At 47.8% G+C, this 121896-nt stretch overlaps 4 protein-coding genes and 1 pseudogene across 4 annotated transcripts; 3 read left to right on the top strand and 2 right to left on the bottom strand.

The window, feature by feature from the left end:
* Positions 1–216: 216 nt before the first annotated feature.
* On the top strand, positions 217–6414 carry RCVRN (recoverin). The gene is made up of 3 exons (XM_032840045.1): positions 217–629; positions 3480–3591; positions 6250–6414. Exons 1-3 carry the CDS (start codon positions 249–251, stop codon positions 6363–6365), a joined length of 609 nt encoding a protein of 202 aa, XP_032695936.1. The 5' UTR covers positions 217–248; the 3' UTR covers positions 6366–6414.
* Positions 6415–12284: 5870 nt separating this feature from the next.
* On the bottom strand, positions 12285–54656 carry GLP2R (glucagon like peptide 2 receptor). Its single transcript, XM_032839850.1, has 13 exons — positions 54595–54656; positions 46201–46288; positions 44194–44298; positions 40604–40725; positions 36813–36919; positions 34780–34933; positions 32948–33107; positions 31890–31950; positions 31405–31474; positions 26209–26297; positions 19712–19850; positions 13463–13504; positions 12285–12777 (listed from the first exon to the last, which is right to left on the bottom strand). Exons 1-13 carry the CDS (start codon positions 54607–54609, stop codon positions 12439–12441), a joined length of 1491 nt encoding a protein of 496 aa, XP_032695741.1. The 5' UTR covers positions 54610–54656; the 3' UTR covers positions 12285–12438.
* Positions 54657–56254: 1598 nt separating this feature from the next.
* On the top strand, positions 56255–71357 carry GSG1L2 (GSG1 like 2). The gene is made up of 5 exons (XM_032840070.1): positions 56255–56564; positions 65054–65101; positions 66161–66313; positions 68102–68213; positions 71099–71357. Exons 1-5 carry the CDS (start codon positions 56255–56257, stop codon positions 71355–71357), a joined length of 882 nt encoding a protein of 293 aa, XP_032695961.1.
* A 9904-nt stretch (positions 71358–81261) lies between these two features.
* On the top strand, positions 81262–97886 carry DHRS7C (dehydrogenase/reductase 7C). Its single transcript, XM_032839879.1, has 7 exons — positions 81262–81406; positions 81628–81787; positions 90325–90437; positions 91985–92195; positions 93830–93922; positions 96661–96816; positions 97614–97886. The coding sequence occupies exons 2-7, from the start codon at positions 81634–81636 to the stop codon at positions 97820–97822; spliced, it is 936 nt and encodes a 311-aa protein (XP_032695770.1). The 5' UTR covers positions 81262–81406; positions 81628–81633; the 3' UTR covers positions 97823–97886.
* A 21706-nt stretch (positions 97887–119592) lies between these two features.
* Positions 119593–119754, bottom strand: LOC116856618 (annotated as a pseudogene).
* Between the last annotated feature and the right edge of the window lie 2142 nt (positions 119755–121896).

Below are 121896 nucleotides of genomic sequence, written 5' to 3'. Positions count from 1 at the left end.
GGATTGGCCCCCCTGCTGTCAGCACTTTCTTTTAATCTCAGGGTGGGTTCTTGGAGCCGGCCCCCCCACCCGCACCCTGGCCCCTCCTCCCTCCAAGTACTGGGGTGAAGTGGCCACAAATCCTCTAATCCGCCAGCACCTCGGCAACCGTCTCCAGCAGCAGCCGGCCCTCAGCGGCCAGGAGACCACGTCCCTCCCACCCACCGGCCCAGCCACCGCTGCCCGGCCGGGCCCACGCGGCCTAACCCATGGGGAACAGCAAGAGTGGGGCCCTGTCCAAGGAGATCCTGGAGGAGCTGCAGCTGAACACCAAGTTCACAGAGGAGGAGCTGAGCTCCTGGTACCAGTCCTTCCTGAAGGAGTGCCCCAGCGGCCGCATCACGCGGCAGGAGTTCCAGAAGATCTACGCCAAGTTCTTCCCCGAGGCCGACCCCAAGGCCTACGCCCAACATGTGTTCCGGAGCTTCGACGCCAACAGCGACGGCACCCTGGACTTCAAGGAGTACGTCATTGCCCTGCACATGACCTCGGCGGGCAAGACCAACCAGAAGCTGGAGTGGGCCTTCTCCCTCTACGACGTGGACGGCAACGGGGCCATCAGCAAGGGCGAAGTGCTGGAGATTGTCATGGTCAGTCTCCGCCTCTACATGGCGGGCCTGGGCTCCGCTGGGGTCTGGGGTCCTGGACACAGTGGGGGCGGGGCTGGCCAGGCGAGAGCTGCGGGATGCAGGCACTGGGGCTTCCGGGCTCCAGGGGCATGGGGTCTCCAGGAGACTGACTCGAATGGAGGCTGGTCACTTCCCCACAGCTTCGCCTTCCTCCTAAAGAAGAATCTGGGTACTTCCTGTTAATTACATAGTGTTTCCTCCCTTCCTTTCCTTCCTTCCCTCCTTCCCTTCCCTACCTTTTCCTTCTTCCCTTCCTTCTCTCCTTCCCTCCCTCCCTCCTTCCTTCCTTCCTATCTTCATTAAACTGTCCTCCCAAACCTCCAATGGCAAAAATACATATTCTTCCACAATTCGTTTTAAGTACATGTTTCCAATACAGAGTAGAAAGAGGCTAACTTTGGGGGCCATGAAATGTGGGTTCCCAGTCCCCACGGTCTTCACTGGCTGGGGCAGGCAATTTCACTCCCCGGGCTTGGCTTCCTCACCCGCCAGCTCCGCGTTCTGGACTGAGCCACAGGCTCCTTGCTGGCCTGCGCTTCCAACAAACCCTCCTCCTGTCCCGACTGGCCCCGCATCAGATCATTTGTTGTGAAGACTTTAGGGGTCTTAGGAAAAGTTTTATTTAAGAGGTAAGTAATTTGTGAAACGTGGCAGTGTATGAAGCAGACAACTGGCATCGCCCTTAATCCCACCATCTGGAGGGAGATACTGTCAAACCTGTTGCTGTTTATCTTCTAGCCCTTTATCTGTATATGAATTTAAAAATAATTTTGGAACTATGACATATTCTGACCTTTTTTCAGTTGCTGTTTTATGTTTTCGCTATGAAGATATCTTCGTGTTCAAAACCATCTTAAACTGTGGCTTAGCATTCCGTCTCATGGAAGGGCCATAATGTTACTTAACCAGCTCTGTATTTTGGACAATTGGGACATTTCTGGGTTTTTTTTGTTTTTTGTTTTTTTTTGTTGTTGTTGTTGTTGTTGTTGTTGTTGTTTTTCCTGAGGTCATTTGTATTTCCCTTCACTTGGTCTCTTTTCCTGGCATCTCTGAGCACCCCCCACCCACGTCCTTGCCTCATTCCCCTAATTCTCTTCCTGGTAAGAGGGGATAACGTTGTTTATGTTTTATCTCATCTTTTGGTGCTTTTGTATACCTGCTTGCATTTGCATGGTTCTCCCTCTGATGAGGAGAGACCACGGACCAAGAGACCAAGACCAGGCTGCCAAACAGGCAGCCTGTGGGCAACAGACTTGGCTAGGGCCTCCCGTAAAGGGTGGGAACGTCACCTGCATCTGGGCACACCGCACCCCCAGACTGGCAGGTGGCCAGGGACAGAGAACACGACCTCAGAATCCCCTGCAGGATGCTAGATCCAGCAGCGGCCTAGAGCTGGTGCTTCCTGAGGAAAAGGAAGAGGAAGGGGAGGGGCAGAGAGGGGCAGGACCCATAGAACCCAGGGCTGAGGCAGCGCAAGGCGATGCCCAGGCTCTGTAATTCACTAGATCATAGGCTCACGGCCCCGGGAGTCCGATGTTACGGGTTCTAATCCCAGCCCTGCTACCAACTAGCTACCTGGTCTTGGAAAAGTCTCTGGGGCCCGGAGTAGGGACCAACGGCTCCTTCTCCCAGACCCTGACCATCTGTCCTTGGAGTCAGAAGGCAGACGGAGCAGGCAGGCACTCCCAGGGTTTAGCCCTCAGGCCTGCACAAGGTTCCCCTGGCTCAGGACCGAGAGAGGCATTAGGGGAGTCACCCCCCTACACTTTGTTGCTGGGCACGCCCGGGCTCTGAGCGCTGCCAGCCCAGCCTGCCACCCAGAGCTGCTGGCTTTGCTCCTCTTGCTATAGCATGTGGGGGGTCGGGGGCTAGTTTCACAGGCATTCCTACCACTGCCTGAGTATCTGCAAGCTGCCCCCGACTCCCACCCAGCACGCCTGTCTGCACCCCGAGCTTGCCCCCACGCTGAGCGTGCAAGCTGGCACAGGCTCGGGACCACCGTCTGAGTGCCCGCTCCAGCCTGGCCACACCTGGAGTTACTGAGCTGGTGGGATCCTTGTAACCTGGAGTGAGGAGGGCACACGGAGACCCCACCTTGTCCCTCTCCCTTCCCTAGCCCCTAGGATGCCCTCCAACAGTGTAATCTGAGAATGAAGGTTCTAGAACCAACCTGCCTGGGTTAGAATCTCTGCTCCTCTGCTTCTAGCCAGGGAGACGTCTAGCCGGCTGGTGTGCCTCAGTTTCTTCATCTGTAAAACGGGACTGATAATATCCACCTCATAAGGCTGCTGGGGGGGTGACATGTAAAAAGGCTTAGAAGTGTGGTGTGGGTTAGGTGTTCAACGAAGTTTAGCTGTTATTACCGCAGGGGGACCCGGCTGGACAACTGAGGCATAACCCGGACCCCGAAGAAGCCAGCTGATAGTCTAACACTTCCGGGCGGTAGGGTTCAAGATAGCGGTTCCCCAGCTGCCACCGTGGGGGCTGCTGTGGAATCATCGTCATCGTCATCATCTGTTTCTTACTCTCGTTTTTTTAATAAAGGGGAAGTAATGTGTCTATGTGGGCAGGAAATTCAAAAGGTACTGAAAGGGACAAAACACCTGTTAGCAGCCGCCTTCACCCCTCCACCCCATTCCCTGTCCCTTCTGGGGATCTCAAAAAGACAGGTGCCCCGACCCCACTCCCCTCCCCCTAGGGGCAGCCTGGGGTCTGGGCATCTGCATTTTAGCCTCTGCCACTGAGAGAGCAGGTAGGGGGATGCCCGGCCCCTGATGCTCCTTCTGATAATTTCCTCTTTCTTTGGTGCAGGCTATTTTCAAAATGATCAATCCTGAGGACGTGAAGAACCTCCCAGAAGATGAAAACACGCCAGAGAAGCGAGCTGACAAGATCTGGGGGTTCTTCGGAAAGAAAGATGATGGTGAATTCTTTCCCCTTTCACACAACCTTTGGTTTTACAGTCATAGGCTCTTTCCCGGAGACCCCAACGAGACTGGTGCTCCGAGGACCAGTGCCCGGGCAGGACCAGGGACACTTCATCCCAGCGTGCACTGAGGGGCTGCCTGAGGTCCTGGGGTGCCTCGGGTGGTAGGGTGGTAGGGATCAGTAAGCAGACAGGCCAGCTCTGCTGCTCATGGGGACCAATGCCACATCCCCTTTGCTCTTCCAAGTCCATCACCACCTGAGCTCTCCGGGGCAGAGGAAAGGCCCTGAATTCTGGAGCACTGGGGAGGGGAAAGGCAACTTAGAACAGCGTCAGTGTCCAGGGAGTGCACTGGTCAAAAGTCAGGACCGCAGCTCCGTAGGCTTGCGTGCATGTGTGCTGGTGGGGCTGGAGCCACAGCAAACCACTTTCTGTTTAAATGGATTGATCATCTGTCCTAGATGCTGGGGTGTACTTTACTTGGTTTCCAGAGTGCTTTCTGCATAGCTGGGACAAGGCAAACCTCAGCCCGGTCTGCGTCTGGATTAGCATCGAGTACCAAGGAAGTGGGATCTCAGTTTACCTGCTTTCACTCCAGTGAGTTAGTCTGGGTCCCCCTGAGAAGCAGGGAGGTTCATTGAAGAAGGGCCTGGGGGTGGGGGGGAGCGGGGAGGGAGCTGGAAGAGGCTGGGAATACCCAGACTGAAGAGCAGGTGGGACCCTGGGCACAGAGAGAAGCAAGGACAGAAGAAGAGTTGAGGCTCCCACCCTTGTGGGAAAGCTTTGGCAAAGCCCCCGGAGGCATCCTCAAGCCCCCTTCTTCCAGGGGCCAGCCTGTCTCGGTCAGCTGCCTTGGTCCATCTTGGACTGGGAGCAGCCCGTGGGGAGCTGGTCTCTTCCTGAAAGTAGCGATGGATTCCAGAACAAGGCAGCTGGTCTGCTGGGGCATGATGGTCATGGCCAAGGCAGGATACTGAGAGAGGGGTGGGGTTAGGCGGGGTGGTGGGGGGCGCGGCGGTGCTGGAAGCTCACATGGCCATCAGGGCCCCCGGAGGGTGAAGGAAGAGGAGTGGACAGGAGCCCTCTGATGTGGAGGGACTGGCCAGTCATGGACAGTGGACATGTGGTCTGGTGGCTTCCTGCTGGTTGTTGCCACGCAGGGGATATGAAGCCTACTGGGGCTTCATCACCTAGTTCTCTAACAGAGAGGTTGGCGGGAGATTTTGAACATCTGAAGTGTCTCACTCCTGGACCTACGTATTGGCTCCTTTTGTGATCTTGGGGGCTGGCCTGAGCAGGACGTTAGCTAAGGGCAGGTACAGATGGCCTGGGTTCCACTAACCTGCAGTCCAGGAAGAAGGCTGAGAAGCAAGGAGCTCACTGTCACTGGGGCCAAACCTGGGGGAGGCAGGGGAGGTCTGGGCAGAATATTTAAGGAGGCACTCATTCTCAGCTGCTACTCCTGGGCTCGCACCACCCTGAAAGTGAGCACTTCCTTAATTTTCGCTGGGTAGGTGTAGTAGTCCCTGCCCTGATGTTACCCCCCCCAATACCTTGAGGACCTTCCCCTCCTCCTCCCTTGCAAAATGTGGCACCCCTGCCCCCCACACTGGCTCTTTAACCCAGATCTGGCAGGTGTCAGATCCCCTGTTCTACTTGCTAACCTGAAAACTGACCCAGGCAAAAGTCAGAGTCAAGGGAGACCGGGAGACCAGGAGACCGTTGGTGTGTGGTGGCTGCTGTCTTCAGATGTCCCCTCCGGAGACAATGCCTCACTCCCCAACTGGGCTCTGACTGTGGGAGTTTCAAGCTCTGTGTAAGGTTGATAGAGCAGCTGGGACTTTAAAACCCAAATTTCACTGCCCCGACCAGTGCTGGACCCCAGAGGGATTAAGGATATCCAAGTGGAAATCCATCCGGTTGGGTTCAGCTAAGCTTTGTTAAGCTTCTACTATGTGCAGGCACTGTGAGCATGCCGTAAGCAGAAAGGAGCACCTGTCTCTTTCCAGAGTTATTTGGACATGCAGCTGTCTTCCCCATCAGACCAAGAGTTTCCCCAGGGGCGGGGGCTTTATCTCACTCCTTCCTGGGCCACCCCCTGCGGTGGCCTCAGCCCCCAGCACAGTGGCTCTGGCACAGAGAAGCTAAGCTGTCAGCCCTATGCTGGGAAGGGGGTAGAGAGACTGCTCTCCACAAGCCAGGCTCTCCCTGGACCATGCGGGACCCCTCATTTTTCAGTCCCTAGTCCCCGGATGGATGTTGTTTCCCCTCCTCCTTATCCATAGAGATTGTTGGCTCTGCTCCGTCCCCCAGAAGTTCCCCCCACAAATTCCCAAGCTTCAGCACTAGGGTAAGAGTCAAAATATTTAAGAACCTGCGGGGGGGGGGGGGGGGGGGGGGGGCAAAGCCACCGACCAATCAGAAGAGGCCGTCACAGAGGTCATTAACCCTCTCGCTGCTGGTTGGTGGGGAGGTCCAGGCCTCCTGGGGAGGAGCTGGGTGTGCAGGGGGTGGGGGTCTGTAACCCTGGGAGGACACCGAGACTCAGTGTTTTCATAACAGATACCTCTGCACTGGGCACCCTGGCCACTGTCAGCCTCTCCACAGCTTGAAACAGCTGATCCTGACTGCGACTTTTTCCCCCCCAACGCACAGATAAACTTACAGAGGAAGAATTCATCGAGGGGACCATGGCCAATAAGGAAATTCTGCGACTGATCCAATTTGAGCCTCAAAAAGTGAAGGAAAAATTGAAGGAGAAGAAAACCTGATGTCCACTGCTCAGCCCCGCCCCCACCCCTCCCCCGGCACAGAAACCCCTGTGAGCATTCGAGCACGCTCCAGGGGCCAAGGGGGCTTCCTAGGCCTTAGCGTCCCTCCCATTTTATCCCACCACCTCCTCCCCCCTGCCCGCGGCCCAGGCCTCCATGATAATCCCAGGATTAGGTCACAGGAGTCCTCAGTATCACCCCCGTGTAAGCTCCTTTGTGGGTTGCTGGGTAAGCAGTTTCCAATAAATGCGAGAGGAGCTGGGCACCCAGCTGACCGGTCGTTCTTGAACTGGAAAAGGAGATGTTTTCTGATGGCTCAGCCTCAGAGACGAGGATGAATTGCCCCTGCAGTCATAGGCCAGGGTGGTGGGATCGAGGTGGAGACTGGAGGCTGCATGGGGTGGGGGCTGGGGAGACCGTGGACCTAGAAGAAGCCACTCCAGGCGGTGTGGTGACCCTGGAGATGTGCCAAGCGCTGCGGGAGGGGCTGGCTCCTTCAGAGGGAAAGGGAAGGTGTTCCCGGATACACCGAAATTAAGGCCCAGTGGACTGCGCATGGGGGGGGTGGGGGGCGGGGAGTACGGTGACCCAGAGGGCAGCCACACAGAGACCCTGAAGCAGGAACGAGCATGCCCAGTTCTAGGGTAGAAGGCCGGTCAGGCGGGAGAGCGAGGGAGGAGCCTAGGAAGGAGCTGAGGGAGGGGGGAGAGCCAGCTGTGAGCTACTTCTAGAAAGTAAGCAGGGACCAGACCATGCCAGGCTTTTCTGCAGCCCCTGGAAAGATGGGGGTTCCTCGTGGGGATAGTGGATACCATTATAGGGTTTGAAGTAGGAGGGACTTCTGTTCGTGATGGAAATAAGTCAGAGAGGAAAGGCTGGGAGCAGGGAACCTGGGGATTAGCTTTTATAATCACCCCAGGGGTCCTCAGTGGAGGGGGGGGGGCAGACTAGAGAGAGTGGGATGGCTCTGGAGATACTTAGAAAGTAGCATCTTCCTGAAAGGCTGCAGGAGGAGGAGGGAGGAGCGGGATGGCACAGGTGTGTGTGGTCCGGGTGCTGGGTGAGTAGAAATGCCATCTACCAAAATGGGAAGGTCAGGGAGGATCCCTGGTTTCAGGCGGTAATGGCAGGTTCAGGTTTAATATGGTGGGAGAGGTGGGGGTGCTCATTTTAAAGGTGAGGAAAAGGAGACCCAGAGACAGCAAGTAGTTTCCCCAGGGTGAGCCAGATAATAAGCAAAGGTGGGCCAGGGCTGCCCACTGGCCTACATCACCTTGTCAGAGCTCCAGAGCCTGGGACACCTTGGAACGTCCCCAGTGGGCTCTCAATATCCCTGTTCTCATTGTTGTGAAGGCCCACCTACTCTCCAGCCTTAAGTTCCAAAAGGAGGTCAGAAAAATATACGGAGGTCCCAGACACTTCACTGAGCTATATGCAACCGCCCCCCCTCCCCGAGGCAGGGGAGTCTCCACTTGTGAGTGTTGGGGGTGATCCCCCTTCCTCCTCCCCACTGGTTTGAGTTTGAAAGCAGAGACACTGCATAATAACATTGTGGGTCTATGGTTCAACGAGAGACATAAAGGGGCCACTGGATCTTCTAGGTCCAGTGGAGAGCTCAGCAGTGCTAATGCGACTAGCATGTCTTCTGTTAGTTTGGGGTGGCAGGGCCACTCGGGCCTATACAGCTCTAGGGTACTCTGTGGGAAAAAGCTCAGAGAATCCAGAAGCAGTGCAAAGTCCAACTAGACTGAAGAGAGGGACGTGGAGGTGGTGTTGAGCTTTGTCATCAGGACTCTTCCGGATCCAAGGGACAGAAGACCCAACACAAACTGCTATGGCACAGATAGGAATTTATCGACTCATGGAAAAGAAATCCCAGGAGTAGCACTAGCTTTAGGTCTGGCTTAATTGAGGGGCTCCAACAACATCTCAGGGTTCCTCTCCATTTCCTGGTCCTGCTCTCTGCCATGGTGGCTCCATTGTCAGGCAGGCTCTTATGGTTCTGGCAAGATGGCCACCAGCAGATGCAGGCTTACTTCTTCATGGTTCCAGCATCAGCAAAAAAAAAAAAAAGAAAGAAAAGAAAAAAATAAATGGCTTTCTGTTGAGAGTCCCAGCCAGAGTTGGGCTCTCATTGGCTTATTGGCTCTCATTGGCTCTCTCGTTGGTGAGAGACCATCTCTCAGTGGCTCTCATTGGTGATGTGCCCATCCCAATATCTGATGCCAGGCGGAGGTCCTGCTGTCATTGGCTAAGCAGATTTTTGTGGCCAGCCTTGGGGCTGAGGGTGGAGTTGAGACAGCTCAAACATCATGAACTGGGAGTCAGGAGATGTGAGTTTCCCAAGAGGAAAGTTTGGATACTATTAGTATAAAAGGAATAGATTGTAAAAATAGAGGTCCATTCTAGGGACCTTGGGGGAAGACATTTCATGTCTGAACTTCTGCTTCCTCACGCAGGTGTAAGCTCCAGGGTGGAAATGGGTCTGTTCAAGAGCAGTAACCCAAACTGCTCTCCCAGGATCCAGCCTCTTGTGCAGTGACCCCTTGGTATGTCTTAGCAATCCTAGGTGGTGTCCCCAACAGAGTCACCTGTAGGTCCATCAATGCCAGGTGCCATTGTTATACCAGACAACACATTCTCACCACAACTGAGGCTACGGTATTTCTGAAGTGCCTGAGCTATGTGCTGGGCTCCTGGTGAACCTTCTCGGTTATAATTTATGGTTTTGACTACGGGGAGCGCCATGTGTCACAGAAAGAGCTTTTGTCATTGTCTCCCGGCAATGGCTCTTTTAGATGTCATCCGCGGCTTCCCTTTGCTCACGAGGGCTCAGACCCTGTCCATGGAGCCACATGGGGACACAGACACTATACTGCCCACTCCACCTCCATTTCTGTCCCTTGGAGGCCACACAGATTTATCAGATGAGCCCAGGGAAGGCTCAGTTGGGATGCCCACCCTTCAAGAAACAAAACTAAACTAAAAACCTCCGCAAAACTGGACCAAACACACCTATATCGATTATCACTCAGAGTTGTGAGAATCAAGTCTGTTTTTAGGGTAGAATTTCTGAGCTATATATGTCACAGGTGGAAAGACCTGATTATTTGGACTTCAGAGCATTGTGAGTTTTTTTGGCGGGGGGTGAGGGGGGTTTCACCTAGAAATTTTCTCTGATGTCTTCAACCCTGGTCACTTATGAAAACTAGTCAGGTGGCTATGGCCCTGAAACACAGGCAATAGAAAACCAACAGACAAATTGGACCTCGTCATGACCAAAAGCTTTTGTCATCAAGAGAGTGAAGAGACAGCTTATACAATAGAAGGAAATATTTGCAAATTATATATCTGATAAGGAATTAAAATCCAGAATAATCAAAGAAATTCAACAGCTCAACCACAACAAATACTCATAGAACCTGATTTTTAAAAATGGGCAAAGAGCTTGAATAAACAGTTCTCCAGAGAAGACAGGTCAATGGTCAATGATCACATGAAAAGACACTTAATATTTTTAGTACCAAAGAAACTCAAATTAAAACTACCCTAGCTATCACATCATACCCGTTAGAATGGTGATTATCAAAAAAGTAGAAAGTAAGCGTTGGCAAGGAGACACGGATAAATTGGAACCCTTATGCATCCTTGGTGGGAATACAAAATGGCACCGCTGGTGAGGAGAACAGCTTGGTGGTTCCTCACAGTGGTAAACAAAAGGACCGTATGACTCAGCCGTTCTCCTTCTAGACGTCTATTTGCCCTAAGAATTGAAAATAGAGGCTCAAACAGAATCTTTTGCACACTCTTGCTCACAGTGGCATTATTCACAGTAGCTAAAATGGGGGAAGTGACCCAAGTGTCCACCAATTGGTGAATGGATGGAAAATTTTATCCCTACGATGGAATATTACTCTGCCATAGAAAGGAAGTTCTAGTATGTGCTTCAACACAGATGAACCTTGAGAGCACTGCTCTGAGGGAGATAAGCCAGTCACAAAAAGACAAATATTATGTGATTCCACTTATGTAATGCGTCTAGGGTCGTCACACAAGGAGGCAGGAAGTACAATGGCGGTGGCAAGGGGCTGGGGTGGGGACATGGGGTGTTGGTGTTTAATGGGGACAGAGTTTCAGTTTGGGAAGGTGAGAAAGTTCTGGAGATGGTTGGACAACAGTGTGGATGCACTCAATGCCGCTGAACTGTAGACTTAAAAATGGTTAAAATGGAAAATTTTGTGTTACATCTATTTTACCACGGGAAAAAAAAAAAAAAGAACAGAATCACTCAAGAGTTTATAAAAATACCAACACCCAGGCTCCTTCAGACCAATTCCGTTCAGAATCTCTGGCTCAGGCCTAGGTGTCAGTGTTTCTAGAAAGTTCCTCAGGGGATTGTCATGCCAGGATTGAGACCCGCTAGGCCAGATCTTCAAAGCAACAAGCAGAGTGAATGATTGAGACGGTGGTTGAGATGAGGGGAGACATTTACCTCCTGCCCTTTTGACCTCCGACCTCTGTCCCCAAGGAGGCTTAGTGCCACAGCCCTTTCTTCCAGTCCTGTCGGAGTACAGCGCACCAGGTACTCCAGGGCAAAAGAGACCTTTAGCAGCAGTGCAAAACATGTGTCAAAGAATCACCCAATACAAACCAAGTTAAATAAACTTGTTATTTTAATGTTTAGCAAGACAAGAGCAAGCGGTGTGTGTGTGTTTCTATGTGTGTGTGCACGCCACCCCCATTTACCGAGTGATGAGTGGGGAGGATTATATTATATATTTACAGATGCTTTGGGGTTAAAAAAAAAAAAAAGTTCCATCGCCTGAGGCCAGGTAATGGACCCTGGACAGCATCAGATGTTCCTGAAGACATCTCTGTCCTGTGTCACTGACAAGTGTGTGCTGAGCACCGACTCTGGACCCGTTACGCTGGATGCAGTCTAAGAACACAGCAAGACCCTAGATCTCTAGGAGCTAACGGACCTGGCTGGTAAAGGCAGGGACATTGAGAACAAGGAGAAATTAGAAGGACACGTACTTCAATGTTTTAACTAGGGATAACCTGGGCACCGAAATAAAATTTTGCTTGGTCACTTGCCTAATGCTTCTGCTTCGGTTTCTCCTTTGGGAAAACAGAGCTGGGACTTGGGGCGGGGAGAGGGCCAAAACACGCAATCACCAAGAGAAATCATATTTTGGCGCAATCGTCGAAATAATAGAAATTCACGCCCAGAAGTCCATGATGGGTGAGATAACAACATTTTCAATAAAGTCAGGATCAGACTCTGCCTTTGCCTGAGCTCACCTCGCTGGTCTTACCCTCACCCTGGCCTTGTTCTAATAAAAAGTTATCTTTAGAAATGGCCCATCTGCGGTAGCTTGTGGATTTTAGTGTTTAAAATGTCGTGTTAAAAATATTACCTATCTCGACAATGGGTTGTTGTTATTTTTTTTTTTTTCCCGGTGCTGTTTTAAATCTGGTACCCAAACCGAGTTCCTCACTTGCCTCACCCTAGTGCCTGCCCTGGAGTGGCGTGTCCTTGACCATGGAGTTTCCAGGTGAAATTCCCCACATAGGACTTAATTCAAATTACAGATAATGCATACCCCATGGGAAATACTTCTACAATAAGATTATTCTTGTATCGGCAATACCAATGTAATTGAGCATTGTGTATTTTAACTGCTAAACCTGGCAACCAGACTTGTGAGTCCCCTACCTTCCCCTCCCTCTGATTTAAGGCAGGATCTAGTCCCATGGCAACGGACCTGCCCACCTCCACATGCATTTTGCACACTCTAAAAGCGACACTCCCAGGCATTAACGCGTGTTTCCCTGGAATGTTCTTTCTGTGGTTTTCCCTCGCTCCCGGCTGTGCTGTCTCAGTCACTGAACCTGACCCTAATCCCCCAGGCCCTGCTCAGCCTCCATAGCACCGTCCACGCTGGGTCTGAAGCATGAGACACCTGGGCATGACCTTCCTGACAAAATGGGCATGGTGCGTGGGGGAGACTGATGACTGTGCACTGTCCCCTATCACCAGGGAGCAGAGCCAGGGCGGTGGGCCTCCAGCCTAGATCTCACTCTCTTCGAGAATCTCCTCCATGGTGTGGGTCAGGGTGAAGTCCCCCTCGCTGCTCTCGGATACGCTGCTGCCCCTTGGCCAGGCTGGGTGTCCCCTCGGGGCCCGGGCGCCCCGCCCTCCGAGGCCATGCACGGACAGGTGCAGGAGCTGCCCATCACCGCCCGATGAGGTCTGCAGCTTCTGGAGCGTCCCTGTGCCGTCCGCCTGGGACAGCTTCTTGGGACATTTCCCCAGGAATCGGAAGTTCTTCTCCAGGACCCAGGCCCTGCAGCCTGAGTGGCGGGCGAGCAGGAAGCGGACCCAGTGCTTCCGCAGCTCTGCCTTCACCTGCGGAGGGAGAAGAGGGCAGGTTACTGTGCTGCGGGCGGCAAGGGACACCTGCCTAGTGGACAGGTCGCCCCCCCGCCGGAAGACAGGGGTGGCAGCAGTGAGCAGGAGGGAAGAGGGTTTTGCTGTCCAGAAGTTAACATTCTGGTGGGTGAAAGGGGGTTGGAAATATCACCCACTCCTAAAGCCAGGTGGAAGCCACGTGCCTTCTCCCTTTCAAGCCTCTTTCCAGGAGAGCAGAGAACTGGTCATAATAATAATCATAATAACAGAAGTCACCATAGTTAGCAGGTCCTGGGCCCTCACCAGGAGCCCTGCAAGCCCAAGGCCACACTATACGGCAGGGACAGCCATTATTCCCATTTTACAGATAAGGAAACTGAGCCCCAAAGAGCTACAGTGGGTGAGGAACGGCCGGAGTCCAGATTTTTGGACTCCAAAGTTCAAGCAGGTCTGTCTGGGACACTTAATGCTCTCAGGCTGGGTTCTGAGACCCTTTGACGCATCCCGACACCTTCTCTGGGCCATCTGGGCTGCTTCCTGCTCTCCCTACTGGGGGGTCACAGTGCCTATTTGCCCCAGTCACTACACGCCCCCCCCCAATCACATAACCAGAAACCTCCGGGAGCAGCAGGATGCTAGCCCCAGTCTCACCAGGACCTGGAGGGTGGCTCCGGAGACGTACCTCTCCATTGGCAAAGCAATACTGCAAGGCCACGAGTAATCCCTGCAAGGAAAGGAGGAGGTGGTGTGACTCAGGAGGAGACTTGTCTGGGAGTGGCCTGCAAGGTGCAAAGGCCCGCCCCATCCTAGCAGCCCTGGGGAACAGGCAGGCAATGACATTGCTAGCACGAACTAGAGTTGGTCACACTGGTTACGTTAACTTGGACTTCACTGGGATCTCTTCTGACTTTGATCCCCACCAAGCACCAAGCGAGGTGCTTGCTCAGATGTTTATCAGTTAATGATCATTAAATCCCTAAGACCCTATATTCGTCATCCAATTATCCAATACTGTACAAGACACTGTCCCGTTTCTACTGGTCCATCTAGCTGGCTAAATTTTTGCTTGAATTGCATCCTTTCCTTTTGGGAGCTGATCCTGCCCTACTCCCTGGGCTTCTAGCAGGGCTGTCAGTCATGGTCCCCATGTCCTAGGATGGCCATCACCAGCACAATCAGCCCAAATGGGCATGGGACCCAAGCAGGGCCAATTTGAGTTCACATTGCGGACAAAACACTGGCTAGAGCATCCATGTTCTGAAGGCTTGACTTGCCTCCAAGATGGCTCCCATGCCTGCCACCTTGGTGCTGGTTGGTGGTGGGAGGCCTCAGTCTCCCCCACAGGGCTGTATGAGTGTCCGGGGACATGGGAGCTGGCTTCTCCCAGAGCAGGTGATCCAAGGAAGCTAGGTGTAAGCTAGAACCAAAAGCCTCACACCTTCATGTCCACAATACCTCAACAGTCACGCAGGTCAGCCCTAGTCCGTGTCGGCTGGGACTCTACAAGGCCATGAGTACCAGGTGGCGAAGTAGCACAATTCATTGCTTACTGAGGTCCCTTCGTGCTGTCTTCTGGACAATTCTTCCTTTACATCTTTGCCTAACTGATTTCTCAAAATCCAAGTCTTAGCTCAAATATCACCTCAAAGAGAGGTCTTTCCCAACCACTCAATTTTTGGAAGCCCCTCCAGTCACCGTGAGCTGTGAGCTCTCTGATTATATTCTCTGTGGCCCCACAATTATATTGTTATTATTGGTCAACTTGGGTTCTTAGAGGTCCCTCCCCGCCCCCGCCCCACCAAGCCTGGCATCTTTATCCATTTCCATTCTCAAAACACCTGTGTTGGGGAAGGTGAAGTAGGGGGATACTCTTCTTGGTGTGGGAAAGATTTTTCTGGATGCACTGTCAACTGCCAGGAGTCTGGAATCAAAGCTGCTCTAGCCAATGTTTGTCTTCCAGTGTTTCCTGACTCCTCTGCTTCCTGATGTGATACGCAGCTGTGCTAACCCACGTGCCATGACATCCCCCATGACGTGAACAACTGTGGCCCCTGGGCTGTGTGTCTAAGGTACTGGGGCTCCATATGTGTGCAGGACCCAAGCCCTTGAGTGTCTGTGGGAGGAACCTCGTGAAATGCCAGGACTCACAAAGAAAGGACACATTTCCAACTGAAGAGTGAAGGTCACAGGGCAGGCGGACTCCCCCATCTCTCTTGATCACGTTTCTCTCACCCCCTGTGGCCAGTAAGGGAGGTTTGGTACTGGGAAAGGAGCTGAAATTGTAAAGGAGTTCCATGTTGTCCTGGGGGGAAATTCTTATGCTCTAACGGAAGCTTGAGATCTTGCAAGCTGGCTATCCTGGCCTCAGTCCCATGTTTGAATTCTGCCCACCAGCACAGGGTTTTCTTTCTCTTATGCATCCTTTATTCCATGGTGAAAGCTCCTGATCAGGGGCAGGGTGGTGCGGGTTTACCACTGTCACACAGACAGTCTCACTGGAGGTTTCCAGCCTCTATGGACCATCAGAAGTGTGGGTTCTCTTTGCCTCTGGGCAAAGGAGTAGAGAGTGGAAGGAGTAGCTCTCATGTGTCAGGATCCCCACGAATGAGTTGGCTAAAAGAGGATTCCACATCACAAACGTGTTTTTTTTTTACTCCTTTAGGTTCTTGGTTCACTGTTTTAGGAGGCTCCTGGAGTCTGGGTAATGCTGATTCTAGATAAAGGGAGTGTGAAGGGAGTGGTCCCACAGAACAGGTGGCTCTCACTCCCTGTGTCACCACCTCCTTGGCAGTCTTCTCCAAAGATCCCTTGACAGTGAAATTCTCTAAGCACTTGGAAGAGTGAAGGAGCCTCCGAGCAGCAAGGAGAGGCAGCCTGGGGTCCGTGCCAATTCCTGCTGATGCACTGAGATATGACTCACCGGATATGCTCCCACGCTTCTGCCCATGCATGCTTGGCTTGGTGGCATGAAGGGGAGGAGGGCAGGGGTGCTGAGAAGGTAGGAGGCTTCTGTCCATGCATAGGCTCTGTCGGTGTGTTTCCTGGCTCAGTCTGCAGAGCAAACCCTGGGTCCTCACGTTCTTCTGTGGTGCATGGTGGTGGGCGGAGCTCTAGCTGCAGGACTGAAGGATCCAGCATGGCAGGCAGCGGTTGGGGGGGGGGGCAGTCTCCAGAAATAACCCCCGGGATCTCTCCCCTCCCTGTAGGCATATGCTAACCTCACATGAAGCAGTGGACCTTGTTTTCCCTCCCCATGAATCTGGGATGACCTTTTGACTCCTTCTACCAGGACATGGTGGAAGCGACATTCTGGGACTTCCTAGCCTGTGCCATAAGAGGGTTGGAAGCTTCTATCTTTTCCCTCTTAGAACGCTGGTCTGGGGAGGCTCTGAGGTTCTGGCTGCCAGGCTGTGAGATACCCAAGGTAGAAGGAGAGGCCACGTGGAGGAGAACCAAGATTCTGTGATTGAGCACCTCAGCTGAGCGCCAGCCAACAGCTTAGGTCAATGTCCAGCCATGGGAATGAGTCATTTGGGATGTTCCCAAAGATGGGATGTTCCCAAAGATGTTCTCATTTGAGCTTTCAGATGTTTGCAACCCCATTCAAGAATTGCAGGTATCAAAAGTATTGCTCCGCTGAGTCCGGGTGGTCCAGCTTATAGACTCATTAAAGATAACACGGTTCCTGCTTTAAGGCATGATGCTTTGGGATAGTTTGTCACATAGCGATCAGTGGGAGGACGGAAATAAGCTCTCTTGCCAGGGGAGTCTGATAGGCTGATTATTTTTTCTTTTTTTTTTTAAGACTTTATTTATTTGAGAGAGAGAGATTGAGAGAGAGAGAGAGAGAGAGAGAGCATGAGCACAAGCAGGGGGATCAGAAGAGGGAGAGGGAGAAGCAGGCTCCCAGCTGAGCAGGGAGCCAGACACGGGACTTGATCCCAGGACCCCTGGGATCATGACCTGAGCTGAAGGCAGACGCTTCACCGACTGAGCCAGCCAGAGCTTTCATTTCCATTATTGTACTTTGCAACTCCAGAATTTTTCCAGATTGGTTCTTATTTTATAATTTCTCTCTCTGTACTGAGATTTCCTAATCAATGAAACTTTATCATACTTTAATTCCTTAAACATGGTTGCTTTCATCCTTTGAACATATTTTTTTAAGATTTTATTTATTTATTTGACAGACAGAGATCACAAGGAGGCAGAGAGGCAGGCAGAGAAAGAGGGGGAAGCAGGCTCCCTGCTGAGCAGAGAGCCCTATGTGGGGCTCGATCCCAGGACCCTGAGATCATGACCTGAGCTGAAGGCAGAGGCTTAACCCACTGAACCACCCAGGTTTCCCTGAACATATATTTTTTAAGAATTTTATTTTTAAGTAATCTCTACACCCACCAGGGGGCCCGACTTCACAGCCTTGAGATGAGAGTCACACGCTCCACCAGCTGAGCCCGCAGAGCCCTCCTGAACATATTTATAATAGCTTCTTTGAAATTCTTTGTCTGCTAAGAGACCTCTCAGGGATTTTCAATTGACTGCTTTTCTTTTTCCTAATGATAGGTCACACTTTTCTGTTTCCCTGCATATCTCATAAATTTCTCTTTTCTTGTTCAAAACCAGACGTTTTACAATCTGATCTCCTACTCCCCAGTCCCTGGGTGGTTGCTGGTGTTTGTTTAGTAATTTGCCTGGGCCACTAGCTCTGTGAAATTTTTCTCCCCTGTAGTGCACAGTCACTGTTGTCTGTGCTCATTTCAAGAATTTTTGGTTTTGTGTTTAAGTCTGAATTCCCGCCCCTGTTTACAATAGCTTAACGATTAGTCAATGATGGGTCAGAAGTTGTACTCAACCACCTTAAACCAGTAAGGCTTCCAGACTCTTTGACAATGGATCTGTGCATGGTTTCAGGGACCCATTCCAAGTTCAAACAGTTTATAAGTCTTCTGTGGCTTTTACTTTCCACCTCCTGCGTTTCCCGGGTGTGTGTGTGTGCAGGAACTTGTGTTCAGCCAGCGATGCGTGGCTATTCCTCTCGTCCTTCCTGAGTGTGTAAGCAACCTTGCACATATACACAAGCCTCCAGCCCACCAGAGAGGTATGTGAGAGATGATCACGGCCCATGACAGGTGTCTCATTCCTCAAATCCCACTTGTTAAACTTCTGACTAGCTTGCCGGGCTGTATCTCCCCATCCCCCACCCCGCCAGGATCACCATCTCAGGCTGTGACATTTTCATTCCTCGATTCTTTGCCAATGAGATCACTACTGTGTCTGACAATGGCCGGGGTGTGGGCTTTTTCTGCTCTCTGATGGATCTACATCAAGTCAGCCCCTTTCGGCAGTGAAGCTGCTAGTTTTTACTAGAACTTCCTCACTGATGGAGAAGAGGTTGGGACAAGGGCATTCCAGGCTACACCAACAGACCCCACTGTTCTTACTCAGATTTAATCATGTTTCTTGAATAAATAAATAAGTTCTTCACAACCTTTTGTATGCCTTTGTCTGGTTTCCAGGGCCCTCAAGTCATTGCTGTTGACAATTCTGGGCGATTTTATTGCTGCTTTTCGGGGAGGGGATTGGCCAAGTGTCTCTCTCCTCCATTCCATAAGTCCTGCCCTATTCTAGCATTTTAAGATCATTAGCCCCAAAGTTACCACCGTATGGGGCCTCTGTAGCTGACACTGTTTGCAGTGGTCTCTTGCATTCATGGCCTTTGCTACTGAGCCATGTATTTTTTTCCCTTGTGTGTTCTCTCCTTCTGTCCAGGCTGGGTCTGGGATTTCCTTTAATTTGGGGGAGGGGGTGGAAAGAGGGAGAGAGAATCTCAAGCAGGCTCTACACGCAGCATGGGGCCTGATACGGGGCTCGATGTCACAACTCTGAGATCATGACCTGAGCTGAAATCAAGAGTCAGATGCTTAACTGACTGAGCCCGGCAGGCACCCCTGGGATTTGCTTTAAAGTTTTAGAATGCAGCAGAAGTATCACTGTGTGACTTTCAGGCCTAGGCATTTAGAAGGCCTGGAAGCTCCTGCTTTCTTGGGAACTCTGAACTGCCATGTAAGAAGTTGAGCTCCCCTGTAGGACAGAGGAGGACCCTGCAGTGAGGGAGAGGCCCTAAGATAGTATGGAGCTGAAGGATGTAGCTGGCAGTGAGAAATGAAGCCCCAGAAATCTGACCCAAATCATTCCACTCCAGCCAGCCCCAGCCATGTAAGCCTTCTCAGCTCAGGCATCAGACGTAAGAGTAGTGACGCACCTTGGAAATTTTGGCTCCAGCAGGCATCGCGTGGAGCAGAGGTGAGCCATTCTTACTATGCCCACCTGAATTTCTGGTCCCCAGAATAAGGAGGAATAATATAAATTACTGTCATATAAGCTACTAGGTAATGGATAACTATTTAAGGAATGGATAACCAAAACACCCAGGTCCAGGAACCACAGCTGGCCTCCTGGTTCTAGTTTCAGCTCCCTTCCACACATCTTGACACAACTGTCAAGCTTCAAGAGGCTCCTGGTCTCCACGCGCTAGATCCTCCCAAGTTGTATTGTGTTCCAAATATGTCACCTGAAGCATAGACAATGTTCACTGTGCACAAAGCCCTGCAGAGAACCCAGCAAAAATAGGCACAAAATAAAAGGCTTCTTGTTGACATTCACCATTAATATGATTGTGAGTCACACCAACTATTACAGCCCAGGAAACAGACCACTTTTCCCTTCATAGTCACTGAGTCATGCTGGCAGGATCAAGGCAACACTTTCGGTCTACACACCCTTCTCATGCCGAAGACCGTAATGCCATAGAGCCTGCCACCACAACAGCTTTTTTCCCCATCTGTGGGCTTTCTCAATTCTCAGCCTGTTTGGGTCAAGGGCACTTGGGTTTCTCCAAAGCAAAGGGATCCTGGTTCAGATGCCTACTTACATGGAAGGAGCTCAGAGTCAGCTGAATGAAGAGTCGTATAAGTTTTGAAAATCCTTCCACTTGGTCATCAGTGACGAAAGAGAAGAGAATCTCATGAACACCCAGCAGAGGAATGAGGACCAGTGTTGACTTTGCCAATCTGCAAACAACAACCAAAAAATTGTCACCAGGGCCACGTTGGGAATAGGTGATGTTTCCTGCTCTTCTGCGCATGACTTTCTTGTAGCTCTTACCATCCTGATACATGGCTGACCTTCCAGTTTGTCTCCTTGGTGACATAGTGAATGCCTCAATGGCCAGTGTGGTCTTGTTTGCTGACGTACCCTTATACCGGACTCTTGGGAGATGCTCAGAAAACATGAATTGAATGAATGAATGAGTAAATAATGAATGGATGGGTGAATTCTCCTATATAGATTATGAGATGCCTCTAGATCTTAGTGTTTTGACTGATGGATAGATTTCCATGTGCCTGAACGACACCCTAGGACACCACACCCTCCTGGGTTTGACAGATTTTCTATTATCCGGCTGGCAGGTTTTTTCTCTTTTCAGGACTTCCAATATCAGTGCTTTACTGAACCTGGGAAGGGTAAGCAAATGATGTGTCTGGGGTCACATAACCACTAAGGGGCAAATCCACTGGAAGTGAGTCTTGTGACTTCACACTCACACCCTGCACACTCCATGCCGAGCTCGACTGTCAGTCCCCATGCTGCCCCTCAGCCCCAAAATGGCAAGGGCTGCAGGAAATGAGAAACTGATCTTCCTCATAAAGGGTGTTGTGTGGAAGCTTGCTGTTGTATACACTCTACATAAAAAAGACAAACATTCCTTTGTACCACCCACATGCAAAGTGCGCAACTGGAGCACAAACATTCCATATCGCATACCGGTGGTTCCAAACATGGTTTACCATTTGGTTTCCTTAAGGAATTTAAAAAGATGGGTAGATGATAGATAGATGAATAGAGAGATAGAGAGATTGAAAGACGGAGAGATGGATGGATGGATAGATAGATGGAGAGATGGATGGATGGATGGATGGATGGATGGATGGAGAGACAGATGGAGAGATGGATGGATGGATAGATAGATGATAGATGGATAGATGGATGGATGGCTAGATAGACAGATGGAGAGATGGATGGATGGATGGAGAGATAGATGGAGAGATGGATGGATGGATAGATAGATGATAGATGGATATATGGATGGATGGCTAGATAGACAGATGGAAAGATATATGGATGGTTGGATAGATGATAAATGGATGGATAGCTAGATAGATGGAGAGACATGGAGAGATGGATGGATGGATAGATGGAGAGATGGACAGATGGATGGGTGGATGGACGATAGATGATGGATGGATGGATTGATGGATGGTTAGGTAGATGGAGAGACAGTTGGTGAGATGGATGGATGGGTGGATGATAGATAGATAGATAACAGATAATAAAAGATAGTAAATAGATATAGCTAGCTTGCTCCCTTGGCCCCAGTGTCAACCTCCTGAGTCAAAACTTCGGGCTACTGGGTCCTGGGAATGTGAATTTTTAAGGAGTTCCCCATGGGATTCTGATAGGCAGCCACATTTGGGAATGACTGCTGTTTCACTATTGAGCTGCTTCTTAATTTAAAACTACCTGCATTAGCAAAAGTGACTCATACCCAGGGTACAAACAAAGCTACTGTCTTGTATATACGCGCTGGGGGAAAAAAAGTTTAATCCCTAATGACTTTTTAGCTTGAATCACTGTCTTAAAGGGCCAGATTTGGAGAAGTCTTCCCCTGCGCCTACCACCCGCCCTCCCCCCCGCCATCACCACTGAACCCCTGGAATTAAAGAGATAGGAACGTCAGCAGCTCATGGGCACCACCTTCAGGAAGGTTTAACTGTGTGCAAGAGAAAGTGTTTAGTACGGATCCTACATTCGTGAGAGCCATTCAAGTGTAAGGTCCTCAAAGAAACGAAAAACCTCACCTTGTGTTCCTGGCTTGGCCTCTGCAAGTGCCTGAGTTTGCAACCCTTGCTCTGGGTTATCTGGGTTTCAACGACACATCCTTCCATACTTAGATACAGATGCACATCTTACCATCAATTAATTCTTGGGACCATGCTATGACATTATGTGTTTGAATAAGCTCTTTATTTGGGGATAATTTTGGATCTGCAGAAAAGTAGCAAGCAGAGTATGGAGAGTTCCCACATAGGCTTTCCTCTGTTTCCCTAATGTTAAATCTTGCATAACCATGGTACGCTTGTCAAGACAAAGAAGCCAAATTGGCACGTGACGAATAATTATACTCAATTCCACTTGGATTTCACCAATTTTCCCACTTAATGTCCTTTTCATGTGCCAGAATCCCACATTTAGTGTGAGATGATTTTTTTTTAAAGAGTGACCATCTTTTGATGAGGCTTTGGGCCGTTTTCATAACCGCCAGCTCTCCAGATGGATGTGAAGGGATTCCCCATTCCTGATCTCATTCTAACTTCTCCTTAGACATAACACTATGCGTGTCCTTGTTCAGATGGAAAATCCATAAATATCTATGGCGTTTACTCATATGAACTGTATTTATGCTTATTTTTCATCTATAGTCATCTGTTTAAATTGTTTGGTTTATGGCAGTCATTCAGCAATCCAACAAATATTTATGGAGCATGAGACAGTGCAGTGGGAGACAAGGGGCTGCAGTCAAAGGCAGTAGAGCGTAGCGACAATATCCGGGCCTGGGTTCAAATCCTGACATGACCACTTACTTGCCATGGGGCTTTGGGCAAATTATTTAACCTCTCATCTGTAAAAATGAGGATTATACTACTAATGCTATAACATGAAGTGCTGAAACAATTAAAAATTATCAATGATAATACAATGGACAGTGTCATTGGAAAGATTACATCATAGGTGGCAAGTGCTGAGAATAATGGTTTCTGATGCCTGATGAATGATGGATAGTAGTTAGTCATCCCTGTTCTTAAAAAGAAGTCATCTTTGCCTTTAGGTTGCTTACAACCTCAGTGACTTTGATCGATTTTCCTTCCCTTTGTGACCTCTTTCGTTTTTGGTTGCCCACCAGAAAGTCTTTTCAGATGAGATCGGGTGCGTTCAGGGTGGTATGGCCGTAGACCAGAAAGTCTTTTCAGAAAGGGCTCTGGGGTTCAGCGAGCTAAGAAATTATTCTCCTTTATAAATTCATCTAGAGCTCTGTCCAATGCACCGCATGGGATGTTAAGACTGGTTCTGGAGGCGGACAGCCGCCTGGATTCTGGGAGCCCCAAAGAACAGACAACTCTTGCCACACTGAGCATCATTGGTTCCTGCGTGTCCTCGTTCCAGGGGCCTGGCGTGGCTCTCCCACTCTGGGCCAGGCAGGTGGAATGGTGAAAACCCAGAGACAGGCCTAGGACTATAGGAGGTTCTCCAGACCCCTAGAGACTAGATATATTTGGCAAGACCTAGATATATTTAATTTAAACTTTTCTAAAATATACTCGCGGGAGAGGGTGCCAAATCTTGAGAGCTACATTCTTCAAGTCCTCAAAATCAGGGAGAGGGGGAGGCAAGGCCTGTTTCTACCAGAGTTTGGACAAAATGCACCAGCACCCATCACCCCTTCCTCCTCACCCTAGCAGGGGGTGACAAAGGAAAACAGAACTGGAGGGGGACCAGGAGGTAGAAGAGGGCAGTGTGAGCTGGTGGGCTGGTTGGGGGGAGGTGGGCAGGTGACCCACTGGGGTGACGGAATGTAGAAATGTGAGTATTAGCACTGCTTGCAGAGAAAAATAGGCAAATGCACTCATTGATGCTGTAGGATTTGCCAGCCTGGGCAGAAAAATAAGGTGGCCTGGTGTGTCCTTAGAGACAGGGCCCCATTTTTTTCTAATTAATGAGCATAAGCTAATCCATTGTACTATACTCTGGAGAAAGGGTAAGTCAACAGAAAACAGATGCCAACCAAAATCGGGGGGATCACAAAGAAGCAGCCCCGGGGAGACCCTGGGGAATGAACCCTGATTTCACCAGGCAGGTGGCATTATAGATAGGGAAGTGGTGTTTCTCATGGTCAATGATCTTTCATACCAACCTCTCTGCATTGAGGATGTGATCGCCAGCAACATTCTGATGACTGCTTTGAGTTTCTGAATTCTTTGTTGCCAAGTGTGCTAAGAGTGCAGGCACTGGAAGGAAACCTCACCAGACCCCAGACTTTCACAGCCTCGAAGAATGAACAATTGTACAATCTGGTTTATACATCAGTCTCTTGTGAGTTTAGCTGACATTAGTCAGCCCTCCAAAGTCTCAGCCACTTGGGAACACTGATAAGTTTATACATCAGTTTCTTGTGAGTTTAGCTGACATTAGTCAGCCCTCCAAAGTCTCAGCCACTTGGGAACACTGATAAGTCCGCAGGTGATGGCAAACTGGCCAAAATGAGGTGTTTTACCCAGGGAGGCCTCAAGGTGGGCCATGCACCCAGGTTCCTCTTTTCAAGCTTTATCCTTGAACAAGGGTGTAGGAAGGGAAAAAGAACCTTTCCCGATAGGTTTTATATATCAGACAAGTTATTCCTTCTCCCCCCAAAACAGCTGTCCTGAATCATTGCTCAGCCGTGAAAGTCCCCCCCAGTATCTTGATTTAGGCTTCCCTAGATCACAGCCCCCAATGAGGTATGCACACTTTGGGGCTACGCAAAACAATCCATTTGGCATTAGAAGAAAACACAATAAAGAAAGATAATTAAAGTTCCATGTATTGATTTTTTATCTATCCTCTATAATTTTCTATTTTTTATTGTATTTTATAATGTCTATCTCAGTTCAACAGATCATGTATATATACGATGAGGGGCGTGCTCAGAATTTCTTTACTGAGAAAGATGCGTGATCAGGAAAGTTTGGAAACCACCATCTTGGGTAACTCCAAAGGAGATCCTGCAGGAGGGGATACTGGGGCTGCTTAGAAACACAGCTGCCATGGCCCAAGTGGAAAATGCCATTTATTTCACTAGAGCATGTGACTCAGCCAGTGGTCCCGCACTCTGTGTATCAGAATCTCTTGGGGGAAGTCTATAAGAAGTCCATGTGGCAGGCTCCATTCCACACTTACTGAGTCTGAATACCCAGTGGAGGGCCTCGGGAGTCCAAGCTTTCGGCTGACTGTTGGGTGATCCTTACAAGCAGCTGGAATGGAAAGCTACTAGAGGGGTGCTGTGGGTCTGGAGCATGGGGAAAGCCCCAGTGGTACGTGGTGGCCTTGGGGTGGGGGCAGGGCAGAAAATAGCAGGGTGCAGGCTCTCAGTCTGCATGGAAAGTGGTGTCTAAGGATTTGTGGGCTCCCTGTTTGTGTCTCTGGGAGTGCCGCCCTCTGTTTGGTTTCCCAGATGCCCCAGCGTCTCCTGAGTGGACCCACCATGGGAGGACTAGAGCAGTTCTGACCATGGGTTTGGACTCCCACCCTAAGAGAGCAGTTAGAAGTTGAGCCTTGGGAGAAGGGCCAAAGAAGCTTTGAGCCACTTAGAGTCTCCACAAGAGGCGCCAAGAAAGTCGGCGTGGCTCTGTATTGTCCAAGCCAGCCCAAGTGCCTTGGGGACAAGGGTGTTTGTAAAAATATTTGGGCCAATTATAGCATATATTTGCCAGTGCTGGACCATGCGTGTTTATCCTTTGGGACCTCCTGGAAGAAGGGTTTTAGGTAGATAGGATTTGGGGTCTGGATCCACTCACTACATACGATTACACTGAGAACCACATCGATGAACTTCTTTGGTCTTCATAACAAGCATGAGATGGTCTCCTGTGCCATTCCCATTTTACACACCCAGAAATCAGGCCTAGGGAGGTCCAGTGACTTGCCCAAGGTCACTCAGAGGATCTGAGGCCGTGACCAGCATCAGCCCTCTTGACATGCATTCACACCAAAAAAATACTAGTTTGGGGGAGTTGGGATGTGTGCTCCTTACAGACAGAGTCTGCATAATATCTTTCATTCCAAGCATAGTACCAGGCACATGGTAGGTGTTCATTGTAAGTTTGTTAGATAAAGGGAAAAACTACCTTTCCAGCACACCTGGGTCAGGCCCGATTTCAGTGAGAGAGCAACAGAGCGCCACCCATCCTCCCTTACACCTCTGCCTGTGACCTGCCAGGTGGGCTAAAATCCTTATGCTTAGAACCACTCTTTTGGGTCAATTAAGTGGCTCAACCACTCATTCTTAAGGGCATTTTAAGTTTCCTGCTACGGGGAATGTGTGTACTCTTGACCGACCACTCCCTTCACTTCCATGGGGCCAGAAGGTCTGTGCCAGTGGCCAAAGCCCCACACGACCCCAAGACACCTTTTTCAGAGGTTCCCTTCTTGATGCTCTTGTCTTAGGAGACAGACATATGGATGTAGCTCATGCCCTCCTTCCCAGACCATTAACCAGCACAGCTGAAGGGGTCAAAACCATCTTGGACCATCAGATGCTGACCTCAGGGCACTCACCTGTACTTATAATCTCTGAAGCACATTTGATGGGCTTTGAGCTTAGAAATGAGAAGCTTGACGATTTTCAGGAAGATGAAGAAATTGACCTTAGAAAAAAGCAGATATGGGTAAATAAATGATGGGCTCCACTCCATCAACCATAAATGATGGTTATGAATATCAAGGTCACTCTGAGCCTGACCATTGGATCCTTGTCCCTGTAAACCAGGGGAGATGTGGCAGTTGGCCATTCAGGAAGTATGTGCTCATGGTCATCCCTAATCTTCCTAAGGCTAACTCAATACATCCACACTTTATTTTTATTTAATACTCCCCATTAATGCTCTGAAGAAGCCACACTATTTTTATGTCATGATACAATGAGAAAACAGAGACATGGAAGAGACAAGTACAGTTCCCAAGGCTGCACAGCTAGTAGGTGACTGAACTGGTACTAAAAATACAGCTTTACCAGAAAAGAACCTGTTCTTCACTTAAACAGCCTCCCTTCTGTAAATAACTCCAGCCCTATGGGTGTCTAACTTGAGTCCTGTAGCTGCCATGGAATTTATTGGAAAGCACAAGTTCTCTTCTCCCTAGACTACATTCCACAGTCATGGAATGGGCTGTCACGGCCTGGGACAGTTCCATCTTTTGTTGTCGGCCTTGATAGAAATGTTTAAATAGATCTGCAAATTCTTCAACACTATCCCCTTCGAAAGGCAGAGCCTAACTTCCCCCCTTCCCTCTGGGATGTGAGCTAGGCCTAGCTATGCACATCTAATGAAAAGAATATGGTGGAAATGAGGTTATGTGACTTCTGAGGTTAGGGCCTCAAAAGGATGGCATCCACCTGGTTCTCTCTCTCTCTCTCTCTGGGGAAAGCCAGCGGCCATGTTGTGAGGACATTCAAGCAGCTGGAAAGACCTACCAGGGGGACATGAGTTCTCCTGCCAACAACCAGCACCACTTGTCAGCCACGTGTATGGGCCACCTGGGAAGCTGGTTCTCCAGCCCCGGTCAAGCTACTGGATGGCCACAGCCCTGGCCAACACCTTGACAATGACCACAGGAAATATCATGAGGCTCTTCGAGAGGTAGAATGGCAAGTGGTTGAGTGCAGCTAGGGCTTGGAGAATGAGAACAAGATCTGTGAAGAGTGAGACTGGATTGGGGGAGGGGGTGGGGAGAACCAGCTCCTGCAGAGTCTTTCATGATCGCACAGACGAGTTTATGTTTCCTTCTGAAAGCAATGGAGAGCCAGTGATGACTCGCAGGCAGGGCAGTTACCAGATCGGATTTGCATTTCTGCACTTCAGAAAGCTCATTTTAACAGCCATGGGGCGTATGGATTGGATGAAGGCAAAACCAGAGTAGGGGAGACTGGTTTGGGAGCAGTTCATAGTTCCCAGGGAAGAAGGATGGAGAGGTGAGGAGAAGCCACAGCTGTGGGGCATCGGTGATGGGGAGTACAAGATGCACTTGAAACTTACAAGGAGTTTGAGTCAAATGGCCTTTGTTAGTGGTGGGATGTGAGGTCGAAGATGACCCAAAGCTTCTCAGTAGATCTAAAATGTGCAATAGTGTCATTCGCTGGGGGTGGATGGAGGAGGGAGAGCTGTGCAGGGGGAGGAGGGAGAAATCTAGTTATTTTGGACACAAAAGATGTCCCAAGGCAGTGAGATAATTATGTCTGGATCTCAGCAGAGGGATCCCAGATGGAGCACAGAGCCAGCATTGGAGGAGGCGAGGTTGTCCAGAAAGGGTAGGTAGACAGGGAGAAAAGAAAGGTTAGGAACTCACCCTCTAATGAAGGGAAACGTGGTGGAAGTGGAGGCAGTGAAAGAGGTTCAGAAAGAGTAGCCAGGACAACTGGAGCAAACCACAAGGGAGTGGTATCCAGGGAGCTCCCGGCTGTAGGAATTCAAGAAGGTAAATGCTACACGGAATTTAAGCAAACTAAGACTGCATTTAGCAACAAGGAGCTGAGAAAAGGTGCAGTTCGCAGGTGGGAGCACAAGCCAGATTGCAATGCTTTGTTTTGTGAGCCAGACGTGAAGAGGGAGACAGCCAGTGTAGACCACATTGAAGTCTGGCTGTCCCCAGACACTCCCCCCAGGAGATAGAATGGTCAGAGCCTCCTTGTGTCCTTCCCAGATCCCATACAGACTTCTGCTATGGTCCCAGCAATGTTTCATTACACGTATCTGTCCAAGAAGTGGAATGATAAAACAGTAATTGACAAGGGCTACAGAATGGGGATAGTGTCTCCCCTCTTTTATGTGCAGGGGTGGAAGATGTTTGGGGTTACAGTTGTTTTTAAAACAGAAATGACTGGGGTGCCTGGGTGGCTCAGTGGGTTAAGCCTCTGCCTTCAGCTCAGGTCATGATCTCAGGGTCCTGAGATTGAGCCCCGCATCAGGCTCTCTGCTCAATAGGGAGCCTGCTTCTGCCTCTCTCTGCCTGGCTCTCTGCCTACTTGGTGATCTTTCTCTGTCAAATAAATAAATAAATCTAAAAAAAAATTTAAAAAATTAAAAAAGATAAAATGGAAATGACTTAAGAATGTCTTTGTGCAATGAGGAAATAGCCAGTAGAGATGGTGACTGGGTAACAATTCATGGAGTAAAGTCTCTACAAACATTGAGCCAGCACGATACGAATGTCCCCGCCTGGGAAAAAAACCCTTGAACCACAGATTGGAACACAAGCTGCAGAATCCAATGTGGACCTCCTGTGACTTGCCTTATTGGCCCCAGGAGAATCAGGGCTCGAAATTAACCATCTGCACTTTCGGGCAAGAGACCATTTATCCCATCCACCAGCCAACAGGAATGATGGAGCGTCCCAGCCAAAGACTATTTAGTAACAGAACACTTAAATACAAACTAAACGCAACCAAGTAATTTATTTCTTTAATGGGATATCTGCTTTTCATCACAAAGAGAAAACGCTGTGTCCTTGGCTTAGTGATTTGTTGAACTCAGGCATTTTGCTCACAAAATAAGTATAACCGGGGAAAGGAACATATTTCGGCAAATTAATTTCAATCGGGACTGTATCCTAGGAAATGGAGAGCTGTGATGAGGAGCATGTGGTTTTGTTGTTCTTTGGGTCTCCCAGGGACCGGACATGAAAAAATGGTCATCAACCAATGGGCCAATTGGCGGAGGCCCTTCTTCAATGCCATGGAATGAAACACCGGCCTGGGTGAACCGGTGTTCACCTACGCATCTCACAAGACAGGAGTCAGCAGGCATATCTGGCTGGAGCTGTTCTCCATTCGTGCCCAAACAGGAAAAAGGGGCTGAATGAGGAAAATCTTCAAGAACCCAGCCAGCTCCTCTTAGATTCCATTATCAGAATGGGGGGGGGTGCTTAGGACCCCAAATATATAAGCCTCCCTTTCATGTCCTAGGTGTTGCAGAATGCATGATCCTATATAATGTTCTTGGCGACACTTCTGTGGTACCCCAGCTCCCGTGTTTAGATCTGGGTCTACAGGCTGGCAGAGGTGATTGCTAACATGGTAGAGGGCTCAGAAGTTGGCTTCATCTATCTCTAAACTTCACCTACTCCCATCCCCTCCTCATCTGGCCTGCTGTGTGGACTAAAATGCCTACCATTAGAGCTGCTTCTAGAACGCGTCAGGGTGAACACAAGGGTTCCTGCTGCGCCGAGCCTGAACTCCATCCCAGTGAGGGCCTGCTGGTTTCCCTCCTGCCTGATTAGCGGGAACCTTCCAGGGCTGGGAAGTGTGGGTCACAGGTATTCATGCTGAGCTGCCATCTGCTTGGGCATGCTGCCAGGATGAACAGAATCTGGGGCTTACTGTGGCCACAGACAGCTTTTGGACAGATACGTGTAATGAAGCATTGCTGGGACGATAGCAGAAGTCTTTATGGGATCTGGGAAGGACCCAAGGAGGCTGTGACCATTCTACCTCCTGGGGGGAGTGTGTGGGGACAGCAGCCGGGGGAGTAAGACAGCCGAGGGAGGGGGTGCCAATCTCAGCAGTGTCCGAGGAGAGGTACTCATGGGTGACAGGTCTGCATCACGCATGTGGGAAGGAGGCAATAAAGATCGGGGGGTCAGGAGCACTGGGCTGTGGTTACAAGGGCTGGTGCCCCCAATCAGACCCTTTGGGCTGAGATGCAGCACCCCCACTTACTGGGACTTGAGGCTAAGTCTCTTTCCATCTTCTTGGTGTCCTTGTGAGTCAAGGAAACATAATAATGGCACCTACCCACAAATGGGGTAAGACACGTCAGGGACTTAGATGGTGCTGGCATGTAGAAGATGCTCAACACAGGTCACAGGCGGTGGCAGGGGTGCCCGCCAGCGGAGGGTACTGGGATCACAGCAGGCAGAGGACTGGATCATGAAGCAGTGACATGGGGGAGGGGCAGGGCAGAGCTCAGGACTCGGCTCTCCCTTGGGGTGGGTGAGGCCAGACTTCACTGGGTGCGGAGTGATGGCAGGGGACATACCCAGTGACACTCGTGTCACCGCTCAGCCTAGATGTGACACCAGCCTCAGAAACATCAAGGGCACCTTCACACTCGCAGTGTCCCCCTCAATTTCCAAGGATGCTTTTCCCTCTTAGTCCTGAGCCCTTTTGGCACGTTTCATCTCCCAGTATCGTCTAAAAGAGCTTTGTGACTCTCGATCAAGCAGTCCATCCCCAGCTATAAAATTCTGGGGCCACGGGGACCTGGGGCCCAGCTCCATCCCCATCTGGGTCTCGGAAGAGCAGTATCTCTTGACGAACCCCCATCCCAGCTTTGGGTAATATCGACCCTGTTTTTCTAATCTAACGAGGTTCCCTTACTAATGCTACTGGGGTCAACATCCAAGCCAGTAACTTTGCTATCCCTGGGCTTGTGGGTAACCAAAGGCACTCACGTCCCCAGGGCCACCATTAAGGGGCTCTGAGCCGGTCACAGATGTCTATACACAGTCTGAGGACCCGGAGAGAAGGAGGCATGTAGTTGAACCCTGCATTTGAGTCCCAAACCAGAACAAGGAGAAGCCTCTAACTTGTTCCTTCTCATTCAGCACATCCTACTCAGAACCCGGAGACTCCTTTTCAAGGGAACTGGCCCAAAGCTCATTCCGAGCCAGAGAATCTGGGTGGGTGGTAAGGGAAGGGGAGAGGGTCCCCCACAGCTGCCAAGCCCAGCGAGGAAAAGGCAGGAGCGGGATGGTCCTTACCATTACACAAAGCAGCATGGGTCCTCTGATGATCCACCAGATTTTCTTACTCTTGTTGGTTCCCCAGCACCTGCGGCAAAGGGGCAGGAAAAGACTCAAGGCAGAGACAAGGTTGAATGAACAGCCTGGTGCCTTCTGGAAGAAGAAGGCTTCCCGCTTGCCACCCCATTGTGAACAGTGACACAAGAACCAATGTTGTCCCCATATCTTTACAGGCTGAGGGTCACTGCTAACCTCTGCGAGGACCTTTTTGTGTTAATTTGAGCTAATCTGATGCTAATTTGCCGTGTAACTAAAGCTAAAGCTAAAACTCCTGACTACGAAAAAGATCTTTGATTATTTTACCTACATTTCTAAGTATATTCTAGATGGCCAAAACGGGAAGGGAGCAGATATTCTCTTTGGGAAAACGGTATAAATCCTTGTATGGGGCATTTCTGGAAATTACTGGCCCATGGAAGTGTAAGAGCAGGTGAATTTCCTACCCTGTGTTCTCCAGCTGTGCACGGGCCATACTCCAGGGTACCACAAACAGCACTGGGAAGGCTGGGAGAAAAAAAAAAAAAAATGGAAATGTAGTTAGGGGCAGGTTGGCCAAACCTGCCTGCCTCCCACCGCAGCCTGATGGGCCGCAAGCATCTGGTAAAACTTATAAGAGCCCAAATATCATTGAATTGCAGGCTGAGAGCTGGAGAGACCTGGGGGACACAGAGCCCATCTGTTGTTTCACTCTGAGACCAACCAGGAAGCAGAGAGGAGAAAACACTTGCCACATGTTGCAAAGCAGCTCAGAGTAAATCCAAGACATTAAGTCAAATCTCCCCAATTGTAGGTCATCCGTATTTCTTCTGAATCCTGCAGCCTCACATTCTCCAAGAGTCAGTGGCCACAGGGGTTCCAGACCCCGTCTTGAAGGCTCCGCTGGCATTACAGACGGAATGTTGTGTTCCCCCATCCCCCACCCCATGTTGAAGCCCTAACCCCCAATGTGATGATAATTGGGGGTTGGATCTTTGGAGGTAACTAGGTTTGGAGGGGGAGGTAGTGGTCTTCATGATGGGATTAGTGCCCGTAGAGGAACAGACCAGAGAGCCTGCTTCCTCTCTCTCTCTCTCTCTATCTCTCTTCCATATGAGGCTACAGGCAGAAGGCAGCTATCTGCAGCCAGGAAGACCCCTCACCAGAACTCTGATCTCAAACTTTCAAGCCTCCATAACTGCAAGAAGTAAATGTCTGTTGGTTAAGCCATGCGGTCTATGGGATTTTGCTACAGCAACCTAAGCAGACTGCTACAGCTGGGGACAGAGCAGGAGGAAGGGCAATGGAGTCTATCAAAAACCTTGTCGATTTTTTAACGTATGCATTGGGTTCACATTGCTTGTGTGTAACTGCACATGTGCACACACGCCCCTTACTTCAGTATCTTGCCACTGGAGAGTTCTCTGTCCTAGATGCTCCCCTAATTGGGAAACCAAAGGCTCTCTCAGGCTCCTATGTTCCGATGGGCCCCTAGGAGAGGAGGCTGGGGGTTCAGGTCACTCACCCCAACCCACCAGCATGTATCTGGGCCACAGCCGCCTCTCTGAGAGCACTGTGGGCTCCAGCAGTGTGTGGAGGTAAAGGCCTTCGACCAGCAACCATGAGTAATTGGCGCCCACGAAGTAATGCAGCAGGACCTGGGCTGAGCGGCAGGAGGCAGAGATCTGCAGAGGACAGAGCATCCGAGGGTGAGGCCAGGTGTTCTAGTGTGGACCCAAGAGGACGGAGAAGGGCCTCCCCATGCACAGCCGTCCCCCTACCCCGCCTCGGCCCCAGAATCGGCTGAACATCTCAGAGAGGCTGCGGACAATATCAAAATAGGAGGGAGGGCTTTCTGTAGGTTTCCAAGCCCAGCCTCTTCCCTGAAATTTTATACATTTGCAGACAAACAGAAACAGGGAGAACACATCAGCAGCAGTTTCCCTAAAGGAAACACTGAAAGGTACGCTCTTTGATCTTAGTTCAACTCAGCTAGAAACCAACCAAAAAAATCATATGATTGGAAAGGAGGAAATAAATTTCTAAATAACCCATGAATCAAACAAAGAAATAATGATAAAAATTAGAACTTATTTCTGAACCAAATGAAAAGAAAGTATCGCATATCAAAATGTGTGGTGTGTAGCTAATAACACATCCAGAGCAAAACATATAACCCTAAATGACTTAATTAAAAAAGGAAAAAGGCCGATAATCAATTGTCCTATTGTGTCAGAGAAAGAGAGCAAACCTTACCTAAAGAAAGGATATGGCAGGAAAGCATAAAGATAAAAGCAGAAATTAATGAAAGAGATAACATAAAATAAAGAGAATCAAAAATGCCAAAATTTCATTCTAGGGAAAGTCTAGTAAAGCCATAAAACATCTGGCAAGGATGATCAAAAAGGGAGAAAAGAGAGTGAAAGTATAAATAATCAATATCAGGGAAGCAAAAAGCAATACCACCAGAGTTGGAACAGACCCTTAAAAGTTCTTAAGAAACTATGAACAATAGTATGGCAAGAATTTTGAAGAGTTAGTTGAAGCACACAAATTCCTAGAAAAACACAAGCCACTAAAGCTGACATAAGAAGAAATAGAGAATCTGAATATGAGTTGAAACTAGTCCATAACTAAAAGCCTTCCAATAAAGAAAATTCTGAGCCCAAATGACTTCACTGGAGTGATCTGTCAAATGTCTAAGAAAGAAAAATGCCCATCTTAAATTCTTCCAGAGAATAGAGAAAGAGGTAACAAGTCTGATTTGTCTTAAGAGGTCAGCATACACTTTATCTTCTTTATCATAAGAAAAGAAACTTACTCACAGGTGCAGATGAGGGAAAGCTAACCAAAACACAGCATCAGCTAAGGAATCCAGCAATATTGGAAAAAGAGTAATATATCAGAACCTAGTTGGATTTATTCCAGAGGGTTAATGTGACAGGTTACTACAATCATTATTAACAAGATAAAAGAAAAAGCATCCCAACAGAAACATTTCAATGTAGAAAAGGTTTGCTGCTTTAAAAATAGTAATAATAATAATAATAACAATGGCAATAAAGCTGATCTGGTTCAGTTGTTTGGTTCACGGATGAAGAAATTTCCCACGCAAGGACACACAGCACCCTGTGATGGACCCTTCCATGATGATTTCCTTTACTTGCCCCACTCTTGGGAGGTTTGGGGGGTTTTTTGGTTTGGTTTTAGGGGTTTGTGTTTAAGTCAGATGATGTTTCTCCAGAAGTCCTTTGACACCCCTCTATCTTCCTCTTCCTCTTCCAAGCTTCACATTCCCTCCCAACGATTCCCAGGACTGATCTACCAGGTGAGAGCCTATGGTAGGGAGGGGCATACCTCCGACACATAGGACATCCACTCTTTGTCACTGTTGGGCCTCCTGGAGTAAGAGTTGTAGACGATGGCATCCTTCACCAGCACAGCTAGGGCTCTCAGGATGAAAGAAGCAAACAAGTTCATGTGGATGTAGTTGCGTGTGCAGTGGAGTTTTCTGTGCAGGGAGAAAACCAGGTGTCTTCCCTCAGGAAAGAAGGGTTCAGACCAACAGGTGTGTGCCTGAAACACCTGTGCATCTATCACTAGAGGGCAGGTGTTGATAATGTAGACTCCAGAGCGGTACAGCTGGGTTATGTGATTTTCTCTGTGCCTCATTTCCCTCATCTGGAAAATGGCAATAACAGTTACACATTGAGTAAAAATTGAGAAACTGAGGCAGAAGGGTTAAATCAGCTGTCCAAAGTCCTAGAGAAGGAAGTGGTGGAGCTGAAACCCAGAAACTCTGAGACCGAAACAGCACTCTCCAAGGTTCTACTACCTATCAGTACAAGAGCGCTTACCTCAAGGATCACAGGGGTACCAGTCACTTGATTGGTGCAAAGTACTCACACAGTACCTACACATTGTACATATCCAGACAATGTCAGCTTTCATCGCCTCCTCCTTACTTACCCGAAGCCTTCTGTAGGCTCTTCTTTTGTACTGGCTGGTGTAAAACTCTGTGTCCTCTGTCTCTCTAGCCAAAAGGGCTCTTTTCCATCACTGCACTCTCACAGTTCTGCCTGTGCCCCCAGTACAGCACAAATCTGCCTGGTTTTAGAGCTATTGTTACTTTTTAAATTTCTGAACAGTACCCAAGGCAGGTCTTGTGTTTTATTACTTATGCACCTTTCTCCCTAATTGGATTGGGTGCCACTCAAAGGCAAGGATTAGATCTTACTTTCTAGCACATGAGACAAAATGGACATCTGGTCAACCCCTAGGCTTAGCTAAAGTAACTTCTTCTAGTGTTGGACAGCTACACTCTCCGGGCTTGCTCCTGGGACTTTGGGAAGGTGACTGAAGGAGGTCGTGGACAGCAATGGGTACAGGCTGTGGAATTCTCCCACTGCTCAAGAATTGCTCTCCAGGTGGGGTGTATGGTCATGACTTTAATCTAGGAGCTATAGAATATCCTGAGATTGAGGGACCAGGCCTGGGGTTAGAGGAGCCCAGGTGGGAAGCCATTATGGAGCTAGCATCCTGGTCTCCAGGCGCCCATCTAGGTCTCCTGCATCGTTATCCAATGCTCATTCTGCCATGTTATTCTCAGTGATGTTGCTGAAGGAAGGATGAGAGGCAGCCCTTGGAAGGCCCCCTAGAGGGTCCATAAATATCTCACTTGGGTGATTCCTAAAAACACGATTTAGTAAAGTACACTAAGGCTTTAGATTCTGAGAAATAAGGGAATGAAAATGCTCAGTCTCTGAACCGCCTGGTCGTGAACCTGCCCCCATCACTCACCAGCCACGTGACATTGGACAAGGTATTGATCTCTCCATATTTCAGTCAACTCACTTATACAATGGGGCTAATGATAATGCTAATCTCCTAGGATTAGAATTAGCCTCAATTCTGATTAGGAAGACATTTAAATGACTTAATACATGTAATTTGCTCAGAAATGTGCCCAGCACCGAGGAAGGACTCAGATGATTGGTAGCTATTTGGAGTCTGGGGGCCCAGCTCTACCACTCACTAATTTGCTTTGGGAAAGTTTCTTAGTCTCTTCTGTAAAAATCATGCCCCTGGCAGGGTGGGGTAGACAGGAGGTTGTCCAATCCTGAGGAGGCTAAAGCAGAGGTAAGACTCCCCGATTCCAGGTCCAGGTGTACTCTGTGACCACCAGCGACCCAGATCCTCTCCCTGGACCTCTTAGATCCCTTTCCCCTTCACCTGCAAAATGGAGTTGATGGGCCAGAGACTCTCTCCCATCCCTTCTAGCTCTGGTGGGTCATGACATCAGCCAGCCCAGTCTTCTGCACTCTAGAGGGAGCCAACGAACAATTCCCGGGGTGGACACCTGAAGACCTGTAAGCAGAGGTTCCACTCACCGGAGAAACAAGAGGAGGGTGAGTGCCAGGAGGAGGGAGACGATGGACAGAGAGTACCCCACGGTGTACAACAGCTGCAAGGTTGACAGCAAGGCATGGTGTTCCGCCTGAGCACAGACAAAGAGCAGATCTGACCACCAAACCAGGCAGCTATGATCTCCACCCCCCAGCTCCATGCCCAGGAGGACCATGGCTCTAGGCATGCACTGTAGCCTTGTAAACACCCAACTAGGGTAGCTAAGGCTGCTCTCTGGCCCATCTCAGAGGCCAAAGAGCCTTGATGAACTGAAATGCCCACTGGGAGGGTCTCACCTTGATGGCTGGTCCTATAGTCCAGCCTTGATGCACCAGGATAGATACTATCATGGAAGACTTGTGCTCAAAACAAGAAGGTGCCTTGGAAATGAGGACAGGTGGTGTTTTTTTGTTTGTTTGTTTTGTTTTTGTTTTTGTTTTTGTTTTTTTGTCCCTCGGAGTGCTGTCCCTAGGGTGTAGGAATCCTTCTCTCTGGAAGATGGGGCCAGGTTTTCACCTGGATGTTCCCTCCTAAAATAACTTGTCAGGCAAGACCCCTTAGGTGAAGCCTCCATAAAACAGTGCGATATTTTCTCTGAGTCCCAGGGCAGCCTGGTGGTGAACAGAGGATAATTTGCTGGAAACTCTGTGTTGTCGTGATTTTTCCAATGGAATCCCACCTTCTCACTCAATCCATCATGCTGTTTCCCGCTAAATTTTTGTACAAGAACCCACAGCACATAAGTATTATGTGCTAAATCATGGCTTAAACTTCTCTACAGAACACTCTTATCAGCTTTATTAAAGCAGACTGGTGTACCATAAACTGTATGTATTTAAAGAATAAACCTAGATGAATTCAGACATGAATAGATTTGTGATTTCACCACCACTTTCAAGATAATGAACATTCCCATAACCTCCCAAAAGTTTCCCTGTGACCCTTTAAAATACATTTCCTCTCATTCCTTCACACCATCTTATGCCCAAAGTAAACACTGGTCTGCTTTCTGTCATTAGAGATTAATTTTCACTTTCTTAAATTTTATATAGATAGAATCCTATGATAGGTTTCCTTCCTTCCTTCCTTCCTTCCTTCCTTCCTTCCTTCCTTCCTTCCTTCCCTCCCTCCCTTTCCTTCCCTCCCTCCCTTTCCTCTTTCTCTTTTTTTTCTTTCCTCCTTCCTTCCTGCTTGCCTTCCTTCCTTCCAAATATATGTATTTGTTTATTTATTTACCTATTTGTTTATTTATCAGAGAGACAGAGAGAACAGAAGCAGGGGGGAGGCAGGCAGAAGGAGAAGCAGGCCTCCTGCTGAGCAAGGAGCCTGACATGTGACTCAACACCAGGACCCTGGGATCATGGCCTGAGCCGAACGCAGATGCTTAACTGACTGAGTTACCCAGGCATCCTGGGATCTTGGTTTCTAGTAACATTCATCCACTTAAGAGAATCCAGAACTCTTGGAAGAAATTGCTAATTTGGGCCCAGAACAGGAAAATCATCAGATGAGTGCTCCAAGACCAATGAGAGTGTTACAAAAGGACACAGGAGCCAGTCTGGAGGGATTTCATTAGCTAAATTTAGAAAAAGAATGAGCATCAAAATAATAAGTGAATAAAGCAATTTGTAAGTTCATAGTGATACCCAAAACCAGGGGAAAGGGGAAGGAGTCTTCTTTCAGAAGAATGCCAGCTAGTAAATATAGAAGAAATGACAGAGGGGCGCCTGGGTGGCTCAGTCGTTAAGCGACTGCCTTGGGCTCAGGTCATGATCCCGGGGTCCTGGGATCGAGCCCAGCATTGGGCTCTCTGCTCAGCAGGAAGATTGCTTCTCCCTCTCCTACTCCCCCTGCTTGTGTTCCCTCTTTTGCTGTCTCTGTTAGATAAATAAATAAAATCTTAAAAAAAATTTTTTTAAATGGCAGAGCTCAAATTAACTCAAGTCAGCATCATTGATGAAGGCTGTGATACTGACGAAGAGAAGACACACACAGGATTCCAAAGCATCGTCCCACCAGTTACTAGCCAGATAGAAAGGGAGAAAGTAGCTATACCATTGAGAGATCTGGTTGTCACTACCGAGACCAAGTGATCACACAGAACATCATCGTAGTGAGACACCTGACATTTTGGTCTCCTGGCATGAGGCTACACAGTGTACCCAGCACCTATGAGGATGAACTTGGGTCTTACCAAGCCTCCAAACCCAACTTCCAGCTTAAGGACATCAGAAGATGAAGGAACGCATCGAATGACAACAAAGTTTTTTTTTTGGTGGGGGGGGGGGGGGGGGTCTTCACAAAGCCAGTGTCCTGGGCTGTCATGGGCTGGGATGGGGAAGATTCTAAATTAAAAGATGCTAAAGTGATATGAAATGAACCCCAATATATGAACCAGGACTAGACTCTGGTTCAGGGAAGAAAAGTTCTAAAAATGGGAGGGAAAAATTGGGGAAACTTGAAATTAGATAAAACTTAAGCTATTAGGACGTTCATTGGAATCGTGGTGCTGTAGTTACGCAGAATAATGCCTTTGCTTAGGAAGGACCTGACGAATATTTAAGAATGAAATGTCATGATGTCTGCAAATTACAGTCAAATATTTCACAAAGAGGGAGACAAAGCAAGAGCGAATGGGGGAGAGGGGATGTTAATCCTTGTTAATATGTTTATATGATGTTAATCATGTTAACACAATAAAATTTTGAATTTAGATAGTGGGTCTGTGAGTGCTTATTTTATTATTCTGTTAACTTTTCTATGTGTTTGGATATTTCAAAATAAAATGTTAAAAATAACAGATATATATCAATTGATATCTCTTATGTGGTATGGAAAACTAAATTTTATCATTAAAGTATATATATTAAAATTCTATACACACATACAAATTTACATACAAACATGATCTCCCTAAAGAGAATCCTTTATTGTGCATAAGGACCCCCGACTGATGAGAAGGAAGAAATCACGTATTTCGTTTGCCAGCACTCAGAAGAGCAAAGATCTGCTATCACTAGCCTTTTTTTGGGCAAAATATCAACCTGTTATTAGAAACACAGGCAAACAGGGCCAGAAGCTGGTTTTTTATGTTTTGAGGATTTTGAAGTTGGTTTTTCATGTTTCGGGGATTTGTTGTTTTTTGTTTGTTTGTTTTTTTAAGTATTTGAATTCTTGGGGAAATGGCCATTGGCAGAGAGGACGAGGCAATGCCCCAGGCCTCACCTCTCTAAAGAGAGAAATCTTAACTTCCAGTCTTGGAGAGAGCAGTTTCCAATTCTGGTTTTGCTGTCCCCGTGTGCTACCTCGGGCGCCTGTGGGGCTGAGCCCAGAGGAGGCCGTAGGCATCCCACACCTGCTGGTGGGTCCCTCATGATCCCCCGAGTCCCAGCCTCAGCTGCACGCTGGCATTACCCGGGGACCTAGGTACTGGTCTGAGGCCCAGGCCCCACACAGACTCAATGTTCGGAATCTGCAAAACTGTTCCCTGAGTATTTATTAAGTGTCTATGGTGTGCACACACTTTTATGAACCCAGTACTAGGCCAGGGATGAGAAACCGGGTGGCCTGAAGCGTCCCCATGTCACCCTTGTTGCAGAAGAAATCCAGTGGCCAGAAGTTGCTTTCATGTGACTGTGGACCTTCTCCAGGGGAGTCTGGGCTAGACCAGCTGTGGGGAAAGTCTGTGTGGCCCCCAAAGCCAGCTGGGGTGGGGGGCCCTGGTGGAGGGTGGTCGGGGCCCGGGGCCCATCATCACCGGGCCAAGCGCACTCACGTTGCTGTCGGAGCTGTGGTTCTTGGAGCATTCAGAGTCATCCTGCCAAATATCTGTGGAGTTTTCCAGCGTCTGCCAAGTGCCCGGAGCCAAGCAGTATCTGTAGGCCCTTCCTGAGTTTTCTGAAAGTAAACACAGCTCTAGGGGAAAGGTCAGAGCACGCAGCCCACGCCCAAGCACGTGGTGAGGCCCTCGTCTTCACCGCAAAGCTGTGGAAAATCCCAGGGAAAAGGGATTTTCACTTCCCTTTTGGGGGGGTGGAGAGGGGGTACTCATTAGCATCCCTGCTGTTTATTTGGGAAGGAAAGAAAAACATGGAAGCCTCTGAGTTTCATAACAAACCACGGTCCTCTAATGTCTGCTGTGTTTACCCAAAGTCTCTGGAGCTAGAACAGTTCCTGGTGACTCAGAGACGTGGGAGCCCTCAAAGGTGCAGCCCAGCTGGGAGACGCGGACCTGGGGCTTCCTGGCTGTGCGCAATCAGAGAGGGGCGTCCTGTCCTGGTGTTCTAGAGGTGGCGCCACAAAAAAGAGAAAGAGGTGGACAGAGCCTGCGTTTTCACCTACAGGCTTGGTGGCCTTGAGCTTGGGGCCCTCCCACTCCCAAGACTTCCAGTGTCTTCTTGAAGAGCTGAGGACCATCATGGTCACGGTTCCGTCCCTCCCCAACTTGGGGGAGGATTCGATGAGTGTGTGAGTGGGCATTTGCAAGTAACAGGACGCCTCTGTGGCTGGTGAGGAAGGCTGCTGTGACCCAGTCATGTCCATTCCTAGGTCTTACCCCCAAAGGGATTGCCATCCCTCCTCCCCACCGGAAAACCAGGGACCGGATTCGCAAATGAGCAACGGAAATTGTCCTAATGTCCCTCTCCCGACCCTGCACAGTGTGGACCAATGGTGACTATTTGTTGAGTCCGCAGATCAGAGATCTGCTGATCTGCCCAGCTGAAGTCTCCACAAGGGTCTCTAGCTGCCCTCTCTAACACCATTCCCCAAAGCAAGCTCTTTGTCTTCTCCCCCAAACCTGGCTAGTCGCATAATTTCTAGCTCCTGTTGATGGCAAACCCATCGCCCCAGTCCTCAGGCCCCAAACCTTGGAGTCATCCTTGCTTTCTGTCTGTCTCTCCTACCCTTCATCTGGCCCATCAGCCAATCCTGTCACCTGGACATTCCAACGTACCCTAAATCTGAGCCCTGCTTTTTGGCTTTCGTCCCCTGCTCCCTGCTTTCTGGAGCCACCTCTCTCTCTCTCTCACCCGGATTATTGCAAATGCCTCTGACACTCTTGTCACTCGTGGTCTATGGTTCACACGGCAGCCACGCCACACCATGCCTCGCTCCAAATCTTCCAAAGGCTGTCTGAAGACAAGCCAGAGCCCTTCCCGGCCTCCCACAAGGCCCTGTAAGGTCTGGCCCCCAGTACTCTCTGACCTAACCTCTTATTGGCTCTCTTCCCCTTCAGGGCAGGCCTCTCCCTTGCTGTTTGTGGGACATGCCAGACGTGAGCAGTGGGAGCCCTGAGCCAGCACCCAGATGATGGTGAGCATGGGTGGGGCCAGGCGGGGTGTGAGCTCAATTCCTCTCCTCCACTTTCCAGCCCTCTTGTCCGTCACCTCCTGCTTCATCTGACAAGTCTTGATGGTTCCTCTGCTTCTGCCTGCATTCACTCCATCATGGTCCCTTTCTCTGGATCCCTGCAGTCACTTTCAGTGTCAGCTCTCTGCCCCCCAAACCTGTTCTCCCAGCCAGCGAGCCATCAACATCAGATCCCCAAACCACAAATCATATGAAGTCCTTCTCATGCCTCAGCCCCTTCCTGGCTCCATGGGATCTCAGCCTCCAGAGGAGAGTTAAAACCCTTGGTGTCAGACCCAATTTCTATGCAATCAAGCCCCAGCCTTCTGTATAGTCAAGTATCATCCCACCTCCCACTCTCCATTGTGTGTCTTCTTCTGGTCTTATCCCACCAGAACTTTTCTCCTTCTTTCTTCTCTAAACCCTTCCACTGACTCCACATTTTCTTCTCACTGTACAGATCCCTTTGGATTCTAAGATTTAATGCACAGGACGTTGAGTGGAAGAGTAACTTTCCACCTTCTGCAAATCACACTTCCGTTGGGGCACTCTGGAAGCCCAGAACCCATTTTTTGAAAAAAGCCTTTAACTCAACTCTTTGTAAGTTCAGATTTTGGACCACTTTTTCCCTTCAGGTGGAATGGGCCTCCATTTTTGGCTCTTGGGAAGAATGAACAGGTACAGGAGCTGGGCACGGGTGGTCTGCTCCATGTGCCCTTGAGATCCAGGGACATTGGAGTCTTAAAGACCTTCAGCATTCTGAGGGCTGGACTTTGGTCTCCACCTCAGTTCCATCTACAAAGCACCTGCTGTGTGGCTGACTCCAGGCCTGCCTTTCTTATTCATTCAGTGGGTCCCAAGAGTAGTTGTTCACCTGACTTTATAGACAAGAAAACAGTTCAGAGGGCTCTAGACACTTGCCCAAAGTCACAGAGTGTAAAAGAGATGAATGGACTCTGGAATCCAAGTGCAGTGCTCTCCCCACCCCACTGGAGCTGGCTCCCACCTGGCTGCTTCCTTCACTTATCCAGACTCTCCGGTCCAGCAAACTCTGGTATCTTCCCTTAAACATCACATCTTCATGCCTCCTGGGTCACTTCCAACCGGATTTCACCAGAGGACAGTTCCACAGAACATACCACTAGCCGTCCCACCCAGAATGCACCTCTCTTCCTTGGAAACTCTCTCTTTGCTCTAGAGGCCTCAGAAAATCGAAACCAAATTTTAACCAATGATTTACTGAGCTGAAATTAAATACAAAATATCACCATCTCTCCTTCTCTGTAACCCATTCCCACTTGGTTTTGCCTGGAACTTTGTAATTGCTTATGTTTTTTGAGAATAGTTTTTTTTTTTTTTTCTTATTCTTTGATGGCCTACAGTCGAACATAAAGGAGTTCTAACCAGTCATTGTTTCTCTACCCCTTCCAGCATAAACCAACCAAGAGGCTGGGTGGCTGGGCGGCTGGGGCAGGTGGGCATGTGATAACCTCCTGGGGGTCCTACATAATAGCCACTTCTTTCAAGCAAGATGGGGGCAAGCTGAGTGGTTAAAGACTCCATCCAAGTCCTATGGGGCTTAAAAGCACCACCCAGTAGCACCACCTTCCAAAGCTATCACAAAGATAGTTTGGGCACCCTTCTTCTCCATCCAGGAAGCCCAAAGTTGTGGGTGTGAGCTTCCCAATCTCTCCCCCAGCTCCTTCTCCTCTCCATGGCAACCCTCGCTGCAGCAAATTCTGTAGAAGCTGAGCCTGGACTCTCCAGTCTTCAAAGAAAAGAGGACTATTGTATTAATGGAGCACCAGACGCAGAAGAATTTCAGGAAGGCAAGACGAGGTGCCCAGAGAAGAAGGAAGATGTGTTATTGACAGCTTAGGAGACTTGTGGGGAAAGAGGACTTGAGAAAAGCACTCGGTTGCAATGTGCTCTCCCTAATTGCTCCCCAGATGGCCTACCCAGGAGGGACCAGCCTTTAAGAGAACTGCCAGAAAATGGTAAAATAAGACTTACCACCTTCACGCCACCAAGGTAAGTATGAAGGGCAGGGAACGGAGACATTTCCTGGAGAAGAATGAGGCCAGCACACGTATCGATCAAAGGTCCCATTACAAAAGGTTCCTGTGGGGAGAAAAGGTCCTGGATGAGGGCACCAGGGCCACCGATGGAGGCAGAGCCCCTTCCCTGGCACAGGAAGCTGGTGTACCCTATGCAGGAACTAGCACGGGGGAGTCCCATTGTCCAGATACATCAAGGATGAGGAACAGTGTGGGGAGGAAGGAATGCTTAATGCATCCTAAGCTCTGTGGCTTTGTCTACTCAACCTGACCTCTGGCAGCAGTCCTGTCAGTTATGTCCATGTGCACGTCATGCTGATGCTGGTTTATTTTACATAGACTGAACTATCACACAAACTCGGGGTCAGGAGGACACTTGGAGGTTTACCCAGTGCCTTCCATTCCATAACTCACTACAGAATTGTCAAACCTTCATCAGTTAGATGCTGGAACACCCTGACTGTGAAATGCGTGATACGACCCATGGGTACAGGGAGGTCCAAAACTGAGGTTCTTTGTTGCACATATCCAACACAACCCACAACCTCTTTAGGGTCATATTTCTCCATTTGAAGACCAACTCAACAATCATAATGAGGCATTTGCACCACCTCAAATTCAGGGGACGATTTGCACCCTGGCACTTGGCGAAGAGATGCTGAACACACAGGGCACTCCCTTGTGGACCTCCTGGAATTAAAGGAAGGGGTTTCAGGTTGGATCCCAAATTCCCATATTGCAAGTTCCTCACTCTTGGGAACTAAGCATCATTCCTGTCTGCTCCCTATTGGGGCTAGCATGCAGGGGCCACTCAGGTTGAACAACCATGTTACTAGCATCAGGATCCCATAGATGCAGATCTGCCAGCTTATGAGCTGGCTCAGGGCATCTTGTCGACCCGGATGCCAAGTGTTAGCACATGGTCTGTGTGAAACAATGTTCACCTGGCCAAGCTTCTCACAGCAGGACTCCAGAAAAAGAGAACATGCCCCACTTTGATTTCAGAAAACAATATTCCCTAAAGTAAGGGGTGGTTCTCATAACAGATACCAAGCTCTGATTGCCACCAGACTGGGCTGAAGAAATAGTCAGAGGGAGAGGGGTATGGCTTGAAGGTTGGGACTCTTTGAGTCAGGAAAAAGAAGACAGCGTTTATGGTATCCTCTCCTCCACTGAGCCGCTGAATGAAATCATCTGAAGGCAGTCAGGAGGATGAGAGGCCATATTTCATCATTCAAAAAAAAAAAGTGTGTGGGGGGGAATCTGGACATATCTGAAGAGTCAGTATGTGGGCAGGAGAGGCCATGGACTGATCAAACAATGAACATATTTGCTGGAAGGCTCTAACCCTAGTCTGGACCTGGCTAGGAGAAATGTTGGACCTCCTCCCACCCACCTACCCAACAGAGTCCCAGGTTAATCTATGACAGTGGCTCAGGTCATGCGATTTGGTGGTGAGTGTGTGTCACATCTATGTATATACCATCCCATGTGCTCTTTTACGATGAGAGGTGGGGGGCTCTCCTCCCTTCCCTTGAACCTGGGTAGGCTTTGGTAACCACCTGATGCAACTGAATATGGGAGGAATAGCTTCTGAGGTTGGCTCATAAAAGGCAAGACGGCTTCTGGTCATGCTTACCCTGGAAGCCTCACCACCATGCTGGCAGGAGCCTCGTCTGTATGGACAGGCCACTGAAAGTGTTCTGGCCAATGGACTCATGGCTGGGAGCCACAATCAGCCATCTGTTGTCAGTGCAAACAAGCCTTCTGATGATTCCAGCCCCCAAACACTGAGCCTTCCAGCTAAACGCCAGACACTGTAGGGCAAAAACAAGTCATCCCCACTGTGCCTGGTCTGAATTCCTCACCCACAGAAACTGGGATGATGAAGATGATGACTGCTTTAAGCTACTGAGCTTTGGGGCTATTTGTTACACAGCCACAGATAACTCATACACCTGCTTACCAGAAGGTTCCTTGAGCAAGTCTCTCAGACACTTCTCTTTGTATTGAGCCCACTTGCGAGTCGTTTCCTCAAGAAGGGATCCTGTAACCTGGGCAGAAGAAAACCATGGTGACTCCCAGTTCACTACAGAGGTGGCCTTGTAACCGTTCCTCCACAAATTTCAAAACTTTCCGTTGAAGTGGCCATAATGACCTGCACCAAGAAATAAGACTTCTTTGGCATCTTACATTCTATCTTACAGGTGGACACAAATCTTATATTGACTCCATAATCCAATCATATTGGTTTTAGTACAGATATGAAAGACTTTCTTAAAAAGATTTTATTCATTTGACACAGAGAGAGAACAAGTAGGCAGAGCAGCAGAGGCAGAGGGAGAGGGAGAAGCAGATTTCCCATTGAGTAGGGACCCTGATACAGGACTCAATCCCAGAACCCCAGGAACATGACCTGAGCTGAAGGCAGAAGCTGAACTGACTGAGCCACCCAGGCACCCCTGAAAGAATTTTACCCCTCCCCCAAATCTTCAAGTGAGGTCGATATTTTAAGAGGAGGCAATATGGTCTTCCTGGATGTCACACACGATGAGATTAACAGTTGCGTGTTGCTAAGATTATGTGAATCTCAAGAAGAAAAGCTCCAGTGGGAAGAGCTCCATAGTGTGTCAGGGGAAGGCTGGGAGAATTGTGGGGACCTGCACCATCCCACTTGGCTGACTGAGGGTCCACAGTCAAAGACTGGGTAGAGAGATGCTCTGCTACCATACTAAGACCTTGGGTTTTTTCCCCTTTCTATCATTAACTATTCCCTCCCATAGAACCTTAAAAATACAATATGCATGTTTGGGCTTTCCAGATAATTGAGTTGTCCAACAACATCTAATTGTGTTTCTGTACCACTCGTTTTGTTTCATTTTTAACACAACAGGGGGCCAAAAGGGGTTTTCTCTTCTTCAACTGACTCCTCTTTATTGAACACCTGTTACATGCCAGGCTTTGCATTAGGGAGGAACTAAAGGGGATGAGGTGATGGAGAAAACACAGCTTCTGCCCTAAAGGACTTAGAATCTTCTAAAGATAAAATAACTGTATAATTGGCTGACAATCAAAGTCAAGTGATGTTCATACCCTATCGTTCTCTGGTCCTGAAGAGTTTCATCCCCTAGTGGCTTGGTGTTGGCAGAATCAGCCACAAACCAGAATCCGGGAGCTGTCCTTGGTTCCTTCCTCCACATCATCCAACCAGACACCAGATTCTGTTCTACACCTCTCTCCTGTCTAACCCTGCTTCCCATTTCCTCTGCCTCTGGCCTGGTCTACACTGCTCCAGAGAGAGAGGTCCACAGGCTGTCCTGCCTAAAGTCTTCCCCTCATGGCCTGTCGAGTTGAGATGACATCTCAGCCACCCCAGGGCCCAACCTCTTGACCCTAAGTCATGTTCCTCTGTGACTCCATCTTTGCCTTTCCCACTGGCCCTCCCTTCTACCCTCATCTTCATCTGCTCGCCCCCAAAGACTCAACTCAAGCCTAATGACCCCCCAGTCACACTTGACTACCTCTGTCACTGAAGTCTTGAGCCAGGAACCCTTCTTCCCAGTGCCCTGTGACTCCACACATGACTGAGTCCTGTGTCCCATCATGTTGTACTATCATTGGTGGTTCATTCGTCCAACTCCTTCGCTACCCCATACGTTCCTTGAGGGCCAAGACATGACTTTCATCTCTGAATACAAGTCCCTAGCACCAGCCAGGAGTTACTGTCCTCAATTTCCAGCTAAAGAGACAGAGGCACAGGCATGGGGTGGAGCTGAAGGTGGGGAATGAGCATGGGAGGGGCTAGATATGTGATCTGGGATAAGGTCACCCAGTTCAGTTGGCTTTGAGGCTTTGTGTCCTCTCACAAGGGGGTAAAAAACTCAAATACTTTCTTGGGCCAGGAAGACAGCCTAAAAGAATGAGGTAAGACACACGTAGCAACAGGTGTAACAACAGGGAGTGGAGAAGCCCAGTGTAAACTGGGGTGATGATCCATCAAAAAGCACGTGCGCGCACGCACGCGCACGCACACACACACACACCATCTATGAGCCCTGTGGATGTCAAGCTTCCATGTTCTGAGTCACTAGTATAGTCTCTCCTCTCCCTCCTCTGCCCAGCATGGCCTACCTCCCAATACTACAGAAGGCATGATGGCACCTATGAATAATTCCTTTGCATCCTTTCCAGAGAACCACACAGACAACTTTTTGAAGATCTGGTAGAGTCATAGTTAGACCAGAGATTACCAAATGTTCTCAGGTCATGGCGCCCTTAGTGACTCGCCATTTTCCCATAGTCCCCCTAAGCCAAAAGAAAGACCTAAAGTCCGATTTTTTGAGTAGGTAAGGCCAAAGGACGTCAGTATTCACAACCCAACAATGCCTACTGGAGATTGCACAACTTCCCAAACTTGGGGATCCGATAGGACACCACCTTGATCCACATGGATGTTTGCGCAGTACTTGCTTTTCAGTACAGCAATTGCAACAAACAAACAATCAAATGAAAAACCAGCTTTGCAGAGATACAACATCAGCAAAGGGAATGGGGCACGATCTAATGCTCAAACCAGGAACTACCTTGAGCTAGTAATTCCCAGGGTCTGGCGGATGTCATGGGTCGCTTTGCTTCCCTTGAAAAATTAAAATATTGGGGCACCTGCGTGGCTCAGTGGGTTAAGCCTCTGCCTTTGGCTCAGGCCATGATCTCAGGGTCCTGGGATCAAGCCTCACATCAGACTCCTTGCTCGGCGGGGAGCCTGCTTCCCCCTCTCCCTCTGCCTGCCCCTCTGCCTGCTTGTGATCTCTCTGTCAAATAAATTTAAAAAAAAAGAAAAATTAAAATACCTTACAGCACCCCTGTGAGCTCACAGTGGTGCCCTGAGGCACATTAGCACAACCATCTGGAAACCATGGGATTAGCCGATAAGTAATAACAATGATGATAATGATGAGGAAATAATTGGCATTTACCCTTAGGCTTCAGTTTCCAATAAACTTTCAATCTCCCACAATACCTTCTGTCTCTGAGTTACAGCACAAGAGTCACGAAGGGAATTTACTAACACGCTGTTTAGGAAAATCAGTTTCCCGACGGGACTATAACTGGATTCGTATTATTTTTCACACATTCGGCAAAGAAGCTGAGAACCAAATCATCAGCTTCCAGAATCCTCCAAGCCGCCAAAGTTAGACACTTTCTTGGATAAAGAGCTACTTATATTGTCAGGGACGTCACTGGAACTGGCCAAGGAAGAGACAATAAAATCAGTCATGCACGTGAGCTGTGTCCCTGGACTTACTCTGCCCTCTTCCCCTGCCCTTTGCCATGACTGATGGCCATGGTCAGAAGAAGGGGAAGGAGAAGGAACCCTACAAAGCACCAAATTTGTTCAGTTCAGGGGAGCTGGACAAACAGACTGTCTTCCCAGTTACTTGTTCCGAAGACATGAAAAACACAAGATATGATGATCACACCCAGATCCAAACAAGGTAAGGAGCCAAAGAAATAGCACGAACAGATGTTTTCTCTCTTTTTTTTTTTAAGATTTATTTATTTATTTATTTGACAGACAGAGATCACAAGTAGGCAGAGAGGCAGGCAGAGAGAGAGGAAGGGAAGCAGGCTCCCCGCTGAGCAGAGAGCCCAATGGGGGGCTTCATCCCAGGACCCTGGGATCATGACCTGAACCGAAGGCAGAGGCTTAACCCACTGAGCCACCCAGGTACACCCAGATGTTTTCTAACTGGAAAAAAATCAACTTGATCTTGATTCCTCTTTCCCTTGAGTGGGCAGCCAGCATCAATGCCTACCTTGGCTGAGAAGCGATCAAGGGAAAGGGAAAAAAGACCTTCTGAGAATTGCTCTCAATCCATTTTATTGTATTCTTTGTTCAAGAAGGCATACGCCTCTCTGTAATTCAAACAAAAAATTGCAGGAGAGCCCCAAAAGGGGAGAAGGTGGAATCCTGATCTTAGTATCAGAAATGACCGTCTCCTTCTAGCCTCTTCTATCTGGGCACACGCTTCCGTTTATTTATTTTTTTCTTTTTCTTTCCCTTTTTATTTTAACTGAAAAAGGAAATCATCTAGTTTCATGCTTCTACCAGAAGATGCATTGTGAATATACATCCATTTCAAGAGCCGTACTTCTAAAACATCATTTTAACAGCTACATGGTGATGTTCGGTAAGGGAATAGGATATGATTCAGTTTTCAAATTCTCCAGCATCGGACACTTACATGGGCCAAGATGCATGCTAATATAAATTCTGCTGTACTGAAAATATTCACAATTAAACATTCGAGCACATCTTTATTTTCTTAGGAGAAATTCTTTCAACTGGAATTTCTGGGTCATTGAATATACACATTTTTAAAGGGTTTTGATAAGGGACTGACAACCTATCCTCGCCAAGTTTTTTTTTTTTAATTTAAAAATATGCACCTTTTTACGCTCCCCTCGGCAATGTAGGAAAGAGCCACAAATTCATTTCTTAACGAGCCTGAGAGAGAGAGAGAGAGTTTATGTTTTTTGAAGCCAAAACAACTGTTAATTAACTTAAATGAGTCCGGCAGGGGGTGGGGGGGCTGGACTGCTTGAATTTAGAAACTAAACTATCCCTGAGAATTTCTCATTAAGTGAATTTTTAGGAAGACTTCCTGCCAGAAAACACGCCACGGTCATTTATATTCCATGCAGGGAACGCGGCTGTGAGCAAAATCCATCACGAATGTCTAGCAAAGCCTTGAATGTAAACATCTGGGGGAAAACTATGGGATTTAAGACCAAGACCCGAGAAGGGGGGGGGCAGGGGTCATCATGGTTAGGGACGCACCCTGGGGGACTGACAGACCGAAGAGGTTCTGAGGACAGACGGGGTGGCAGGTGGGGGAGGGGGCACTGCTCACAGGGACATTATTGATTAGGAACATGTTAGATGAAAGGAAAAATGTATGGCTTTGTCAGCGTCCTACACCAGCCTGAAGCACTGACGATTTTGCTGGTATAACATACACACAGTCATACGTCTACAGCTGCCATGGCATGCTGGGAAAGAGAGAACCCAGGGCTTGCCTCTGGGCAGAGGAAGTGGCTGAACTCACAAGCCACAGGATGGCAGGTGACAGTCATCTAACAGGGCTTGGCACCCAGTGGGCAATGCATGAGCATCAGTGCACGATCGTGTGCAGAAGGGGAAGGAAACTAGACAGCTAGCTGGCGGGGTGCACTCGGTTGGAATATGAGCTCTCTGGAGAACTAAAGCAAGAATGTGAGTTCTGTATGGACTGTCCCAGGAAGGGTCCTGCCCCTATCGGGCTGGTGGCTCACCCAGAGGCTGCCACCACCGCAGGGATTCCACGAAACCACCCATTGGGCTCACATCCTCGGTCTGTAAGGGCTTGAAGGCAGCCTCTGGAAGAGATCGGACGCAGAGAACTTGGCAGGTGTTGTCTGCCTGTCTGGTTCCAGGTTAGCACCAAAGAAAGCCTGATGAGGTGAATATTTACAGCATCACGGCACCACGGCTCTCCCTAGATGGGGGCAGGAGGGATTTGGAATCCCAATGTCTACACACACACAGACGAACTCCACCCATGGACCAAAGGAGAAAGAGAACCCTTCCTCAAGCCACTTTCATTACCTGCATTTCTCGGGTGAATGGGACTGGGGTTCCTTCATGTTAGGGTCCAGCATGAAAATGGAACCTCCAATGGGAAAGGGGGCCAAAGTCTAGTCTCCCTGGATAAGATTAAAACAAGCTGAAAGTGCCTGGGTGGCTTGGTTGGTGAAGCGTCTGCCTTTGGCTCAGCTGGTGATCTCAGGGTCCTGGTACTGAGTCCTGAGTCGGGATCCCTGCTCAGTGGGGAGTCTGCTCCTCCCTCTGCCTCCCCCTGCTTGAGCTCGCTGTCTCTCAAATAAACAAATAAATAAAAGCTTTAATAAAAAAAAAAAAAGAATAAAACAAGCTGTCAGAATGCCCACCATGTAGGTTGGGTCACACACATTGTAGGACACAAACCTGAAGCCCTCACACATCACACCCTGGGGTTACTGTAGCTAACACAAGAAAGTGTTTTCATCTGTAAGTGGGATTAACAGGAGGGACTCCCTCGAGGGGCACGAAATGATTTAATACAAGGGACGCACCTGACACTTGCCGATAGCACGATACTATTTAAGTCTGATCCTATGTTTGTTAGGGGGGGGAAAAAAAGCATAGGTAAGAAAATAGCAGAAAACGGTCTGGGAGTATAAGCCCCCAAAGGCAAATGAGGGTGATTACTGGGCAGTGGGAATACAGTGATTTGTAGTTGGTATTTACACTTCTTTGAATTTTATACGTTCACTTTTCTAGACCATGATCATTCTATATTTTTATACTAAGAAGAAAGGAAGGAAAGGAAAGGAGAAATGAAAGAAGAGAAAAACCCCTTCACAGTCCATCAACCTTTAAATACTCGGGCCTGAGAAAATTGTAAAAGCAGACAGGAGGCTATCTGGGACCAGTTTAAATGCTATGCACAGAGTTCATGATGACCCTGGAAAATGCTTACAAAATAGTGTAAGGGGGGAAAGCCAGGATACAGAACACTTTCTGCGTCATAATTTCAGCAGCTCAGAAACACGCATAGAAAAAAGGATTTGCAGGAAATATGCCAAAATAGTAACAGCGATGACCTCCGAATATTAGGCTTATGGTTAATCATTGCCGCCTCAATACTGTTTTATATTTCCCAAATTGCCTGCGAGAGCCCGAAACTGCTTCTGGGATCCGAAAGTATGCAGAACTGATCCTACTAGCAGACACCATGACAATTCAAATCATAAACCGCTCTTACTTGCTTGATGGAGACCAGGAGCAGCAGGGCGAGCATGGGCCTTGCAGGGGCCAGGGAAGGGTGCTTCCTGGAGGGAGGGGGAGGCCTGGCCCCCCGGGCAGCAGCAAGGATGTCCATGGGCAGCGCGTGGACTTGGGGCGGGGGTCCCGCTTTCCTTCTCCCGGGCGCTGCCTCGCCCGGCGCCGGCCTCACCTTCCTCCCGCTGCGACTTCACGGGCGCGGGCGCGTTTCTCGAACAGTCCAAGATGGACCACAGGCGGCGGCCTCCTGCATTCCTCCAGGCACCGCGCGAGGAAATGTTTGCACAAACCCTCTCCACGCCGCGCAGAGAGCATCTGGACGGGGCTAGAGCCACCTACCGATGATTCTCCCGGGTTTCCCATCGGCGGTGGCTCATCCCCCGCCCCAGCACCCCCCACCCCCACCCCCACCCCAAAGGCAGGGAGATTTTTCCCAGACCTTGCCCCAAGTCAGCTGCGCTCCAGGGACTTCCTCGGCAGAGGCCCGCCCCAGAGGAAAAGCCAAGGCCTGGGCGTCCGGGGGTTCTGCTCCCAAAACCCAGCTCAGGGCACGAGGCCCGCGGGCCAGAGCCTCGGGTTCCAGCCGCTGAGCTGCCAGCCAGCTGTGCGGTGGGCATCTTGGAGAGGGAGGCTCGTTTCTTACCAGGCCCCCAAGGGCAGGGTCTCCTTCGGGGGGACCCTGACTATGCAAACACTTGGAGGGAGAAAGCGGCTTGGACTCAGGATCGCGTCTACCCAAGAGCCCGGGACATGCGGGAAAGCCAGACAGCCCTCCGGATTACCCCTTGCGCCCCCGGCCCACCTGGCAGAGGCTTTCCCCAAACGCACCCTGCCCCTCTCCCCATGATTTGCGCAGACTCAGCAAGTGCGCATGTGCAGAACCTTTCAGCCCCAGACCACCTGCTTCACGCTTCCTCACAACAAGCAGGTGCGGGGCGTGACGACTGCTCCACCCAACGGCTGGGGAAGTGAGGCACAGAGAGGTTAGGTTGCCGGCCCATGGCCACGAACGGCAAGGCCGGGAGACCCACCTGGTCAGGTGCTGATCTTCCCTTAACTCTCCCGGAACGGTCCTCTTCCCCAGCGAGCTCCTCGCGGGGCCTTGGCTCGGCCCTTCTCGCCCCACCTCTCCCTGAGCAAGTTTACCAGCCTCCAGACCCGGGACCCGGACCCGGGAGGAAGCCATCCTGCCTGGCTGAGATGCAGGTGGGCTAGAGACAAGAAGATCCTGTTTTCATTTAGGCTACTTTTGTTTTTCTCTCCATTCCAGTCGGACGGAGGAGCTCCTCTTGGCTGACTTGTCTGAGTGAATGAATTCCGGACGGTTGGGGAAAAACAAGTAAGGATCATTTCCTAGAAGCCCTTGGCAATCTTAAGATCCTGCCCCGCCAATCTTAAGATCCTGCCCCGCCACGTGGCAAGATTTTAAAACTTAGCGGAAAAATGCTCCTAGTGAACAAAGACCCCCCAAACGGACAGGGACAATAGTACAACCTCTGGAATCAGCATGGTCGTCTCTGGGACAGCAGGACAGAGAGTGCCCGACAATGCTCCGATTCTTTTCCTTTCGGCCGGAAAGCTATTCTGGAGCCCCACGACAATGACTGCATCTTCCACGCTGCACACTGGCAAAGGAAATGCCTGCCCGGTAAGAAAATTCTAGCTAATCTCTTTGAATGTATTCTCAAAAACGTTCTTTTGCTGAAGGGAGAGGGGTTGGGGCTGCCCATGACCTCCCTGCTGTTGGACAGATGCCATCTAGTGATGAGATGTGATAAATCCTCTTCCCCACGAGACAGATGGCCAAGCCCACAAACACAGGGTTCGCAAGACGTTGCCCTCTGCCTGCACCAACAGGAGGTAGAGAGTCAGAGGGACCCACATGGCACCACGCTTCTCTCCTACCTGCCCAGTCCAGTGTCTGCAGGTGTATCTGGGGGGTCCTCAGCTCAGCTGCAATCTAGGACTTGTGTTTCAGACGCTTTTCAGACTGGACTTTTCCGTGACACTCCTGCCCTCGTTCTTGCATCAATGTCCTCTGCCTGAGAAGTGACTGTCCCCCACTTCCAGAGGGGCCCCTTGGTGAGGGCAGGAATGAGAGTGCCACGGGCTATGCTTGCCAGCTTTTGGGCCCCAGGACGGTGCTGAATGCCGAGTCCTGTGGGGTGGGTGCTGCCCGCCCCTGCTCCCCCCAGCATTTCGGCTCTGGAGCGGACTGCCGGCACCTCAAGTCTCTCAGTCCCAGAAACAGGACGTTGTCCTTGGCAGTCCCTGTGTCCGTAGGGCTGGGCAGGGAACGGGCTGTGCGGGCCGTGGGATTCCCCATTTTGGGCACCCGACACTGAGTAAGTACCCTGATGAAAGCGAAAAGTGAGGGTGGGCAGACTCACCCAGACACCTGCCCAGATGCCCTTGGTCTTCCGTCGAGCACCAGCACCCTCCGCAAGAGCCAAAAGGTGGGAGGAACCTGAGTGTCTGTGGACTGGTGAATGCATGCACACAACGTGTCTGTCCACAGCATGAGATGCTACTGAACACTGAAAAGGGAGGGAATTCTGCCACCTGCTACATCACGGGCGAGCCTTGAGGACAATACCCTGAGTGAAATAAGCCAGTCGCGAAGAAACAGTACTGCATGACCCCACTCATGGGAGGGCCCAGGAGCGGCCACCTTCATAGGGACAGGAAGTAGAGAGGCAGGTGCCTGGGCTGGGGTGGGGGGATGGGGAGTAAGCGTTCCCAGGGGCGGAGCTCCAGTGTCACAAGGTGAAGAGGTCTGGAGATGGGATGTGCAATCATGTGAGGGTACACACGGTCACCATGGTCAGTTTCGTCTCCTGCATATTTTACCCCAAGTTGAAAAAGACAAAAACAGAGAGCCAGCCTCCTTCTGCACACCCGCTCCCTGGGAAGGACCAAAGGGCCAGCTCTGTCCGTGGGAACCAGTCCCCCCTCTGAGCTTTCTCCTGCGGCTTCTCCGGCCAGAGGTGCACATGTGGAGGCCACACGCTGGGGGAGCACCCAGGACCCCCTGGCGGATGTGAGAGAAGCCTGTAAGGGTGCCAGATGGCAGGGCTGAGAGGGGCGGGTAGCCTGCGGAGGCAGGAGGGGGCCCACCCGCTGCTCAGCCCGATGCCGCACACCTCCTCCAGCCATGGTCGGGGCCAGACAGCAGCAGGTGCTGACCCTCCTCCCCACCTGCCTCGCCCTGGCCTTCTCCCTCATCGCTGTGGGCAGCAGCTACTGGTGCAAGGGGACCCGGAAGGTGGCAAAGCCTCTGTGCCTGGACCAGCCGGGCGGGCCGCACTGCAGTCACTTCAGCGGGGGCCATGACAGCGATGGCAGGAGGGACACCGGGAGCCAGGTTGTCCAGTACATTTGGGAGACGGGGGACGACAAGTTCATCCAATGCAGGTTCCACGTGGGGCTCTGGCAGTCCTGTGAGGAGAACCTTGGCGGCACAGGTGAGCACGGCTGCGGGGGACGGGGCTGGGGACAGGTGCAGGAGCTCTGGAGCCGGGTGCCTGGCTTTGAGTCCCAGCGTGGCCACTGAGTGCCTCCGGATCCTTGGGCAACCTCTTCACCTCTCTGAGCTTGCTTTCTCAGCTGTCAAATGGGAACGAGAGAGGTACTCGTGACCAAGAGTTATTATAAAGATTGACTGCATTCACTGTCTTGCAGCCGTGCCTGCAACACACCGTGTGTTGGTAAACACTCGCTTTTACCCTTCCCTACTGTCACCCAATCCCTAGAGAACCCCAAATGGCCCTGTCCGTCTCCAAACTGCATCCTTGCACTCCGAAGGAGGGCTTGGAATGGCAGGTTCTCTTAGAAAACTGACTTTTGTCATCATTGGTAGGAAGGGGACCCCCTCTGTGGGGCACCTACCAGAGGTGAGAATCCTTAACAAGTTAGACCTTTGTCTCTGGAAACCCTCTAAATAACCCCGCAGAGTAGATACCATTTCCTCAGCTCACAAATGAGGAAACTGAGGCTTTGAGTTTCAGGTCACATGGCTGGTAAGCCCGACCCCTTTCTCACCCCATGATGCAGCTCTGATCTTTTGAGCTTCTGTGGGTTTGGCAGAGGGGTGGGAGGGAAATGGGGGAGGGGAAGAGACGAGAGAGAAGAGGGAGAGGAAGTTTTGGTGTTTGGAGCTCCTATATATCAGAAATGTCTTTCTTTCTTTTTTTTTTTTTTAAACCTCCCAAGGAACTGAAGAAGGAGGACTTGGACTCCCCAGGGTCAGGCATCCTGCCCATAAACCCAAGCCCATGCTTGGGGCCAGGATTCTCTTCCCTTCCTGCTAGGAAAGCATACCCTTCAAGGTGGAAAGGAGAGGCCCCCCCCTCTCCCCATTTGTCTCTTGATCTTGGGCTTAACGTGTCAAATTTCTTGACCAGCTTTTTACTTTCTCTGGAGTTTCTAATGGCTTTTTCCAACCCTCATAGCATTAGTGGTTTATTCTTGAGGTCCGAGTAAAAGGATCCAAGGAGGAACCCTCTGATATGGTGCTTACTCCTCTCCATCCTGCCTTAGTGGGGGCCGCAGAAGGGCAATGCCAAGTCTTACCCTTCCTCATATCCCAGTCAGTGTGTATGGCCCTTGCTTTAAGTGGGATGCACACCCTGCCACAGTGCCTCGAGCTAAGGCTGCAAGAAGCCCCTCTCTGCCCTGTCCTCTGGGGGATGCAGCTATCTTCCTATAAGTCTGCTCTCTCTACCCCACAAACAGGCACAGAAGGCTTAGGGTCTTGCATTCTGGAGGGCACCAAAGGCAGTCTCAGATTTTTAGTTTGAAAAATATGGTCACCAATCCCATAGACGAGTTGCTTGGAGACTTCCACTCCCCTTCCAAGTCCCCATCTGAGGAATGCCTACTTCAGTCCATAGCTGCGTGTAAACATCACGCCAGTTATCAAATGTTTGCTGTGCAGGACAATCGCCCAGGAAGTTAATACACACCCAGGTGCCCAGCCTCTGGAGATTCTGATTCAGTAGGTCTTAGAGGGGGTCTAGAAATCTACAGTCCTTTAAAAAAATATGTTAACCAAGGTAATATTTACACATAGATAAAAGATAAAATCATTTTGAAATGGTTATAAGAAAAATCAACAGATCCCTGCTGCCTTCTGGCTTTTTGATAACCTAGTCCCGCCCATCAGGGAAACCACTTTCAGCTAAGTTGTTTCTTCTGGGATTTGTTTCCATGTTTCAAAAAACATGTGCTGTCTTCATGTTAAAGCTCCTTTATTGACTTGCTGTCATAATAGATGAGGCTAAATCTCTCGTACCCTCACATCCCACATCTATTCTGCCCTCTTCCTGATATACTATATTGCTGTTTTAGATAAATCAACAAACCAATCATTTATTTGGAGTATATAAATATTGTTCATCATGGAATCAAAGAGGTGCTATCATTACATTAAATTTCTTGTGTAGCTTTTTGTTTTTCCTGGAATTCCCAATTGCCTTTTCTTTTCTCATCCTCATAGCATCGCTTTTTATTCCCCTTGGCTCTCCTTTTCATCTGGTGTTATCTATATTTCTAATAAGCTCCCCTGGTGATTAAGACACACACCAAAGTCAGAGAAACATGACCCAGGGGACAGCAAAGCCCTCCGGAAAAAGGGCACTCGGAGCAGCACGGGAATGAATTTGCTAAAAGCCATTTCCTTATTAAGCACAGGAAGAATGTGCTAGGAGAATGGAGGGAGAGAAAGGCAAGTGAGCCACAGTGGTGAGAACTGAGATGAAACTAAAACAAGGAAAAATAGGACAATAGTTTTCACAAAGACTGACCTATGACATGGGAATAGAAGGGACGAGAAAGTTCCTTACAGCCCTGGGCATGGCGAAGTCTTCATAAAGGAAGTGGCCACCGCACCCAGACCTCCAAGCAGCACTGTGATTTTAATAGATGGAGATTAGGGTTGAGACTATTCCAGGCAGACAGGACAGAGTGAGCAAAGGTCTGAGGCAGGACACTTCTGGTATCTGCATTAGAACACAAAGCAGGGTGGCAGGGGAGGTCTCCTCACGGGAGAATTTAACTCACGTGGCTCTACGGTGTCACCTGAGGCAGCTTCTCCTCCTCTGCAACATAAGGTCACGGTCACTCCAGGACAAGGAACTGAGCAAGACCTATGTTCGCTGGAAAAAAAAAAAAAAAAAAAACCTAACTGGAGAGAATTAGAAGCATCACTAATTGTAATGCTAGGGCAAGTTGGGCCGCAGTAGAACGTGAACCTGAGAGCAGGAATTAGAAGATTAGACATTAGGAGCTGCTTCCCCAGTGACCAGCAAACTGGGAGAAAGGACTCTGCAAGGGCTGGGCTCCAGGGAAGGCTGGGCTTTGCAGGGACTGGAAGCCTCATCTCTTAAATGATGTTGAAGCATTGGGCTTCAGGCAGGAGTAGAAGCAGGTGCAAACCATCTACCGGCATACAGCACATGCCTGACACATCCACACAAACACTATGCAGAGAGATGATATAAATTGTCTCTGAGCTTTCTGCTAAAAAGTTATTACCAGGTTGGGGGAGGGGAGCCTTCTCAACGGAAAACAGGGGCCAACGGCTACGTGAGGGTCTTTTGGTCTTCTTCCTCGAGAGACCAGGAATCTCATTGGCACTTCTGCCCACCCGCTGAGTGTTTACTATGCACACACACACTGCCTTCTCATGGATCACACACCTGAAAGGCTTTTAAATAGTTAAATATATTTAAATTAAATTTAAATTTATACATTTAAATCAACTTAAGTTTTGGATTTATTTAAATAGATTTAAATTAAAATACATTTGAGGTTCTTAGCGATTCATGCACAAAACCAAGTAGAAATAAAGAGTCATTCTTGACCCTTTTCTGGTTTATGCACATCTTATATACTTGATGTCATGCCAGAAAGAGACTTTAACAAGTACCTCGTTGGGTTTTCTCAAAGAGGATGTCCCCCTGCCCCGCCCCGAGATGCCTTTTGAGATGCTTTTTGTGAAATTATATAAAAAGGGTTTTGATAGTCAAAATGAATTGGAAAATGGTGCATATTACACTTTTTTCTTGAAAATTCACAATGCACGTTATCATGTTAAAATTTCTAAGAGGTACCACAATGAAGAAGACTGTTCACTGTTTATTACATATCCCAGGGCTTCCTGAAGGTAGTCGACCACAGGAAAAAGAGACTGTTTGGAGGAACGTTCTTTGTGAAAGGCTTACCTAAAACAACAGATGCCTTTTACAGGTGGGAAAACTGACTTCTCGAGGCAGAAGTGCCCCCCTTTGAAGACTGAGCAGTTAGATACTAGTAAAGCAAGACACAGAGGTCAGACTTCTTAACCCAAACTCCTTACTTCCCCCCTCCCTGACCCAAAGCCCAAAACTTAACCGAAGGACAATTGTCTTATAATTGCAACTGAATGCATGTGTGTCCATCAATCCAAAAAAACCTCTGCTCACATTTTAATATGTTTCCTAATATAATGAAGTTGTAAACTTCATTATATTAGGTAAACCTAATTAGGTAAACCGGGTAAACCACAGTCTCTAAATATGGTCATTACTTTATTAAGAACCAAGAAGAGGACGTCTTCTCCAGAACACCTTTTTTTTTTTCCCTCCCTCAAGAGAAACTTGATCACCTTCACATGTTACAGGATGACCTCAGATCAAAAAGCTTAGAATTAAGTTTTTATTGAATAATAACTAAAGTCCTAGCAAACCTACAAAAGAATGAAACAAAAGATATTCATCCCAGGTCGAAAACCAGTGCCCACAGAAGGTGGTAACAGAAGCAAATGGAGCAAGGGCAGTAAGGAATGGCAATGACCTTGAACCTCACCCCCAGCTAAAGGAGGCAGCCCCTGGCTCTGCTCAGCGTTATGGCCTCGTGGACTTAAGCGCTTGGTTTTGTCAGATCCTTTGATTTTTCACGGGAAGTAAGATATTTGGATTTCCACGTGAAAACTCCCAATTTTAAAATATCTTGAAGGGGCACTTGGGTGGTTCAGTCGGCTAAACCCCGGACTCTTGGTTTCAGCTCAGGTCATGGAGGCCCCCCTGGGGTTCCATGCTCAGCAGGGAGTCTGCTTCAGATCTATCCCTCTGCCCCTTCCCCGCTGCTCAATCTCTCCTCTCTCTCTCAAACAAATAAATTATCTTAAAAAAAAAAAAAAAAAAAAAAAAAACCACCTTATCTTGAAAACATTACATTGGCCCGGGAAAGCACGTCTGCAGCAGAATATGGCCTGGGGCCCCCAGTTAAAGCTCACTTCACACAAACATCTGCTCTTAAGTGTAATTTATCACAAGTGCCTGGGAGATTTGGGGGACGTGAAAGAAAAGGATTATAGCTAAGGTGAATGGGAAGGCACCCAAATGGCTCAGATTGCTCGGGAGATCTGCCAGTAAGCACTCCAGCCTGGAGAGGGTGCCCTTGATCCAAAAAAGCCGAGGAAAGCGGCCTCAGGGCAGCCCAGCCACCCTCAGCGCTGCAGCACCGTGGAGCCTCCTGGATATTTTCCTTCTAAATCAGATTCCTCTCTGTCCCTGCAAAAGCTGACCCTCCAGGGGAGCCCTTGCCTGGAGTGTGATTTGCGGACATCCCTGGCTCAAGCCACCTCTTCCTATTCCCACTCCTGTCGCCCTAGTGCCTTTCAAAGGGGGGGGAGGGGTGTGCCTCTGATTCCGGGGTCTGAAATGAAAACTCGTGGCCGGACGGCACTTACACTGTGCTCTTTACCTTAGGCGAGGCAATGAGTCAACAAAATGTGCTGGGTTCCAGATCTTCACTGTTCTGCTAAACCCCACAAAAGGTCAAGGACGGAGGGGCCCAGGCACCCCGTGGGGGGCGGGAGTGGAGGACAAGCAGACGGGGATGCGAGAACCCAGCGTGGGGACCTGGCCTCTGTGTCCCAAGCTGGCTCGTTGCCCCACTTGGCTGGAGAAGCCCTCGCCGCCCAGCTATGTAACACCAGCCTCTCTGGCTTTTGTGGGATTTATGAAGATTTTTCCTTTTAATCCTGCTGGCCTCATTCAAAAGGAACACCATTTCTGGGGATTCAGATTAATCAAGGGGTCACTGTGGCCTGACTCCTTTCCCTGGCTGACCTCAGCCTTCGGAGCGACGGTGAATTCCCCTAATCTTCTTGGCTGGCCCTCACTTTCTCTTTGCCCCACCCCTGGCTCTGTACCTGGTCCCCTCTTTATTCCTGTGACAAAGGGCAAGCCTATTGGGAAGGCCACATAGATGATTAGTGCTCCGTGCATTATGTAGAAAGACAGCAGGTGGGGAAAAAAAAGAAAAAAAAAAAAAGAAAGACAGTAGGTGGTGATACAGAAAAATACGAGCGTTGGGTGGGAGAACACAGTTCCTGATTTTGACTCTACCAACCTGTCTAAGCCTGGTCTCCAGATCTGTCAAAGACAATGTGTACTCACCCTTACGGATAACAGAACACTCCAAAAAAAGGAGAAGTGTCAGGCACTTCACAGAATCCTTGCACATTTTCATTGGAGCACCCATTTCACAGATGAAGACGTGAGGTTTCTATACAATGTTTCTCTGAAAGCAGCACGTGGAGTAGAGACATCCCCCAGAAGCTGGGGGGGGGGCCTCTTTGGAAGAAGCAGGGGGACGCGGACAAATTTTTGCAGCTCTGACTGAAACATCACAGCCGCTGCCCCCACATCAGAGAATCTGCAAGAAAAACGGACTCCTCGCCTCAGTGCCAAGTTGACTTAATTAAAAACTGGCTGGATTAAAACGGGCTTAATTAAAAAGTGGCTGAAGAGGTCACAGTGGCTTTAGATCGGCCGATGGGTCCCCGAGGCTGTCGTCCTCAGCCCCAGGCTGTGCAAATATCCTCCCCCACCCCCAACCCCAGGCCGCTTGTTGTGAATGGTTCTGTGAGGGGTGAAGTCCTTCTGCATGTCTGTCCATCAGAAAGTATCCCAGCGGGGCAGCTCAACCAAATAAAGTCCTCTAGCATAAACCCAGGCTTCGTTCCTCTTCCTCCGATAGCCCAGTAGAGGAGCCCTGCAGATGTGCAGAGCAATGAGGCCCCAGGGAACTTGGAGTTTCATGAGGATAAGTCTGGCAAATCTTAAGGATTATCGTCTTTTGGACCGGCGCCGTCAAGGGTGCAAACTGCTCCTGCATCCGGTCCTTCCCGAGTGAGCCTGACCCCGTGGAAGGTGTAGCCAAGAGAAGGGCTCTGTGTTGGGAGGATAGGGAGAGGAGGCTAGCCACACAAGAAGAGAGACTTTGACTCAGTGCCGGAGGAATAGGGAGCCGCTGTAGGTTCTTGAATAAGGGAGTTACCAGGCATTTTCTCTCCAACAAAAGAGAAGTAATTTCCACAGTCAAAAGATGCTCCCCTGAGCTTATTTCTGTCCCTGAACCTTTCCGGCAAAGGTAGGTGATGTGACCCTGACCCTCAGAGTACTTAGGGTCTATTATAATTCATCATGATGTGTGCTAGTCACGTGCAAAAGGGCCCAGCAGAACTCATTTTGTTGCAGCGGAATTGCAGTGAGTAGGAACTGAGAGCAACTTTCCCGTCTATGATGTCATTAAATCCTCAAAGCGAGGCTACTGCAGGGACTACCGAACCTGTTTTAGGGATGAGAAAGCCATTCTTTGAAGAGTTAATGATTGGTGCCCCGTGTTGCCCTGTTTTAGTTCCTAATGGCCCAGACGAGGAGCAGCTCTGGGTCTTAGGTCTCTCCACATCTCCCTGCGTGTTCCCTGCTGTGCACGGGAATGCATTAAATCCATGCTGTAGTGGGACAGCCCCGGGCTGGGTCCCTGCAGACTGAGTCCTAATGCTCAGACTGCCTCTGTGTAAGCTGTCCTGTACCTGTCACTTACCCTCTGGGATCCTTGGAGCCACTCCAACTCTGCAAGGAAGAAGCAGGTGATTGTGCAGGCATCTGGACACCTGCCATGGCTGATAATACTCCTAGACAAAGCCCCACCTTCCAGAACATGAAGTAAGCCTGGGGGGGTGGGCGCAGGATTCTCTCTGGTCTCTGGTGCACACACTGTCTTTCCGCACTCCAGAAAGTACAATGGAATGCAAATAGCGAGGTCACTAAGTAACAGATATGAATCTGCTCTAGTTCTTTTCAAGATTTATTTATTTTAGAGAGAGCACAAGCAGGGGGAGGGGCAAAGGGAAAGGAAGGGAGAGAATCCCAAGCAGGCTCGACGCTCAGCCCAGAACCCAACACGGGGCTTGATCTCAAGACCCTGAGATCGTGACCTGTGCTGAAATCAAGAGTGGGACAAATAACTGAACTGAGCCACCCAGGCGCCCTGCTTTGACTCATTTCTAAATATCATTACCAATGTTGTTACCTTCCCTCTAACTGGAAACAAACTATCTGAGACTCATACATAGGGGATGCTGTTGGGGAAGTTGAGAATCCCGGGTCTAAGGCTGGCAGTATCAGTCCAGATGGGCTGGATTGTGCCGCGGTAACGAACAACCCCCAAGTCCCCAGTGGTTTAAGTCAAATTCGCTTGTAGTTCATTCTGTGTGGATTTTTCAGGTGGGCAAGGGGTGAGTCTTCCCCACAACCATTCAGGGACCCAGGCTGATGGAGACTCCATCCGTCAGGGGAATGTGAACCAGTGGGCAGTCCATTGGTTCTTACAGCTTCTAAGCAGAAGTGACCCATCCCAGGGCAGCTGGCAATGCACTGGCCAAAGAAAGTCATATGGCCAAGCCCAGACTCACCGGGATGGGATGGGAGGGGATGGGATCAGATCATGCTCCCATGGGGTGGGTGGGGAGGCAGCACACCAACAATAAAACAATCTGCCATATTCCCCCCAATCCTTGTTCAGAATGACCCGGCATTGACTGAAGGTGCTAGAAACTCAGTCAGTCGCTAATTGTCTTGGCTACTCCTACTTATGACTATATATTCTCTTTGTGTTCTAGGTGAAAAGTGTAGGAGTTTCCAGAGTATAATACCAGCTGAAGAACAAGGTAAATACCTTACTCGTGTCTGTCCACCAGCACGCCCCACAACTGGGATAACTTTTACTGTTTTTGTGGGGACTGGAGAAAAGGTGAGAGAGTGATTTATGATTTTCCCGCGAAGTCAAATCCAACAGCTAGAACGGCAGGCTCTCTCCATGTGCCCTATAGTCAATGGTGCTGGAAAATGTCCAACCTCCAATTTTGCCCGCAGGGAGGGACGGGAAGCCCCAACAGGTAGTGTTTGCTGTTTCCCACAGTATGAACACTCCTACCGTGTTTCACTGCAAATCAACAATGCGTGGTAGACACGGGGCTGGGAAGAGATGAGCTCTGACCACCACTGTCTCGAGCACTTTGTCTCTGTAACACTCATCACATTCACAATGACTTTCTCAGTATCTGTTTCCCCAGCTGGAATAAAGGTTTTGTGAAGGCATGAATCACACCCGTTTCATCCCTTCCTGGGTCCCCAGCACCTAGCGGGCTCTTCTGGGGGACTTCCAGGAACATGAGCTTGCCACCCTGTCCCCTCCCGCGATCCACTGGTCTCCACCTCCAAAACAGTTCCTTGGAGCCGCAGGTGGGGTCCCCTCCAGAGGGCAGACAATTGGCTCACATTGAAACAAATAAGGTTTGGGGATCTCTAACCAGAGCTCTTACTCTCCGATATCTCTACCTTCTTGTTTAAGTGTGTGTATCTTCTTTAAAAAGACAAAGGTAACGTCTTCTGGTGAAATCAAACAACACATTAGCTTTTGAGCTGGGGAATAAAGACCCCAGCATCTCTCGGGTCTTCTCATCAGACCCTTACTCTATTTTTCTTCCCTCTCAGCAGAGGACAATATTTACACAATCCTCCCTCAACCCCAAGGAGTCCTCTATCACTGCCAACTTTCCAGATTCAACAGACATGGCTGTGGGTTTGGGTTTGTTTTTTTTTTTTTAACCCCTTGGTGTCTGTTTTTTATTTTTTATTTCAGAAGTGAACTAAACCAAAGGGCTGCACATGGCAGTACTTCTGAATTTTCAGCACTCAGCATCTCTGTCGTCCTCACCTTTTTGCAGGTGTTCTGTGGTTGTCCATTGGGGCCGAGATCCTGAATATACTTCTGTTGTTCACAAGTGCCATCCTCCTGGGCTCCAGAGTGAGTTATCATAGCTCTGGGTTCCACCAGCTCAAGGTGGATGCATCTGTGGCCATTCTCACGGTGCTGGCAGGTACTTGCCCGCAGCAGTAGTCAGACAGGCTGACTCCCCACAGCCTGCCCCAGTGGGAGGGAGAGAGGGACAGAAGGACAGAGGGAGGGACAGAGCTTTAGCCAAAGTGCAGGGCAGTTTTCTGTTGATGGGCAGTTCAGCAGAACAGCGGGCTGGTCTGCCAGAGAAGTCACTGAGTTAACCCCATTGCGGGGAAAGCAATGATGCTTTGAGTGGCTGATGAAAAGAAAGGGGGTAGGCATAGGGGATAGAGAATAAGATGTCTTAACTGCCACTTTATCACAACTCTGGGAAGAAGATATATTGGCTCTGAGAACAGAAATTGCCTAATTTAGTCAGGTGGTTATGCATGAAATCCTGACTGGGTTCAGATTTCTGAGACCTAGTGGCTGTGTGACCCCAGGCAAGTCACTCAACTTCTCTGAGCAAGCTCTCTCAAAAGACTATGGTGATGACTGGGTAAGAATGCACCTAGTATGTAGTAAGAATGCAAGAAATGGTCACTTGCTAAAAATCATCATCCAAGTTTGGTGTACCTATGAGAATGAAAAACTCCCTTTTTGGGGAGTGGGGGTCCTCTCTGTCCTCCAAGCAACTTTTAGAGCAACTTCATTTGGTCTCCTGAGTTGGCATTTCCATCAAGAAAGAACCCCGAACAAATGATTTCCTTCCCTTCTCTGTCCTGATAAGCTCTGTTAATAGTGTATCAGTCCAGTGGGGAACTCACTTCTGTGTTTGGTAAGCGTCAGGTGTCTTTCCCAAGCCTTATCATCAGTGAATAGGATGATAAAATCCAGTTTCTGGATCTTCATAGCAGAGAGGCAGGCCATGGACTCTTGAAGACTCTTCCCCAGGTCCTGAAATTCCCAAGGGACCCCAACATCATGAGAATAGTCTTCTTTCTGGGTGTCTGTTTCACTTTGACTGTAAGCACAATGTCAGATAGAATGTTTGAGGATTCACATCGCAAGGACTTTAGCCAGCCCTATTAACATAAATAATCACCCCCACCAATTAAATCTATTTCTGTTTGGGCCCCTGAAGATGATCTCTAACTGGCCACCATTTGCCATACATTTATTAAATTGTAACACCGTATGTGGAATTAGAGTCCCCGCAGAAGAAAGACAAAACAACGAAACACTAGGGTTTAAAAGTAAAACTCAAGAAAGCTTTCTTGAACAGAAGACCAGACTCCCAAGTATCTGGAAAAATAGACATGTGCGTTCAGATCGTCAACATATCCTACCAAACCTATGGGGGAATAAAGTCTTCAGGGGGTCTCCAGACAAAAAGGCCAAGACACAAAGGAAAGAAAATCCCATTGGCAGCTGATTTCTGTTCCTCCTGATTACTACCACATGAGTCTAGTGTGGCCAGAACATACTTGGGGTTTTGTTTTTGTTTTTGTTTTTCATAGTATCCCAGTGTTGAAGCATTAGCAAATCATCCACATGGAAGAGAATAACATGACGAAACACTGAATGTGGATTCAGACCCAATGTAGCTCAAGGACCCCTCTTCTGTGCTTGGAAAGAGAGAATGGAACATTGGAGCCTCTGAGCAGAGGGAGACAGGGGCATGATAGACTGGGGAGAGTTGGTCGTGGGAGGAATGACATGGCCACTGTGTGAATTCATGACAATAAGGAATTAGTAGTGTGTACGTGCAACATGAAGGAGGCTTGAAAGGAATCAAGGAGGATGCTACTGGCTTTCTTTCATCCAACTCACATACGGTAGAGAAACTCTGTTCCTAACTCAGGCTCATAGAGCTCTCCTTATGCAGGGCTCCTCAGTATGCTGGCCCACATTATGTACACAACCATTTTTCAAATCACGGTGAACCTCGGACCAGAAGATTGGAAGCCTCAGACGTGGGACTACAGCTGGTCCTACTGGTGAGTTCTGGCCATGGTGCTCAGGTCCTGATGGGCTGGTGGGGATGCACACAGGTAAATTTGTGGGACTACCGACCTTGGCCATCGTTCTGCCATCTCACTTTGGATGACTTTCTTAACCATCCTGTAGCCCTGCTGTCTCCCCTGTGAAGGGATTATACCTGTCTTATGTGTTCATAGGCATTTAAAGAGATTAGGTTTGTGAAATCTTTGACCCAGCGTCAAGGCCTTAAGGCAACAGAGACACTGATGTTATTGCTTTCTTAAACACGGCTTAGGGAGAAAGTCCTGAGTAATAATGCCTAGTAAATACTTTAGTGATGGGAGATCTGGCCCCAGTTTCTAATGGACAGAGAAAGCCAGGACATAAAAGTTCTGTCTCTTAATGGGAAGACTCAGCCATACCATTGAAGATCACAGGGGTCCTTTTTGATATGGGTTGCCAAAGTACAGCTGTGGCTTTATACACACACACACACACACACACACACACACACACACACACGGACATTTTCATACTGTATAACAATCTCTTATGTTACTTTTCTCTTTGTAAAACAAATAACACCACTCTAGGATTTGGTGAACATGCCTGTGACAGTGTTACCTGTATGATGTATTAGATTTTGTATTCATCTTAGTTTGTGTTCCAGCCTGAAGAAGCTATTTTTTTTTTTTTACAAACATTTCTTTGTAGCATCACACCATTCCCTCCACTGTGTGCCACTTCAGTTCCTCCTTCCAAATAGGTGTCAGTGTGTCTGAGGTGACGTCATTGGTGCTGCACACAGTGAGGAACCCCGCTGCACTAGAGCTCAGATCAATGTCAGGTTGGCCCACAACTATGGCTGATTTATGCTATGGCTGAAGTAGATCTCAAGCATCAAAGGAATCTGTAGGATGGTCTGTTTGTTTCCAATATCATTTTGTTTCATTTCCAGTTACCTGTAATATCTTAACTCTTAATCAAAGAAATAGAGGCAAATGGTTTTTAAAAATCAAATAGTATTACACAGGGGCACCTGGATGGCTCAGTTGGTAAAGCATGCAACTCTTGATCTCAGGGTTATGAATTCGAGCCCCACCTTAGGTGCAGAGATTGCTTAAAAATAAAACCTTTAAAAAAGTCAAATAGCATAAACATAGCAATCTCTCAGTTCTGTCTCTCCCACTCTTCCAGCCCCATCAAAACCCCCCATCTTCCTCTCTACTTGGGATGGCTGTTCTGAGGCATGCCATATGACACTTCCCTTTGCTACTCCTTTGTCTTGAAGAGCTGTTTCCCAGGCCCCATATCATTATCTTACTTAGTTTGCATTCACATTTTATGGGAGCACATCCCCTAGTAGCTCTTTATGAAAGGGTTCAATGATGGAGAAATTATTTTATTTCTTACATATTTGGAAAGGTACTTATTCGGTGCTCCATATGCGTTTGATAGTTTGGCAGAGTATAGAACTCTTTGTTGAAAATCATTTTCCCTGAAAAATGTGAAGACGTGGTTCCATTTCCTTCTAGAACTTATTGCTTCTGGGAAGAGTTCCATAGTATTTTGATTCATGTTCTGTTACAGATAAGCTGGTGTTTTCTACCCTTTATTACTGGTGTTCAGAAATGTTAGGATAATATACCTTGGTGGAGAAATCTCCTTTCATTCACTCATTCACTCTTCTTTCCTGAGCTTGATGGGTCAGAACTTCAAACTGAATATTCATGTCCTAGGATTCTGGGGGATTTTCTGGAATACCAGAAAATTCCATTGATTCTTTCCATTCCTTAGCATTCTGTTCTCTTTTTAGAAACTTTTTGTTAGTTAGATATCAAAACTCAGATTAATCGTCTAGATGTCATTGTATCCCTCATATTTTCTAGCTCCTTCTTTTTGTAATCCTTCCTGAAAAATTTCCTCTCTTTGTCATCCAACCTTCCTATTGAATTCTTATTTTGGATCTTACGTGAATGTCTAAAAGGTCTTTCTTCTTTTCTGGTTGTTCTTTTTTCCTATATCTTGATCTTGCCTTGTTCATGCAGTGTCTTCTCGTATCTCTCTATAGATAGTGATCAAAGGGTTTTCTGCTGGTTGCTATTTTCTTCTGTTCCTTATCTCTTTTCTTTAGATTCTCCCCGCCCCCCCCCTTTTTTTTCTGTTTACTGTTGGGCCTTTCCCCTAGATGTTGGTATTCTTGATGTCAAGTCATATTTAAGGATGATTGAAAACTCTGGAGTGGGTCTGGAACTCAGTTATGCGTAGGTTTCTTTGTAGGTCATTGGATAAGGAGACTCTATTCTACCTGGGAATTTCACCCCCTGAAAACACACAAATGCCAGTTGGCAGAGGTTCTTTCTCAGCAAACGTTCTGCTGGGTTCTGTGGAAGGTGAGAACTGTAGACCATCATCTCAGAATGCAACAGGCTTCTGGGGGGTAAGGATAGAAAGTAACAACACTAATGTCCTGTCTTGGATTATAGCCAACTACCACCACAACAAAAAGCAACACTGTATGTTGGCGGATACAGTACTTCCCAGTATTTCCCAGCATTAGTTCATTAATATCCTCACAACCACCCTACCTGTGGGGTTACTATTAATCAAGTTTTGCAGATGAGAACCTGATACACAGAGATGAAGCCCCCAGCTCAAGAACGCACAGCTCATAAGAGATAGGTGCAAACCCACAGTGAGAGCTTCGCACAATGACTCCAGAGTCGTTCTCTTAACCACTGGGCTACAACAACACTATTGGTTGGTCTCTGAAACTTGTGATCCAAAGTCCAGGTCCAAATCGAGTGGGACGAGGAGCTGGTTTTTCACCAGACTGACCCCCAGCAGGAAGCTCTGGTACCATAGCCCTATACTCCTTCTTAACTGTGGCTTTTGTTGACAGCCTCACGTGGGGTTCCTTTGCCCTCTGCATGGCTGTGTCGGTCATGGCCATGAACAGATACACAGCAGCCCGCCTGGAGTTCATAGAGAAGCAGAGGGTACAGAAGGACAGTCGGCACTCTCAACACAACTTCCCGGAACCCAAGCCTTTGGAAAGTGTTCGGGAAACAGAAGCTGCTCCCAGCCCTGCTGGGCGTGCCCTTGTGAGTGAATCTGCGCACCTGCCGCCCAGTGCCCCAGGCAAAGTGTCCATGTGCTAGGCAGTGCTTGTGGCTACCAGATCCGCACAGGCAGGCAAACCAGGCACTGAGGTCCACAGTAAACATCTTGGGGGTGGACTTCAGAAGGCTGTGGTCCAGGTAAACATTCTACCCACCATCTTACCCTTTATTAAACAGCTTTAGCTTCAGGTACTGATTCTTGGTAAAATGCCAGCGTCTTCAAGTAAGATTGCACTTACAGAATGTATCAACCATTGACACTGTAGTATAAATGAGCACCTCAAGCTTTTCTGACAGTGTGTTTAATAAGTGTAACCAATAAAGAGGGAACATGTGAACCCTAAGGGTAAGAGAATCTGAAGAAAGGGGAAAGCAAGGTTCTAACTACAAAGGGTGAGAAGAGTGTTACCCACAAGTTTGTTGACAGAGGAGTCCGGAAAATTTTTCCCTTAAGGAGCGCACACAAATTGATAGTATGTGTGACTATCCCATACTTTCTCTTTTATTTTAATGAAGAAGGCACAAATTTCAATGTAAAGAATTGGTTTTGTGTTTCTTTAAATATGTATTTTCTTTGCAATTTCCTAATTTCCACCTAGAGTAGAATCCACTTGGAAGGATAATCAAATGATACAACAAAATGAGAACAGTCGAATGGAATGACATCTTATCGCAATTAAGTAGAACAAATGTTGGAATTGTTGTGCTTAAATTACCAGGCACTTTTGTTTCTAAAAATAAACATTGCTAAACGTGCAAGTTTTGTTTGAAGCAGTGGGGTTCTGCATGTTTCCTGATGTGTTGTTACAATATTATATAAATTTATCTTGTATTTTTTTAATTTTTTTAATTTATTTTCAGTGTAACAGTATTCATTGTTTTTTGCACCACACCCAGTGCTCCATGTAATCTCCATGTGCCCTCTCTAATACCCACCACCTGGATCCCCCAACCTCCCACCCTCCGCCCCTTCAAACCCCTCAGATTGTTTTTCAGAGTCCATAGTCTCTCATACTGAGGCCACAGGCTGTTAGACACATAATTTTGAAAAAAAAATAATAAATTTCCAAATTATAACAAACCTAAATATGTTTTAACTTAGATTCTTTTTTTTTTTTAAGTATTTGTCTTTTTAGGAAACACATCATTTCTGGGGGGGAGGGAGGACACAAACTCCCTGAATGTTTCGAATAAAATCACTGAATCTGATTATGTTAAATGGTATTTATACTGTCACAGAATAAGAGGAAATCAGCTAACTTCTTCATGTTTGGGGCTCTAGTCAATTAGCCATCTAACAAATGATGGTTCCAGGGCATTTTGTGTTGTATTGAACCAAGCATATTTGAAGAAGTAAACTGGAATTTTGCCAGAATAAGCCCAACTCACAGAGGCATGCTGAGGTCCACTGGGCCATTTCTTCACCTGGAGCAGAGGGGTCTGTACACTGTGGGTTCTGCCCTCCACAGTATGTGGGTTCTTTTCTATGGTCTGTCACTTCTTTGTATGTATATAGGTAGAGCCTGTGTCCCTGTCACAATATCAAGTCAGAGTCTGATCCTGGAGAGAAGAAAACGTGCCACAAATGTTCACAGAGACACTCCCTTCTCTTTTAAAAACCAAAGCAAAACCAAACATGTCTGTGCGGAATGTGGCTGAAGGTGCCAAGGAAGAAATTAGTTTTTTGGAGCTATGTGAGAGAAGCTGGTGTCATCTGATCATACAGGTGCCTCCTTGGAAGGGGAACAGTGATCAGTTAGACGCCAGGACAGGACACAAGGTCACTGGCCCTTGAGGTTCCAGCCCAAAAGGACTCTTTGCTACATTGTCTGAGCTCCCAAGGCACTTTTCTTCCTTTGAGTTTTAAGTGTCACTTTTATTAAAGTGTAACATACATAACGCTAAGTATACACAAACCCTAAGTGTACAGCTTAGTGAATTTTCAGACAGTGAACACAGCCATGTAACTGCCCCCGAGATCAAGAAACAGGACCACGGTGTCTCCTTTTCATCTAGCTTTGCTCTAAGACAGACCCAGGTGGATTTTAAGTCTTGAGTACTGAAATTATCTATACATCTCTTCCCCTCTTAAAGATTGTAAATTACTTCTCTACGGCAAGGACTATTCTTTCTACCTCCCCCGACATTCAAAACAGTGGTCAGCACGTAGAAAACCCTCAGACGCATATCTGTGTATATATGTGTAGCTATAGGTTTTTAGCTATAGGTTGCTTTGAGAGAAAGAATATCATATGAGTATATATAGAAAGATAGATAGATAGATAGATCTCAAATAGACCTTTTTAGTGATATTTATATAGTTGGGGATTGAGAGCATGGATTCTGGAACCGGAGTACCTGACTAGAAACCCTAGTTCCTCAACTTGACCTTGGGTGAGTCCCCTGTCTCTCGTGCCTCAGAGTTCTCATCTGTAAAATGAGAGAATAATCCTGCCTACTTCAAGGGAGGACTGAGTTCATTAGGATGCGTGACGTTCTTAGAATAATACCAGCACCTAGTAAACACAACAGGGGGATTAACTGCTCAGATCTGCTATGTGCAGAGCACTGGGTCAGGCCCTGTGGGTATTTAAGGAAGCAAGATAGAGTCTGAGCCCTTGCCAGTGACTTGGGGAAATGACGGTGAAATCTCAGTGACCATGTCCAGGTGAAAGGCAGGATCGAATGGGTGCCAACCCACTACCCATTTTTAGTCTGGACACCATCCATCCTTAGTTAAACATTCAGTGGCTTTTTATCAGGTGTCTACAATGTTCCAGGCACCACGCCATTCCTCCTACAAGTAAGGGCTCAAGCTTCACCCTTTGCTGGTATTAGCAAAATTCCTCTTTGGGGAGAGAACAAGTCTAGGTCTACTGCCTACTTATTGCACCAACAGACAAGGCGGTTTCCAGAGGGTCAAGTGTTCTAATAAACCCATCAAGGTGCAAGCTGGTGCAACCACTCTGGAAAACAGCATGGAGGTTCCTCAAAAAGTTGAAAATAGAGCTACCCTATGACCCAGCAATCGCACTACTGGGTATTTACCCTAAAGATACAAACGTAGTGATCCGAAGGGGCACGTGCACCGGAATGTTTATAGCAGCAATGTCCACAATAGCCAAACTATGGAAAGAACCTAGATGTCCATCAACAGGTGAATGGATAAAGAAGAGGTGGTATACATATATACAATGGAATACTATGCAGCCATCAAAAGAAATGAAATCTTGCTATTTGCAATGACGTGGATGGAACTAGAGGGTATCATGCTTAGTGAAATAAGTCAGTTGGAGAAAGACAACTATCATATGATCTCCCTGATATAAGGAAGTGGAGACGCAACGTGGGGAGTTTGGGGGTAGGAGAAGAATAAATGAAACAAGATGGGATTGGGAGGGAGACAAACCATAAGAGACTCTTAATCTCACAAAACAAACTGAGGGTTGCTGGGGGGAGAGTGGTAGGGGGAGGGTGGTGGGTGATGGACACTGGGGAGGGTATGTGCTATGGTGAGTGCTGTGAAGTGTGTAAACCTGGCGATTCACAGACCTGTACCCCTGGGGCTAATAATATATTATATGTTTATAAGAAAATTTTAAAAATTATTTAAAAAAGAAATCAAGGGAAGTAACCCACCATTGCTCTCAACATTCTTCCCCAGCCAGGCTCGGGAGACTCAAAGGCAAAGTGTCCACATCTCCCTTTACAAGGTGGGTGGCAAAGAAGGGTGACAGCTGACTCCCGGTGCTTGGGCAAGAATAAACGGGTGTTCACAGATAAAGAACCAAGAAGAGCAGAAGGCTCAGGTGAGCCTAAACTCACTGATGGGCCCGGAGTCTGTTTTACTGCTTGTTTTCATGGAATTGACAACTCGGCCTCATTGCTACTATCAGACAAGCCCTCTTGGCGAGGGTAGTCTGGGTAGTCTGGGCTGAAAGGGACTTCTTTGGAGACCAGAATAAGCTCAGTAGGTCTACCTAAGGAGATGCGTCCTGTTTGCTCATGTCAATGTGGTTCACCACTTAAATGCTGTGAGGTGTACATCTGTGTAAGAAGCAGTGGGCATGGGCGCCTGGGTGGCTCAGTGGGTTAAGCCGCTGCCTTCGGCTCAGGTCATGATCTCGGGGTCCTGGGATCGAGTCCCGCATCGGGCTCTCTGCTCATCAGGGAGCCTGCTTCCCTCTCTCTCTCTGCCTGCCTCTCTGTCTACTTGTGATCTCTGTCTGTCAAATAAATAAATAAAATCTTAAAAAAAAAAAAAAAAGCAGCAGTGGGCGTGTCATGGAGAGACAACCATGGCTGAGAATTTCCCCCTGCCCTCAAGAAGCCATATCCTGACCCTTTAGAAACAATTTAGTGTTGTTCCCCAAGAGGGAGATTGGGGGAGATTGGAAAACAGCCAAGGCTAAACGTTAGGGGACATGTCCGTTACTTAGTGGTTGACCAACCGTATCATTCACTTCTGTTAAGTCAGCTGGGCTGCATCGGAGAGACAGAATATCTACGTGGGACATGAAATCCTAGGGACTTTTTTTTTTAACTTGTTACACAAGGCAGAAGAGAGACCTCTTTTGCACAGTGAAAACACGGAAGAAAAGAAGGCATCCATCTGAAAACAGGAGAATTTGGAGGTCAGGCGAGATTGTAAATAAGGATGTCAGACGGGATCCATCTGCTTCTCCCTTTCTCTCTTTGTTTGATTATTTTATTCTATTTCTCTTTTTTTTCTTAAAGATTATTTATTTATTTGACAGAGAGAGAGAGAATGAGTGAGAGAGGGAACACAAGCAAGGGGAATGGTGTTGGGGTCCGTTATCAAAGGAACGAGACTGAGACAAAGTGAAAGTTATGCAAAGCCTTATTCTATGCCAAGCATTAGAAGTTAGACTGACCAGCCAGGGGAATGAGACTGAGACAAAGTGAAAGTTATGTGAAGCTTTATTCTATGCCAAGCATAGAATAAGTCAGACTGACCGGCCAGGGCCGCCTCCAAAGAGAGCGACCCCCTCCCGATCTCACAGGCTGGTTTTATAAGGCATAACCGCAGACCCAAGGTATGTGGCTTCTATTGTTAAGGCGTTTACTCCCGGAATCGATACCTGGAACCATACCAGGAATTACAGGGGCGTTTATTCCCGGAATGAAGTCCGTGGATGTAAACAACAATATGGCTACCTGGGCAATATGGAGTTGCTCTGGCTAAGCAGGCCCTAATAGTTAAACAGGTTTTAACATTAAATTGGCCCTAACAATGGGAGAGGGAGAAGCTGGCCAAGTAGGGAGTCCGATGCGGAACTCGATCCCAGAACCTGGGGATCATGAGCCGAGCCAAAGGCAGACACTTAATGACTGAGCCTCCCAGATGCCCTATTTTCTCTTTTCAACTAGGAAATATTTTAATATACATGAGCTGATGTAACAGAAGTCGATGGAACAGAAGTAAATGCTTTGTCATGGTCGCCACAGATCTCTCTTTTTTAAAAAAGAAAAGAAGTATATTGTAAGAGGCATAATGAAAGCCTCACATCCCCTCCCCATCTCTTCCTCCTTCTCTCTCCCAGGTCGTAACCACCATCCAGAAGCCACATCTGCGCATGGTCACGCACATTTACTGTGCACACCAGTATCCACAAACTGCTGATGAGAGGGTCTTGTCTGACTTCACATTTTATTTTATCTTTTTCAAGGTTTTATTTATTTAATTGACAGAGAGATAGAGAACACAAGCAGGAGGAATGACAGACAGAAGTAAAGGGAGAAGCAGACTCCCCACTGACCAGGGAGCCCAATGTGGGGCTTGATCCCAGGACCCCGAGATCATGACCTGAGCCAAAGGCAGACACTTCACTCACTGAGCCACCCAGGTCCCCTGCAAAACCAAACTCTTAAATATAGAGATCAAACTCGTGGTCTCCAGAGGGGTTGCCTAGGAGGATAGACAAAATAGATAAAATAGAGGCACAAACTTCCAGTTATAAAATAAATACGTCACAGAGACAAAAAGCACAGCATAGGGAATATAGTTATTAATATTGTAATAACGTTATATGGTGACAGATGGTGACTCACTGATCAAGGTGAGCACTGAGTAATGTTTAGAATCATCAAATCAATATGTTGTACACTGAAACTAACACACCGTTACATGTTAATTACACTTAAGTTAAAAAAAATGTTTTTAAAGATAAGTAGGCTCTCAACTTCTGCCTAACCTCATCCTACTCACCTGCTCCTGTCCCATGCTCTGGCCTCTCTGTTGCTCCTTGAGAATCCCAACCATGTTCTGCCTTAGGGCCTTTGCACTTGCTGGTCCCTTTGCCTAGAACTTCTGTCCCCCATATATCCTCATCCCTTCCTCAGGCATCCACTCTAGCATCATCTTTTCACCAACAATTTCTGATCGCGCCCCATGAAGTGAGAGTGACTTATTTTCCATTTGCCTCCTCTCTCCTCCTGGGATAGACCCTGTGATGGGCCACTCAGATTCCTCTTCACTGACGAAATTGTTACCCCAGCTGCCAGTGGTATGGTCAGCAGATAGCCAGTGCTCAGCCCCCTCAGGAACCACCCTAGTTAGAGAGACCTGCACTTGGACCCAAGGAGGCAAAGAAGGCACGAGTCCATTGCATTAAAACTCCATGACACCGACCCGTGTTGATGGACCACCTTTGCTTTTTAAAGGAAAATGGTAGGGCTGATTTTTGGTGGAGTCTGCTTGATACCCTGGGATCAGCTGGAGGTGGGCAATACTGCTCAAGATTGGCTCTGACACACGGTGGAGGAGGAAGACCTTCCATGCACAGAACTTGGAGCAATACCTATTGTCCAGTTCCTTTGGGAGGAAAGATGGCCTGAGTTAGAGATCTGCACAGATGTATTGGTAGTTGGTTAATGGGTTGGCCAATGGGTTGGAGGCTATGGAAAAAAATTGGAGGAGAAGGAAATTTGGGGAATGGATATGTGGACTATCCTCTTGCAATGACACTGAGTATGAAGATGTTTGGTCCTGTAAGCATGTCCCCCAGAGACTAGTCACTGTACAGGGGCTGTTGTTAATCAGGAAATCAATGCCCAATGCTGTTAGTGTTGGACTACCTCTCTTCCCAGCGGGCCCCGTGCCTGTTCAAACACACCATGGCATCAGAGGCTGGAAAGAGAGCCATCGAGGTATTTCTTCCTGCTTTGGCAGTAAGAAATTTTTGCTAGTCTCCATGACTATGGAATCTGCTGGACAGGCCCCCACTCAAGCTCTAGCTCTTACTGGGCTACAGTACTGCTTTTTCTATCCCTTGTCTGACAAGGTGTTAACAACTTCTCACTGTTGCTGGTCTCTGTGGTCCTTAGCAGCCCTAGTGTGTTTCCTTAACCCTTCCACAGCCCTGCAAGTGATCCTTCCATTAAAGTCTCTTGAACCATCCATGGGGATTTTGCTTCCTGCCTGGACACTAAGAGATTCCCTGGGCTTTGTTTCCCCCTTCTAGGACTTACCACCTTCTGACATACTGCAGGATTATTTCCTTGTGGACCCACGGTCCACTTCCCAATACTAGGTGGCTAAAAAACCCCACAAAGGCAGGTCCGGTAAGGTCTTTACTTCTTTCAGAGATGCATTCCTCAGACTTCCTCTGCCAGGCTCATGAGAGCTGAGCAATAAGGAACAGTTGAAAAAGAAATGAAGGAATCAATGAATGACATTTACGGACAACTTGGATCATCTTCTGGAAACATTAAAGTAAAACCTGACACCATGATTCTGGTTATTAGTCTTTGGGTGGAATGCTGGCCCATGATCACTGTTTACAGCAGCATAGAAACTGCACCTAGAACATCTGTACGATCGCAGGGAGGAGGGAGATAGTCTGTTGGTGTACCTGGTCATGGATAACCATTGTCCTCTTCAAGTACTGAAATAGAAAGACTGCCCTTAACTATTACAGGAGACCCAGGTAATTCCTCTTTTATAAAGGATCTTGTACCACAGTGTGGTTTGTCCTCAAACAAAGCACTTGTGAATTGTCCAACCACAGCAGCCACCATGCTTGGATGAGATAACCAAAGAACGTCTATATTAACCAAGCCAACATTGGCAGGTAGACATTATACCATGATTAGGATTTTCAGCTTCCCAATGCATGCTGTTCTGCTAAGAGAAAAAAATGCTCATTGGAAGTTTCCCCATCCCAAATTTCAATGAATAGTTTCATTTAAAAATACCTCATCTCGGGGCGCCTGAGTGGTTCAGTGGGTTAAGCCTCTGCCTTCGGCTCAGGTCATGATCCTGGGGTCCTGGGATCGAGCCTTGCATCAGGCTCTCTGCTCAGCAGGAAGCCTGCTTCCTCCTCTCTCTCTCTCTGCCTGCCTCTCTGCCTACTTGTGATATCTCTGTGTCAAATAACTAAATAAAATCTTAAAAAAAAATACTTCATCTCAAGTGTCATTTTCAGCAGAATGAATTAAAAATGTGTGGTATCAGGGGGCCCCTTGTTCCACTATTGCTTTTGGCTCAGGTCATGATCTTGGGGTCCTGGGATCTGAGCTCAGCTCGAAATCTGCTTGAGACTCTCTCCCTCGTCCTCTAACCTTCTCGCTTGCATGCACTCTCTCTCTCAAATAAATAAATAAATCTTAAAAAAAAAATGTGAGGTATGGCCACACAATGGAAAGGAGCGATCTCCAGCCTCACGCAACAATATGGATGCAAACATCATGGTCAGCAAAACAGTAGCAACTTTGTGACTCTACTTAAATAAAAAGCTTTAAAAATCACAGGTAAAACTAATATATGTTTTTCAAAGCTAGAAAGTAAGTCACTCCTCGGGGGCTGGAAAGGGATATGCTGGGGGCAGGGGGACAGGTCGACAATGCTCTGTTTCTTGATCTAGGTACCGGTTAGAGGGTATGTTCAGTTCATAAAGATCCAGAAAGAGCCACACTTATATCACATATGCCTATGTGCACATTTCTGTATGTCTCTTTTATACCAACAAAAGTTGGGTTTTCTTTAATGTCTCCAGACAGCCTAATTTCTAAGGAAGAAATACCATTTCCTCACTCCTACCCCTGGGGCACTTCTCTTTGCCCCTCTTCCAGCTCAGCCCAACACACAGGAGGACATCACTGTTGATTGGTCTTCCTGTTTCTGGCAGTCAGAACCCTTGAAGAGGCTTTTAGTTCTTTATGTGTCTTTATTTCTAATCCTACGGCATTCCATTATGTAAATAAAAATTGAGCATTTGAGATAAATTCTTGGTGTTCTTTTTTTTTTTTTTTAGTATTTTATGCGTAAGTTATGTCTCCGCACCACGTGGGGCTCAAACCCACCACGTGGGGCTCAAAAGATCAAGAGTTGTGTGATCCACCGACAGAGCCATCCAGGTGCCCCAAATTCTTAGTGTTGTTAATCATTCAAGAGGACAATAGTTATCCTCTTGGGAGCTGTGTCTGTGCTGGGTTAATACACGGTATCTTTGTCTGTCCTGCCAAGAGCCGTGCAGGATGAGATTGCTATGCCCATTTTATAGACAAGGAAGCTAAGGCCCAGGGAAGTGAAATAGTTTAAGGAGAAACACCCCAAACTCTGCTCATGGCCCGCTTCCTAGAGATTGAGTCTTAGCAAGCTCCGTCTGCTTAACCATTTTTCTATCTTTTTGGTCCCCAGCCAGAAAGGGAAGGCCAGAGGGCTTGCAGCCACTCCGGTCTGAGCTACCTAGAAGCCTCTTGATAAAGGATTATAGGAAAGGAGGGCGGGGATGTTTGCACTGACAATCCTGGGTCCTGATCCCTAAGGCCCAGCCTCGAACTGCAAAGGAAACCTCCAATCATCAGGCACACCGGCGAGCTTTAAAATTCCTGGCAAGAACTCTGAAATCGGACCCGGCCAGCATGTGTCCCTGAATATCAGAACAGACACTATATTTACCTTGAAAAGCCCTTCAGTGCACTGAGAGTTATAAATAGTCATTAGGGCCCAAGCGAGTGGCCTTAACACATGGATTTCCTTCCAAAAATGCAGACCCATTTTAATTAAATTTGCCACTAACCTCTGGGAGGGCAGGCCCCGGATTCCATTTGCTTTTGGACACACCGTGAGTAATTTCCTATTCATCTAATATTCAGGGATTAGCACGCTGTCTGGGTGTTTAGCCCAGAGGCAGCCCTCCGGGAGCTCGCACAGAGCCTCGCTCCCTGGAGAAGACACACGGGTGCGCGGTGAACCCACCCTGCAGCCTGGGGCCTCCCCCTGCACCAGGTGTCCTCATCAGAGTCTCTTTGCAAAGCCAAGTCCTTTCCCCTCTGTTTCCCCCAGAACAAGATGGGAGTCACAGCCGTGCTCATGCTGCCTCTGCTGCTTCTGGGAATCAGCGGTCTTCTGTTCATCTACCAAGAGGTGTCCCGGCTGTGGTCAAAGTCAGCCGTGCAGAACAAAGTGGTGGTGATCACCGATGCCATCTCGGGACTGGGCAAAGGTAAACCAGCTTGGCCCCCCACCCCGTGCGCACTCCCGACCTTAGGGATGAGAGGTGGTAGGACGGCGTGCGGTTGACCTGCTAGGTGGGAGGGAGATGGATGCTGCGTCCTTTCCCAGTGTCTGTCATTAGCCAGCAAGTATCCTTTTTGGGGGCAGGGGTGGGGGCGCTGCATCTCCCAAGCGGGAGAAATGAGGGGATTGGGAGAGTCAGGCTTGCAAACTCAGAGCGTCGGGGCCAAAATGGGTCTACAGATGTGATTTGGTTTTGCCTTCATGGGGTTGCAGAAATTTTGAAATGCAAAGTCCTTCGCTGGGGAGACGTACCAACTATGAGCCCAGACTTGGGCTCTGGGTTGAATTCTGGGTTCCATCGCTTACCACCTGGCGACTGCCCTGGTCTGCTTTGGACTTCCCATCCAGGAAAGTGAGGATACTGATTGTCTCTACCTCATGGTGTTGTTGGGGAATGAATGAATGAAGGAATGAATGGATAGTTGGAAAGCATGTTGAACCCCTCAAGTGTCCATAATGTAATAACGATAATGAACATATTAGGCTGAAATATGTGCTCTCGCTTGCCATATACCCCATTCAGCCCTAGTGTATCACACTCAGCCTAATTAGCTCAACCATTTACCTCCTGTTCTTAAAGGCACATATGTCTATGACCCCTGAATTGGATGGTCTCAGGGGGCCTTTCTACTGCTGGCTTAGGTCTGTAAGATTCTGACATTCTGACTCTCTTTCCTAACAACGGAGGTGGCGCCCGCACACGGTAATCTGGGGGTACTTTTTGCTCTTGTTTTTGTTATCTTCCGTCAAACATAGAACCCACATGTCCCAGCGCTTATTAAGTCGCTCACAATCCTCCACGGAGCCCATTACCGTGCCATGTTTTAAGATGAGCATTGCCCCTTCCAAAGAGCCCCCACCCCACCTGGGAGGACTGGTGCCTATTCCCATGGGACTGCCATCATGAGAACGTTCGGAACCTCCTGTCTGGGAATTCTCTAAGAACTTCCTTCCCTTGGGCCTCCCAGGGGAGCCAATCCATATGCTTTGAAGACAAGCTCCATTTCAGCGGGTGGTGAACTCAGGCTCACCGAGGGACTTGAGAAAATAAAGTACGAGGCAGATAAACCGGTTCCCTGTGGGGCCCATCATGGGTCCCAGAAGCAGTTCCCAAGGAGGACGTCTTGGATCCTCAGACCCAGTACTCAGAAGCAAGAGCCTGGCATAGAGTAAGCATTCAAAAAAAAAAAATAAATAAAAAAAAAATAAAGCTTATTTAATAAATGTCTTTAAAAGCAACCATCTTAGGAGGGAAAGACACTTAAGTATGTGCTTGTACATTTATTTGATTTGTTGATTTCTGGCCAGAGTCCGTTATGATCAGAGAACACATTCTCTATGATTTCTTTGAAATTTGTGGAAGCGTGTTCCGGCTACAGCCCGTCTCGGTGAACTATCTGCAGGTTCCCAGAAAGGGTGAGCATCCTACTGTCTTTGGGTCAAATGTCCCACAAAGCGTCGATCGGATCCTGCTGGTTGAGAAGGCAGCTCTGTCCCGTACGCTCCCGATTTCCTGGGTTACTAGCTAGTGCCGTTCTACCTACCGCTGAGAGGCGTTTAATTGTCTTGCAAGCTTCTTTAACTTATGCTTGAAGTCTCCTTCGGTTATGGTAATGCACTGTACAAATTGGGTACCCGGAAAATCCATCCCAGGGGCAACGCGGCATCTTCAGAGGAACGCGGTCTCGTCGGTGTCGTGAATAACGTGTCCTATGGACCCACCCCAGAAAGGAATGCAAAGCAGAAAAAAAGCAAGTCCAAATAGTAGAAGCAATCCGAGAAGCTGGGCGTGTGTGTCCTTAAATAAACACCTCGCCAGAGCACACAGCTGACCGCAGCGATTATAGGTGGACGCGGCTCCCTTCCTGAGGTCCGAGGCAAGAAGAAAAGTGAGGGGCACAGTGCCGACGACACAGGCCAGGCTGGGCCCGCAGCGCACCCCGCGCCACCCCCTGAAACCTGCCTGGACCCAGGGGGGTAGTGCTGGAAAGTCGTAAGGAAGCAATGCCAAGCTGTTGCCCAGGGAAATCAGACCATGATCAGGACATCGGACCGTTGCCCCAAGCCCACCCAGCTCAGCCGTGTCGGGGATCGGGTCACTTTGTACCCACTGTGTCTGCACTTAGCCACCGCACTTGAACTTGAAGTGTTTGTGAAACTGAGGGCTTGCCTCCCAATCATCGGCCTCTTACAATGGTCCCCCGGCTGTCCTTTCACCTTGTCCTCTCCCTGAAATCAGGAGGTGGCCCCAGCGAGGCTAGGAAATATGTGTCCTGGTATGTTTGCTGCATGAAAAGGACATCTTGATGCTACCCTTCCCAACACAGGGTAAATTGAGCTGTGGTCAAGAGCTGAGCTGATCGAGAAGCAAACCCAGGGCCGCCTGAGTCTGCCAGGGTCTGCGTTTGCAGAAATGATGTATTTGGGAGGGTCAAGGCTGAAGGCTCAGCCTTGCTGTCCCCCAGCAGCAGTCACACCACCTGGCTGCTGCCTCCCATGGCCCCCACCCCCGATGGCTGCTACTCAGTTACGGCAGAAGGAAGGGAAGAGCGGGCTTTCAGCTTCGGGATGAAGTCTCTTGTAGGGAATTCTGTTATAAAATCTAATATAATAAAAAAAAAGATTTTCAGGTAAAAAGAACAAGAAACACACTAGAACCCCGCCTGCTCGGGAATACTTCACCCTGTTTCCTTTGCTCCTTTCTGATGCTTATAAATGTAGCCTGCAGTGATGGTTGCAGTATTCTGGGCTCGCAGGAGTTGGGGGGGCGGGAGTGGGTAGCTGAACAGCCCACCCCACTCTCAGATTCACAGAGCAGAGAAAACCCTTCCTCTGCGTCTTGACTTTTAAAACCAATCTGATAGTCTCATGACTTTTCAGATCGCTACTTGATTATACAAAACCCTTTGGGCATGATGGGTCCCCTCCCATACCATCCATCCATCGATTCAGAAACTGGGATGCCCAGGCCAGCACGAGAGAAAATGTGTGGATTTTCAGTGAAGGGAACACCCCCTTCCACCCACTCACCCGGGGCAAGTGGCCGGCCAGCTCGCTGCTCTCTCTCACCCCTCTGGGGCTGGACGGGTGGGAAGTGGACAGGAGAGCAGGAAGAATCCTTATGGGACTGACCCTGTCATCGGGATTCAAGCTCTGCGGCCCAGCACCTGTTTAAAACCGAGTCTGGCTCTTTCTCTGTGGCCACTTCTGTGGGTCCTCCCCAGGCCCTCCCTGGGAATATCCGCCCACCCTTTCTGCAAGGCCTGGACCCTCCAGTTGCTCACCCCTCCCTCAGACCCTGGTATTAGGGCAGATGCTTCTCTGGGGCCCTCTGTTCTGATGAGACCCGACCAGGGTTGATAGCAAGAAAAGGGAGTTTATTACTTGGCATGAGAAAGGAGATCACTGAGGGTAGCTCCCAAAGCATTGTCTCTCAGAGCAAAAAGCAGAGTGTGCGTTCACTGACCCGACCCGTGAATACACACACCCCGTAAGTGTCAGCAGGTGCAGAGGAGGGGGTCTGAGTGGGGTCTGTGTGGGGTAACATCAGACCTGGCCTCATATCCCACGGGACACTAATTGGGCACAAGCCCCAGCCAGGGGCAGAGATTTTAACAATATCACAAACAAGGTCCCACACCTTTGATCTAGTCGCCTTGAAATCCTGACTCCTCCGGTTTCTGCCAGCCCCGTGGTCCCCTCAGCCTCTCACGGGGATCTTGAGTTCCCACAGGTCAGCACCTGCCACAACAGGTTAAGCCTCTGTGGTTGGTTCTAATTAGCTACCGCCACTGCCCTGCTAACGGAACCTGGGGCAGAATTCAAAACAGCTCCCAAAATGGTCAGGGCTTGGGTCTAGCCCACCGTGCTTATGGGTGGGGTCTTTGGGGTGCAGACCGAGCCCCTGGGGCAGCCAGTCCTCCTCCTCCTCTGCTCTGCTCTGAGCACACCTGGTGGCCCCCTCCTCATGTTAGATATTGCAGGTGGACTCAGACCCCAGCCCCTGGCTCCCCATTGCACAGAACTTATAGTGCGCTGTTCAGATGGTCCCAGTGGCTCCCTGCTCCCTGGGACAAAGATAAAGGGCAAAAACTCACATCGCAGTCCTCTTCCCAAATCCTCCCTCAAAGTCCAAGCTCTCGCTCCTCTACCTTGCCCAATTTTGCATCCTATTTGGAGGGTCAGGCATACTGAACTCCATAAATGGGGTTTTAGTGATTTCCTTTGAAAATGTGCCTCTTGGGGAACGCCTGGGTGGCCCAGTCGGTTAAGCATCTGCCTTCAGCTCAGGTCATGATCCCATGGTCCTGGGATGGAGACTGGTATCCAGCTCCTTGCTCAGTGGGGAGTCTGCTTCTCTCTCTCTGCCTGTTGCTCCCCCTGCTTGTGCACTCTCTCTCTGACAAATAAAATCAGAAAGAAAGAAAGAGAGAGAGAGAGGAAGGAAGGAAGGAAGGCAGGCAAGCAGGAAGGGAGGGAAAGAAAGGAAGAAAATGTGCCTCTTGGGTTGGCAACTAACTCCAAAATTTTGTATCTGTTTGATCTTGGTGCTTTGGTCAATCTTTCCGTTTTAAAATCCCGTTAGACATGTGTATGTACAATTTAATATCCAATCACACACACACAGTCAGGTGCATGGCAGGGAAACAGTTTCTGCAACATCCATTTTAAAGGCTTCAAATATTCGACAAATACCATCATGTATCAACAACCCCCTGTGATGTTGGTCATTAACAACCATTTCCAACTCTTTGCTGTTACAATAGTACCCAGATAAACAACATTGTAACTGTGTCCATGCAGACGCTCCTAATTATCTCCTTAGAACAAATGCCCGTAAATGAAATAACAGGGTTCAAGTGTATATTTAGTTTTAAGGATTCTGACCAATTTTTTGTCCAAAAGATTGTGGCAATTTACACTGCCACCAACAGGGAACGTGTGACTGTCCCCAATTTTGTTCTTGATTTTCTGATAGATTAAGAGTAGTGTCCTGTTTCAAACTGCATGTCTTCATTCTTGGCACGGAACTGCTACCTTTTGTAAGTGACTAGCTCTCCATGCTTCTCTTATGACTTACTTACCCGTCTCACTAGCTAATTTCTTCATTAGGGTCTTCATCTGGTTTTCTTACTGACTTATAACAGTTCTTTATAGATTCAATAAATTTGCTCTTTCCTGACATTTTTTTTTCCTGACATAGGTGTTCTGAATAGGCTCCATCGGCACCTGGGTGGCTTGGTCAGTTAGGTATCCACCTCCTGATTTTGACTCAGGTCATGATCTCAGGGTCATGAGACTGAACCCTGCATCAGGCTCTGTGCTCAGTGGGGAGTCTGCTTGAGATTCTCTCTCCCTCCACCCCTCCCCCTGCTCACTCTCTGTCTCCTTCTCTCTAAAATAAATAAATGAAATCTTTAAAAAATAAAAATACATAGGTTTCCTCCATTCATCCTGGTCTTCATTTTCATTTCCGTTTTCTGCTGTCGGGAAGGTTTTTTGTTTTTTTTTTTAAGGATGAAAAAGTCTATAAATGATTTCTGTTATGATTTCTTCCTTTGGGGTCAGGCTTACAAGATCTTTCCCCAAAGCAAGGTTATTTATTCATTTCTCCTTTCTTCTAGTTCTTGTATCGCTCTGTCTTAACATTTAACTATTTAACACATTTTAGTGTATCACTTCCTCCCCAATAGTTAGCTAGGAGTTCAAATACCACTTTTGTTTTGTGTTTTGTTTTGCTTTGTTTTATTTTTCAAATACCACTTTTTCAATAGCATGTTCTTTACCTACTGATTCGTCATGCTAACTTTACAATATACCACATTCTTATGGATTCGTGGCTCTATTTTTTAAAAGAGTTTATTTATTTGAGAGACAGAGAGAGAGCTAGAGAGCACCAGTTGGGGGGGAGGAGAAGCAGGCTCCCCACAGAATAGGGAGCCCAACATGGGGCTTGATCCCAGGATGCTGGGATCATGACCTGAGCCGAAGGCAGACACCTGACTGACTGAGCCACCCAGGTGCACCTCTTGGCTGTCTCTCTCTTTTTTTTTTTTTTTTAAGATTTTGTTTATTTATTTGACAGACAGAGATCACAAGTAGGCAGAGTGGCAGGCAGAAAGAGAGGAGGAAGCAGGCTCCCCAAGGAGCAGAGAGCCCGATGTGGGGCTCAATCCCAGGACCCTGGGATCATGACCTGAGCTAAAGGCAGAAGCTTAACCCACTGAGCCACCCAGGCACCCCTCTTTTTTTTTCTTGAAGATTTCATTTATGTATTTGATATATAGAGAGAAAGCACAAACAGGGCGAGGAGGAGCAGAGGGAGAGGGAGAAGCAGAGTCCCAGCTGAGCAGGGAGCCCATTGCGGGACTCGATCCCAGGACTCTGGGATCATGACCTGAGCTGAAGGCAGACGCTTAACCGACTGAGCCACCCAGGCACCCTCTTGGCTCTATTTTTAATCAGCATTTCTATCCATACTTAAGAACAGCCACGAACTTAAGCAGCCACAAACAGGCTGTTTTAATTTCTGTAGCTTTATCATGTATTTTAATAACTGATAGAATTGGTCCATTCCTATTGCTGTCTATCAAACTGTTCTTTGCTTTACTTGTGCCTTTATTATTCCAAATAAGGCTTGCAAAGTATCCAAGTAAAGGTTAGGATCTTGTCATCCCTTTCCAAGACATGTTGGAATTGTAATTTATTGCATCAAATTCCCTTGGAGGTGGATTGACGTCTTCATTGAATTCCTCCATCCAGAATGGTCATGGACAGCCTCCTTCTCCATAAAGCACCAACATTCAGAGAAATCATCCCGTCCCTGTGATCCCAGCAACTCAAGGCAACATTGTTAACACTTTTATTTCTTGATTCAGGTTTCCCTCCGTCAGCAGAGCTGAGCACATCCCCCCTCCTCCCTGCTCTCAGCCTCATGCAGTACACCTGTTTCTAGACCTCACTGGGACCTTCCATCCATCCTCCACCCGGCCCCTATCTGACTGAGACCACATGGTCCAGCCCTGCAGCTGCTCTCCTCCAATACCACAACCCCCCACTCATGATGCCCGCTGATAACCCATCCGGGCCCCCTTCTCTCCACCTGCATACAGCCGTGAGATCGCTTTGAGCCATTGCGTTCAGGATACCCAGCCTCCGGTGGGCACCCAGGGCTCCCCAGCTATCCCCCGGCATCCTGGCTCCATCAGACCCACTGCTGGTTGGTATAAAATGAGGCAGTCATAGGTCCTGAACACCTGGGAGGTGTTGGTGGTGTCTTCCCAGGTCCCTGTATGAGGCCAGTTTCTCTATTCCAGAGGTGCTGTGAGTGTGGGCTGCAGGGCTCACAGCCTTGATCTCTGCCGGTGGACATTGCTGCCCCTGGGAGTTACAATAGCCTCTGCCCCTGCCCCGGAGGGAGACAGCACACAGTCCGTAGACCCAAGGATATAAAAAGGCTGGTCCTTTTGCCTCCAAGTGGGACATCTCTGCCATTGGGTTTACACTCCAGAGCCTTCCTCTGACCCAGCTGAGGCTAGACTTTACCTGAGACCTTACTCCCTCGTAGATTTTCTCTGAAGAACATTCCCTCAATAAATCCTGACAGACTGAGCCCCTGTCTTTGATTCAGCTTCTGAGAACTGCCCCTCCAAGACATTGCTTTGTGTGGTTCCCATGGGAATTAGATGAACTAATATATATAACTCTCTTTCTTGAGTCTGTAGAACAGGTAAACACTCAAAATACATTAGCTTTTATTGTTCTTAAATATTCTTGCTGATGTTCTTAAATATTATTGCTACACAAGAACACTGTGTGTCTATTTTTTTTAAGTAGTCTCTACGCCCAGCATGGGGGCTGGAACTCACATCCCTGAGATCAAGAGCCAGGTCCCCCCCCAAATACTTTGTGTCTACCCAGCCCTTGCCCAACTGAGAAGGACCCATGTTGGGTGAGTCAGGAATTGCTTCAGAATAAAAGTAACTAGACACAAGGCAGGTTTACTTTTTAAATAAAAAGAATCCTTACTGGCGTATCTAGCCACAGAGAAAATGTGTGGGAAACTGGGGGGATTAGGTCTGAAAAAAAAAAACCACCATGGCTCTTTCCAGGATCTTTAGATTAAGATATAAGGAGGACTTTGATCCCAGAGGGCTAGGTGGACAGGAAAGAAGAAACCTTCTGCCCAGCTTAGGGAAGAGTATCTTACAATCAGAACCATCCCAGGACGGAAGGGCTGGCTGTCTCTGCTGTGAGCTCCCCTTCACTGGAGGTAGCCATGCAGAGGCTGGAAATGACAAAAAAATATTCCCAGTCCTGGGGGAAGGGTGATTGAAATGACCTAGGACTCATGGCCATAGGACGTTGGAATTCTTTGAAATCTTGAATTCCTACTACAGAGGCTCATCGTCCGTGGCTCCATCCACACAGTACGCCCTGCCCTCTTTCCTTCTTCCTCCACAGAGTGTGCTCGGGTGTTCCACACTGGTGGGGCAAGGCTGGTGCTGTGTGGCAAGAACTGGGAGAGGCTAGAGATCCTGTATGACGCCCTCATCAGTGTGGCTGACCCCAGCAAGGTAAGGCCTTCTGGCAGTCTGCTTGGGGAACTCCTGGGCACCCGTAACCTTCATTGACTGCTGTGTTAGCAGCTCATGGACAAGGCGGATGAGATCTGGTGCTTGTTTTGGGGGAGTGGGAGGCCGTGCTCTCCCTAATCTCGACCCAGGCATGTCTGCCAGGCACATTCTCCAGACCAAGAATTTGCTCTCTGGCAACCCACCCTCCCCACCACCTATTGTATTTAAGTCAGAATCAGAGAGGATCCAGAAGCTTTAGGAAGGCACAGGTATGGGCATGATTATAAATGCTTATGGCTGATTTTTAAATCAGGCCGGCTCAGTCGGTAGAGCGTGCGACTCTTGGTCTCGGGATCGTGAGTTCGAGCCCCACGTTGGGTGTACAGATTACATAAAAATAAAATCTTCAAAATAAAATAATACCTCAAAGGATATTTCCTTCCAAGAAGTCGGAGAAGTGAAGTCACTTTCCACAAAGCCGCTGGGAGGTGAGACCTTCTGGGAGGCTGAAGGTTTCAAAGAGTTTCTGGAACACTGTTGAGAGAACTGCCTTCAGAGCTGTCTTCACGGTTTGGTTTAGTTTGGTTGGGTTTGGGTTGGGTTGGGTTGGTTCACTTTGGCCCTGATGTTGAATTGCTTTTTGGAAACAGTCAAAAATAGTTCATAGCAAAGTCCGCTGCTTGAGGGGAGGGAACAAACGGGACAACACAGAATTCAAGTTCTGTTTTGGGGCATGTTATCAGGTCTTGAGTTAAAAGGAGGTTCTGAGGTCAACTGTGTGGGAAATGCAGAGTAAAGTCAAGCTTGTCTGGTGCATCCTTTACTGCAGGACTTTTCAGAGCCTTTGATAGGTGAATGTGCATTGTGTATCCCCAAGCAGGGCATATAATAGTCTGTGTTTCCCAAACAAATTTGATCCGGGAACCCCCTCATCGGGACTAATGTTTGTCAAATGCTGGGATTACATTTATCTCATGGTAGCATTCATTTTCCAACCTGTTCCCCGCTCTAGACCATGAGGAGCCTCAATGGCAATTGAGTGTCTAGGGCCGAACGCAATACCTGGCACATAGATGGTGCCCCAAAAATATTGTGTGGAGTGTACCAGTTTGGTCAAAAACAAAATGCGGCTGCAGAGCATGGTGATGGAGTCTCCTGGGGCTCCTAAGCCAATCTGGAAACCCATTTGCAGAAAGGAGCTCATATATATTATTATGGCATCTCCATTGGCATCCGTGCTCGGCCTCCTCTGTAAAGGGTGATGTTCATTTGGATTTATCAGTTCTGGTCCCTTTGGCCAACAGTTCAGACTTCTTACTGCATTTTTGCATGTTTGGATTGCTGGTGGTGTAGCGATGGTACCCACGAATGGATTCTCCATCAGCTTCCTTCCTCCTCGAGCCATTTCTGCTCTTTCCTTTCATTTTTATTTTGTAGTCGTTCCATAAGCTCTGAATTTCCAAAGGGTGGCTCTCAGCTCGAGGGCTCTAGGGTCTGCCAGAGGGAGGTCTTCCCAACATGCCTTGACTCTCTTGTTGGCTCAGCAGACATTCACCCCAAAGCTGGTCCTCTTGGACCTCTCAGACATCAGCTGTGTCCAGGATGTGGCCAAAGAGGTCCTAGACTGTTACGGCTGTGTGGACATCCTCATCAACAATGCCAGCATGAAGATCAAGGGGCCTGCCCATAAGATTTCTCTGGAGCTCGACAAGAAGATCATGGACGCCAATTACTTTGGACCCATCACACTGACCAAAGGTCTCGTGAGTTTGACCTTCCCACCGATTTCTGGGCCACTGGCTGCTAGAGAGGGCTCTGTTACATAGACAGTCCTCCAATTCTAGATGGAGTCTCCACTCCCCCTAGGAAAAAAACCCTACTTAGTTGGTGAAAGCTTTCAGCATTCTGGCTATAAATGTTGCTAAAAGAAAAGGGATTTTGGAAGTTTCTTACTAGTATATTCCAACTTCCCTCTCTGGGAAATCCCTCTCCCCACCCAAGCCCTGCCCTTTATCCCCCCTTCTCACTCATGTCCATGGCTCCCCCTCCAATCCCGTCCCACATCTTTGGACCGTTGTCCTCATGCATGATATATATTTGATATATCTACCTTACCCTTGATCTGTTCCTAACCATGTCAGTTGGTCAAGGGTAGAAGAGTTTGGCCTCAGAAATAAAGAAGGAAACGGTTTATCCCCAAACTACAAGAGACCCAGCATTGTGTCAACCCCTTTGCAGAAACAGGGAGGGCAGATCTCTCTCAAGGATAAAATGTCCACTCTTCTGGGGCACTGTCTCACTGCCAAGTTCAAATGCAGCTCCGGAACGTAGGGGTTGGGGCTGGACTTGTCATGGAATAGAACCAAGAGTTGAATCACCATCCCCCACAAAGGTTATCAAGGCAGGACCCCAACAGGGAGGCTACATACATGGAGAATTTCTGGGTTTAGAACGTGGGATTGAGGAAGTGTGATCTTAGAGCTGCCTTCTGCATAATAATGGGGTTTGGGGCACCAGCACAGAGGAAGGGAGAGTTATCTCAAGCAGAAAGATGACTTTCCAGAGCTTCTGAAATGAGGCCCCAGAGATAACCGTTTCTTCCAGTCTGGTCCCTCTGAGGGTTCTGGGCCAGGCCTCTGAGGGTTCAGGGTTTCCTGGCATGGAAGTGAGGGACGCAGGGAGTGGAGGGGGTCGGGGCCAGCCAGGCCTGGCTCATCTCCCTGGTTGGGCCTCTAACCTGCTAAGAGACCTGAGTCCAGTCACTAGCTCTGGGTCTCAGCTTGCCCATCTGCAACATGCCAGGGCTCAATGTCAGTGCCATTCTGAAAGCCATCTTTTCGTGTTTTTTGTTTTGTTTTGTTTTGTTTTGTTTTGTTTTGTTTTGCCATCTCCCCATTCTACCTGCACTGTGATCTATCTGTCTCTAAATTTCTGCATTTTCACATGAGTTCATTTGTAGGGGAATCTTTAGAATATCACCATAAATTAAGAGCCTCCTTCCCTCTCAATAAACAGAAGAACTCTGAAAACAGAACCAAGTAGCAGGTTCTCCCAAGGCACAGGGCTCTTTGTTAAAAGATTTAGAGAGGTGTTCAAGACACGGGAGGATTGTGGGGGATCGAAATGGGATGACCTGTGACCTTTCTCCCCACTGAGATCTGCATGTGGGCTGGTCACTGAAAACCACCCAGAAATGAGCGGCTGAGCCCAGCCCACTCTTAGGAAACACGGGATCACTGGGATCAGTGATGTCCAGGCTCCTGCCCAGGGTCCTGCTGTCATCGAATCACCAGGGAGGTAGAGGGGCCCTGTGTGAGGAAGGGGGTCCGGGGGAGGGGTCTGCCTGCCTCAGTCTCCCATGTGTAACCGTGACTCTGTCCTGTGCTTTCCAGCCCTGCTTCCCGACATGATCTCCCGGAGGACAGGCCAGATTGTGTTAGTGAATAACATCCAGGGGAAGCTTGGAATCCCATTCCGCACAGCTTGTAAGTTGCTACGACAGAAATGTCTCGTCTTACGCTATATGTCTTATAAGGGATGTCCTGTCTAGCACTAGGCACGTGGCTATAAGGGAGGGGACATCCACAGGTGAAACAATCTATTGGTTTTTCTTTCATCCCTTCTGTTCCCATTTCTGAGCACCTGTGACTTGGAGGTGACCAGAGAGGTGACCTCTCCCCCAGAGGCTCACATCCCCCCAGGGGGTCAGGGCCAGCCCTGGCTGAACACCGTCTATGCCTCCTGCCTGGGCGCACAGCCCCCGCGCAAACGCCCGTTCTCCATAAAGATGTCTTTGAAGGACAGGAAGGGTTACAACCCAGAAAGAGGAGACGGGCGCCCATCACACAGTGGCAGAGGGATGGAAGCTTCAGGGGAAGGAGGAAGGGGAGAATGAGAGATGCAGATTTGCAGGAGGGGTGCAGAGAAGCCCCAGAGGCAGGAGTCCTTTAGGAAAGTCCAAAGAGGAGAGAGATTTCTCCATAGATGAACTTGGGACCCCGCTGAGGAGCTACCCTCCTCCCATGAGGTAGTCTGTGGGAGGGCAGGGTGCGTACCTTATATATTTCTTCTCTTATTTTTAGAGAGAGAGAGAGAGAGAGAGCGCACGTGTGTGTGAGTGGGGTTGGGGGGAGGGGCAGAGGGAGAGAGAATCCCAAACAGATTCCCCACTGAGCGCGGAGCCCAGGGTGGGCTTGATCCCGGGACCCCAAGACCATGACCTGAGCAGAAACCAGGAATCAGATGCTTAACCAACTGACCCACCAGGCGCACACCCCCCCACAACTTCTTTTTAATTACCCATTAAGTATTGTCATAGAGTGGTTTGTAAGAAATACATATTTGGTCTTTGTCCCATTTCTGGCCCAGAGCTCTTAAAACCCTTGAATTTCCTAAGTGATAAGAGTGATCAGAGTGTCTTTTGTCATGTCAGTGAGGTGATTTTGGATGTCGCCTAAGGAGGGGGGCTGCTTGCCTGAGGGGCCAACCGTGTAATTAGGGGGTGGGACTGGAAGGGGCTGGAGATTGAGTTCTGTCATCCCAGGCTTGATTTAACCCATCGTACCTATAATGGAGCTGCCGTAAAATCCCAAAAGGTGGGGCTTCGGGGGGCTTCCAGGTTGAACACAGGGAGACTCGGTGGAGAGGGAGGTGCCTGGAGAGGATCTGGGAGCTTTGAGCACCTTCCCCCACACCTCAGCAACCCCCCCGCCCCAACACCCACGCCCTGCATCTCTTCCATCTGGCTGTTCCTGAGTTCTGTCCTTCTGTAAGAAACAGACCATCCACTGAGTAAAAACTTTCCCCAAGTTCTCTGAGCCGCTCCGGCAGATGAACTGATCTCAAGGAAGGGGTCTTGGAACCTGAGATCTCCCATCCGCTCAGTAGGAAGCACAGAAGACAAGGGGGGCTTGTGACTGGCCTGAACTAAGCGGGGACAGGGGCCGTCCTGGGACTGGGCCCTTAGCCCGAGGGCTCTGACTTCATCTGCAGGTAGACTGCGCAGAATGAAGTGGCCGGACACCCAGCTGGTGTCAGCGAGTCGGTGCAGCCAGCAGAAACCCAGGCATTGCAGCAAGGTGCGGAATTGTTCAGTATTTCATTATTTAAATACAAGGACATTTCAGTAAAAATCAGGCTTTCCAGCTTCCTGAGCAACAAAAGGTCTGGCACCACCTTCCCTTCTCTCCCCCGGGGGTGCCCCTGTTGCCTTCTATATGGGTTTTTACTGGGGGCCCTGCTGCAAACTGAGTGGCCCCTCCTCCAAAGGGCTCCTCAGGGGTGGTCCCACCTTGCCAGATCCCCACCGCAGCTCTGAGAAGCTGTCTTGTCCCCGTCCTTGTCTTCTGGGAGAGGCCCTGGGGCCCTGCACCCCTGCGTTCTTAACCCTGCGTGGTGAGGGGCCGAAAGCTGGCGAGGGCTGTCTGGGAAGCACGTGCCCCACTCCCCACTAGGACGGCCTCAGAGGGGGCTGGGTCTGCTGGCAGGGGTCCGTGTGATGGCAGAGACCACGGGACCCCCACTCCCGGCCTCATTCAGCCTCCAGCTGACACCCCCGAAATGGGAAGCTGAGATTCATCAGACCCCAGAGGTGGCTCTAAGCTCCCAAGGCTATAAGAAGTGTCCCCTCCACTCTTGTGACATTTCTGGAAAGGTTCTTGTTTACCCAACCCATGGCCTCGTCCATTTGCAGTGGATTCAGTGAGAGTAGCTCAGGCGGACAGGACCTTGGAGGAAAAGGGCTGGGAAGTGGGAGGGGAGACCTGCTCTGGGCTCCCAGGGGCTGCCCGCTGGTACTGGCCTTATGGGGAGGGAATCACTTGGTACCAACCTTAGCGGGAGGGAATTGGGGATTCATACCTGGGCCAGGTGTCCCAAATATATTTCCTCTTTCCATCTTCGCCATCACTTGCCAATGGGGATATTGTCCCCATTTTATAGGTAGGAAAACCGAGCCTCAGATAGGGAAAGCGCTTTGCCCAAGGTCCTCTAGCGGACAGGTGTTTAAGCGGGATTGGATCCCAGCTCTGCCTCTGTGCACCACTCCCCGAGGGCTCTCTGTCCTCATCTGTGCAGTGAGGGGCAGGGCTGGGTGACGTGTGGGTCCTTGTCAGCTGAGATGTGGGAACGTGCCTGCGGGCCTCTGTGACCCACGCTCTCGCGGGGGAGCAGGGCCGGCCTCCCCCTGCCCCCCCGCACCCACCCTGGCTGGTTTCTCTTCCAGATGCTGCCTCCAAGCACGCCGCGCTAGGCTTCTTCGACTGTCTCCGAGCCGAAGTGGAGGAATACGATGTTGTCGTCAGCACCGTGAGCCCCACTTTCATCCGGTCCTACCGCGTTGATCCGGGCCAGGGAAACTGGGAAGCCTCCATCTGGAAATGTGAGCTTTCTGAGGGAATCTGGAGGTACAGGGGCCTGGGAGGGGGCAGCCTGGTGTCACTGAGCCTGGAGGTGTGTTCCCGAAGCCCGAGACTGGGGGGTTGGTAGAGCCCCACACCCGGCTAACAGAGGGGAGGGGGCCCCCAAATTTTAGTCTCAAGGCACCAACCAGGTAGACAGAATCCTAACCCACAACCAGCAGACCAAGGCCCTGGCTAGGCTCTGTCACTCACAGGCTCTCTGACCTAGGCCATGGGCCTGCATCTCCGGAGGCCTCAGTTTCCCATGCAGAACAGCCAGATTTGGTCTTCAGGACTTTTCTATCTTCCCCAACCCCCCATTGTCCCTTCCCTGGCAGGCTGCATAAAGCCAAGGCTGAAAGTCTGGCATGGGACTGCCTGCACTTGGAGCTTGCCTCTGTTGTACACTCAGTGTTCGAACACAGGCAATCCCCTTAATCTCTGTGCCTCAGTTTCCCCTTTAGAAAGTGAGGAATGATGGTAATACCGGCCGTGCCTAAGCGTTGGGAAGACTGAAGGTTCCGGCTCAGAGAGGCTTTATGACAGCAACCAGCATACAGCAAGCGCTCTGTAAATGCAGTCTAATTACTGCTCTTCTAGAATATTCTGAACAGGGAGCTGTTTCACCCTACCCAAGTCTCTGTCTACGCTAGGGAAGCAAGAGAACCCAAGATGTGGACAGGTGGTCCCAGCCCACGACTCCAGGCCCAGCCCTGGCCCCATCCCTCTCTTTGGGTGCCCAGAGGTTGTAACCCCCGCCCCTCCTGGGGGCTATTAGTCTTTTTCAGGAAGCTGACCTATGGGGTGCACCCTGTGGATGTTGCAGAGGAGGTGATGCGTACCGTGAGACGGAAGAAACAGGAGGTCTTCATGGCCAACCCCATCCCCAAGGCCGCCGTGTACCTCCGCACCTTCTTCCCAGAGTTATTTTTCGCCGTGGTGGCCTGTGGGGTGAAGGAGAAACTCAGTGTCCCAGAGGAGAGCTAACTTCTGGGGGCCAGATGGGTCACCTCACTGGGAATAAAGTCTTTCCTGGCAAGGTGCTGGTCCCCTGTCCTTTCCACACGGGGGCCCAACACAAGCCTACAACACATCCCTAACCTACACCTGCCTTCCAGAGATGTTCTCCACCCCTGTGAACATGGCCCGGACACCAGCCCAGTCTCTGCAGGGTCTCTGGGTCTCTCCCACTCAGCATTCCCAGGGCACACCTCCAGAAGCTTCCCTACTCTGTAGGGTGACACTGAGCAGAAGAAAATCAGGAACCATAATGGGTCTGACCTCCATAGAGACAGGCACGCAATCATGCAGACACACATGCATGGGCACATATGCACGTATGCATGCACGGGACACACACACATGCACGCACCCACACACACGCACTGGGGCCATCAGCCCGCTCAGGAACTTAGAAAACCACCTCCAGTTTATGTAAGACTGACTTGCCCGTGTCCACCTCCAACAAGAGAAGCCGGACTTGGCAACCCTGAAGGGTTGCCCTGCCAAACAACTTTCCAGAATGGTGGAGATATTCCACCATCTGCATTGTCCAAGGTGGCAGCCACGAGCCACAGGTGGCCACTGACCACTGGAAATGAGTTTTATCGCCCCGGCATGAATGTGAATTAAAACAGCCACACGTGATTGGAGGCTCCCAGATCCATGGCACAATCAGAATCCGCCTCTTCCCTGGAACTAATGGGTCCGAGGAGGGAAAACGTTTATCAGCTGATGCTAAGGTGGCCCGGGTGGGGTGGGGGGCGGATATCTACCTCACTCCAGCCTTCTGGTGCGTACTCAAAGCAAAACTCCTTTAACACCACCCTTCTCGTTGCTGGTGGGCATCCTGCCGAGGGTAGTTTCTCATACACAAAGCAGCTCATGATTCTTGGGATCTTGGAAAGCGTAGGGAACGTTTTTTTGCACTAATATCGTAACTGCTGATTCAAACTTTTCCAATATGCATAAATGAAAGAGGGCTCAAATGTCCCACTCCTGGACCCAAGCCGCTTACAAAATCGAAATATATACAGTACGCATATGCACGTGTAGAAAACTGAATCTAAGCAGCGAAATGCCCAGGGTCATGTGATCACTGCAGATCCCCCCGGCCCTGGCCCAGCCCCAAGGATAAGGCTGATGTCAGGATGTGGCTTGGGTCACAAGAATTTAGGAGGGTCCGCTGAGAAGCGGGCAGAAATTAGCTTCAGGACAGGATGCACTGGAGCCACAAGGACTCCAAAGTGGGGGGGTGGGGCTCAGAACTCCGACCCTGGGACTCCACTATAGAAGCCATATGGAGAACGAGGCAGCAAGAAGGACCTCCCGTGTCCGTGGGTCTGCCCCATGTCCCCCTACCCATTGGCTGCAGTATGTGGAGTGGCCGCCAGGTGTCACTGTGGCTCCAAGCTGATTCTACATCCACCTCTCCATAGTCTCCCCGCACAGCACAGGAGCAATCCCGCAAATTTCCAGGCAGTTCCCAGTCTCTGATGAGCATTCCCCTCTGTGAACCTGTTCGGACTTCAGGAACCTTGAGTCATTGGCAGGGCTGACAAGTCCACAGAATAGGAAATTCAGGGAGACCGTACTCTGTGAGATACTCAGGGCAGAGCTGGGGCAGCTCAGGGAGGGGGCTTAGGGGACGGGACTGAGTCAGAGTCATGGAAGCCAGTGACCATCCCAAACCACTGAGTGATGCTGCAGAATCCCTAGTCCCCCCCAGCCCTAGTCCCTTCGAAATGTGACCTGACTTGATGTAACAGGTTAACATGAGGTCACACTGGGTAGGGCGCACCCCTAATTCAATGAAACAGTCATCCGTATGAGAGCCATGTGCAGAGAGACACAGAGGGAGAATGCCACGTAATGACCAAAACAGAGACCGGAACACTAGAGCTACAAGCCAAGCAACCGGCAACCACCAGGAGCGACAATGAGGCAAGGAGGGAAGAGCTCTCCCTTACGGGTTTTGGGGGGAGGGGGAGGATGGCCCCGACACCCCCTTGATTGCAGACTTCTGGCCTCCTGTATTGTCTCACAATACATTCCCACTGTTTAAAGCCCCCCAGCTTGTGGCAATTTATCCCAGCAGCCCTAGAAAACGAATACACCCCACTTGAGTGCACAATTGTTTCCAACCTGGGTCTTGACTGATAGCCGAAGCCCAGAAGAAATCTATGAGGCTCCTCAGGGAAGGTCAAGAACCAGAGGACATCGGGCCAATCTCTCAAGGAGACGCAAGCATCCTTGTAGGTATGCTTACCACTAAGCCCAAAGAACTACCAGATCTGTATGTCATCAGAGTCAAGTAGCGCCTAACCAGAGGGCCCTACTTGTTCCAAGGTTGCTAGTGGGGATTCCAGAAACTAAAATAAAGCCCTGTAGGGACTCAGCTGTCATCTCCAGAATATTCCAAGCACATATGCTCAGTGATATCAGCAGAGGAGTTGGCTGCGAGGGCAGGGCTGAGGATCGAGAGTCAGAAACACAGAGCCTGGTGCTCTTCCTGAAGGTGGAGCATCCAATCAGCATGGTGGGCAGGGTCCAGGGCAGGAGGACAGCCCCTAGATCAGCCGCCCAGCAGCAACAGGCAGATGTGGTCTCCTGAGCCAGGAAGGACCCCACCAGCTGCCACCCTGCCTCCCTAAACCTTCCTGGAAATAGGTGGGTCTTCTTGGACTTGGAATCCCTCACCAGAATAATTGATAGATTGGTGGAGACACAGGAAGGAACCAAAGTGGGTCCCCTTGGTTGTCCTGGGCCTCTCACACTTGTTACCACCCCATCTCCCATTTGAATCCTTGAGAATTCAACAATGACTTTGGGGGTTACGTGTGGCATAAATGCAACTCAAACATCTACTCACCTAAGTAACTGGAAAGCCTATTTCAGGCATGGCTAGATCCAGGCAACCAAATGGTGCCACGCCACCAGGATTCAGTCTCTTTTTTTGTTTCTGCGTGTGTTTTGTTTTTTTTTTAAATTCCATTTCTCAGGAACATATTCTAATGGGTGGGCTCCACTCTCAACAGACTCCCCCCTTCATCGGGACAAGATGCAAATCAACAGCTCCAGGCTCACGCTCTACCTGCTTAAAACCTAAAGAGAGATTCTTCTTTCCCACTAGTTCAAACTAAGCTACTGACACCCACTGGGGCCATGTGACCATCTGGAAATTACCAAGTGTTGGATTACCCAGGCCTGGGCCATGTGTCCATTTTAGAGCAGGAGGGGGTGGCGCAGCTCTGATGGGCAGAATGGAAAGGGGTGGTTTCCCCAGAGAAAGTGAAGATGTTCTTAAAAGATGAAAGCGAGGGGCGCCTGGGTGGCTCAGTGGTTTAAGCCTCTGCCTTCGGCTCGGGTCATGGTCTCGGGGTCCTGGGATTGAGCCCCACATCGGGCTCTCTGCTCGGCGGGGAGCCTGCTTTCCCCTCTCTCTCTGCCTGCCTCTCTGCCTACTTGTGATCTCTGTCTGTCAAATAAATAAATAAAATCTTAAAAAAAAAAAAGATGAAAGCGAGAACACATTTTGCAGGCAAAATGGCCTTTCTTTGTACAGTTGGCCATTGAACATAGGGGTTAGGGGCACTGACCCCCACACAGCCAAAAAGCTACACATAAAACAAAACAAAACAAAACAGAAAAGTAAAAAAAAAAAGCTACACATAACTCTTGACTCCTCCTCAGACTTAACTACTAAAGCCTCCTATCGACTGGCAGCCTCACTGATATCATCAATTCACACAGCATTTGCATGTTATAGGCATTCTCTACTGTATCCTTGCATAAAGTAAGCTAGAGGGAAGAAAACGTTATGAAGAAAATCATAAGAGGAAGTCCATTTATGGTACATTCCACTTCCCCCTCTGCACTTTTCTGTCTTGGGGTTTTTTTCTAAAGCATAAGAATGCTTTCAGCCCTTGACGATGCCGTCCAGAATTGCAGAGGAGTTAATGTCCCCAGAGGGACAGGGTACAGGAGTTGGCAGGCAATGAGGGGCAAACGTGAGACACATTCTATGGGGTTCCTGCAGGTTCTGGAACACGATTGAACCCAGCTGCTCACAGGGGAACCAGCTCTATAAAGTGCACTCTACTGGCTTTTCCTTCTGCCTTTCCCTGTCCCCCAACTCCCTGCTTCCTGGGTTACCACCTCCTCCCAGTCCTTGTCCCAGGCTCTGTCTTCAGGCAAACCCCAGCTAAGACTAAAGGCTTTTTGGAAGGTGGCTCTATTTGAAGATAGAATATCAGAAAACAGAATATCAGGGATACATGGTTGACAAGAGATTGAAATGTACTCAAACTCGTTCATGTAAAAAGGAAATTTATTGAATAAGGGAAAATTATCTCAAAAAACAATCACCAGTGTTCTTTAAAGCTGTAGTTTGGGATGGGGCGCCTGGGTGGCTCAGTGGGTTAAAGCCTCTGCCTTCAGCTCGGGTCATGATCCCAGGGTCCTGGGATCGAGCCCTGCATCGGGCTCTCTGCTTAGTGGGGAGCCTGCTTCCTCCTCTCTCGCTGCCTGCCTCTCTGCCTCCTTGTGATTTCTGTTTGTCAAATAAATAAATCTTAAAAAAAAAAAAAAAGCTGTAGTTTGGGGGAATTCCATTCTCTCTTTCTCTCCCTACAGAGTGTTTTGTCTGATTCTTTTTCTGCGTCTGCCCCATTTTCTCTTCTCTTTGTCGGCTCTCTTCCTCTGTGTTTTCAGGACTTCTGCTCCCAAGCAGCTCTGGCTTGTCCCGGCCCTTGATTTGCTGCAATGTCAAATCTGACCCTAAATGCACAGAATCTCAGAGCTTGATTCTCCAGGGCGAGCTGAGTCTCTCAAACGTCCCTCACCCCATGACAAATTTCTGGGGTAGAAAAACTGGCCAGCTTGAGTTTGGGCATAAACACATGTGATGAAACTCTAGAGGAGGCAGAGAAGGGTCTGAGGACATCCCTAGAATGGTTATCCCTGGGCCGGGCCGGAGTGGGGACATGACCAGGCAGAGGAACCATGACTACAGAGAATGCTGGTCAAAGTGGTATCTTTCAAGCTGAATGGTGGGACCATAAGCGGCGGCTCTATTTTTCTTCTCAGACTGTTGGCATAGGTAATTTACACTTCTGTGTTTATGACCATTTCTACACGCTGAAAGACAACAGTCTTGTGTCCAGCACGTACATAAAGAGTTGTTGCGTTGATGCCCATGAGAGTGGTGGCCCCAGTTATCCAGACAGAGAGAACCACTGAGGAGACGGGAGGATGTTGGAAAGGGGGTTGAGGACAGACAGCCCAAGTCTGAATGAAGCCTCTCGATCTTTGAATTCCAAAGGCTTGCAGGAGTGTGGCCAGACAGATGTGCAAAGCTACATAAACAAAGGGGTCTGGAAGGGGTCTGCCTCCACGGCTTACTGGTTGGGTGATGTGGGGCATGTTCCGTGGCTTTTGCAACATTAGTGTCATTAATAAAATAGGGGCAAATCTATTGCTTATTTTCACAGCATCTTTTTAGGGAGACACATAAGGTGCTTGACTATCTGAAGGTGAAGGGGTACTCATGACAAGGGTTCAGCCCCACGCCATCCGTGTCAGAGAGCCGTTCTTACGTCAAGTGGGAGGCTACCTCTGGGCCATACATCTCAAATAGAGGGGTCATGTAAGTAAGGATGAGAAAGGGCGTTGTATAGGCTAGGGTTCCCGGTGATGGGGACAGATGGCCTCTGACACCTGCCTGATTTCCCCTCCCCAGCTCTGGGGTCTTGTTAAGTCATGTTCTGCAGAATCAATCGATCACAGTGCATTGGTGAAAAAGACAACCTAAAGAAAAGTTGGGGGCGCCTGGGTGGCTCAGTGGGTTAAAGCCTCTGCCTTTGGCTCAGGTAGTGATCCCAGAGTCCTGGGATCGAGCCCTGCATTAGGCTCTCTGCTTAGTGGGAAGCCTGCTTCTCCTGCCTGCCTGCCTCTCTGCCTACTTGTGATCTCTCTCTGTTGAATAAACAAATAAAATCTTTAAAAAAAAAGAAAAAAGAAAAGTTGAAACTAATGAGCCAAAACAAAACAGTGACACTAACGAACAAGTACCAAGAAATACTTTTATTATTTCCATGTTTTATCTGAAATAGCGTCGAGTGAGAATCTACCACGTGCCAGACTTACAGATATTGAGGTCATGGTCTCAAAGAGATCCCAACAGACGTGACTGCCTAAGATCGACCAAAATGCCTACATCAGGGTGTCCATTAATTTTATTATTTTATAACTAACTTTCCCACTTCTTTTTCCTTTTTATATAATTATCAAATGGATACATGTTCATTCTGGAAAAGTCCCGTGCTGCAAAGTATAACATTGAAAATGGAACCCCCACTGCCTCTCAGAATCCTGGCCCTTACACATACAATTAAGGAAATACACAGTTAAGGAAGAAAAACAGCCAAGCCATGGGTAGATGCTTTCCAGTCTTTCCTTTATTTTTTTTTTAAGCATCATACTATACCATACTGTTCCACAGCTTTTTTTTTTTTTCTCTTAGAGGTTTATCCTGGCCATCTTCACCATGTGTATATATAAAGGTCCACTTCCTTCTCTCCTTATAGCCGACATGCTGAAAATCCCTTTAAATATTATTTTGTAAAGGTAATACATCAGAACACGGGGGGGGAAATAATATAACAGAAGGTTATAATGTGAAAAGTAAATATCTATATCTTATCTCTAAGCTCACAATCCCAATCCCTGAGGTGGCTACATTTTCCCTAAACTATTTGACTAGAGTATGTGCCACACTTGGAGAAAAGCGCACAGGGTTTAAGCAGACAGGCCAGTGGGTTTGTGCAAGAGGAAGACACCCACTCAACAGTACCCAGAAGAAAAAGCAGAACATTACCAGTACCTCTAAAATGCCCACTGATGGGGCCCATTTATCTCCATTCCTTTTTTAAGTAACAAAAAAATGATACTGAACATTTCAAAGTAAAACAGATAAAGAAGTATTAAAAGTCAGAGTGTAACTGACTCAGAGTATAATGGAGAACTACAGCCGTACACCTCAGCCTTTCCGTTCTCTAGATTCCACATCTCAGAGGCACGAACTCTCGCCTCTTTGAAGCTTCCTTAGTCTTCTGATTCTTACCACTGTGTCGACCCAGCCTAGGTCAACATGTCACACTACACAGATGTGACAAATCCCATTCATAGAATGACATTTATTTAAACCCAAAATGAGCCACTTACTATAATTGAGAGAGTGTGTATTGGTAAAAAAGGGAAAAACAGAACAAAGATTCCAGAAACACGCCCACTTAATATGGCCCATTAGTTTCAGAAAGAGCTTCAAAAGCAACTCAAAGGAGAAAGGATAGTCTTTCCAACAAACACTGTTAGAATAGTCAAACTCTGTATGCAAAAAAAAAAAAAAAAAAAAGAGGAACCTCAATTGAAATTCTCATCCTTTATACAAAATTAACCCAAAATGAACTATAGATTAAAATGTAAAACTATAAATCTTTTCATTACATGAAAACAAAATTTGCGGGACCTAGGGGTTAGGCAAAAAAGTTTTTTTTGACATGACCAAGAGCAAAAATTCTAATTTTTTTAAAAAACAAGTTGGACTTCACCAAAATGAAAACATTTGCCTTGTGAATGACAATCTTAAGAGAATGAAAAAACAAGCCAGAGTTTGTGTTAAAATGTTTGCAAATTGTGTATTCCACAAAGGATTTGTATCCAGTATATATCAAGAACCCTCAAACTCAACAATAGGAAAACAACCAATTCCCAAAGTGGACAAAAGACTTAAACAGATACTGAATCAAAGAATATATATGGGTAACAAGTCCATGAAAAGTTGCCCATCGCCACCAGCCATCATAATCATGCAAATTAAAATCACAGAGAAATACCACTCTTTACCTATTAGAATGGCTAAAATTAAATATACAATCTTAAGTACTGACAAGGATACAGAGCAACCAGAATTCTCAGACATTGCTGGTGGGAATACAAAACGGTGCAGCCACTTTGGAAAACAGTTTGGCAGTCTCTTAGAAGCTAAACCATGCATACAGCATGTGACCCAATGATCCCACACCTGGGGATTTGCCCTCGAGAAACAAACTTATGTTCTTTTATGAACAAACTTATGTTCATACAGGAACCTGTACATGAATGTTTATAGATGCTCTGTGTAGAGCTGCTTAATTATGGGAACATGTTAACTTTCTTCAACAGGTGAGTGATTTAACAGTTGTAGCTCACCCATACAGGGAAACACTATTCAGGAAAAAAGGACCCAACTATTGACACATGTAAATGAATCACAAAGGCATTTTAAGTGAAAAAAAGCTAGTCTCAAAGCTTGTCTCAAAGCTTGCCTACTGGAAGAGTCCCTTTATATGACCATTTCAAAAAGATACAACTATAGAGAAGAAATCAGTGATTGCCAGGGGTTAGGGGGCATTTGGGAAGAGGGAAGAGGGAAGGAGGACCCTGAAGGGATAACACAACAGAGATTTTGAGGGGTGAATGGGTTGTTCTGCCTAACTGTGGTGGTGATTTCGTAAACCTGTACCTGATTAAAACCCACAGACCACACACATACCCCATATAAAAGTTCATTTTTCTGCATGATAATTCTTAAATTTTGAAGAGTGCATCCAAAGTTCTAGATCCAAAGATCAGAATCTATTCTGATGAATAACTATTTTAAGCAACAGTTGATCTGACCCAATTGTCACATGACATAGCAACTATATTTCATTAGTACTATGGTTTTTAAAAATATATTCTTACGGGAAAAAATATATGGCTGCCAAGTGGACTATGACATAAGACGCCATCAACCTGAGACACATCCCAGTGTCAGAGATGGTAAAGTGTGAAAACAGGCATGCCCAGAACCAATAAAATACAGTATTTCTTTTAATGAAGAAACTAGTGCTCAAAGTCATTTATGGGGAAGCATGCCAGACAGGGTTTTCCTCTATGGCTGCTCATGATCCCAAGGCCATCTTGGACAAGTTATATTCCCTTTGCAGATGTCCTTGTTTTAAACTTTGCTCCCTCTTTTCCCTAGACAGAGAATAGCGGTTGGAGGGGTAGCAAGTCATATACTTAGAATGTCACTCACCCTTTTCTGATATCTGACTCCAGCTGCCTGCTCCCTAGACAAAGAATAGGGAAGGTGGTGAGAACTCCCATGGTGTGAAATGTTGTGAGGCCAAGCAGAGGGCCAGGCTCTGCTGTGAGCCTGAGGTTCTGTCCACCTCTGCAGAGGGGCTGGATGGCCTAGCAGCTGAGACCATCTGTGGTGGACACAGTAAGACCAGGACCCTGTCTTGGCCTCTTCAGGGTTGTACAATCTCAGGCAAGTCCCCTGGCCTCCCCAAACCTCCACCTCCTCAGCTAATTTTTTAAAAAATTATGGTAAGAACAGTTCACAATTTGTTTAGAGATCAACCTTCTTAACAAATGCTTAGGGTATATATAGAATTGTTGGGAGATAGGGACAATGTTGTACAGCACTTCTCCAGGGCTAATTCCTCCTGCTCAAAGGAGGCTTTATGCCTATTGATTAATACATCTCCATTTCCTCTTCCCCAGCTTTTGGTAATTACCATCCTCTCTGTGATTCTATGAATTTGACTATTTTAGAAACTTCGCATAGGGAAATGAAAGTTCTTGCTTCTTGGGGACTGATCCAGGGATTAACATTGATGACTAACACAAGAAGAGTAAATAAATGTGCTTGCTTCTACAAAATTTGCCAAAGAGTGTTCCAGATATAGACACAAAAAGCTATATATGGCAGGGTAGGGGGGGATGGCTGATCTTATATGTTGACTTGGCTGGGCCATGGGGTACCCAGAGATTTGCTCAGACATTATTCTGGGTGTTCCTGTGAGGGTGTTTTTGGATGATATTTACATTTAAATGGACTCCGATTAGAGTAGATCACCCTCCAAAATGTGGGTGGGCCTTGCCTAATCAGTTGAAGACCTAACTAGAACTAAAGGCTGTCCTCTCCAGAACCAGTACCCAACTTCTGAACTTGACCTGCAGCTCCTTCCTGAGTCTCCAGTGTGCCATCCTCCCCATTCATGTGAGCCATTTTCTTGAAATAAATCTCTTCCCATATATATACATTTTATTGGGTCTGTTTCTCTGGAGAACACCGATTCACAAAGTGAGAAAACATCTGTAAGCCAAAGAAGAGTTCTCTTTCACTTCATCCCTTAGTAAAGGGGTATATTCATAGTATATTAGCAATAATATATACTTAGTAGTCTACTAGTGACAATATGGAGTGCCTACAAAGAGAAAGTAAAATCTGTCTCATACAGTCTTGTGCATGCTCTGAGCACCCATACAGGGCAATGCACCAGGAAAAGAGAAAGAGGGGAAAGAGAAGGAAGAAGGTGTAGGTGTTGAATCTTAGCACAGGTAAGAGCTCCTCGAGGACTGCAAACCCTAACTTCTTACAGATGCAAGAAACACAGTATGACCTCTCAGGTCACTCCTCGGTGAGACAGCCTATCCAAGTGAAAACTAACAGAAAGTGTGTCATTTCAGGAAGCCAGACGTGTCTTCATGTATGTTTCTTCCCCTTGATTCTAGCTTAATCATCAAGGGCAGTTCAGAAGAAATGGAATCCCTCTTCCATATGGTACCCTTTCAATAACTAAAGACTACCATCCCAGCTAATGATTCTCCTCCCCAGGCTTTGTTCAAAATCAACTTCTCCAACCCTTCCCCATACAACATGGTTTCCAGTCCTCTCACCACCCACCTTTCAAATATGGTAACAATTTTCTAATGTTCCAGGAGCTCAAGGCATGGTCCAAATGTGGTTTCACTAGTTCAAAAGATGCAAGAATGCTTCTGCCTATACCAAGCTGTGCTTAAGGAATTGACTTTTGAAACCTAAAACTAAGCCTGCATACATGGATCCATGCTACATTTCACCTTGGAGATTGTGTCAGCTTGTAACTGTTGAAGGGAAAAAAAATGTCTGCAAAATTGCTCTGTGCCTCCATAGAGCTATGGATAAAGTAAGCCATAAATGGGGAGCAAAACGGCTTGAGCCCCATAGGATTTCTGTCCTTACTTGATGCCACAGTTGAGATCATGACCAACATAATAAATTCTCCTTTTAAAAGCTTTCAGAATTTTCTTTCTTCCTTTCTCCATTCAGTATCAGAATGGTTGGCCCTCAATCCCATTTTCCTAGTCTCCATGTACACCTGTCACAGTCATCTCGCAACTGAATCACATTTCAGCTGTCAGTGGGTGACTATGGGCAAGGCCAATAAGCATGCCCTTTATATAGCAGTGAATGGGCTGGAGGGGGAAAGATGCATTCCAAACTCCCTTCTAATGTTATGGTCCTCTAGATCTGTGATCTCTTATGTCCCAGTATCTGTTTGACAAGCTCCTCCCATCCACCCACCCAAATCTACTCACTGGTCAGAAACATCTGCTGCCCTCTTGGCTCCCACAAGGGTCCTCGAGCCAAATCTGACCAGGTTGTGGGTCAGAAGAGGAATTTTGTGTCCTCTCTTCTTTTGGGTGGTCTGAGAATAATCACAAGATATCATTTAGAGTGGGTGAATGGTTCTAGGCATACTAACATTCTAAAGAGAGCTGATTTAGTGGATCTGTCTACTTAGAATACCAGCTTGAATCTAATCAGTATTTTTTTTAAGTTTGGGGAAGGTTGGTAGAGTTTAAAAACACATCTTTGGGTCTTCATGATGACATATAGCTAGTTTGACTGGATATTTTATTTGTCAATAACCTAAGTTAAATTATTTCATGGATGAAGCTCAAAGAGGCAAACCTGCTGGGAGACAAAAGACCTGATCTGAGCTCAGTCACCCATTCACTGTGCAGCCCTGGACAAGTCACATGAATTTTCTGGTTCAATTTTCCTCATCTACAGAACAAGAGCCTCAGAGTAAACTTACCTCAAGGCCTCTTCCAGCCCGTGGTCTCCCTGTTAACAGAATGAGGAGACAAGCCACAAACCAACAGAAAATATTTGTAAATCACCTACCTGAGGGAGAACTTGTATCCAAAATACATCGATAGCTCTCAAAACTCAACAAAAATACAAACCACCCAATTCAAAATGGGTGAAACATTTGATCAGACACTTTACCCAAAGAGATAGAAGGTAGTTAAACAAGCATGCAAGAAGACTTTTAACATCCTAACACAACAGGGAAATCAAAACTGAAGTGAGACACTACCCCACACATAACACAACAGCTACACTTAAAAAAGCTGAACCATACTAAGATTGGTGAAGATATGGAGCAACTGGAACCTTCATCCCCTGCTGGTAGAAGCAGAAAATGCTACAACCACTTTGAGAAACAGTACCACAATTTCTTAAAAAGTTGAAACATGTACTTCCCATTTGAGCTAGCCATTCCACTCCTATGTACTTCTCCAAGAGAGAGGACGCACATGTCCACCCAAGACTTATACACAAATATTTACAGCAGTTTTAGTAACAACCAAAAAAGTGGAAACAACCCAAAGGTTGACCAACCAGATGAATGGATAAACAAATTGTGGCATACCCACGCAAGGGAATACTACCCAGGCATAAAACAGGTCAGCTATCGACCCATGCATTGATGTGGATCTATCTCAAAAAATTATGCTGAATGAAAGAAGCCAGAAGTGCATATTGCATGATTTTTTTAAAATATAGAATTCTAGAAAATGCAAGTTGATCTGCAGTGACCTAAGTGACAGAAAGTAGATGGGTGATTGCTTGGGGAAATTACAATGGGATTTAAGGCTACTTTGGTGAGGGATAATACATTTATTATCATGATGATGGTGATAGTTTCATGGAGATAGATGTACACACACACACACACACACACACATATATATATACATATGTGTATATATATATGTGTATATATATATATATATATATATATATATATATATATGTGGATGGACAGAGCTTTGGCATTAATGGCAATTTTGAGCTGGTAGGATTTGTAAATATTTGTTTATCTGTATAATGATGTAAAATGCACATGACACTACTCTGGGGGCAGGAAGATTTTTTTTTTATTAAAATGAAGTTAGAGCCTCAAGAATTATTTTCATGTGTGTGCTTCAATTTAAATGAGTTCCTGGTTGGAACCATGGATCAGTGTTGTCTTGTGTCTGTCTACTAACCTGGAACATTGAACTTGATCCAAAATGGAGTAAAACCAGACCATAAAAGATGTACACTTGCTTCAAATGGCACATTTACTATTCTGGGGTAAGCAAGGTGTGTGTACTGCACACACACACACACACACACACACACACACACATACACACACACATACACACACACACACAGGATCCCTCATTCTCTCTGAGGTTGAGCAAGAAAACTGCCCAGCCTCTGTCCCATGCTGGGATCATGGCATGCTGGACTCAGGGGGTCCAAGAGCCCCTTATTTAGCTCGGTACTTAGACCTCTCCCAGTAAAACTACAGTGGGGGTTCTCAAGGTGTGGTCCTCAGAAAGGCAGCATCACCCAGGACTTCATTAAAGATGTGAAATCTAGGGCTGTACCCCAGATCTGCTGAATGGGAATCTGGGAGGGCAGGGCCTGGTGATCTGTGTTGTATAGAGTCCTCCAGGTGATCTTGCTGAAGTTGGAGAACTACTGAACTATGCTAATGCTAACTGGTGGCTAAAAAAACCCAAAAAACCAAAAATACAAAAAAAAAACCCTAGAAGATTAAGAAGAAAATTAAGAAGAGCATACATCAGCATTGCTCAGTCTTGGCACCACTGACACCTGGGGTGGGATAATTCTTTGCCGCAGGGGGGTGTCCTGTGCATTGTAGGATAATTAGCAACATCCTTGGCCTCTTGCTAGCTAGTGGCCCTGCTCCCCTGCCCCAGGCTGTGGCAACTAAAAATGTCTCTAGAGATTGCTGAATGCCCCCAGGGTTGAAAACCATTGTTAATCATAAAGGTTCACAGAATTTGACTTTGACATGATGGAAGATATCTCACTTACCCTCCTGATGTGAGCTGATCCTAGAAACTCATCTCTACAAAAAGAGAACAGAATAGCTCAGTTACATGTGTCTTTTAGAGAAGAAATGAGGGGCTGGGGAGAAGGCATGGCCCTGCCTTCTTTCCTGCCACCTTGAACTCATCATCCCCTTATCCCTCTCAGCTCACCTGAAGCCAGTCCACCTACTTTCTGAAGCTTTTCCCACCTATGCCCTTCCCAATTGTCCATCTGGCTCCCTGCCTCCAGAACTGGAAGGGAACTAAGAAAGAGTGGCATCCCAAAAGTCAAAGAAAAAGTATTTTCCAGAAGAAATAAGGAGTCAGTGTGAAGCGCCACAGAAGTAGGACAAGACCGGGACAGAAAGGAAAGCATCATGTCTGGCATTTACAGGAAGCCATCAGAAGGGCCATTGAGGAAGACACCGACAATTTGACAAGGCCTTGGGTGTGGATGGCTGGTTTCAGCAGTTTGAAGGTTGAAAGACAAGGGAGGGAAGAAGCAGGGAAGTAGAGGGCAAGGATGGGGGAAGCTTTGCTGTCATGACTCATAATCTACTTACCTTGACCTCCAGGCTCCCACTAGGGTCCTGGGTCCAAACCTCACCGTGCTGTGTGTGAGCACATGCCTCTCCTCCTTCCAGCAATGAACCATCTGTGCAGAGCAGTGACATTCCAGTGAGTCCAGGACTGGCTCCCCCCCTCTACGGAGGCTGAGAGAAACTTAATATACCATCACTGATTTATATATGATCTCAGGAGACCAAGAGAGCTATAAAGTGAACTCCATGTCTGTCTCCTGTTCCAGAATTCCATAACCCTCCCTTTATCTTGATGAGTTGCTTCCTGTGTGCTTCTTCAGGCAGACTTTGCATACAAACATTTGCCATCAAGAAAGCACAATAAATCCTGCACCACCACTGCAATGTACCCAATAAAAACTTCATAAATTGGACCCAAATGTTCACTGCAGAAGAATTTAGAAGAGAAAACTTAACTGTGAGAGAAGAATGTCTATATTCAAAGGGGTTTGAACTGGAACCCAGAGTAATCACCAATCATTTTCCAGCTGTTTTGTCATCACTCTTGTTTTCTTTGTGGCACACAAGGAAGCATTTACTTGGGTTTTTTGGTCTGTCTTCCTGACTTACATGCAGGCTTATGAGAGAAAAGGCGTTTTCTGCTCTGACCAGTGGAGTATCTCTGAAGCCTAGAACTGTGTCTAGTACGTAGTGTATAATCAATAAATGTTGACAGGATGGGTGGATGGATGGATGGATGGATGGATGCATGGGTGGGTAGATGGTTGGATGAATGGATTGGGGATGGGTGGATGGATGGATAAATGGATGGATGGATAAGTGTATGTGTGGGTGGGTAGATGGCTGGGTGGGTGGGTGGATGGATGGATAAATGGATGGATGGATAAGTGTATGTGTGGATGGGTAGATGGCTGGGTGGGTGGGTGGATGGATGGGTGGATGGAAGGATGAGTAAATGGATTGGATGGATAGATGGGTGGGTGGATAGATGGATGAGTGGATGGTTGGGTGGGTAGATGGTTGGATGGGTGGGTAAATTGTTGGGTGGGTGGATAGATGCATAGATGGATGGGTAAAGGGTGAGCTGATGAACAGATAAATGGATGGGTGGGTGGAAAATGGGTAGACAGATGGTTGAGTGGAGTGAAAACATTGCATGTCAGTACCCACGTAATCACTGTACAAATCTCTATCTCTCAGGCCTAATTATGCAACCCTATCTAGTAAAGGTCCACCATGGTTCCCATTGTAATCTAATTGCATCCTAATTCAATGGAGAGTCTTCAACTTAAACAAAAAAATACATTGACTCACTTTTTTATCTTTTGTTCCGCACACCTCCGCACTAGGAAAAAGGGAAGTGGATCTGTTAGAGTATTTCCTTCTTTTGATGAGTCACGAGTAATTCAGAATGTGAAGCCACCTTCTCAAATCCACAGAATTACTTAAACCTGAGGTTTCTTGGTGAGAAGAGCTTTGTCCCAGGTTCCCCCCGATTCTGTAAACCCTGGAGGAGAGGGGGACCTCAGACTCATTATATTTCCATGTCCTGGCTTGGAACTGTGTGGCTGTCAGGAAGTGAGGGAACTATGACCATTCCTAGAGGTTTCATCCAACAGAAGGAGGAGAGGGCTCAGGTCCCCCTCAGGTCATGTGTATTCAATAAGGACATGCTCGTTTTTGACACGGATGCATTTTGAGGGTTTACACAATGAATAACGTGGTGTATGCATAAATATACTCCCACTTTCTCTGTCCACAACGCAAATCATTTGAAAATTCCAGGCCAGCTAAGCGTTCTCGTACATATGTTTTAAAAGGAAGCAATTTAAGCATTTGATCTGGCTAAAACCTTGGGACTGGTCTCTAGTGACTAAAAGGGGGCTCTTCCTCTCGGCCTAGCCACAAAGTCTCAGCTGGCTTCTCTTCAAAGCCCGTTCTTCACCCACCAGTTCTACCAAATCCCTCCTGGTTATCTGTACTTCCCACTTAGAGACTCAACACGTTTCTGCAAATCCAAACAGAAAGTCTTTAAGTAAGGCAGAACCTAGCGACCATGCATCTGGTCCATCTGGACAATTCTGGTGGCCTGATCTGTCTCAGAGGGAAAAGCAGAGAGGGCAGGTAATGACTTAGAGGAGTGACAGCGGAACTTGGCAAAGCAACACAGAGTGAGCAGAGACGATCTGGGTTAAGAGTCCGCAGGACCTCTTTCTCCTCAGCCGCAGTTCCTCCCGCTGCCCTTCAGTTTGGGGCTAAATGCTTTCTAGCTCTTCCCATGAGAATGTAAGAATGGGCTCCCAATTAGGCTACAATGATTCCTTTTAAATTCCTCTGCTGCACATCATAAGACCCAAGATATGCTGACTGTGCACGCACGTGCATTATTTGTAATGACTGAAAAAAGCCTAGACTACTTTTTGCTGAAAGTAGTTTTCCAGGATGTCCCTGGAGTGCCAGCATCGTAGTACCTCTAAAGAGGTGTGTTTCCTCACCAAGAAGCCAAGGTCTTGACCATCTTCCTCTGGACTGCAGAGTAGATGCTCTCCAAGGACAACTTGACTTTTCTTATCTCCAAGGGCAGTGACTCATGGTACACACTCTGCAGGTTTCTGAATGCATTCAAGCCCCTTCCTTCTTGCAGGACTTTCCAGCATCCATAGAAGTAACTGAAGATACCAAAAGGCCTTCCTTCCAGCAAAAGAAAAGTGAGAGAGAATAAAGAGGGATCATAAGGGGAAAAATATCTTTTCTGGTATTTTTTAAAATTGAGCTATTTCTTATACACAATAAAGTACACAGAACTTCCGTGTCCAGCTCAGTGAAACGTTACATGTCGGTGCCCACATAATCACTGTACAAATCAAGATACAGAACGTTTCTAGCACCCAAGTATGTTTCCTCCTACCTAGTCCATAGCTGTCTCCCAAAAGCAGCCACCATGGATGTTTACTGCCCATGGATAATTTTTACCTGTTGAGTTTCATAAAAAGGAAATCGTAGAGTATACTTGGTGTGTGTGTGTTTTGCATCTTTTGCATACATGACTTTTTTTATGAGTCAATTCCACTTGTTGCATATGTCAGTACTTTGTATTTTTTTTAACTGAAATATAGTTAACACACAAGGCTACATTGGTCTCACATGTACAACACAGTGATTCAATCTCTATACAGTACGCTATGCTCCCCACAGGTATCGACCATCCGCCACCACATTACGCTATTACAATGCCACTGACTGCATTCCCTACACTGTACCTTTCATCATTTTGAAGTATTGTTTTCATACTCTTTGGGTGAATACCCAATAGTGGAATTCCTGGATCAATGGTATTTAATTTTTTGAGGAACCTCCATACTCCTTTCTACCGTGGCTGCACCGGTGTGAATTCCCACCAGCAGTGCCCAAGAGTTCCTTCTTCTCCACATTCTTGCCAACACCTGTTGTTTCTTGGCTTGAGTTTTAGCCATTCTGACAGGTGTGAGGTGGTGTCTCATGTGGTTTTGATTTGCCTTTCCTGATAGCGAGTGATGTTGCCCAACTTTTCATGTATATGTTGGCCATCTGGATGTCTTCTTTGGAAAAAATGTCTAGTAGTTTGTGTTTCTGTTTTGTTTTGTTTTGCTGCAAAGTATTCCAGGAAATGAGCATTTCACAGTATATTCTCTCCAGGGATATTTTCTATTGGCCTGAAGTTGCATTTACTCATCTCATCATCTGCCACATCCTTTCTGCTCTTAAATCCACCTACTGAGTTCTGAGCTTCTGATACTGCATTTATGTTTCATTTTTAGAATTCCCATTTGACTATTTTTAAACAAAGACTCTAGTTTTCTGGTGCAATTTCTATTTCTTTTCTTAAAAGATTTTATTTATTTGCGAGAGAGAGCATGAGAGGGGAGAAGGTCAGAGGGAGAAGCAGACTCCCACAAAGCTGGGAGCCTGATGCAGGACTCAATCCTGGGACTCTGGGATCATGACCTGAGCCAAAGGCAGTTGCTTAACCAACTGATCCATCCAGGTACCCAATTTCTACGTTCTTGAGTTAATTAGAGTTGTTTTCAAGTCCTTGCCTGCTCATCCTAATATCTTAATGGAAACTACATTTCAGATGGCCTCTATTACATGGGTTTCATCGTGGCTTGCAGCTCAAAGCAATAAAATCCTAACCCAAACTGTTGAGCATCACCATCGAGAGAATTTCCAACAGAGTCTTCTGGTTCCTTCACAAATGATCTATGGGCTCCTTCAGAGGCAAAATGACCCACCAAGTTTTTTAAATAAGGCAAGTCTTGGCAGGTTAATGCACTGGCTCTGTTACGTTTGAGAACATCCTGACTGAGGTCACTCCGGGGCTCCCATGGGGCACTTCTCAAATGAAATGGCTATCGTTTTGCAACAGTGGGTCAGGAAATACTAGAGTCAAGAATTTCTTTGTGTCTGAGACCACCCAGGGCTTTTTTACCCAGGGCTCCATGACTTTAGATTCTCTGTCCTCTCAGCAAAGTCTCCTAGTCAGAATCCTCCCTACCTGGTTCAAATCTTTCATTTAGCTGTGGGTCTGATTCATGCATCTTGGTTTTCTAAAATAGAAAAAGACAATAGGTTATAAGATAGAAATTTTCCTCAAGTATAGTTTTTATTCTGTTGCTTTCTTGGTGCGAAGAACTCTCAGTGGCTCCTCACTGCACATCCCAGTATGCACAGACCTCCCTTTCAGATTTGTATTTAATTAACTTCTTATGCAAACCTACTGCTTCAGCTAAGCTAGCTTGCTCCCAAAACATCTCCAGTGTCACACAATGGCCTACATCAGACAATCCATCCCCACCCCCATACCAGAGTTCTGCATATCTCCTGTAAAACTCCTCATCTGAGGGACAGTGTCTTATTCATCTCTGATACCCCAGGAAGTAACATAATGACCAGTATGCAGTGGGAACTCTGGATAAATCTCCACTGTTATTTTGGGATGTGTAAATACCAACATCATCTTGTCCTTTACTGAAAATGATTCTGAGATCTCAAACTCTGGATTCCACCCTCCCCCCCTCCATCACTAGGTCATCAGTGGATCACATGTTAGAAGGAGGTTATGTTCTAGAGCCAGCTCAAATTCCAAACATTAAGAATTGTCAAATTTATTATTAGGATGTGAAACGACAATAAATCTTGTAGTTAGATAAAAAAAGGATTGTTGAATTTTCCCTCAAAAAATCCTGCAAGTCACCCCTAAAAAAGAATGTTGATCATTTTAAGTGTATGATAACTTCTTTCAGGAAGTTCAACACAGCCCAAACAGCCAGCTTATCCTGACATTGGACTAAGTGGCTGTTTTTCAGCTAGGAAACACGGGAGATGCTTGGTTTATGTTCAGAAGCCATGTTGCATGAAAAATATATTTCCATTCATTTTTCATGTGTTGGGTTTTGTCTTCTTCTCTTGGGATGCACAGTTGGTTTTCCACCAATGACTCCATTGGGGTCCCTTACTTCCCACCTCTCCCATTCTGCCTTCCCTTCTTGAACCTGCTGTTCAACAACATGGGGATCTGGGGCCAGGTTCTCAGTTTACTAGCTCCACCTCTCCTTTTCTTGTCTCTATTTGAAACCTTTCCAATGGTCCTACCACTTCCCTCCTCTTACATCCATTTTATCAATCTTCAAACCTATGTTTTCATTGATTTTCTTTGATACTGTAATTTCTTACTTCTTGGAACTCCCACAGCCCATCTGCAGGCTTCTACTATGGCACCTGGCCAATTTCATTTTGCTCAAGTTGCAGATCATAGACTTGACTGCAATGCCTGTGGGCAGGAAGTATATCCCATCCTGTTTTGTACCCCTTTCAGCACCCAGCATGGTGCCATGAACACAGCAGGTATTCTACAGTGTTTGCAGAATGAATGTGAATTAATGACATATTAGGAAGCATATACACTGTGGTTTCAGGATGGAGCTCCTGGAACTGTAATAAAGATGCAGAGAGACCAACTGGAAGCTGAGAATTCTCCGCATAAGGAGTTAAAGACTTCAAAGTAGAAATGTAGGGAATGACAGATAGACACAAATGGACATCCTTGTGGTTGGAAACAGGGTGCAAAAGAGGGCATCGAGGTTTACACCTGGGTGTCTAGAGATTGAATTTACCATTTATAGAAGAGGGGCTATTTTTCCATGCAGAATGGGAAGACCTGTGAGCTAAACATATTGAGGACAGCAAGGTGAAAATGTCTAGCATGAACTCAGAAATAAGAATATAGTTCTCAGGCAAGGGACCAAGATCTGACTGTGGATATGGGAATCCTCTGTTGAAAGTGAAACAGAGGAGACCCCGAGAGAGTGTGGACACAAATGCAGGTGTAGAAGGACTCACCCTTGTGAAAACCTGGGGGAATACACACACACACACACACACACACACACACACACACATATAACCAGGTAGCTTTTTAAATGTCTTGTTCACCTCTGAAGGTAGCCACCAGCCACATGGAGCTTTTAAAATTAAAATTAAAAATTCAGTTCTTGAGTCATGCCAGTCACATTTCAAGTGCTCAGTAACCACATGTGGCTAGTGGGTATCATACTGGACAGCACAGATAGATTTAAAATTCCCATCTCTGCAGTAAGTTCTAACAGACAGCGCTGGCCTAGACTGAAGGAAAAAAGAATGACAACGGGAATGAGAACTGTTGTACCATCCTAAGCATACATTAGGGTTGGTTTGCTAAGTGAATATGCTAAATCTTAGCGCCTTTGCTATTTGCAGCAAAAACTTACTTAAAAAAAAAACTTTTTATTATGTAAGTGACAGATGGCTCCATGTAGAAAAATATTAAAAAGTTGGAAAGCAGAAAGAAAAAATTAGAAATCCAACCCCCAACCTACCTACCTACCCAGATCTAGCCATTGTTAACATTTTTTGAGTCAATCTGTCTGGTTCGGTCTTTTTAAATACTTACATCTGAATAATAATGGAAATCATATTATACATAAAATTTTGTAAACCACCTTGTTTACCTGAAAGTATATCATCAACATTTTCCCAATGATTAGCCCATCTCTAACCTGGAGCCATTTCCTAGAAGTGTAACTGCTAGGACACAAACATTTTTTTTTTTTTTTTGGACACAAACATTTTAAAGACATTTGTTACATCACACGATTTTATAGAAAAGTTTCACCAGTTTTCACTCCCAGCAGTAAACGTCTGAAAATTCTGGTCATCCTCTGCCTAAAAGGCATCCTCTGCCTAAAAGGCTAAGGCCTTTTCCAAGGTTATTTTTTTTCAAGTTTTTATTTACACTTGATCTTAGCCAAAAGGCCAAGAAGTGATCTATTTTTTTAGGTTTTTACTTAAATTCCAATTAGTTAACACATTTGTTATTTGTCTTGGGTAGACAATATAATGATTCAGCACTTTCATACAACCAAGTTCATTCGATTGCTTTCTATCTTCGCCAGTCGTGTTTCAAACATTTTTTGTGATTTTTGGCCAATTACATTTATTTTATGTACGTTTTGTTGGTGCACGTACCTATTTTATTATTTGTCTGTTATTTATAAAACTGTACTTCATATATTAAATGTTGTCAGTCTACATACGTAGAGAGACAGAGGTAGGGCTTTATAGCCGTCTCCCCAAGTTCTTTTAGCTTCTGATGTACAGAAAGTTTAAAATCTGCAGACCATCTAATGTTTCTTTTTCCTCCGACTGATCTTCCTTTGCTTTTCCTGTTAGATTTCCCTAAGTGCTCATTACTGTTTTTTTCTTCTAGTTCTTCTATTATGTCAGTGTTTGGAAACAGTTATTTTGATACATGCTATCCATCCTACCTCACCATGTTCTTGAAGATGAATTAGAGAAAAATCATATTAGAACAGTAGTTAACCATTACTTGCCCAAGTATCTTCTTACCACTCATTTAAAACTCCTCTCAGTTTGAGGTGATTGACTGACAAACGGCCTACTAAGGGTTAGAAGAGTCTTGAACAAGAAAAGAAATGACAAGAATAACATGGAATCAGTCAGGGTTACTGCAATATTTAATCAGTAGGTACTGCACTGGAAAGGAAAATTTTGTATATCCCATCCCTCTGCCAAGGCAGCTCACCTTCCTCCTACGGGGCATCACAAGAAGATAGACCCAGCTTAGCCTTGGGCATCCTTCAGAGATGAGTGATGGGTGAGGGCAGCTGGGGGACTGAGGGCTATTACTGTGGTCGGTCTTCTGATTCTGGAAAGAGAAAGGATGCAACACTAATAGTGCTTCCAAGTCTGACTCGGTTGAAGGAAAGGACATACCCTGCTTGCTTATTTACTCAGTGTCCCCTCCTGGCACCCTTATCTCTGAAGTCCCCTGGCAAGTCAAAGACCACAGAATCTCCCAAATGACCATATGGTGGAGGGGCTCAAGCTCAGCCCCCAAATCAATCCTTTCAAACTCAACTTCCCACGGTTAGAATTTTACGTCCTACTGCTTGTTGGACAGTTGCTCTGTACCACAAATACAGTTCAGAGACTGTTCTGGGGCAAGGTATTTGTATCTTACACTGATAAATGACCCCACACTTCGGGGAAGATTTTCACACACGTTCATGGAAAGGCTCCTTGGACTAAATCTCCAAAACCCTACAGTTGGGGCTGTTGAGTTATCACTATAGGGGACTACAGGGGATCACTCAATTCTTGTTCCCTAGTCCCAGTTATGGCCCTAACCAGCTCCCTGACTTAGGTCCCATCACCCTCTAGGTCTTTGTATCCTCAGCCTGGCCCAGGATCCTGCCCCGTGCATCCTACGTCCACCTTGCCAACACCCGCCACCACTGCTGCTTGCTTTGAAGAGGATCACGCCTGCTGAGAGCATAGGAAGGCAAACCCACACCGCCCCTGCAACAGCTGCGTCCAGAGCAGGCAGAGGAAGATCTAGAGAATAAGCAGCCCATGTCACGGGCACCCCGTTCCTCAGTCCCATGCAAAATGAGGAGCTGGTTAGGTCTGCATTTTCTTCTTTCTGACTATATTCACCTGTTGTGGAGACAGGCTCAGGTTGTTCAACAGGTGTCTAGGGGAGAGCCTATTTTCCCAAGGAATGAGGACACAGAGAGACAGGGGGGGAAATAATCGTTCTGTTGTAGAGAGGGGATGTATTTGACTTTTATTATATTTGTAAAAACTCCTATTTGGAAATCACGATAAACAAAAGAGATGGATTAACAGGTAGGTGACAGGTAATCCTCCAATCACGTGAAACTTAAGTAACTAGTTCAGAATGGTTCTTTGAGAAAGGCTTAGTCAAGCCCCTAAAAAAATCACTTTAAGTAAGTTACTGGGGGGAGTACGTAATACGCTGAGCCTCAGCCATCAGCCACGAGATCAATCAATAAATGCACTGCAGTCCTTACTGCAGAGGACAGGTTGCATATCTAGTAGATAAGTAATCTGCTGAGGGGTAGCCTGACAGGGGCCATCCTCCTA

Source organism: Lontra canadensis, unplaced genomic scaffold, assembly GCF_010015895.1.
Source record: "Lontra canadensis isolate GAN:19392208 unplaced genomic scaffold, GSC_riverotter_1.0 scaffold110, whole genome shotgun sequence".
NCBI lineage: Eukaryota > Metazoa > Chordata > Mammalia > Carnivora > Mustelidae > Lontra > Lontra canadensis.
Note: the sequence above shows the minus strand (reverse complement) of the source record. Positions and strands in the feature narration are given on the sequence as shown.

Coding starts and splice junctions, on each gene's coding strand:
- RCVRN (XM_032840045.1), top strand. CDS start 249: ATGGGGAACAGCAAGAGTGGGGCCCTGTCCAAGGAGATCCTGGAGGAG. Junction 630..3,479: donor AAGTGCTGGAGATTGTCATG/GTCAGTCTCCGC, acceptor TCTTTGGTGCAG/GCTATTTTCAAAATGATCAA. Junction 3,592..6,249: donor CTTCGGAAAGAAAGATGATG/GTGAATTCTTTC, acceptor CCCAACGCACAG/ATAAACTTACAGAGGAAGAA.
- GLP2R (XM_032839850.1), bottom strand. Junction 33,108..34,779: donor GGATGTCCTATGTGTCGGAG/GTATGCCCCTCC, acceptor TGTCCTCTGCAG/ATCTCTGCCTCCTGCCGCTC. Junction 26,298..31,404: donor CCATGCTGCTTTGTGTAATG/GTAAGGACCATC, acceptor CTTTTTTCTAAG/GTCAATTTCTTCATCTTCCT.
- GSG1L2 (XM_032840070.1), top strand. CDS start 56,255: ATGGTCGGGGCCAGACAGCAGCAGGTGCTGACCCTCCTCCCCACCTGC. Junction 56,565..65,053: donor GGAGAACCTTGGCGGCACAG/GTGAGCACGGCT, acceptor TTTGTGTTCTAG/GTGAAAAGTGTAGGAGTTTC. Junction 68,214..71,098: donor GACTACAGCTGGTCCTACTG/GTGAGTTCTGGC, acceptor TTTTGTTGACAG/CCTCACGTGGGGTTCCTTTG.
- DHRS7C (XM_032839879.1), top strand. CDS start 81,634: ATGGGAGTCACAGCCGTGCTCATGCTGCCTCTGCTGCTTCTGGGAATC. Junction 90,438..91,984: donor GTGTGGCTGACCCCAGCAAG/GTAAGGCCTTCT, acceptor TTGGCTCAGCAG/ACATTCACCCCAAAGCTGGT. Junction 96,817..97,613: donor GGAAGCCTCCATCTGGAAAT/GTGAGCTTTCTG, acceptor GGGGGCTATTAG/TCTTTTTCAGGAAGCTGACC.